This window comes from Pristis pectinata, chromosome 14 (assembly GCF_009764475.1).
Source record: "Pristis pectinata isolate sPriPec2 chromosome 14, sPriPec2.1.pri, whole genome shotgun sequence".
Lineage (NCBI taxonomy): Eukaryota > Metazoa > Chordata > Chondrichthyes > Rhinopristiformes > Pristidae > Pristis > Pristis pectinata.
The window spans coordinates 50,166,307-50,310,485 of NC_067418.1; the positions used below are offsets into that span (position 1 = coordinate 50,166,307).

General features: G+C 47.3%; 1 protein-coding gene across 1 annotated transcript; it reads right to left on the minus strand.

Moving 5' to 3' along the window:
- Positions 1-25,270: 25,270 nt before the first annotated feature.
- On the minus strand, positions 25,271-93,791 carry LOC127578012 (mucin-6-like). The gene is made up of 20 exons (XM_052029717.1): positions 93,761-93,791; positions 90,399-90,536; positions 86,981-87,145; positions 81,023-81,117; positions 78,531-78,663; positions 74,790-75,039; positions 74,473-74,608; positions 72,717-72,869; positions 71,627-71,775; positions 63,907-63,917; positions 63,245-63,354; positions 62,980-63,131; positions 55,362-55,503; positions 54,166-54,276; positions 47,841-48,026; positions 44,244-44,483; positions 38,339-38,495; positions 28,028-28,168; positions 27,392-27,454; positions 25,271-25,427 (listed from the first exon to the last, which is right to left on the minus strand). Exons 1-20 carry the CDS (start codon positions 93,789-93,791, stop codon positions 25,357-25,359), a joined length of 2,634 nt encoding a protein of 877 aa, XP_051885677.1. The 3' UTR covers positions 25,271-25,356.
- Positions 93,792-144,179: the final 50,388 nt, after the last annotated feature.

The window sequence follows — 144,179 nt, forward strand, 5'->3', positions numbered from 1 at the left end:
GAGGGTGGTCAGTGTATGAAATGAGCTGCCAGAGGAAGTGGTTAGGCAAGTACATTGACAACATTTAAAAGGTACTTGAACAGGTACATGGATAGGAATGGTTGACAGTGATATGGGCCAAATCACAGACAAATGGGACTAACTTAGGTGGGAATCCTGGTTGGTATGGACTAGATGGGCCGAAGGGCCCATTTCCCTGCTGTATGACTCTATGTACACAACAGATTATTAGGGGACCAGAAAATGCAAAGTGTTAGTGGACACGGGCATCAGTGTCAATCCTTGTGGGATTAGACAACCGTGTTTGAACAGCTCTCATCATAAAAAAGGAGTTTATGTCAGATATAGATGGCTGGGATCAAGAGCATCCCTTGAGGAGTACAAAGGATGTAGGGGTATGTTCATGAAGGAGATCAGGAGCGCAAAAAGAGGACATGAGACAGCTTTGGCAGGTAAGGTAAAAGAGAATTTTAAGAGATTCTATAAGTAAGAGCCAAAGGTAAATAGGGAGAGAGTAGAGTCCCTTAAGGATCAATGTGTATGCAGCCCACAGGAGATGGAAGGGGTCTTAAATGAATACGTCATCTGTATTTTTCATGGAGAAGATCATGGAAGCCAGGGAATTCAGGGAAGGGAATAATGATGTATTGAAACATATCAACATTATAACAGAGAAGGTGCACACATGTTCACTGGTCTTGACATATCTATTTCATCTCTCCCTTCCTTGATTCTAGACTCAATGCTCTGACTGATGAAGGCCAGAGTGCCAAAACTCTTCTTCACCATCCTGTCTACCAGCGATGCCATTTTCAAGGAGCCATGTCCTTGTACTCCTAGGTCCCTCTGTTCTAGATCACGCCCCAGGGCCTTATCGTTCTCTCTGAAAGTCCTACCCTAATTTGTCTTCCCAAAGTGCAACTCCTTGCACTTAACTGAATTAAACTCCATTTGCCATTCCTCGGCCCACTTACCCTACTGATCAAAATCCCTCTGTAAATCCTGATAATCACCTTCACTGTCAACGGCACTACCTATTTTAGTGTCATTTTCAAACTTACTAACCGTGCCTTGTATATTCTCATCCAAATCATTGATATAGTTGATAAATATCAATGGGCCTAGCACTGAGCCCTGGGGAACACCACTGGTCACGGGCTTCCAGTCTGAGAAACAACCTTCCACCATCACCCTCTGCTTCCTACCATCAAGCCTATTGTGTATTCAATTAGCCGGCTCTCCCTAGATCCAATGCAATCTAACTTTCCAGAGCAGCCTACCATGTGGAACCTTATCGGAGGCCTTACTGAAGTCCATATAGACCACACCTGCTGCCCTGCCTTCATTGACCTTCTTGGTTACTTCTTTAGAAAACTCTATCAAATTCATGAGACATGATCTCCCACGCACAAAGCAGTGCTGACTATCCCTAATCAACCTTTGTCTTTCCAAGTACATGTATATCTTACTTGTCAGAATCCTCTCCAGTAACTTACCTACCACAGGTATTAGACTCACTGGTCTATAGTTCCCAGATTTTTCTTTGCAGCCCTTCTTAAATAAAGACACAACATTAGCCATCCTCCAGTCTTCCGGCACGTCACCCGTCACTATATGTCTCAGCCAGGGCTCACACAATTTCTTCTCTAGCTTCCTGTTCTTGGATATACCTGATCGGGTCCTGGAGATTTATCTACCTTCATGTGTTTTAAGACATCCAAGACTCCTCTGCTGTAATGCAGACAAAAACCCAAGACTTTTTCACTAACTATCTCAAGTTCCAAAGTCTTCATGTCTTTCTCCACAGTAAAAACAGAGGAGAAACACGCCATTGAGGACCTCACCCATCTCCTGTGGCTCCACAGAAAGGTGTCCAATTTGGTCTTTGAGGGGTCATATTGTCTATAGTTACTCCCTTCTCTTAATATATTATAAAATCTCTTTGGATTCTCCTTAATCTTCTCTGCCAAAGCTATCTCACATCCTATCTTGCCTTCTGATTTAGTTCTTGAGCTTACTCCTGCATCCCTATACACTTGATACACTTGATTTCAGCTGCCTGTACCTGACCCATGCCTCCTTTTTCCTGACCAGAGGCTCAATATCCCTCGTCCTCCGGCGTTCCCTACTCCTACTCCTTCCTATTCTGCCAGCCTTGTCCTTCACACTCGGAGCTGCCATGTCTGTTCTGAATCTAACACTTTTAGAGAGGGATTATCATGACAAATCCCTGCCACTTTCACTTGGGCAGTTCTGGATGGGGATCAAGTGCCGGCTTGACCAGTGGATCCCACATCACTGAAAGGAATAAACAAATTGTGAGATTTACTTTAATCCCATAGTTGCTGCAGAAGGTGATGTTGCTGCTGTTAAGGATGGAATTAGATTGGATTGTGGAGAAGGCGGCATGGTAGCGTAGCGGTTAGCGCGACGCTATTACAGCGCCAGCGATCGGGGTTCGATTCCCGTCGCTGTCTGTAAGGAGTTTGTACATTCTCCCGTGTCTGCGTGGGTTTCCTCCAGGTGCTCCGGTTTCCTCCAACATTGCAAAGACGTACGGGTAGGTTAATTGGGTTTAAAATGGGCGGCGTGGACTCGTTGGGCCGGAAGGGCCTGTTACCACGCTGTAAATAAATTAAAATTAAAAAAATTAAAATTTAAGAATACAGATCCCTATGAACAGATAAAGTGGACAATGGCAGAGGCCACAACACCAGTCAGAACCCTCAGTGAACCTGGAACTGAAATGTTGTCTCTGGGTTAATGAGAACGTTGATGAGATGTGGCTATGAACATACCTGAGGTTGATGATGATGGTGTTGACCCTGGAAGGAACAGAATTGAAGATGTGAATGTGGAGACTACAGAATAAACCTTGTGACGTTGAAAGCAGAGGACTACTTGTCAAGTCACCAAATGTGCCATCTCAAAACTCGCATACCTGTGGGAAAAGACAATGTTGTTGACCTCTGGAAAGAAAAGCTGTTGAAGATGTTAAAGGGGCAGCATGGTAGCATAGGGGCGGCACGGTAGGGTAGCGGTTAGCGCGACGCTATTACAGCGCCAGCGATCGGGGTTCGATTCCCGTCGCTGTCTGTAAAGAGTTTCTACATTCTCCCGTGTCTGCGTGGGTTTCCTCCGGGTGCTCCGGTTTTCTCCCACATTCCAAAGACATACCGGTAGGTTAATTTGGGTTTAAAATGGGCGGTGCGGACTCGTTGGGCCGGAAGGGCCTGTTACCACGCTGTAAATCACATTTTAAAAAATAATGTAATCGTGGAAACTTTGAAACTAACCAAAGTATACCAGTTATTGTACCCTGGAGGATCTACATTTAATATGTTGTATCTTTTTGTAAAACTGCGTTCATTTGGTCCAGATTCAAATGAAATTTCTGTGCACAGAAACTAATTGAAGGATGTTTCCCTTGCGCATTGCTTGAGACCAATGACTTGTGTGGATCGTCCTTACACTGACTGTGATTGACACTGGTGAATAGGTTAAAAACAGGTGATAAATAGTTGCTGGGATTTGAAGAAAGGATTGTTTGAAGCATTGGTTTAGAAGGCAGTTTTGGGGCTAATTTACAATCATAATAATTTCAGTACAGCAGCTGGCAATGAAATGATCAACTGTAGGTTTAGCACACAAACACTGATTGAATGCACCTTTCCTGGAGGTGCTAAATTTCACCTGTTGGGTGCATAAGTGTAGTTGTGTGGATGTTCTATGGGCAGCAGATGAGGTGACATCACCAAGTGTGTATGGTGTGAGCACCAAGTACAGCTTGTTCCTTGCTGTTAGTTTGCCTATATTTCCTCATCAGCATTTCCTTAGGATTGAGGATGAGCTCTTGCTCTCCAGTTCTAGGTGTTGTGAGGTGACCGAAGGACTCAGAAAGCAGGAAACTATCGGCCAGTTGGCCTTGTATCTGTCATTGTGTAAATTGAGAAATCCATTATTAAGGAGATTCCAGCAGGATGTTTGGTAAATCATAAGGCAATCAAGCAAGGTCAACAAGGTAACTTGAATGGCAAATCAGACTTGACAAAATTGCTTGGGTTCCTTAAGATTTGAACAAACAGGATGGATAAAGGGAACTGGGAGATATTGTGTATTTTGAATTCCAGAAAGCATTTGATAAGGCATCACATCAAAGGTGAAGAACACATGGGGCTGGGGTTTGTATATTTGCATGGATTGGCTAACTCTTGGAATAGAGTGAGAGGGATGGGTCATCATCCAATCAGTATTGGAATTCCATTGGCAGTCAGTAATTACTTGGGTCCACCATAGTGATTAGTGGTGGGTTTCACCTATTTACAATCTATATCAATGTTTTAGATGTGGGGACTGGGTGTATTGTAGCCAGATGATCCAGAGATTGGTGGGTTAGCGAGTTATGAGAAGGACAGAAATAGCCTGCAGTGAGATATAGAGAGCAGATGGAACATAATGAGGGAAAATGAAAATGTCAATTGTAGTTTAAACAAATGAGGCTATAAAATGTTGGCTCCACGGGTGACCTGGAGGTCCCAGTGCATGAAACTGAAAGTTGTTATGTAATTAGTAACACTGATGGAGTGTTGGTTCATTGCAGGGGTATGGACTATAAAAGTAAGGATGTTTAAAAGAACTTTCAGGGTGCTGATGTGACCCACGTGGGTTTAAGGGATATGGGGATAGTGATGGAAAATGGCCCTGAGGCAGGAGCTGAGCCTTGTTCTTGATGAATGAATGGTGGAGCGGGCTCGAAGGCCAAATGACTGACTCCTGCTGCTATTTACTAAAGTTCTGTTCTGATGGGTTGCCCATTTCATGCAGAGATAAGGAGGAATTTCTTCCCTTGTAGGATCATGAGGCTTTGGAATGTTTTACTCCGGAGAGCTGTAGAGGTGGAGTCATTCAACATATTCAATGCTGAGGTCAACAGATATTTGAACTTCACGGGATTCAAGGGGTCTGGAGAAGGAGAGAGGGAAATGATGTTCAGGCAGAGAGTGGATCAGCCAGCTCTTGTTGAATGGTGGAGCATGTTCAAGGTGCCTATTAAACAATTGCTTTTCATGTTTGTGTTTAATGTGGGACCACAGAGTCAGCTGCAGATGGGGCTGGTGATTCCTGAACGGGACAGAATGGTGGGCTGGGCTGTTTGTGATTTTGTGCACTCCTGCCATTTAAACCAGGCATATTCAAGGTGCCTGTTAAAAGGCTGCTTTTCCTGTAATATCTGTACGTCCAATGTGGGGCCACAGTTGGGGCTGCTGGTTCCTGACGAGACTGGTGGCTCGGTTGCTAATCAGGTTGTGCACTCCTTCTGCCATTTAACCAGGGCTTCTTTGTGCTCCTGATTCAAGGACTCGAGGCTATCAGTGCTTCTTCCCCATTTTGCGTGTTCGCGAGTGAGTTAATCACAAAAGTCAGTGGGTAGATGGCATTTTTTTCAAGGGTTTTTGAGAGCTCCTTGAAACATGCTGTCGATGTGGCCTCCCCTGGGCCAACTGAATGTAATTCTGGCCTTACCACTGGATCTTTGGCTTGGGACAGGGAGCTGATGTTGGTTCACTTTATTCTGGCAGCAGATTTGAAGGACTTTGCAGGGTAAGCATCAGTGGTACCTTTCAAGCACTCAGCCTGCAGTAGGCGGTGTAAATCTCAGACACATACTTGACAGTAGAGATCACTGCTGCCTGGTAGCCCATGAGTTTTATGTTGGATTGAATGTCTCGATCTTCAAACACACTTTTTCTAGTTGGCAGAATGTTGTACTGCCATTCTGAACGTGGGAAGTTTCATCAACAATGTCTGCCTTCAGCGAGAAGTAGCTTCCAAGATAAAGGAAATGTTCCACATTTACAATGCACCTTTATATGGGATCATGTTGTTGGAAAGCAGGGACAGGTTGGTGGAGGATTTTTGTTTCATGGAGGTTGAGTGTGCTCCACTGCATGAGATGACCTTTGGATTTGGAGCGGGACCTTTGCAAAGAGGTGAGCCTCTGTGCCTGTGCTTGCAAGTTTCGCCTTGCAAGAGTCTAAACGAGGCACATTTGCAAATTGTTACCAGTTGATTGGCTTATTAACAGTAGCAAATAAATGTAAGGCAGGTATAGCTGGAGCAGCCATTTTGGGAGTGGTCCCTGTGTGAGTGGGCCAGTGTCAGAGTGGGGGAAGCAGATGCTTTGGTTCAAGAGGTTAGCGCGACGCTATTACAGCGCCAGTGATTGGGGTTTGATTCCTTCCGCTGTCTGTAAGGAGTTTGTACGTTCTCCCCGTGTGTCTGCGTGGGTTTTCTCTGGGTGCTCTGGTTTCCTCCCACTTTCTAAAGAAGTATGGGTAGGTTAATTTGGGGTTTAAAATGGCTGGTGTGGACTTGTTAGGTCAGAAGGGCCTGTTATCATGCTGTAAATAAAATTTTTAAAAAGAAGTTCCTTTCTTTCTTTGATTTGGTGTTTCCTTTAGTGCCAGGACAGAGTAGTGAGAAAGGCTCTAGGGTCAGTGGTGTGTTCAGCTGGTGAGATGTGGGAGTTCTAGGAGATAGTCTCCTTGATAACTACATCTGCACAAGGTGCATCCAGCTGCAGCTCCAGTTCCCTAACACAGTCTGTAAGGAGCTGCAGCTAGATGACCTTTGGTTCCTATAGGATACTGAGGAATAATAGCCAAGAGCTACAGGGAGGCAGGTAGCTGGGTGACTGTCAGGAGAAGGACTGAGAATAAGCAGGTAGTGTAAGAGTACCCCTGTGGCTGTTCCCCTCAATAACAGGTATACCACTTTGGATACTGTTGGGGGATGACCTACCAGGGGAAAGCTGCAGTGACCAGGTCTCTGGCACTGAGCCAGGTCATGTGGTGCAGAAGGGAAGGAGAGAGAAGAGGAAGGTGGTAGTGATAGGGGATTCCATAATGAGGGGGACATACAGGAGATTCTGTGGACGTGAAAGAGACTCCTGGATGGTATGTTGCCTCCCCAGTGCCTGGGTCAGGGATGTCTCAGATTGGGCCCACAGCATTCTAAAGGGGGAGGGTGAACAGCCATAGGTTGTGGTACATATTGGTACCAATGACATAGAAAAAGAGATGAGGTCCTGAAGAGAGAATATAGGCGGTTAGGTAGGAAATTGAAAAGCAGGACCTCAGGGGTGGTAATCTCTGGATTGCTGCCTGTGCCATGTGCCAGTGAGGGTAAGAATAGGATGATTTGACAGATGAATGTGTGGCTGAGGAGTTGGTGCAGGGGGCAGGGTTTCAGATTTGTTGATCATTGGGATCTCTTCTGGGGAAGATACGACCTGTACAAAAGGGATAGGTTACACCTGAACTGGAGGGGGATCAATATTCTTGGGGGCAGCCTTGCTAGAACTGTTGGGGAGGGTTTAAACTAGTTTCCCAGGGGGATGGGAACCAGAGTGATAGGTCAGAGCTTGGTGCATTTCGTTTAAAAAGTAGATGCAGAGTGTAGAAAGACTGTGAGGAAGGATAGGCAACTGAAAGGGTAAAATTGCAGTCAGTTGGATGGGTTGAAGTGTGTCTACTTTAATGCGAGAGGTATCAGGAACAAGGCTGATGAACTTAGAGCTTGGGTAAATACATGGAACTGAGGTGGTGGCCATTACAGAGACTTGGCTGTCGCAAGGGCAGGAATGGCTGCTGGATATTCTGGGGTTTGGATGTTTCAAAAGGGACGGGGTGGAGGTAAAAGAGGTGGGGGAGCTGATCAGGGACAGTGTCACAGCTGCAGAAAGGGAAGATGTCCTGGAGGAATTGTCCACTGAGTCAGTGTGGGTGGAAGTCAGAAACAGGAAGGGAGCGATCGCTCCATTGGCAATGTTCTACAGACCCCCCCAATAGCAGCAGAGGCGCTGAGGAGCAGATCAGGAGACAGAATTTGGAGAGGTGCAGAAATAACAAGGTTGTTGTTGTGGGTGATTTCAACTTTCCTAATATTGATTGGCACCTCCTTAGTGTAAAGGGGATAGATGGGACAGTTTGTTAGGTGTGTACAGGAAGGATTCCTGACACAGTATGTGGACAGGCTGACTAGAGGAGAGGCCATACTGGACCTGGTACTCGGCAATAAGCCTGATCAGGTTTCAGATCTCTTGGTGGGAGAGCATTTTGGAGATAGTGACCATAACTCCTTGACCTTTACCTTCTCCTTGGAGAGGGATAGGAGCAGACAATATAGGAAAGTATTTAACTGGGGGAGGGGGAATTATGATGGAACTTATTAGGCAGGAACTTGGGAGTGTAAATCGGGAACAGATGTTCTTGGTGAAGTGTGGAGTTTAAGGAGTACTTGTATGGGGCTCTGGATAGGTTTGTCCTATTGAGGCAGGGTGAGGATAGTAGAGTGAAGGAACCGTGGTTGACACGAGATGTAGAATGTCTTGTCAAGAGGAAGAAAGAAGCTTACCTGAGGTTTAGAAATCATAGATCAGACAGTGCTCTGGAGTGTTTCAAGGTAGCCAGGAGGGAGCTTAAGAATGGACTTAGGAGAGCTAGAAGGGGGCATGAGAGGTCCGTGGTGAGTAGGATCAAGGAAAACCCCAAGGTGTTCTACATGTATGTGAAGAATAAGGATGACTAGAGTGACGGTAGGACTAATTGGGATAAGAGGAAACATGTGCCTGGAGTCAGAGGTAGGGGAGGCCCTTAATGAATACTTTGCTTCAGTATTCACCAGAGAGAGAGTGACCTTGACATTTGTGAGGATGGTGTATGACAGGCTGATACACTAGGGCATGTTGACCTGAGGAAAGAGTATGTGCTGGAACTTTTGGGAAAACATTAGGATAGATAAGTCACTGGGGTTGAACAGGAAGAGATTACTGTGCCTTTGACAAAGATCTCTGTCCTCACTGGCCATAGGTGTAGTGCCAGATGATTGGAGGGTGGTAAATGTTCTTCTCTTGTTTAAGAAAGGGAGTAGAGAAACCCTGGGAATTACAGACCAGTGAGTCTTACTTCAGTGGTGGGCAAATTACTGGAGAAGATTCTTAGAAAGGATTTATGGGCATTTAGAGAAGCATAGGCTGATTAGGGACAGTCAGCATGGGTTTGTGAGGGGCAGGTTGTGCCTCATGAGCCTGATTGAATTCTTTGAGGATGTGACAAAGCACATTGATGAAGGTAGAGCAGTGGATGTAGTGTACGTGGATTTTAGTAAGGTGTTTGATAAGGTTCCTCCTGGAAGACTCATTCAGAAAGTCAGGAGGCATGTGATCCAGGGAAACATGGCTGTGTGGGTTCAGAATTGGCTCGCCCATAGAAGACAGAGGGTAGTTGTAGATGGAGCATATTCTGCCTCGAGGTCAGTGACCAGTGGTGTTCCACAGGAATCTGTTCTTGGACCCCTACTCTGATTTTTATAAGTGACTTTGATGAGGATGTGGAAGGGTGGGTTGGTAAGTTTGCTGATGATAAAGGTTGGTGTAGTGGATAGTGTAGAAGGTTGCTATAGATCACAGGATATTGATAGGGCTGAGAAGTGGCAGATGGAGTTCAATCCAGATAAGTGTGAAGTGATACACTTCAGGAGATTGAATTTGAAGGCAGAATACAAGGTTAAAGGCAGGACTCAGCAGTGTGGAGGAACAGAGGGATCTTGGGGTCCACAACCATAGATCCCTCAATGTTGCCACACAGGTCGATAGGGTTGTTAAGAAGGCGTATGGTGTGTTGGCCTTCATTAGTCGGGGTATTGAGTTCAAGAGCTGCAAGGTGATGTTGCAGCTCTATAGAACTCTGGTTAGACCACACTTGGAGTATTGTGTTCAGTTCTGGTCACCTCATTATAGGAAGGATGTGGAAGCTTTAGAGGGTGCAGAGGAGATTTACCAGGATGTTGCCTGGATTGGAGAGCACGTCTTATGAGGATAGGTTGAGCAAGCTGGGGCTTTTTTCTTTGGAGAGAAGGAGGATGAGAGGTCTCTTGATAGGTATACAAGATGAAAGGTATAGATCAAGTGGACAGTCAGACTTTTTCCCAGGGTGACAATGGCTAACATGAGGGTACATAATTTTAAAGTGATTGGAGGAAGGTATAAGGGGGAATGTCAAAGGTAAACTTTTCTTTTTAGAGGTGTGTGCTTGGAACACACTGCCTGAAGAGGTTTTGGGGGCAGATACTTCAGGGATATTTAAGTGTCTTAGCCCTCCATTTCTCTATCATCCCTCTGTGGGAGGGAAGGGTTAGTTAGATCTTTGCACAGGATAAAATGTCAGCACAACATCATGGGCTGAAGAGTCTGTACTGTGCTGTAGTGTTTTGTTCTATGACAATGACTTTGAGCTCTGTCTCCAAATGTGAGTGAATGTAACTGTTGGATCTTTGATGTAGCTCTGCTATGAGGTTGTGGTGGTTTTAGTTTTGCAGTGATGGCAACATATCTTGATCTATTTTTAGTTAGTTTTGTTCCTCTCCAGTACGAAACTTTTCAATGAGGTGCATCATTGTGACGAGAGAATGGAAAATATACCAGGGCAATGACAGTGCTTCCTTGACACTGGTCTGCACTAATTATTTCTGCTGTGGACCCATTAGTTTGGATCATGGCTTATCTGCAGTCATGATTGAGATGGAGGGAATTTTTCTGTGGGCAACCAAATTGAAGCAAATTGAACCAAGATACCTCTTGATGGCATCCAAGTGTCCAGTGAGGTCAAGAAAGGCCACTTTTGAGGTTCATGCTGATCCCTGCACTTCTGGAGTTGTCATGCAGTGAAGGTTATGTCCACTGTGTCTCTGGACAGATGGAGTTCAAACTGCAATTGGGGGAGCAGCTCCTCAGTCATTAGCAGGTGGCTGAGGTAGAAACTGGCTGTGCCTGGTGGCAGACAGCAGGGAGACCTCTTTGTAGTTACTGCAGACATAATTACCATACCGCAGGCAGGCATGGTGGTGTAGCGGTTAGCGTAACGCTATTACAGTACCAGTGACCCAGGTTCCATTCCAGCCACTGTCTGTAAGGAGTTTGTACATTCTCCCCGTGTGTCTGCGTGGGCTTCCTCCCACGTTCCAAAGACGTACAGGTTAGGAAGCTGCAGGTGTGCTGTGTTGGCACCAGAAGTGTGGCGACACTTGCGGGCTGACCCCAGAACACTCCAGGCAAAAGGTACATTTCACTGTTTTGATATACATGTGACTAATCAAGATATCTCCTCTTATTTTATAATGGTCTCCCTTCTTGAAGGTGGTCACAATTACAAAGTCTGATTTCCCAGTATGTTCTGCTCTAGGACAAAGGTGTTACAGATTTGTGACTGAATGTAACCCAGTGCCAAATTTTAGAACTTTGACAGGGGTACTGTTGGTTCCCAAGGCCTTGTTGTCTTGTTGGGATATGGGTTATTTCATTTCACTTGATCAGGAGTAGTGATGAGACTAGACCAATAGACTGCTGTGCGATGATGTCAAGAGCACTCATGGCGTGCAGAATGACTGCTGAGGAGGTCTTCAAAGTGTTACTTCCCATGGCCTTTGATTGTCTCTCTGTCCTCCATGTTCATCTCCATTCTTGGTTCCCAGTAGGGAGGGGCATTGGGTGGTTTGTCCTAGATGGCCTTCATAGTGCTGAAGAACCAAGCTGTCAGTGAGTTGTTGGACCTCCAGCTCACTTTCTACCTGCCACTTTTTTTTTGAGCACTTGTGTTCTGTCACTGTTACTTTAATTACTGGTTTGCAGACCCTGATGGTATCCAGGGTACAATAACTTGAGGACACATTGCAACAGGCACTCATCAGCACCCACTGAAAGGGTGGACTCGGTATCCGGGAGAGAAACCAAGAAGAATCTCTGTAGGCTGCCAGGGGTGGTGGTGGAAACAGATACAATAGATGTGTTTAAGAGGCCTTTAGACAAGCACATGAATATGCATGGATGGAGGGATAAGGATTGTGTGCAGGCACAAGGTACTTTAATTTGGCATGTTCAGCACATCATGGGCTGAAGGGCCTGTTCCTGTGCTGTGCTGAATTGTTCTGTTCCATGTAAGTTCTAAAATTTAGTAGGTTGGGGAGATCGTTTGGCAGTAGTGACGATGGTGGAAGGATTGGGATAGGCAATGATTTGTGGAATGTCGGATGGGGGTCCTGTTTGGGACGGGCATTTGTGTTGTAGTGGGCTGTAGGGGAGAGAGGAGTTTGGGATTGAGACCAGCATTGCTTTGGAAGTGGGAGAAGTGGTTTCGGCATCACACTGGGCAGAATGAATGTCTGGGTGATGTGGTGGGGATGGGAGATAGGGTGAGTTTATGAAGGGAATCAAGAGACTGCACATCAGGGTTATGGGGTGGGGTTGGGGGATGGGTCTCTGCATGGAGGGAGGACTCAAAGGATGGAGGCATGTAAGTAACTTTCCTGTCAGACATCCCAGTCTATCACTGCAGTGATTAAAAACCTACTTATCCCATGAATCTTGAGAGATGGATGCTCCCAGGACAGTGACCCATGTTACTGCACAATGCTGCAAAAGCAGTAGCAGTGCACCAGAAATGTGATCATCCCCTGCACTCAAAACATTGTGTCCCAAAGATGTATTGATCGCAGGTTTAAAAAAAACACAGAAGCCTGACATCAATTGCTGCTCGTCAAAAAGAAGTCCAAACTTGTATGTGGCTTGTGCGGCATACAGGTTTCCTATGGCAACTCCAGAATACCTGACTCCTATGCTCAGAAAACCTTGAGGTTTGGCTCCTCAACCCTTGGAAATGGTTCCTTTCTGCCCATTCTCGTAGTCATAGGGTTGTACAGAACAGAATCAGACTCTTCAGCCCTCCACACCCATACTGACATTCTTGCCCATTTACTCAAATCCCATTTGCCCACATTAGGACCATATCCTTCCATGTCATCTTTAAATGTCTCAATGCCTCTTAAATGTAGAGAATGTATCTGATTCCACCTCTTGCTGCTTGTTCCAGATATCAACCACTCTGGTTTTAAAAAAAAAGCCCCTGTGATCCCCTTTAAAACTCCTTCCTCTCACCTTCAACCTATGCCCTCTCATTTTGATATCCCTACCACATGAGAAAGATTGAGTCTGAACCCTCTGTGTGCCTCTCATAATCTTGTATACTTCTGCCAGGCACTCCTTGGCATCCTTTGCTTCAGGGAAAACAAGCCCTCCCTATTCAATCTTTCCCCACAACTGAAGTCCTCCAATCCAGGCAACACCCTGGTGAATCTCCTCTGCACCCTCTCCAGTACAACCACCTGGAGTGTAGTGACCAGAACTGCACACAATATTTCAAGCGCAGACCAACCAGTATTTTGTAAAGTTGTAACATAATGTTCTAATTCCTATATTCTGTGCACCAACCTACGTAGGTAAGCAACCATACACTTTCTTCACCACCCTAGTGACCTGTGTTGCCACTTTCGGGGAAGTATGGACTTGGATCCCCTAGTCTTCCTGTTCAGCAACATTCCTTCGTGCCTTACCATTTACTGGTATTTGTCCTACCCACTAGTTGACTTCCCAAAATGCATCACCTTGAACTTGTTAGGGTTACATTTCATCTGCCAATGCTCACCCAACTTCCCATTTGATCTATATTGTACTGTAGCCTCAGACAACCTTCCTTGCATCTGTTAGGCCCCCTAATCACTTATTAGCTTGAAGTATTCAACCCTTCTTTCCCACCCCCCCCCCCCACCAAGCTCAATGTTTCATTGTGTGATATGGCTTTCTAATTCAGTTGTGGAAATCATAAGTAGATATGTTCACACAGGTATCAGTACCCATCTTGAGACTTTTCTGCGAGCCTTCTCTTTGATTCAGTGCAGGCAATATTCTTTGTAGAATATTGTGGCTGCTTCATTCAGTAAAGCTTTGGTGAGGAACTGTTCCCAGGTCTGCATGCAATTGATCACATTGATAGAAACCCTTTCAAATGAGAACATAACCATCGACGGTACAGTCTGAAACCTAGGTCTTCGAGCGCATAATTTGCAAGACAGATGAATTTCAATTTCATACCTGTTAATGAAGTTGATAGAATGGTTGTTGCTGGAAGGCAAGGAATTCAAGAATAACCTCTATCCATTTCAGTTGTGAAGACACCAGAAAGACATTTAAGGACCCCAAATTTAGGCTGCCTCATGTAATCGCTTATATAATGTGTTGACTAGAGGAGCCACATTTTAGGCCAAGTTGTAATGCCTTCGGCTTCTGCACACCTTTATGCACTTCATTGTGTTTCATTCACTGAAATAAAAGGACCACTTTGGAAACTGGAAAGGCAGTCAGCAGGACTGTTCCCTGTTGGTAACACTGATTGCCAAATAGTGATCTCACTGTGTTGTGCACTCCTGCCAAAATTCATGACTTAAATGGAGTGAATTTTGAGGCAGAGTATAACATGCTGATATGCTTGTATATAGACAGATCAAGGAAATGATGGTTTCGTGCTCATGATTCTCAATATCACACTTGCAGTGAGAATGCCCATTTATTCAGCAAGGGGACTGTCATTCTCTGAATAGGGAAACAGCGGCTGGCCACTCAGTGCCTGGTGAAGTAGTTCATTGAATGTCAAGGGGGCATGTACCTGATGCCACTTGTGGATTCCAGAATGGGGTATAGGAATGCATGTGATGTGAAACATGTCCACACACCACTGCTGTCACTTCATCTGAATTATCAACAAAATCCTGCAAAATCTATTTAACTGAGATAGAACACCAATTTCTGTTAAAGGTTCTCAGAATTACTGAGAAGATGCCCCCTGTGTTGCAGCAATGCAGTCATCACTGGAAATGCATACCTCTGAAGAAATCTGGTTTCCTACTGCCTGGCATACTGAGTTGTTCTGAGCTCCTCGGCTGGATATCTGCTCTGTTTACTGAATCCATCCTGTGGTGCTTTGTTTCACCAAACCATCTACTGTAGGCTTTTCAGCAATGTGTATTGGAAGAATCAGAGTGACACAATCTGACTTCTGAGCAACTGCCAGAGTTATGTAATACACGCAAGGTTGCTACAGGCATCAATGGTGCTATTGGTCAAAGATGCATATTGCCACCAACAATTTGAAATGGAAGCTGGAAAAATCCATAAACACAAGAACACAAAGGAGCCGGGGTAGGTGACTTAGCCCCTCAAACTTACCCCACCATTCAATATGATCATGCTGGTCTCAACTCTTCTGCGTCAGTTCCTCATAATCCTCAATTTCTCGATCTTTCAAATATTTATCTACACCCCCCCCCCCACCTTAAATATTTCTGATCTGGCCTTCACCACCCTCTGCTGTTAGAGAAACAGCACCTCATTCTGTCCATGCAGTCTCCAACCAGGCAGCATGAACATTGAATTCTTAAATTTCCAGAAATTGCTCCCCCTCTGTCCCTTTTCCCTTTCCCTCCTGATTCACCTGGCCCCCATCACCATATTTCTTTCCCCTCCCTTACCCTCTCCATCTGTCCATCACCCACACACCCCTCCCATTGGTTCCCCTCCCCACCTCCCTTCCTTTATTCCAGGCTCCACCTTCCCTTCCTATCAGATTCTATCATCTTCAGCCCTTTGTCACTTCCAGCTTCTGACATCATGTCCACTGTCCACCCTCCACCATCTGCCTATCACCCCTCCTTGCCTGGATCCTGCCAGCTCTTGCTCCACCTTTATATACTGGCTATCTCCCCTCTGAAACATCGACTGTCCATTTCCCTTCACAGATGCTGCCTGACCTGCTGAATTCCTCCAGCATCTCGTGTGTTGCTCCAGCTTCCAGCATCTGCAGTCTCTTGTGATCTCCCCAGGAATTAGCGTGTTGAATCTCCTTTCCGACGCCTCCAGTGCTACTACACTTTGAAGGTAAGGGGACTAAGGCTGTGCACAGTTCTCCAGATGTGCCCTCACCAACACCCTGTACAACTGCAACAAATCCTCTTCTGGAGGGTCAGGGGAAAGGAACTGTCGACATTTCAGGTTGGGACCCTGCATCAGGACCGAGAGTGGAGAGGTGAGATGACCAGTATGAAGTGAAGGAGTGGTGAGACAGGAGTCTGAGGTGGACTGAAGGGTGTAAGAGGACAGGAAGGTTGTGCCAGGGAGGGGGGGGGGGGAGGTGGAGTTGTGAGAAAGTGATAGATGGAGGCAAAGAGACAAAAGAGGAAAAAGGAAATAAAAACAGATGGAGCAAGGTTGGGGGGGGTGTTGGTGGGGGCAGTGGTGGTGAAGGTTGGAGACAGCTGCTGGAGGGAGATGAACAGGAACAGAGTTCTGGTGCTGGACTCAGAAGAAAAGTGGGTGAGAATGGGAACCATTAGAGGAGATGTGAATGGCAGTTGGAACCGGAACCAGAACCAGAGGGGGAAGGGTGGATGGTGCTGTTTGCTGCCTTAACTACTTGCTGGATCTGCTTGCTAAATTTTTGATTAATGCACTAGAACACCTAGATCCCTCAGAACTTCACCCATTTGCAGTCACTTTATTTAGATAATCAGCCTTTTGTTTCCTCTTACTGTAGTGCATGACCTCACACTTCCCCACATTAAACTCCATTTTCCAGGATTTTGCCCAATGCTCAATCTATCTAGACAAGGGATTCTGCAGATGCTGGAATCTGGAGCAACACACAGTGCTGGAGGAACTCAGCAGGTCAGGCAGCATTTATGGAGGGAAGTAAACAGTCAATGTTTTGGGTCAAGACCCTTCCTCAATCCATCCATATCCCATTGCAGAATCATAATATCCCTACCACAACTTGCCCTTCCACTTATTTTTGTATCATTGGCAAACTCAAAAACCTTGCCCTCCTCCAGGTCAATAATAGAACATAGAACAGTACAGGCCCTTCAGCCCACGATGTTGTGCTGTCTTAATGTAGATAGGAATTCACAAGAGAATTTGAAAATCTTGGAACCTTGTTGAGATGTGGTTAAATTCGTACCTGATATTGAAGTAATATTTGTAGTTGGCTCTGCAAAGGAAACGGTGCAGAAACGTGAGAATATATAATTATCCCAGTGTCAAAACTCCAATAGGTCACAAATCTACACTTCACATCAAAAGGTTTTTGAGTATTTCTCACTTGTCTTCATGATGGAAAGATTTAGTGTCATACAGCACAGAAACAGGCCCTTCGGCCCAACTGGTCCATGCCAACTAAGACATCCATGATTTACATGTCAAGTCTCTTAATTAATCCACACATTCACCACTGGTAACAAACATGTGTTTCATGGCTGCACAGCTGTATCCACTTGCCCAAATAAATATTTCAATCATTTTTCTAATTTATACCTGTTGCTGAGTGAGTAATTTCAAGGATGCTTGGATTCTTTCCTTTATTCTGCAGTAAAAGGGTTTCAGAGATTTGACCCTCTTAGAATTTTTTTTATTAGCTTAAATTTGTTAGGTGCATCCAGGAGGGTTTCTTAAATCAGTATGTAGACAGTGCAATGAGAGGAGGGGCCATATTGTACCTAGTGTTGGGAAATGAGCCTGGCCAGGTGACTGACCTTTCAGTGGGGGAACATTTAGGGAACAGTGATCACAACTCCTTAAGTTTTAAGACCACTATCAATGAGGAAATGGATGGACCTTGTGGGAGAGTACTAAATTGGAGCAGGGAAAATTATAGGAGTATTTGGCAGGAGCTAAGGAGAGTTTATTGACAACAGCTGTTTTTGGGCAAGTCCACATCTGACATGTGGAGGCTGTTTTAAAAACCAACTGCACAGCACAGGACAGGGATGTTCAAGTAAGAAGGAAGGACGAGGATGGCAAGGTAAGTGAACCTTGGATGTCGAGAGGTGGTGAATTTAGGCAAGAAGAAAAAGGAAGTGTGTGTAAGGTTTAGGAAACTAAAATCAGAGCCCTTGAGGAATATAAAGAAACTAGAAAAGAACTCAAAGGAATTAGGAGAACCAGGAAGGATCATAAAGTACTTGGCAAGTAGGATTAAAGAGAATCCAAAGGCATTCTATACGTATATCAAGAGGATAACTTGAGAGGGTAGGACCACTCAAGGATAAAGGAGGGAACATCTGCTTGAAAGCAGAGGATGTGGGGATGAGGTCCCAAATGAGTACTTTATGCCAGTATTTACCAAGGAGAAGGATGTGGAGGATAGTGAAATCAGTGTGGAGTGTACTAATATGCTAGTGCATTTTGAGATAAAAGGAGGTAGGGTTGGGTCTCTTAAAGAACATTAAGTCCCTAAGCCCTGATGGGATATACCTCCTCTTACTGAAAGAGGCTAGAGATGAGACTGCTGGGGCCTTGACCAAGATCTTCATGTCCTCTCTAGCCATGGGCAAGGTCCCGGAGGACTGGCGAGTAGCTAATGCTGTTCCATTATTCAAGAAGGGAAATGGGGGGTAATCCTGGAAACTATAGGCTGGTGAGTCTCACATCAGTGATAGGGAAGCTATTGGAGAGGACTCTTCGGGATACGATATAAGCATTTGGAAAACCATGGCCTAATTTAGGATAGTCAGCATGGCTTTGAGCAGGGCAAGTCATGTCTTACTAACTTGACTGAGTTTTTTTGAGGAGGTGACAAAGATAATTGATGAAGGTAGAGCTGTGGATGTTGTCTACATGGATTTTAGTAAGGTGTTTGCCAGGTCCCTCATGGTAGGTTCATCCAGATGATTAAAATGCATGGGATCCATGGTGACTTGGCTGTTTGTCTTGTGCATAGAAGACAGGGTAGTAGTAGACTTATTCTGGCTGGAGATCTGTGACTAGTGGTGTTCTGCAGGGATCTGTACTGGGACCTCTGCTGTCTGTGAGAAAATATAGAAATGACCTGGATAAAAATATGGGTGGGTTAGTAAGTTTGAAGATGATATGAAGATTATTGGTGTTGTGGATAGTGTAGAAGATTGCCAAAGGATACAGTGGGATATAGATCAGTTGTAGATATGGGTGGAGAAATGCCAGATGGAGTTTAATCTGGCCAAATCTGAGGTGTTGCACTTTGGGAGATCAAATGTAAAGGGATAGTACACAGTTAATGGCAAGACCCTTAACAGTGTTGATGTACAGAGGAATCTTGAGATCCAAGTCCATAACTCCCTGAAAGTGGCTGCACAGCTTGATAGGGTGGCAAAGAAGTCATATGACATGCTTTTCATTATTAGTTGAGGCACTGAGTTTGAGAGTTAGGAAGTTATGTAGCAGCTTTATAAAACTCTAGTTAGGCCACATCTGGAGTATTGCATTCAATTCTGGTTGCCCCATTATAAGAAGGATGTGGAGACTATGGAGAGGGCACAGAAGAGGTTTGCCAGGGTGCTGCCTGGATTAGAGGGCATGTGCTTAGGGGAGAGGTTGGACAAACTTAAGTTGTTTTCTTTGGAATGGTGGAGGCTGAGGGGAAATCTGACAGAAGTTTCTAAGACTGAGAGGCACAGACAGAGTAGACAGCCAGTATCTTTTTCCCAGCATGAAAATGTCTAATACTAGAGGGCTCTCATTTAAGGTGAGAGGGGGTAAGTTTTTCAGAGTGGTGGGTGCCTGGAATGCACTGCTAGGGTTGGAAGTGGAGGCAGATGAAACAGGTGTTTAAGAGGCTCTTAAATAGGCACATAGCGTAGCGGTTAGCGCAACGCTATTACAGCGCCAGCGATCGGGGTTTGATTCCCATCGCTGTCTGTAAGGAGTTTGTATGTTCTCCCATGTCTGCGTGGGTTTCCTCCGGGTGCTCCGGTTTCCTCCCACATTGCAAAGACATACGGCTAGGTTAATTTGGGTTTAAAATGGGTGGTGTGGACTCATTGGGCCGGAATGGCCTGTTACCACACTGTAAATAAAATTTTTAAAAAATTAAGATGTGCAGAGAATGAAGGGATATGGAAATTGTGTAGGCAGCAGGAATTAGTTTAGTCAGGCATTTAATTACTAGTTTAATTAGGTTGGCAAAAATTATAAATTGATTATTACTTAACAAAATTGTTCATCTTTCTACCATCCTCTCTTGAATCTCATCTTCCTTTTGAAGATCATTTCATTTGATTCAGATTCAAACTCATTCCCTTTATACAAGATTTAATGGGAGATTCCTCCTGTGTGAACATTACTTCAGATGAAGGACTTCCAGTCATTGTTCACTCAGATTATTTCACTTACAGGATGTAAATGGGTACAAAAAAGATGCCTATTTGGAAGTGCATATTTAGCATGCAGCTTTCTAGTTGTTTTATGATTATGATAAACAAACCTGCTGGCACTGAATCCAATAACTAGTGTTGGCACTCAGGTATTGATGAGAAATAACTCTCCTGGAGCTGTTTCATGAGAACATAAGAGAAACAGAAGTAGATCAGTCAACCCTTAAGGTTTGCTCCACCACTCAATAAGATTCGTGGCTGATCCAATCTTGGCTAGATTTCAGCTTGGGTCTCCATACCTCAGAAGGATATACTTAATGTAGATAAGGGGAGAAAATGGGAAATCTAGCCAAGATTGGATCAGCCATGAATCTTATTGAGTGGTGGAGCAGACCTTAGGGGTTGACTGATCTACTTCTGTTCCTGTTTATGTTCTCATGAAACAGCTCCATATACTTGGTGTTGTCTCACCAAGGCCTTATATAATCGTAGCAAAACATTCTTGCTTCTGAAATCAAATCCTTTTGCAGAGAAAGCAAACATACCATTTGCCTTAACTGTTTACTGCACCAGTGTGATTGAACACAAGAAGATAGGAGTAGTAGTAGACCAGGCCCTCAAGCCTGCCCCACCGTTCAGTATGATCACAGCTGATCCATGTTGTGCTAGTTCCCCATAAACCCTCATTCCTTGATCTTTCAAATATTTACCTGTCTTCAACTAATCTACATCTAATCATCTGGCTTCCACCACCATCTGGGGCAGAGAATTTCAGAGATTCACTATGCTCTGAAAGAAGAAATTTCTATCTACCTCAGTTTTAAATGTCTGGTCCCTTCTTTTGTAGCTATGGCCTCTCATTTGTGACTCTCCCACTGGTGACTTGCTTTCAGTGACTGGTGTACAAAGACTAAGGTCCAGCTGGACATTGCTACGTTGGTGCCGGAAGCGTGGTGACACTTGTGGGCTGCCCCCAGAACGCTACACAAAAGATGCATTTCACTGTGTTTCAATGTACATGTGACTAATAAAGATGTCTTGTCTTACATTTTCTAACCTATTGTTATTTAATTAATACTCTGCCTTTCTCTTTATCTGACTACAGTAGATAACTTCCTTTTATCTCTCATGTATTTGTCCACTCATTCAACTTGTCCAGGTTCATCCAAAGCCTCATTGCATCTGCCTCACAACTGGCAATTCCACTCAGTTTCATGTCATCAGTGAACTTAGAAAAATCACATTTAGTTTCCTCATCTAAATCATAACTAGATATTGTGAATAGCTGGGGCCTGAACTTGCCTGCCACCCCACAAAACACCCACTTGTTCCTCGTCTGTTTTCCCCCAGTCAAGTAGTTTTCAATTCATGCCAGTATATTCCCATAATCTCAAACGCTTTGACTCTTCACACTAATCTCTCAGGTGGGACTTGATCAAATCTTTATATGAAAATCCAAATACAACACATTCACTAGTTTCCCCTTATCTTTAAGATCAGATGCATCCTCAAAAGACCTTTTTTTTTCTTTCATAAATCCACATTGACTTTATCCAGTTGTGTTGCTATTTTCTAAGATCCTGTTGTCACATCCTTTATTATAAACTCCAGCATTTTCTGTATTACTGATATGGGTATCTCTTTTACTGTTGTGTTGCACCTTCAGGCCCTGGAGATCTATTGGCTGTCATCTCATTAGTCTCTCTAGCACAGTGTCATGGTCAGTTTAGTCGTCATCTCCCTGGTCCCCTAGATTACCAGGATGGCAAGATAGAGAAACCTTGGATGTCGAGAGAAGTGGTGAACTTGGTCAAGAAGAATAAGGAAGCATATGTAAGGTTTAGGAAGCTAAAATCAATCAAAGCCCTTGAGGATTATTAAGAAGCCAGAAAAGAACTCGAAGGGAATTAGGAGACCCAGGAGGGGCCATGAAAAGTCCTTGGTAAGTAGGATTAAAGGGAATCCCGCCATTCTATAAATACATCGAGCAAGAGGACAACTAGGGAGAGGGTAGGACCATAAAGGAGGGAACGTGTGCTTGGAGGCAGAGGATTTGGGTGAGGTCCTAACTGAGTAGTTTGCATCAGTATTTACCAAGGGGAAGGATGTGGAGATAGTGAGATCAGTATAGAGTGTGCTAAACTGCCAGGACATTTCAAGACACAGAAGGAGGTAGTGTTGGCTCTCTTGAGGAACATTAAAGTGGATAGGTCCCCAAGGCCTGATGGGATATACCCCAGTTTATTGAGAGGCAAGAGATGAGATTGTTGGGGCCTTGACCAAGATCTTTGTGTCCTCTCTAGTCACAGGTAATATCCCAGAGGATTGGCAAGTGGCTAATTTTATTCCATTATTCAAGAGGGGAAAGAGGGATAATCCTGGAAACTATAGACCAGTGAGTCTCATATCAGTGGTAGAGAAATTACTGAAGGGAATTCTTATGGATAGGATTTATGAGCATTTGGAAAACCATGGCCTAATTAGGGACAGTCAACATGGCTTTGTGTGGGGCAAGTTGTATCTTACGAACTTGATTGAGTTTTTCGAGGAGGTGATGAAAGGATTGATGAGGGTAGAGCTGTGGATGCTGTCTACATGGATTTTAGTAAGGTGTTTGACAAGGTCCCTCATGGGAGGCTCATCCAGAAGATTAAGATGCATGGGATCCATGGTGAACTGGCCATTTGTCTTCTATGGGCAATCCAATTTGGAATCCAGAGGGTAGTGGTCAATGGGACTCATTCTGGCTGGAGGACTGTGACCAGTGGTGTTCCATAGGGATCCATACTGGGACTTCTGCTGTCTGTGATATTTATAAATGACCTGGATGAAAATGTGAATGTGTGGGTTAGTAAGTCTGTAGATGATACAAAGATTGGTGGTGTTGTGGATGGTGTAGAAGACTGAGGATACAGCGGGCTATAGATCAGTTCCAGATAAGGGCCGAGAAATGGCAGTTAGCATCTAACCCAGCCAAATGTGTGGTGTTGCATTTTGGGAGATAAAATGTAAAGGGACAGTACACTGTTAATGGCAGGACCCTTAACAGTGATGTGCAGAGGGATCTTGGGGTCCAAGCTCATTACTCCCTGAAAGTGGCCACACAAGTCGATAGGGGGTAAGGCATACTTGCCTTTAATAGTCAAGGAATTGAGCTCAAGAGTCAGGAAGTTATGTTGCAGCTTTATAAAACTCTAGTTAGGCTGCATCTGGAGTATTGCATTCTGTTCTGGTTGCCCCATTACAGGAAGGGTGTGGAGGCTTTGGAGAAGACGTGCAGAAGAGGTTTGTCAGGATGCTGCCTGGATTAGAGGGCATGTTCTATAAAGAGGTTGGACAAACTTGGGCTATTTTCTCTGGAGCGGCAGAGGCTGAGGGGAGACCTGATAGAAGTTTATATGATTATGAGAGGCATAGACAGTAGACAACTGATATCTTTTTCCCTGGGTTGAAATGTCTAATACCAGAGGGCATGCATTTAAGGTGAGAGTGGGAAAGTTCAAAGGAGATGTGTGGGGCAAGTTTTTTTTTCCCCCCACACAGTGTGTACCTGGAGTATGCTGCCAGGGGTGGTGGTGGAGGCAGATACGTTGGAGGTGCTCAAGAAGCCTCTTGGATAGGCACATGAATGTGCAGGAAATGGAGGCATATGGACATTGTGTAAGCAGAAGTGATTCGCTTAGTTGGGCATTTGATTGCTAATTTAATTAGTTCAGCACAACATCGTGAGCCAAAGGGCTTGTGCTGTACTGTTCTATGATGTTTAGTTACTTATTAACCCCTTCTCATTTGCATAGTATTTCACTCGTTGTCTCCTCAAAAACCATCCTGTACACACTCCAGGAATTCACTCTTTGTGATATTATTGCTGATTTTGTTTGACAACATGTGATCTAAAGTCATGTATGATCAGTGCAGTATCCTTGTTGCATGAATCTCTTGTTCAATGTGGCACCCACATGACGTTTTGACCACTACTATCAATGTTTTCTGCCTCTTGGTGCAATTTAGCTCCACCCAAACCAATTCCACACCTTGATTTACTGAGCTGATACTCTGTCTCACTATTGCACTGATTTCATCCTCTACTAACAATGTAATCCCACCTCCTTTTCCTTTTCCCTTGTCTTTCCAAAGTATGGCACAACTTTGGATATTCAGCTTCCAGCCTGCAGCTACTTCTCCAAAAAGGCACTTGTATTGCATCCTTTTACATTTATTTGTACTGCTAATTCATCCACTTTATTTCAGATACTTTAGGCATTCAGATACAGTGCCTTTATTTGTCTGTTTGACATGTTTAGATGCGTTCACATTTTGTTCTACAATGGTCCTATGTGTCTTACCCACACTTTATTTGTAAGTGTGCTCTTGATGTGCATCTTATCCCTTCTTGACAGCTTGATTATCCTTAACCCATCACTTACGTGCACAACTTCTTTATCTTTTCTCTTCAGAATTTTAGATTTCTCTCCAACTAGTCCTCCCACCCTCATATGTAGTTTAAAACCCTATCCATTGGAACACTGGTCCCAATATGGCTCAGGTGTAATCCATACAAATGGGAACAGCTCTCTCCTTCCCCAGTACTAATATCAGTGCCCTATGAATGAAAACCCACTTCTCCTGCACCAACTTATGGGCCACACATTCATCTCTCTAAACCGATTAACCCTGTGCCAATTTGCTTATGCCTTGGGTAATAACCCAGAGGTTATTAACTATACCGTTCTGCCTTTTAATTTAGTCTCTAGCAGCTTAAGCTCTCTCAGCAGAACCATTTTCTTAGACCTACATATCTTGTTGTACCCACATGGACCGTGACAACTGGATCCTCCCCCCCTCACCCGATTCCTTTCCAATCCAGAGGAAACGTCCCTTATCCTGGCACCAAGTAGGCAACCAATCCTTTGGTCTTCATGCTTCTGATTGCAGAAGACAGTATCTATCCCGCTAACTATACTGTCCCCCTACTGCAAAGGGACAGTATCTATCCCTTTCACTCCCCATTGAGAATGGCTTTCTGTACCACAGTGCTGTGGTCAGTTTTCTCACCTTCCCCACAGACCCACCCTTGTCCCCAAGGATTGTAAGAACCTCAGATCTATTGGACATTTGCAGTAAAAGTTAATGGAAAGCATCAGCACTCCTGATACATTTTTCTTCCTTGAACAAAGGCCGGGATTATTGTTCATGATAATTGTTAGCATAGTTAGCAAAAACTTATAAACAAGTGGAGTGTTGCCTGTCCAGTGGAGTGTTAGCACCATAGATCTGATAATGAAGAAGCTACACCATACCGCTTGGTGAAATCTGAGTTGACATTACTGATGTAGGATGAGCTGATGTGGGCATTGGAGCTGGAAAACAGAAATTTGAAGATATACATGTTAAATAGGCACTGTTCCAGTAGGTTTTGGAACAGTAGTTGCTTGACATTTTTGTAGAAATGGCATGTTAGTTTCAAAAGTGTTATTGAAGGTTAAGTTAATGCTGTAAAGGAAATGGATTAAATCACAGTTGAGATTATTCAACATTTCACCAAAAGAAAGGGGAAAAGGAGCATTTATATATACAGAAAGAAGCCCGTGCACCTCAATTGTTATTGAAGACATTCTTGTTGATGTTGAAATTAATGAACTATTTTGGTTATGAGAATCTACAGGACTTAGTCTGACTCAACCCTTTTTCTCAGTAATGTCATGAGGCCCTGGTGCTACTGGCCTCAGCAGGATAACCCTTCCAGAGTGGGTGATGTTACTGGTGCTCGGCACTGAGAGTGGGCATTAGGCTCCACCCAGCAACTAATATACCAGAATATCTTGCTGACCTATTGTTCCTATGCTTAATTAATTCTATGAAGTACAGTACTCCTGGATTTCCCTGTAACACCGTACTGCGACTGAGTGAAGTGTCATCAGATGTCCCTGTGTAACACTGCACTGCGACTGAGTGAACAGTGTAGTTGGATGTCCCTGTGTAACACAGCACTGACTGAGTGATCGGTGTCGTCAGGTGTCCCTGTGTAACACCGCACTGACTGAGTGAACAGTGTTGCTGGGTTTCTCCTCATCTCCACCTTAAATGGATGCTCCCCTGTTTTTAAAACAGTGATCCAAATTTCAAGATCATCTGATAAGAGGAAACAATCTCTCCATATCCAACCTGTTAGAATTCCTCAGCACTTTATATTTTTCAGTCAGGTCCCCTCTTACTCTGGACTATGACTTCACGATCTACCTTGTTGTGACCTTGCACATTATTGCACTGCACTTTCTCTGTAGCTGTGACACTTTACTCTGTACTGTTATTGTTTTTACCTGTACTACCTCAATGCACTCTGTACTAGCTCAATGTAACTGCAGTGTGTAATGAATTGACCTGTACGATCAGTATGCAAGACAAGTTTTTCACCGTACCTCGGTACAAGTGACAATAATAAACCAATACCAATAGAGTCCAGTGGATATACTGTAAGTCTGGCCTGACTAACCCACCCATTCCAGATATTAGTCCAGTCAAGCTTCTCTGAACTGCTTCCATTAATATCTTAAATAAAGAGACGAATATGTACATGGTACTGTAGGTGTCGTCTCATCATTGCCCCCATGTCACTGAAGCATTACTTTTGTATTCAATTTTCCTAGCAATTAACAACATTCTGTAGCTTTCCCAAGTATTTGCTGTACCTGCACACTGGACTTTGCAGATCGTGCGTTAGGACACCCAGAACTGTGTCTCAGACTTTGGCAGTCTCTCGCCATTTTGATAATATGCTTCTTCTTTTATTTTCCCTCCCAACATAGTCCCTTTCACATTTTCCCATTTGCCAGATCTCTGCCCACTTACCTAAGCATTCTCTAAATAGATAGATTCTCCTGCAGTGAGAGATTGTATATATTGCAGTATTGTTCATGTTATTTGGAAGGAATTTAAATCAGTAAGTAGAGACTGTGGGAACAAATCCCACCTAAATGTCAGGAACCATCTTTCCCCGTGGGTACTGAGGCACCCTGAAATGTGCACAAAATTGCTTGACTCTGAATTAAGCCAATTTTCAAATGCAAAGTCCAGTTTTGTGAAGTTTATTTATGTTTCAGTGTTAACTTTTTAAATGAATAATTGTTAGTGTCCTGTTCCTGTTTGGTCCATGTCCCTAACTCGTAGATGTGAACGTGAGCTTTAAACAACTTATAAGAACAGAAAAACCCTGCGAGTTTATTTTGGACGAATTAAAGATAAACTATGCATTTACCTGATGCTATGTTTGTTAATAGAAAATTATTCAATACGCCAGACAACTAAAACAAATTGCAATACTTACCACATGGCACACAGCGCTGCTGTCCTGCATCATAGTACTCATCTATGCTGCAATTGTAACAACCTATTCATAAAGAAATTCAATTTAATCATGTTGTTCTTAGACTTTAAGGTATTTTATCTGTTAATTAACAGCTGCAATATTTAGTCATTATATGCAACAAAGCTGCTACAATTTCAGGCATGATACCGTAGCAGTTAGCGTAACTCTACAGTGCCAGCGACTCAGGTTCAATTCCGGCCGCTGCCTGTAAGCATTTTGTACGTTCTCCCCATGTCTGCGTGGGTTTCCCCCGGGTGCTCCGGTTTCCTCCCGCATTCCAAAGACGTACAGGTTAGGAAGTTGTGGGCCTGCTACGTTGGTGCCGGAAGTGTGGCGACACTTGCGGTCTGGCCCAGAACACACTACGCAAAAAGATGTATTTCACTGTGTGTTTCGATGTACATGTGACTAATAGAGATCTTATCTTAGAATTACTAATCAAACACAATTAATAGTAAATACTGTAAAAGTGTCACTAAATCATCCACAATGATCCAGGGATTTTTTTAAAAGAAGGAAATTCTTTTCAGCAAATGACTAATCTGTCAGTCACAGCATAAAATGTAACTAACTAACAGGTAGGCGTTACCATACCTTCCATATTGGTCTTTGAGAAGATCCATGGAGCATTAGGGCATAAGCAAGGTTGGTAGTGCCATTTGCATCCCATGTCACCATCATATTTATAATTATTAGTTTCTTGCTCATGAGTGTTGTAAAAATCACAGTTCACAGCTGCAAGATAGTTAAAACGACTCATTAATATGACGTCTAAAAGTTCATTAATTTTACACATTCATCATGCTGTTACAGCGCCAGCGATCGGGGTTCCATTCCCATCGCTGTCTGTAAGGAGTCTGTACGTTCTCCCCGTGTGTCTGCGTGGGTTTCCTCCGGGTGCTCCGGTTTCCTCCCACATTCCAAAGACGTCTGGGTAGGTTAATTTGGGGTTTAAAATGGGTGGTGCGGACTGGTTGGGCCAGAAGGGCCTGTTACCATACTGTAAATAGATAATTGCACATGAAGCTCAAGACAGTTGCATCGTTATTTAATTTATTTTCTATAGTGGGTGAATTTCGATACCAGGCTCTTGCTAGCTCTGATAAATGTGCTGGGTCAACCTTATTTTCATAAGAACACAAGAAGTAGGAGTTGGTCATATGGCCCTTGCCTTTCCCATTGCATAGCTGATCCTGCCTTCACTTTGTCTTTCCTTTTCTGCCTGATCCACCGTGGTCCAAAAATCCGTCTTTAAGATACTCAGTGGAATTACACCCAGTTCTTTGAAGAATAGCGTTTCTGCCAAAGTTAGAGCAGCACAATGTGGGAACCTTTCCAGAAACCTACACCAACAAGTAGTAAAAACGCACCATGGTGTACAATATAAACAAGCGGGTATCTCTTTTAACAATTGTCCTCTAAATTAGAAGTAGCTCTTTTTATCCCACTGATGCTCAAGATTTTTAAGTCAAACACCTTCAAACAGGGAAGCACTGACTTTTGTACTTGCAGCCAGTAAAGTTCTCATTCATGTATCTCTACCCACTTGCAGTACTGTGCTCAGTTCTGATCACCTCACTACAGGAAGGATGTGGAAGCCATAGAAAGGGTGCAGAAGAGATTTACAAGGATGCTTCCTGGATTGGGGAGCCTGCCTTATGAAAGCAGGTTGAGGGAACTCGGCCTTTTCTCCTTGGAGCGACAGAGCATGAGGGGGGACCTGAAAGTGGTGTATGAGATGATGAGAGGCATTGATTGTGTGGATAGTCAGAGGCTATTCCCCAGGGCTGAAGTGGTTGCCACAGGAGGACACAGGTTTAAGGTGCTGGGGAGTAGGTACAGAGGAGATGTCAGGGGTAAGTTTTTTACTCAGAGTGGTGAGTGAGTGGAATGGGCTGCTGGCAACGGTGGTGGAGGCGGATACGATATGGTCTTTTAAGAGACTTTTGGATAGGTACATGGAGCTGAATAAAATAGTGGACTATGGGTAAGCCTAGTAATATCTAGGGTAGGGTCAGTTCGGCACAGCTTTGTGGGCTGAAGGGCCTGAATTGTGCTGTAGGTTTGCTATGTTTCTAGCACTCTTCTGTGGTTCAGTCTAAATTATATAATTATGTCACTTGCAGAGGAACAAGGCAAGGCCAGGCACTTATTCAAAAGTACCTAAACAACAGCAAACAGGTTGCATGGTCCAGTTGAACAAGGTGGAAGATTCTGAAAGGAGAACTAATACAAGAAGAAATTTTTGGCAATAATTCTGTATGATCTTCCTTTAGAACCAATCTTCTTTTGCGGTTACTTCCAAGTTATGGGCTGCTGAGCTGCAGCTCCAGATACTTAGGTTTAATCCTGACCTCCGGTGCGGTCTGCGTGGAGTTTGCACGTTCTGCCTGTTACCAGATGGGTTTCCCCCAGTGTCCTCCCTCAGATGTGCTGGTTATTTAACTGCTGTAAAGTACCTGGGTGTAGATAGGTGGCAAAAGAACCAAAGGGGAGTTGGTGAACTTTTGTGAGAGAGCGAATAAGCTTCGGGACTATAGGGGAATAAGGTAGTCGGTTTATTATGGTCTCATGTATCAAGATGCAGTGAAGATGTTTTGTTTGCATGTTATCAGACAGATCATTCCATACATAAATACATCGGGGTAGTAAAAAGAAAACAGAATGCAGAATATAGTTTTACAGTTACTGAGAGAGTGCAGTGCAGGTAGACAAAATGCAAGGGCCATGATGAGGTAGATTGAGAGATCAAGAGTTCAGCTTTATCATATAAGAGTCTTATAACAGCAGGATAGAAGCTGTCCTTGAGCCTGGTGTTGTGTGATCTCAACCTTTTGTATCTTTCCTTCAATGGAAGGGGGCAGAAGAGAGTAACTGGGGTGGGAGGGGTCCTCAATTGTGTCGGCTGCTTTCCTGAGGCAGCGGGAAGTGTAGACAGAGTCATTGGAGGGGAGGCTGGTTTGTGTGATGGACTGGGCTGTGTCCACAACTCTCTGCAACTTCTTGCAGTCATGGGCAAAGCAGTTGCCATGCCAAGCTGTGATACATCTGGATAGGATGCTTTCAATGGTGCATCTGTAAAACTTGGTGAAGGTCATTGGGGACATGCCAAATTTCCTTAGCTTTCTGAGGAAGTAGAGGCACTGGAGCGCTTTCTTGTCTACATGGCTGGACCAAGACAAATTGTTGGTAATAATTATACCAAGGAACTTCAAGCTCTCAACTATCCCCATCTGAGTACCATTGATACAGATGGGCATGTACTCTGTCCTTACTCCTGAAGTCAATGACCAGCTGTTTTGTTTTGCTGACATTGAGGGAAAGGTTGTTGTCATGACACCATGCCACTAGGCTCTCTATCTCCTTCCTGTACTCAGTCTTATCATTGTTTGAGATCCGGCCCACTGTGGTGGTGTCATCTGCAAACTTGTAGATGGAGTTAGCGCAAAACCTGGCCATGCAGTCCTGAGTGCATAGGGAATAACGTAAGGGGGTGAGGTCACGGTCTTGCAGGGCACCAGTGTTGAGGATAGTCATGGCAGAGGTGTTCCTGCCTATTCCTTACTGGTTGCAGTCTGTTGGTCAGGAAGTCAAGGATCCAGTTGCAGAGGGGGGTGCAGGGACCCAGATCTAGAAGTTTGGAGGTGAATCTATTTGTACTTGTGGTATTGAAGGCTGAGCTACAGTCAATAAATAGGAGTCTGACGTAGGTGTCTTTGTTATCCAGATGTTCCAGAGATGACTGCAAGACCAGGGAAATGGTGTCTGCCTTGGACCTGTTTCAATGGTAGGCAAATTGCAGTGGGTCAAGGTTGTCTGCAAGGCTGGGGTTAATGTGTGCCATGACCAGCATCTCGAAGCACTTCATGATGGTGGATGGCAGAGCTACCAGGTGGCAGTCATTCAGTCACATTACCTTATTTTTCTTTGGCACTGAGATGATAGCGGTTTTCTTCAAGCAGGAGAGGATAAAATGGGATTTCTGGCATGGAATCTGGCATGGACCCGATGGGACCAAAGTAAGCTTTAATTCTCTCTGGACTTGGTTGCCATAAATCAAGGGCCTAATCCATTTGAAGGGTTCTTACACCAAACCAGCAACCAACAGATTCCATATCAGCACTCAAATGGCACTTATAATACAATCTAGACCTTTTTTTAATTACAGAAGGAACATAAAGTAAATTAGGTCACAAGTGTTAACTATTGATAATGTATATCCAAAATTATAGAATATAGAACAGTACAGCACAGGAACAGGCCCTTCAGCCCACGATGTTGTGCCAAACTTGTTAAACTAGTAATTAAATGCTTAACTAAACTAGTCCCTTCTGCTTACACAATGTGCATAATCCTCCATTCTCTGCACGTTCATGTGCCTATCGAAGAGACTCTTAAACATCTCTATCATATCTGCCTCCACCACCACCTCTGGCAGCGCATTCCAGGCACCCACCACTCTTGGTGTAAAAAAAACTTGCCCCCACATCCCCCTCTCACCTTAAATGCATACCCTCTGGTATCAGACATTTCAACCCTGGGAAAAAGATACTGGCTGCCTACTCTATCTGTGCCTCTTGTAAACTTCTGTCAGGTCTCCCCTCAGCCTCTGCCACTCCAGATAAAACAACCCAAGTTTGTCTAACCTCTCCTTATAGCACATGCCCTATAATCCAGATAGCATCCTGGTAAACCTTCTGCACTCTCTCCAAAGCCTCCACAACCTTTCTGTAATGGAGTGACCGGAATTGAATGCAGTACTTCAGATGCGGCCTAATTAGAGTTTTATAAAGTTGACACATAACTTCCAGACACTTGAACGCAATGCCTTGACTAATAAATAGGGGTGGCATGGTAGTGTAGCAGTCAGCGCAACGCTATTACAGCACCAGCAATCGGGGTTTGATTCCTGTCACTGTATATAAGGAGTTTGTACGTTCTCCCGTGTTTGCTTGGGTTTCCTCCAGGTGCTCCAGTTTCCTCCCACATTCTAAAGACGTACGGGTAGGTTAATTTGGGTTTAAAATGGGTGGTGCGGACTCGTTGGGCCGGAAGGACCTGTTACCATGCTGTAAATTAAATAAATAAAGGCGGGCATGCCATACATCTTCCTTACTACCCTATAAACCTGTGCAGCCATTTTCAGGGAGCTACGGACCCCTCTGTACATCAACACCGTTAAGGGACCTGCCATTAACAGTGTACTGCCCCTTTACATTTGGACTCTCCAAGTACAACATCCCACACTTGGCCAGATTAAACTCCATCTGCTATTTCTCTGTCCATATCTGCAACTGATCTATATCCCGCTGTATCCTTTGGCAGTCTTCTACACCATCCACAACACCACCAATCGTCGTATTGTCTGCGAGCTTACTAACACACTCATTCACATTTTCATCCAGGTCACTTATACATATCACAAACAGCAGAGGTCCCAGTATGCATCCCTGCAGAACACCACCTGTCACAGACCTGCAGCCAGAATAAGTCCCATCGACCACTACCCTCTGTCTACTATGGACAAACCAATTGTGAATCTAAACAGCCAAATCACCAGAGGTCCCATGCATCTTAATCTTCTGGATAAGGTTCCCATGAGGGACCTTGTCAAACACCTTACTAAAATCCACATAGACAACATCCACAGCTCTACCTTCATCAATCACCCTCGTCACCTCCTCAAAACTCAATCAAGTTAGTATGACATGACTTGCCCCGCACAAAGCCATGCTGACTGTCCCTAATTAGGCCACGTTTTTCCAAATGCTCCTAAATCCTATTCCTAAGAACCCTCTCCAATAGCTTCCCTACCACTGATGTGAGACTCACCAGTCTATAGTATCCAGGATTATCCCTATTTTCCTTCTTGAACAATGAAACAACATTAGCTACTCGCCAGTCCTCTGGGACCTCGTCTGTGGCTAGAGAGGACACGAAGATCTTGGTCAAGGCCCCAGCAATCTCTTCTCTTGCATCTCTCAATAACCTGTGGTATATCCCATCAGCCCTCGAGTCGTCTCCACCTTAATGTTCTTCAAGAGACCATTTTCTTTATCTCAAAATGCCCAAGCATATTAGCACGCTCCACACTGATCTCACTATCTTCCATGTCTTCTCCTTGGTGAATACTGATGCAAAGTACTCAGGACCTCACTTATGTCATCTGACTGCAAGCACATGTTCCCTCCTTTATCCTTGAGTGGTCCTACTCTTTTCCTAGTTATCCTGTAGCTCTTGATGTGCATACAGAATGCCTTGGGATTCTCCTTAATTCTACTTGCCAAGGACTTTTCATGGCCCCTCCTGGCTCTCCTAATTCCTTTCTTGAGTTCTTTTCTAGTTTCTTTATATTCCTCAAGGGCTCTGATTTTAGCTTCCTAAACCTTACATACACTTCCTTTCTCGACTAAATTCACCACATCTCTTATAATCCAAGGTTCCCTTACCCCACCATCCTCGTCCTTCCTCCTCACTGGAACATCCCTGTCCCGTACTCTGTGCAGTTGGTCTTTAAACACCCTCCACATGTCAGATGTGGACTTGCCCTAAAACAGCTGGCACCAGTTAACTCTCCCTAGTTCCTGCCCAATCTCGTAATTTGCCCTCTCCCAGTTTAAGACTCTCTCGCAAGGTCCATACTTATCCTAATCTATAGCTGTCTTAAAACTTAAGGAGTTGTGATCACTGTTGCTTCACTGTTTTTCCACTGAAAAGTCAGTCACCTGGCCAGGCTCATTTCCCAACACCAGGTCCAGTATGGTCCCTCCTCTAGTTGGACTATCTACATACTGATTTAGGAAACCCTCTTGGATACATCTAACAAATTTGGCTCCATCTAACCCTCTTGCACTAAGGGAGTCCCAGTCTATATTGGGGAAGTTAAAGTCACCCACTACAACAACCCTGTTATTTATTTTTTCATTTCCCCAATCTGCCTGCATATCTGTTCCTCAATGTCCTGGTGGCTACTGGGGAGTCTGTAGTACAATCCCATCAGACTGATTGCACCTTTCTTATTTTTGAGTTCTACCCATCTAGACGCAGTGGATGAACCTTCCCTCTGTGTGCAGCTGTGATATTGTCCCTGATTAATGGTGCAATTCCTTTTTTACCTCAATCTCTATCTTTTCTAAAATGTTGAAACTGGATGCTTAATGTTCCAGGGTTATCTTCCTCAAGCAGGTCTCTGTACCGGCCCCAACATCGTAGTTTCATGTACTGATCCATGCTCTAAGTTTATCACCCTTACCCTTAATACTCCTTACGTTGGAATAGACACACTTCTACCCATCTGTCTCATCGTGTCCGTTACCTTGCTCCTGCATGTTCTTCTTTACAGACTTACAGGTCATTACATCTGCCTTCCTCTCAATCCTCCCACTTTCTGACTCGGTGCTCTGGTCCCCATCCCCCTGCCAAACTAGTTTAAACCCTCCCGAGTAGCACTGGCGAACCTCTCCGCCAGTTCCCCTCCAGTTAAGGTGCAACCTGTCCCTCTGTGCAGGTCACCCCTGCCCCAGAACATAGAACATAGAAAAACTACAGCACAATTCAGGCCCTTCGGCCCACAAAGCTGTGCCGAACGTGTCCCTACCTTAGAAATTACTAGGCTTACCCATAGCCCTCTATTTTATTCAGCTCCATGTACCTATCTAACAGTCTCTTGAAAGACCCTATCGTATCTGCCTCCACCACCGTTTCCGGCAGCCCATTCCACACACTCACCACTCTGAATAAAAAAACTTACCCTTGACATCTCCTCTATATCTACTCCCCAGCATCTTAAACCTATGTCCTCTTGTGGCCACCATTTCAGCCCTGGGGAAAAGCCTCTGACTATCTACCCTATCAATACCTCTCATCATCTTATACACCTCTATCAGGTCCCCCCTCATTCTCCGTCTCTCCAAGGAGAAAAGGCCGAGTTCCCTCAACCTGCTTTCATGAGGCATGCTCCGCATTCCGGGCAGCATCCTTGTAAATCTCCTCTGCACCCTCTCTATGGCTTCCACATCTTTCCTGTAGTGAGGCGACCAGAACTGAGCACAGTACTCCAAGCGGGGTCTGACCAGGGACCTATATAGCTGCAACAATACCTCCCAGCTCCTAAATTCAATTCCCCGATTGATGAAGGACAATACACCATATGCCTTCTTAACCACAGAGTCAACCTGCGCAGCTGCTTTGAGCGTCCTATGGACTTGGACCCCAAGATCCTTCTGATCCTCCACACTGCCAAGAGTCCTACCATTAATACTATATTCCGCCAACATATTTGACCTACCAAAATGAACCACTTCACACTTATCTGGGTTGAACTGCATCTGCCACTTCTCAGCCCAACTCGGCATCCTATCTATGTCCCTCTGTAACCTCTGACAGCCCTCCAAACTATCCACAACGCCCCCAACCTTCGTGTCATCCGCAAACTTACTAACCCACCCCTCCACTTCCTCATCCAGGTCGTTTATAAAAATCACAAATAGTAAGGGTCCCAGTACAGATCCCTGAGGTACACCACTGGTCACCGACCTCCACTCAGAATACAACCCTTCAACAACCACTCTTTGCCTTCTGTGGGCCAGCCAGTTCTGGATCCACACTGCAATGTCCCCTTGGATCCCATGTCTCCTCACCTTCTCCATAAGCCTCGCATGGGGTACCTTATCAAACGCCTCGCTGAAATTCATATACACTACATCTACTATTCTCCCTTCATCAATGTGCTTAGTCACATCCTCAAAAAATTCAATCAGGCTCGTAACGCAGGACCTGCCCTTGACAAAGCCATGCTGACTATTCCTAATCATATTATACCTCTCCAAATGTTCATAAATCCTGCCTCTCAGGATCTTCTCCATCAGCTTACCAACCACTGAGGTGAGACTCACTGGTCTATAATTTCCTGGGCTATCCCTACTCCCCTTCTTGAAAAGGGAACAACATCCACAACCCTCCAATCTTCTGGAACCTCTCCTGTCTCCATCGACGATGCAAAGATCATCGTCAGAGGCTCCGCAATTTCCTCCCTCACCTCCCACAGCAGCCTGAGGTACATCTCATCTGGTCCCGGCAACTTATCTAACTTGATGCTTTCCACAAGTTTCAGCACCACTTCTTTTCTAATATCTACATGCTGAAGCTTTTCAGGCCACTGCAAGTCCCCACTACAATCCCCCAGATCTTTTACCGTAGTGAATACTGACGTAAAGTATTCATTAAGTACCTCCGCCATTCCTTCCGGATCCATTCACACTTTCCCACTGCTGCACTTGATAGGCCCTATCCTTTCGCATCTCATCCTCTTACTCTTCACATACCTGTAGAATGCCTTGGGGTTTTCCTTAATCCTGCCTGCCCAGGCCTTCTCATGTCCCCTTCTGGCTCTCCTAATCTCTTTCTTAAGTTCCTTCCTTTTAGCCTTGTACTCTTCCAGATCTCTAACATTACCTAGCGCTCTGTACCTTTTGTATGCTTTTCTTTTCCTTTTGACTAGAAGATGTTCTAATGAACCTGAAATCCTGCACCAGCTCCTCAGCCACACATTTATCTGTTCTATCTTTCTACTCTTGCCCTGACTAGCATGTGGCACCGGGAGGAATCTAGAGATTACTACCTTAGAGGTCCTGCTTTTCAGCCTCTTCCTACACACACTGTGTATGACCTCATGCCCCTTTCTACCTGTGTCGTTGGTGCCAATGTGCACCACAACCTCTGGCTGCTCCCGTCCCCCTTGAGGAATGTTCTGCAGCCTCTCCAAGGCATCCTTGACTCTGGCACCTGGGAGGCAACACGCCATCCCGGTGTCACAGAATCGCGATGTTGCACTTTGAAATATTTTTGTCGTTTAATAAACTCATGCAACTTTACGGTTGGAAGGAGGTAGCAAGTTTATTTTGTAAGATGTATCGTGACTGATCAAATTAGCCAGGAGGCTGTGGAAATGTAGGAATGGAAGGTTCCATGAGGGGAACTGAATCTGAGCAGAGTAGGTTAGCAATAATTTTCCTATGAATCTGGATTTGGGATGAAAGAATCAACTGTCCAGATGTTCATGAGATGCACTTTAATGCCCCTTGATCTCTACATGTCCCTTGCTCACTTTAATTTATTCTATGACCTCTCTGGATAGTGAAAAGCACAGCAAGTAACGCAAAAAGTGCTCTGCAGTATATGATAGGAGGTCCTCGTGATTTATCACTGTTTTGACAGCTTTCTTTCTAAACACTGCCACCACAAGATGTGGCATTTTTGCTATCACTGATGCAGTTCGCCCCCCCCCCCCCAACGGAAAACTGATCAAAAGCAAGTGTAGTTGGTTTTTTTGCCATCAAGTGTGATCAACGCCTTACTGCACAGCGCCCAGGGAAGTGTGCCAGCCCTTGAAGGCACAGCCGCCATGGCAACCAGATGGCATGAACAATCCGCAAGGAATAGGGGAGTGGTCACCCACAGAGGAGAGGGGCAGTCCTGAGCTCTACACCTCACCGGGCTGGGGATGTTCCTCCTCCTCATGGGCATAGTGGCCACAGAGGCACAAACCACCTCTCTGGCGGAGGATATGCAGAATCTGCCAGCTATGCTCGATACAGCCCGGATGAAAGGAGGATGGTTCCTTCGGCCGAGCAGCCTAGAAGTTGAGATTATCGTAAGGAAACCTGTGTGAAGCTTAAAGGAAAATTCACATACACATTCTAAAACATACAGCTCAACTAGGAGTATTCTTGGATAGAATAATTACTTCTGTAATTCCCTCTGCTAGCAATGTAAAACTATACATTGCATTGCATCATCACAAAACTATTTGCATGCTCTATTTTCACTTTGTCTCACTGTGCCCACCTTTGCCAATCGCAGTTCTATTTCTGTCGTAATACTTCATAATATTGAGAATAAACTTACGGCAGAAGTCTGGGGTCCTCCAATCGATACAGACTCCAGCATCTAAGCATGCTTTAGCAAAGGCTGCAACAGCATCACAGAGACACTCGCAGTCCCCAACCAGTTCACAGCCGCACGCATCTCGGTTACATTTATCATAGTAGGGAAACCAATGGAGCTGGAACACAAATAAAATTGAATAGCTCACTTGAAATCTTCTCTAAAACATTACAAAAATAGTGATTTTTATTACTTTATATCCCTTTGTTGTCATCTTTAGACAGGCAGGTAGCGTCAGGTAGGGGAGGTCTGCCTCCATCTATCATTCAACCCCACCACCCTGCTCATCTCCCCTGCCTGGCAGTACCTGCCTGCCACCTTACACCCCTCCTCAGTCCACCAATCACCTCAGAATCCTTTCTCGCCCCTCCCCTTCTCCTCTTTATACCGGCCATCTCAGCTCTCCACCCTGATGCAGGGTTTCGACGCAAAACGTTGACAGTTCCTTTCCTCCCACAGATGCTGCTCGACCTGCTGAGTTCCTCCAGCAGATTGTGTGTTGCTCCCTTTGACCTCCACTCATTTGCAGTCCCTTTCCATTTAGGTAATAGTCTGCCATCTGACTCCTCTGATCAAAGTGCATGACTTCACACTTTCCCACATTAAACCATTTGCCAGATTTTCACCCAGTCGTTCAATCTATCTACATCCTGTTGCAAAATCGCAACACCCTCATCACAACTTGCCCTTCCGCCGATTTTCATGTCATTGGCAAATCTGGAAACCTTACATCCTGTCCCGATAATTAAGGACCAAGAACTGAACCCTTGGATACTCTGCTGGTTACATCCTTTCCAATCAGAAAAAGACCAATTTTTTTCCAACTCTCTGTTTTCTATGTGCTTACCAATTTTCAATGATGAAAAACACGATGATGCTGGAGGAACTCAGCAGGCCAGGCAGCATCCGTGGAGAAAAGCAGGCGGTCAACGTTTCGGGGTCAGGACCCTTCTTCAGGACTGAAGATAGGAAAAGGGGGAAGCCTGATATATAGGAGGGAAAAGCAGAGCAGTGATAGGTGGACAGAAGGGGGGAGGCGGGGTGGGCACAGGGTGGTGATAGGTAGATGCAGGTAAGAGACAGTGATGGGCAGGTGTGGGGGAGGAGGGGAGAGCAGATCCACCGGGGGGTGGATCAAAGGTAAGGAGAGAGAGGAAAAGAAAGAGTAGAAAAAAAGGCTAGGAAAGGGAAGGAGAGAAGAAGCACGGTGGGGGGGGTTTGTGGGGAGGGGGGTGGGGATTACCTAAAGTGGGGGAATTCAATGTTCGTGCCGTCAGGCTGCAAGGTTCCAAGATGGAAAATGAGGTGCAGTTCCTCCAGTTTGCGCTCTACAGATGCTGCCTGGCCTGCTGAGTTCCTCCAGCATCATCATGTTTTACATCTAGATTCCAGCATCTGTAGTCCTTTGTTTCTCTAGTCTTACCAATTTTCAATCCATGCTAACACACTTCCTCTGATACCTTCAGCTCTTGTGCACCAAATTGAAACTATTCGAAACCAGCCCATTTTTAACATTGGGATATTTGCCATTCCTTAGCAGTGAGAATGATGTAGTAAAAAATCTGTTCAATGTATCTGGCAATTCCTGACGTTAATTCCTCAGCCTCAAACTCTACAAGTCCCACATTACTCAGCCACTCTCTTCCTTTGTATATATCCATGGAAACTTATAGAAACATAGAAAACCTGCAGCACAATTCAGGCCCTTCGGCCCACAAAGCTGTGCTGAACATGTCCCTACCTTAGAGATCCATAGTCCTCCATTTTTCTCAGCTCCATGTACCTATCCAAAAGTCTCTTAAAAGACCCTATCGTATCCGCCACCACCACCATTTTCAGCAGCCCATTCCACACACTCACCACTCTCTGAGTAAAAAACTTACCCCTGACAATACCCCTATACCTACTCCCCAGCACATTAAACCTATGTCCTCTTGTGGCCACCATTTCAGCCCTGGGGAAAAGCCTCTGACTATCTACCGAATCAATGCCTCTCATCATCTTATACACCTCTATCAGGTCCCCCCTCATCCTCCGTCACTCCAAGGAGGAAAGGCCGAGTCCCCTCAACCTGCTTTCATAAGGCATGCTCCGTAATCCAGGATTCTTTTACTGTTTTTTTAAACTTCTACTGTTCATTTTGATACTCCATTCAAGTTTTCTCTCAAAATGATTTTACTCCTTGTCAGCTTTTTAGTCTTTTGCTGCTGATTCCCGAAAAATTCCCAGTCCTCTGGTCTACCGTTAACCCTTGACACTTTGTACTCTATACTTATCTATTTAACAGTATCCTTGACCTCCTTTGTTAATCACAGAAAGTTCCCCTTTCTCATGGAATCCCTCTTTCTAATTGGGATAACTCCCTGCTGAGTGTTACGAACCATCTGTTTAAATATCTGCCCATTTACTGACCCACCTCTTAGCCTATTTAACCAGTCCACTCTAGACAACTCCACATTCATATCATTGTCATTCTCCTTACTTAAGTTGAGGCACTGGGTTTGGACCTGGAATGTTCACTCTGAAACCGTGTCCAAAATTCTACCGTGTTGTGGTCACTACTTCCTGAGGGACCTTTAACCACGAGATCTCTCATTAATCCTTATTACCCGTGACCAAATCTAAAGCAGCCTGCTCCTGGACAGGTTCTGTAACCTACTTCTCTAAGAAGCAACCCCTGATGCGCTCCATGATTTCTCTTCACAGAAAAGTCAAAGCACAGTCTGGTTTGTCCAACCAACACGCAGACTGAAACCTCCTATGATAATTGCAGTTCCGTTCATGCATGTTTTTTGTGCTTCCCCTGGTAAGAAGCCCAGACTTTGGGGGCCTATAGTTTACTCCCACCTTGTATTCTTTCCCCTGGTCTTCAATGTTTCCACCCACTCCACATCACTGTCCACTGCACCTACATTGTGACTCGTCATTACTGTGATACCTTTCCTGATTAAAACACTAAATTGCCTCCTTACCCTGTTGGCCTATGTCATTGAATAACCTGGAATAGTTGAGCAGGCAGCCCCAGTCACTCTGCAACCACATCTCCGTGGTAGCTATTAGGTGACACTCAGATGTTGTCGTGGGCAGGCACGGTAGTGTAGCGGTTAGCATAATGCTTTACAGCGCCAGCGACCCGGGTTCAATTCCCGCGCTGTCTGTAAGGAGTTTGTACGTTCTCCACGTGTGTCTGCGTGGGTTTCCTCCAGGTGCTCCGGTTTCCTCCCACCTTCCAAAGACGTACAGGTTAGGAAGTTGTGGGTGTGCTATGTTGGCGCCGGAAGCGTGGTGACACTTGTGGGCTGCCCCCCAGAACACTCTATGCAAAAGATGCATTTCACTGTGTGTTTCGATATACACATGACTAATAAAGAGATCTTATCTTACAAGCTATTTATGCAATGTGCCAGAATACTGGTCACAGCACAGTTCAGGTGAAGCCCATCCCGATAGCATGGCCCACTCCTTCCCCCGAACTGGTGCCAGTCCCCATGAACCAGAACCCATTTGTCACACTAGGCTGTGAGCCACAAGTTCACCTCTCTGATCTTATTTACTCTTTGCCACTTTGCATGTGGCTCAGGTAATTGGGAATTATTACTGTTGTGTCCTGTGTGCACGCTGTCACCTGGTCCCAGTGTCCTGTGTACATGGTGTCTTTCAGTCCTAATGTCCTGTGTACACGGTGTCTCCCGGTCCCAGTGTCCTGTGTACATGGTGTCTTTCAGTCCTAATGTCCTGTGTACACGGTGTCTCCCAGTCCCAGTGTCCTGCACATGCAGTGTCTCTCAGTCCCAATGTCCCATGTACACAGTGTCTCTCAGTCCCAGTGTCCTATGTACACAGTGGCTCTCAGTCCCAATGTCCTGTGTACATGGTGTCTCCCGGTCCCATTGTCCTGCATATGCAGTGTGTCTCAGCCCCAATGTCCCATGTACACAGTGTCTCTCAGTCCCAGTGTCCTATGTACACAGTGGCTCTCAGTCCCAATGTCCTGTGTACACGGTGTCTCCCTGTCCCAGTGTCCTGTGTACTCGGTGTATCCTAGCCCTGTTTTAGTGCATGAATCGGTGTGCTGAATGATCAGTGAAGGCAGCTCTGAAGACACCATGCTGGGAGACACCATGTGCCAGACATTGATGTGACTGTGGACTGTTTAATTGCCATCTCAGGTGCTGCGTAGTGTGCTCATGATTTTCTGAGTTAACAGAAAAGGTTGTGGGTTGCACCCAGATGCTCTATAACACCACCTTTCACGTTCATCCACCCAATGTTGTGCATTGTATTCGGAGATTCATGTGGGTGTAAGGCTGATGTGTTTAGCACACAAGGGGTACTCCAGTCCTAGGCATCTATCAAGTAGAAAAACCCACCTTCCATTTCAATTTTGCCAGAAATCTCATTTATTGGTTTCTATTCCATTTGTGAATGGCAAGGATTCCCACACATTTGGGATTCCCAATCTTACCAGCGGAGGCCCGTTGACAGTTCCTGGGTGTGCTTCACTGCTGGGCCCACAGAGAGCTGCCTGAGCCCCTGCAGTAGTTACACTGGTGTATCTGCTCTCACATCCTGCATTGATCAACAAGCCCACTCTCTTACAGTAGGGAAGGTGGCACAAATGAGATATGTTCCATTTTATAAATTATTCATTTTCAATTTCATTTTGAACAGTTTTAAATAGTTTTGAGAGTCAGAAGCCTTGAAAAGCCTTGACTTTGGGAGAGCACATTGGCACAGCTGCTGCCTCACAGCCCCAGTACCGGGTTCATAAGACCATAGGACACAGGAGCAGAATTAGACCATTCGGCCCATCGAGTCTGCTCCGCCATTCGATCATTGCTGATTTATTTTTCCCTCTCAACCCCATTCTCCTGCCGTCTCCCCGTTACCTTTGACACCCTTACTAATCAACAACCTGTCAACTTCTGCTTTAAATATACCCAGTGCCTTGGCCTCCACAGCCGTCTGTGGCAATGAATTCCACAGATTCACCACCCTCTGGCTAAAGAAAGTCCTCCTCATTTCTGTTCTAAAGGGATGTCCTTCTATTCTGAGGCTGTGCCCTCTGGTCCTGGACTCTCCCACTACTGGAAACATCCTCTCCACGTTCACGCTATCCAGGCCTCTCAATGTTCGGTAGGTTTCAATGAGCTCCCCCCCCTCAGCCTTCTAAACTCCAGCGAGTACAGGCCCAGAGACATCAAACACTCCTCGTACGTTAACCCTTTTATCTCCAGGATCATTCTTGTAAACCTCCTCTGGACCGTCTCTAACACTGGCACATCCTTCCTTAGATAGGGGGCCTAAAACTGCTCACAATACTCCAAGTGTGGTCTGATCAACACCTTATAAAACCTCGGCATTACATCCTTGCTTTTATATTCTAGTCCTCGTGAAATGAATGCTAACATTGCATTTGCCTTCCTTACTGCTGACTCAATCTGCAAGTTAACCTTGCGGGAATCCTGCACCCGGACTCCCAAGTCACTTTGCACCTCTGATTTATGAATTTGCTCCCTGTTCAGCAGCTTACCCTTTCCTTACACTGCTTTACACATTTCCTTCAGCGCCCCTGCTCTGCCTGCTATTAGTTTTTTTCACTCCAATTCTGACTGGGTTGTCTTCTCATTGAGTCATAGAACAATACAGCAGGGATACAGGCCCTTCGGCCCAACCAGTCCATGCCGACCACGCTGCCCAAAACTTCTGTCACAGAACTTAAAATATGGAAAAATTAAAAATATTGCAAGGTATTTTCTCTGCTGAATTCCTCAAACTAGGGGCAGCTTCACTTAAACACGGACTTCAAAACTGAGCCCATGACGCTTATATCTGTAATAAACTTCCGATCATTGGACATACTCACCAACTTGTGACAAGGTTGAAATACATCACTGGGAATTATTTTGCATCTCTTCTCAGCCCAGGACTTCCGATATGGATTTTTGGTACATGGGTACACAACCTCAGTCACATCCTCACACAAGGGATCGTCTTTCCAAGAGTTTACAAAGCTCATTAAAGTGAAAGCTGAATAGTGGGTCTGAGTTATCAGTTCATCTTTTATATTACCATTGGCATTGCCACAGAGTCCACACACTGAAAACTAATAACGTGGTAGAATGTTAGGCATTTTTAATGGTTAAATGATATTGAGCTAACATACTATCTGAATTCAAATATGTCATTTAGCATTGTAATTGGCACTGTTGTTAACAAAGGTAATTTTTTATCATAGACAGTTGGCATTCTGCACATACTGTTCTCAATCCTGTCACTAGAACCGCCCACAGTGAGGGAATAAGAAAAAATCCAGAACATTTTGGCTAAAGTGAATTTATACTATTTCTGCCCTGCAGTTGGTTCACGTTAGGCAGGAGAGGATTTGTGTTAAGGGGGGTGTGAAAGCAGTCAGTGGATGCGCATTCTGCTGATGGCCAAATGAGTGAAAAAGGATTGGGCACCTTGTCAGTGCTCCTCACTTTTGTAATGGCAATCTTCAAAAATGGTGAGAGTGGAACGGCTGCCAGGGAGATAAACAAAACGTGGAGGATAATTCAGAACAGGATCATTGTCTGTCCACTGGACCACCATGACAAGGGCCTGCCTAACCTCCTGACTTAGTAGAAGAAGATGAGCTCAGCTGTCCGGCAGCAACCCTCACGAGCAATTTCAATTACCGCAGTCCCCAACATACCTGCAAGTGATTGATGATCCCTTTGAATGGCACAAGTGTAGGGCTGGCTTGGTGGGCTGGAGAGAGTTGGAGTTGAAAATCAAAAATCTACAGCTGACAAACCCAACCTACAATTTACAGCCCATCGCAGTGGTCAGCTCCCTGCTTGGAATCTTGGAATTCTAGGGACTTTGGTCTGACTTAAAATTGGGCAGCTTGTCCAAATTTGGACCCGCAGGAGTGCCAGGTATTGGACAGGGTGACTACGCATGGGCTAGGAGGTACACACCTGCAGAGGCGTCTGGAGCTGGGGCAGGCGTGTTTTCCCTAGAACACGTTCGGCAATGTTCGAGAGCTAGATGGGGACATGAGAAGGCCTTGGTGAGTAGGATTAAGGAAAACCCCAAGGTGTTCTACACATATGTGAAGAACGGGAGGATGACTAGAATGAGGGTAGGACTGCTCAGGGATAAAGGGGGAAACGTGCCTGGAGGCGGAGGAGGTGGGGGGGGGGGGTCCTTAATGAATACTTTGCTGCAGTGTTCACCAGGGAGGGGGACTTTGACGAATGTGAGGTCAGCATAGAACAGCCTAATGTGCTGGAGCATGTTGAGGTTAAGAAAGAGGTAGTGTTGGAGCTTCTGAAAAACATTAGGATGGATAACTCCCTGGGGCTGGACAGGATATACCCCAGGTTACTACGGGAAGCAAGAGAAGAGATTGCTGGGGTATTGATGATGATCTTTGCATCCTCCCTGGCCACAGGAGTGGTGCCAGAGGATTGGAGGGTGGCAAATATTGTTCCGTTGTTCAAGAAAGGTAATAGAGATAATCCTGGAAATTATAGACCAGCGAGTCTTACGTCAGTGGTGGGTAAACTATTGGAGAGGATAAGTAGGGACAGGATTTATGAGCATTTGGAGAAGCGTAGTTTTATTAGGGATAGTCAACATGGCTTTGTGAGGAGCAGGTCGTGCCTCACGAGCCTAATTGAATTTTTCGAGGAGGTGATAAAACAAATTGATGAAGGTAGAACAGTGGATGGATTGTAGTAAGGCGTTTGACAAGGTTCCCCATGGTAGGCTCATCCAGAAGGTCATGAGGCGTGGGATCCACGGAGACTTGGCTGCGTGGATTCGGAATTGGCTCGCCCACATAAGGCAGAGGGTGGTCGTAGATGGAGTGTGTTCTGCCTGGAGGTCAGTGACCAGTGGTGTTCCACAGGGATCTGTTCTGGGACCCCTGCTCTTTGTGATTTTTATAAATGACTTGGATGAGGATGTGGAGGGGTGTGTTAGTAAGTTTGCAGATGACACGAAGGCTGGCAGTGTTGTGGATAGTGTAGAAGGTTATCTAGGTTACAACAGGATATAGACAGGATGCAGAGTTGGGCGGAAAAGTGGCAGATGGAGTTCCGGAAAAATGTGAAGTGATACACTTTGGAAGATCAAACTTGAAGGCGGAGTACAAGGTTAATGGCAGGATTCTTAGCAGTGTGGAGGAACCGAGGGATCTTGGGGTCGGAGTCCATAGATCCCTCAAAGTTGCCACACAAGTTGATAGGGTGGTTAAGAAGGCGTATGGTGTGTTGGCCTTCATTAGTCAGGGGACTGAATTCAAGGGCCGTGAGGTAATGTTGCAGCTCTACTAAACTCTGGTTAGACCACACTTATAGAGTACTGTGTTCAGTTCCGGTCACCTCATTATGGGAAGGATGTGGAAGCTTTGGAGAGGGTGCAGGGGAGATTTACCAGGATGCTGCCTGGAATAGGGAACGTGCCCTATGAGGAATGGTTGAGCGAGCTAGGGCTTTGCTCTTTGGAGTGATGGAGGAGGAGGGGCAAATTGATAGAGGTGTATAAGATTATGAGGGGCATAGATCGAGTGGACAGCCAGCACCTTTTTCCCAGGGCAGCAATGCCCAATAGCAGAGGACATCTGTTTAAGGTGAATGGAGGACAGTTTAGTGAAGGTGTCACAGGTAGGTTTTTTACACAGAGAGCAGTGGGTGCCTGGAACACACTGCTGGGGGTGGTGGTAGAGGCTGATACATTAGGGACATTTAAAAGACTCTTGGACAGGTATGTGAATGTAAGAAAAATGGAGGGTTATGGGCTGTGTAGGAGGAAGGGTTAGATTGATCATGGGGTAGGTTTATGGAGGTCGGCACAACATGGTGGGCTGAAGGGCCTGTACTGTGCTGTAGTGTTCTAGATATTACTATTCTTCTACTGAATTCCAAATTGCTCCGCTGCAGGATTCAGCCAGACAGTAAAGACAACTACAAAGCAGTAAGGGTTTATATGCAGACACTGCAGACTGGGCAAATGAATTCCATGTCCAAAGAATTGCATTTAGTTGAGACCCTTTTAAATCCAAAGAAGAAATGGATTGCGAACTAACTTCACCTGGTGTCTATAATTAACTTCTGCGAATGAGGTTTACACCAAATGCCAACTGCAGGTGAACACATTTATGTCTACAAGTATAAATATAGTCTATTGGGGCAGCAGTTAGTGTAACACTATTACGGCACCAGTGACCTGGGTTCAATTCCGGCCACTGTCTGTAAGGAGTCTGTACGTTCTCCCCGTGTCTGCGTGGGTTTCCTCCAGGTGCTCCGGTTTCCTCCCACATTCCAAAGACGTACGGGTTAGGAAGTTGTGGGCGTGCTATGTTGGTGCCAGGAGCGCGGCGACACTTTCGGGCTGCCCCCAGAACACTCTACGCAAAAGGTGCATTTCACTATGTGTTTTGATGTACATGTGACTGATAAAGAGATCTTACCTTTAATGATCCAACAATTTGTATGTAAGTGTTCATTTTTAAATTCCATGTTACTATTAGCTGAAGAGTTTCAGGATCTCCGAAGTAAAATGTGAGATACATCTGGTTGCGAATCACAGTGAATTTCCCGACAGCACTCTCAGGTATGACCTTGTAAGTGGCATCTGTCATCTTGATTAGAAAGTCCTGGAAAAATAACAGTCGATTGTATTAATGCATCTGATTACAGATGACAACAAACCATAATTCCACTACTTTTCATAAGTAAACACCTGCATGTAGGAAAAATACGTAAGTATTTCTGGTGTAGTTACTGTTCTCATATCAGATGCACACAGCCTGATCCCACTATCTGCAGTGTATAAAAAGGTGGATGCTTCAGAGCTTTACATTGGGTTTGACATCAGGGAAATTCTGCTGAAAATTGGCACCGTGAGTCCAGAGGTCAATTGAAGAGGGAAGATGGTCGTCTCATTTATCTCCTCATCCAAATCAATAGCACCTCTGAATATGCCATCTTCCCCTAGCAATCCCCTACAGGTCCTCCCCAGGTTAGGAACACCTGATTTACGTACAGCTCGTACACATGAATGAGTGTTTGGGAGACCGGCGGGATGGATTTGCCTGTTGCTGAGGGGCTGCAGGCAGCTCTTGCTGTGTGGGAACTCGGTTCCTGGCAATATCATTGCATCTTGCAGAGAAATCTGAATGGTTGAGTTAAACGCCCTCATTTAACTACACGTTGCCCTTGGTTGGCCTGTGTTTTTATTTAAGTATATTCCAGGGCAGCTGCATTTCCAAACTTGCAAACTTTTTGGGTTACAAACAGTTATCAGGAACAGAATCCTGTCGTAAGCTGGGTAATGTGTTCGATGAGACTTTGCGTTCAGGTCTCTGAGATTTGAACCTACACACTTTGCACAGAGATGACTGAAATACAGTCAACACTTAACATGCAATACCCTAAGTGTCATGGTTAAGGCAGGATGCTGATAGCACAGACTTATATTTTCAATGCAAACTATCTGCTGTACAATATCAATGACAGTACTAATATATATTCAAGATACTGTAGCGGCTAGCTACACACTACCAAATCAAGACACAGAGTCGCTGGTTTCGAAATCGAAGGTCTAATGACGACTGGGGCGCGGTGCGCCTTTAATAGCTGAGCAATTCCCACGCTACAGTTCCCGCGCTGACGTCACGCGCATGTCACCTGACCTTCCCGCGTGGGGGCTTTCCCAGCCCAACGCTGGGGAAGAAGGAGGGCCCCACAATCTTGGATCGGGGCCTCCGACGACGTCGCGATATCGGGAGCCGGTTCGATGCCGGTGCGGAGAGTCGCTACATAACCCCCCGTGCCCCCCCCCCCCCAGAACCGGCAATACTGTCGCGAAAACCAGAATTAAAGAAACTATGACTTGGGTGGCCTGCCCCTGCGCCGCGCTCGCTGTACCACCACGGGCTGGTCCGAGTCTAAATGAGCTGGCTTCAGCCGGTCAACCGTAAACACCTCCTCACGCCCCCCAATGTCCAGCACGAACGTAGTTCCATTGTTCCTGACGACCCAGAACTGTCCTTCGTACGGCCGTTGCAGCGGTGATCGGTCCGCACCCCTCCTGACGAAGACAAACTTACAGTCTTGGAGGGAAGTTGGCATACGGGCCGGGACCTGTCCGTGCCGTGAGGTGGGAATCAGGACCAGGTTTCCAAGCCGGTCGCGCAGCTGGTCGAGCGCCGCGGTAGGTCCTTCCTCTGGCCCCCGAGGGGCTGGTAGCAACTCGCTCGGGACGACTAAGGGCGTTCCGTAGACCATCTCCGCGAACGAGGCATGCAGGTCCTCTTGGCGCGGTGCGTATCCCCAGCAGGACCCAGGGGAGTTCGTCTACCCAGTTGGGCCCCTTAAGGCGGGCCATGAGTGCTGACTTCAGGTGGCAATGGAACCTCTCCACCAGCCCATTGGATTGCAGGTGATAGGCAGTGGTGAGGTGGATCCGGGAACCCCACAAGTCGGTGATGGCAGACCACAGGCCGGAGGTGAATTGAGCTCCCCTGTCGGAAGTGATATGTGCCGGGACACTGAAACGGGCCACCCAAGTTGACAAAAGGGCCCGTGCGCAGGACTGGGTGGAGGTGTCTGCAAGGGGAATGGCTTCAGGCCAGCGGGTAAAATGGTCGACAATCGTGAGGAGGTACCGCGCTCCTCGGGAGACTGGGAGGGGGCCGACCAGGTCGACATGGATATGGTCGAACCTCTGGCGGGTAGGCTGAAAATCCTGCAAGGGGGCCTTGACGTGCTGCTGTACTTTCGAGGTCTGGCAGTGAGTGCAGGACCGGGCCCATTCGGAAACCTGTTTACACAGGCAATGCCAGACGAACTTGTCGGACACCATCCGGACAGTAGTCCAGATGGATGGGTGTGCGAGGCCGTGGATGGCATCAAACACCCGTCTGCGCCAGGCAGCTGGCACAATGGAGCCGGGTCTACCTGTGGAGATATCGCAGAGCAGGGTGTGCTCACCGGGGCCTACCAGTAGGTCTTGCAGTTGCAGGCCCGAGACTGCGGTGCGATAGCTGGGCATGTCCATGTCCGTTCGCTGTGCCTCCGCTAAGGCGCCGAAATCCACCCCCTGGGATAAAACTTGGATGGTGGACCGTGATAGTGCATCCGCGACCACGTTCTCTTTCCCCAACAGATGGCGGACGTCAGTGGTGTACTCTGAGACGTACGACAAGTGCCGCTGCTGCCCTGCTGACCAGGGATCTGAGACCTTGTTGAAGGCGAAGGTCAACGGCTTGTGGTCGGTGAAAGCTGTAAATGGCCTGCCCTCCAAGGAGTATCAGAAGTGTCTGATGGCCAGGTACAACGCCAACAGCTCGCGGTCGAAGGCGCTATATTTGAGCTCTGGTGGTCGAAGGTACCTGCTGAAGAACACCAGCCATTGCCAACGCCCTTTGATAAGCTGTTCTAGCACGGCTCCGACCACTGTGCTGGAGGCGTCGACCGTGAGGGCAGTCGGGACGTCCATGCAAGGATGCACCAACATGACCGCGTCTGCCAAGGCCTGCTTGGTTTCGATGAACGCGGTGTGAGCCTCTTCCGACCAAACAATGTCCTTGCTTTCGCCCGACAGGAGAGCAAACAACGGGCGCATGATGCGGGCCGCGGATGGTATGAACCGGTGATAAAATTTTACCATACCGAGGAATTCCTGCAGGCCCTTGATGGAGGTGGGTCTGGCGAAATGGCGGATGGCATCGACCTTCACAGGCAGGGGCGAGGCACCGTGTTTGTCGATCCGATGACCCAGGAAATCAATTGTCTCCAGCCGGAATTGGTATTTGGCTGGGTTGACGCTCAGGCCGAAATCCTTCAGGCGAGAAAAGAGTTGGCGGGGGTGCGTGAAATGTTCCTGGCAGCTGTTGCTGGCAATCAAGATGTCGTCAAGGTATATGAAGGCGAAGTCAAGCTCGCGCCTGACTGCGTCCATGAGTCATTGGAAGGACTGAGCAGTGTTCTTGAGACCAAAGGGCATCCAGACTAATTCAAAGAGGCCGAAAGGTGTGATCAGCGCCATCTTCGGAATGTCCACGGAATGCACTGGGATCTGGTGATACCCGCAGACGAGGTCGTCCTTGGGAAAAATGGACCGCCCATGTAGGTTGGCAGCAAAGTCCTGAATGTGCGGCACGGGGTACCGGTCTGGGGTAGTGATGTCGTTGAGGCGTCGGTAACCGCCACAGGACCGCCAGCCTCCGGCTGCCTTGGGGACCATGTGTAGAGGAGAGGCCCATGGGCTGTCCGAACTGCAGATGATCCCCAGCTCCTCCATTTTTCTGAATTCCTCCTTCGCGAGGTGGAACTTGCCTGGGGGTAGCCGCCGGGTGCGGGCGTGGAGGGGAGGGCCCTGGGTGGGGATGTGGTGCTGGACGCCATGCTTGGGCAAGGTGGTGGAGAACTGGGGCGTTAATATGGACGGGAACTCTGCCAGGACCCTGGCAAACTCGTTGGTTGATGTGGTGACGGAGTCGAGGTGTGGGGCCGGCAGCTTGGCCTCACCCAACGAGAACATTTGGAAGGTCCTGGCATGTACCAAACGCTTACCCCGCAGGTCAACCGGCAGACTGTTGGCTCGAAGGAAGTCAGCCCCAAGGAGTGGTTGCGCGACGGCGTCCAGGATGAACCTCCAAGTAAAGTCGCAGGTGCCGAACCGGAGGTGTACCAACCGGGTGCCAAAGTTCTGAATGGTGCTGCCGTTGGCAGCTCTGAGGGTGGGTCCTGGTGTACAGTTGCGAATCTCACGGCCGTTGGGAGGCACGACGCTGACTTCAGCTCCGGTGTCCACTAGGAACCAACGTCCGGAACGCCTGTCCCACACATGCAAGAGGCTATCCAGGTGGCCAGGCGCCGTAGCCATCAGCGGCGGCTGGCCCTGGCATTTCCCGGAAACCGGCATGGTGGCCGGCATCTGCGGGCATCTGCACCCCACCGCCAGTGGTAGAAACACCATTGGTCGGTCGGTGCCTCGGACCTGGCGGGTGGGGGGCGTTCGATCGCCGGGTCTGGCCTGCTGGGCCGCTGGGTATGTGGCGTGGCAACGCGCTCGATGGACGCCCCGCTCTCCTTTTTCGCCCGCCAAAGGACATCCGCTCGGGCGGCCACCTTCCGGGGGTCGCTGAAATCGGCATCCGCCAGGAGCGGGTGGATGTCGTCGGGTAACTTCTCCAGGAAGATCTGCTCAAACAGCAGGCAGGGCTTATGCCCGTCTGCCAGGGCCAACATCTCATTCAGTGCGGAGGGGGGCCTGTCGCCCAACCCATCGAGGTGGAGGAGGCGGGAGGCTCGCTCGCGTCGGGAAAGGCCGAAGGTCTTGAGGAGGAGAGTCTTGAACTTATCGTACTTCTCCTCCTCCGGGGGCGCCTGGGTGAAATCCTCAACCTGGGCGGCGGTGTCTTGGTCGAGGGCGCCCACCACGTAATAGTACTTGGTGTCGTCCCTGGTGATCTGGCAAACCTGGAACTGGGCCTCGGCCTGGTCAAACCAGACACTGGGCCGGAGGGTCCAGAAGGTGGGCAGTTTAAGGGCTACTGCCTGTACCTCTTGCTGTGCAGACATCGTGGGTCCAAAAACGTTTGGGCCTGTCGGGGTCACCAATGTAGTGGCTAGCTACACACTACCAAATCAAGACACAGAGTCGCTGGTTTCGAAATTGAAGGTCTAATGCCGACTGGGGCGCGGTGTGCCTTTAATAGTTGAGCAGTTCCCGCGCTACAGTTCCCGCGCTGACGTCACGCACATGTCACCTGACCTTCCTGCGTGCGGGCTTTCCCAGCCCAATGCTGGGGAAGAAGGAGGGCCCCACGCCATCCGGGATCGGGGCCTCCGACGACGTCGCGATGTCGGGAGCTGGTTCAATGCCGGTAGCTACAATACTATAATATATATCATATTGGTGGATGCATCACCATGAGTTCACAATAATCCGCAGCATCAATGCCATGGGAACAAGGTGAGATGAGAAGCCTGTCTCGTGGCCAATTGTTTGCTCTGTTCTCAGTTTTCAGATTCCCTTGGCACAGAGGCCAAAGAAATCAAAGGCCCGAGGCGTACAAGGATTTGGATCTTAGTGGTCACACTTCAAAAAGAACACAGACACACCTTGGGGTGGTAAACAGTACTACCTTGTTGAAGCTGATAGCGTGCATTCCACAGTCAGTGTGATCCAGATTCCAACCATCCTCTGTGTGAAAGAATTCTTCCTCAGAACCCTTCTAAGCCTCCTATCCCCTGTCCTAAACCTATGCTGTCTGATTTTGTACAGCTCTGTTATGGGGAAGAGTTTCTGACTGTACCCTATCCACGCCCCACATAATTTTGTACATCTCTATCAGATACACCCTCAGCCTCCTCTGCTTCAAGGAAAACAAACCCAGCCTATCCATTCTCTCCTCACTCCATCCCAGGCAACCTGGTGAACCTCCTCTGCACCCTCTCCAGCGCTACCGCACCCTTCCTATAGTGTGGTGACCAGAACTGCACGTAGTACTTCAGCTGTGGCCTAAACAATGTTTCCTGAAGTTGCACCATAACCTCTTTGCCTTTATATTCTATGCCCTGGCCAATGAAGGCAAATACACCAAGGTCCCTCTAATTAGTAACAGGTAAATATTGCAGAAAGCATCAATTATATGCCAATGCAGCCATTTTAAAATATGTAATGAATCGCGAATAGCTGATTGTGTTAAAGATATTATGTAACATTTATTGTCATTCGAAAGATTATGTAAAATTGATCAATTGAAAGCATGAAATACGAATTACCTTGAAGTACACCTTTATCGCTTTGGTGCAAACTGTTTTTAAGCGGCTACAAATGACATATTCTGCCACTATCTTGAATGATGGCTGTGTGAACATGGCAGAACAAGCATCCTGGAGGAAGAATTCAATTAAACATTTTTAATTTAAATTGTATATATTTATAGGTACAGCAAACGACAAAATAGCTTAAAAGCTAGGAGAATTTAAGACCTATCCTCAATAACTTGGAGGTGAATTACACTGAATGATATGCCACACGTCCATAAAATGCATCAAAATGTCAATTTGAAATGATGTCTTATTCTGCGATAATTAACCTCGATCACAGGGTCGGGGTGCTTCTTACTATCTAGTAAACCTTGATAGAAATATTGTATTGTCCTTCATCAATCGTGGAATTGAATTTAGGAGCCAAGAGGTAATGTTGCAGCTATGTAGGACCCTGGCCAGAGCCCACTTGGAGTACTGTGCTCAGTTCTGGTCGCCTCACTACAGGAAAGATGTGGAAGCCATAGAAAGGGTGCAGAAGAGATTTACAAGGATGCTGCCTGGATTGGGGAGCATGCCTTATGAAAACGGGTTGAGGGAACTTGGCCTTTTCTTCTTGGAGAGACGGAGGATGAGGGGGGACCTGATAGAGGTGTATAAGATGATGAGAGGCATTGATAGGGTAGATAGTCAGAGGCTTTTCCCCAGGGCTGAAATGGTGGCCACAAGAGGACTCAGGTTTAAGGTGCTGGGAGTAGATATAGAGGAGATGTCAGGGGTAAGTTTTTTACTCAGAGAGTGGTGAGTGTGTGGAATGGGCTGCCGGAAACGGTGGTGGAGGCGGATACGATAGGGTCTTTTAAGAGACTTTTGGATAGGTACATGGAGCTTAGAAAAATAGAGGGCTATGGGTAAGCCTAGTAATTCCTCTGTGGGCCAAAGGGCCTGAATTGTGCTTTAGGTTTTCCTATGTTCTATGTTCTAAATAAAAATGTGCAAGCAGTGAGTAATGATAACAAACCAGCTTATCAAATTTACCAACTTAAACGCAATTTGGTCTTAGTTTTAAAGGCCCTCTAGCTGACTGTTGGTGAACACTTATAAACAGAACATCCATTTGAATTAGCCATTTGAGACTATCTTGTATCCTTTAGGAAGGAAGTTTGATTGATTTACTGAGAAAAGTACTGAATAAGCTTCAATTTTACCTGAACTAAGATGTATTCGCAGTTCCCATCAAACACATATTGCTTCCTATCAAATGTGGTGATATGACCTTCTCCATGAACCATACACGTTGAAGGACACAATGCACTCCCTTGGCAATTCCACTTTCCTCTGGCACAAAAGCTGTTAAGAAAACAGAGAGCCATTCAACACCAACAGCCACCTTCAACATAGCAACATCCTAGGGATCATCATAAAATCTGGAAATGAGTGACTATGAAGAAATTGGGATAAATAATGAAAATTTTGGAGGAGGATACAGAGCCAGAGAGAGTGAAGCAGACGTTGCTGGAGCCTGGGCTTGACATCGGAAAATCTTATGGAATTTTTATTTGGGAATGAGCAGGGACCAGAGTTGGAGGAAGGCAGATATCTTGGTTGTAGGGCTGGAGAAGGTCACAAAGGGAGAGGGAAGGCCATGGGAGGGCCAAACCTTAGGCAAAACACAACATTAAAAAGCCTTAAAGAGGTGCTATTTGCACTCTGTCCAAGTGAAAAATGAAGTACAGATCCGTTTAAGGATGATTAGAACATTCACTATTAATAATTCTGCCATTTCAACATTCTTCTCTGGTCACGTCAATCTAAATATTCTACCTTCTGTACCAATGCAAATTTTACACCGGTTTCTGAAGCCTTCTATACCTTGGACATACTTGTTAACCATCGACAGAGACTGCTGGCCCTATCTTGCAGAATGTTTATAGAGAAAAGGCAAGCTTCAGGCCTGCATGGATTTTAACAGGGGAATTTACAAAGAAATCATGTGAATGACTTTGAGAATCAACAGTTCCAAAGACTATTTGACTGCCAAATATTTGAGTGCCAGGCACGGTCGTGTAGCGGTTAGCGTAACGCTATTACAGCACCAGCGACCCGGGTTCAATTGCGGCCGCTGTCTATAAGGAGTTTGTACATTCTCCCTGTATCTGTGTGGGTTTTCTCTGGGTGCTCTGGTTTCTTCCCACATTCCAATGACGTACGGGTTAGGAAGTTGGCGCCGGAAGCGTGGCGACACTTGCGGCTGCCCCCAGAACACTCTATGCAAAAGATGCATTTCACTGTGTGTTTCAATGTATATGTGACTAATAAAGAGATCTTATCTTAAGTGCCTGGCAGACACAGGAAACTGAGGAGCTGAAGTGTTGGTACTTGTAGTAACTGTACGATTGGTTGTGAACAATAGGTATTATGACTGTAGCCCCTTTCAGGACTGTGTCAAGTGACTGCTGTCTGGGTCGCATAATGTTTTGTAGAAAGTTCCAGACAGGCAATGTGTAAACAGCCCTTGAATAAACCACACAAATACGTGGTAAACCACACACACATCAGCAGGGTGGACCAATACCTCGGTGGGTAGATTGGCTAGTGCTGCTAGGGAGGGTTTAAACTAGATTGGCAGGGGATGGGATCCTAAGCAGCAGGGAGGCCAGTTAGAAGCTGGAATGTGATACAAAGGTCAGCGTTAACAAGTTGAACAGAAGAGACAGGCAGGAGTACGGCAGCGAGCAAGGAAAGTCTATTGGTTTAAATTGCATTTGTTTCAATGCAGAATGTCTGACAGGTTAGGTGTATGAACTCAGGGCATGGATAGCCATGTGCGAGTGGGATATTATCGCCGTTACAGAAACATGGGTAAGGGAGGGACAGGACTGGCAGCCAAATGTTCCAGGGTACAGGTGCTGTAGGTGGGATAGAGGTGGAGGAAAGAGAGGAGGGGCAGTTACATTTCTGATGAAGGGGATCATTATGGCAGTCGTCTGAGGTGAAATTACTGAGGAATTGTCCAGTGAGGCTTTATAGGTGGAACTGAGAAATGAGGAGGGGTTGATCGTCTTGTTGGGATTGTACTATAGGCCCCCAAACAGTCAACAGGAATTAGAGGAATAAGTATACAGGGAGATTGTGGAGGGTCACAAGACTAATAGGGTTGATACAGTGGGGGACTTTAACCCTCTTAACACAGACTGGGACTGCCATACTGTTAAGGGCTCAGATGGGATGGAATTTGTGAAGCGTGTTCAGGAAAGTTTCCTCAGGCTGGATATAGAGGGCCCTACTAGTGAGAGGGCAGTGCTTAGGGTGGAGCAAGTGACTGAGGTGACAGCGGAAGAGCACTTTGGGCCCAGTGACCATAGTGCTATTAGTTTTAAGATAGTTATGGAAAGGGGAAGAACTGGTCCACAGGTTCAAGTTCTAAATTGGGGCAAGGCGAGTTTGGATGGTTTGAGACAGGAGCTTGATCGGAGTAGGTTGTTTGCCGGCAAAGGGACCTCCGGCAAGTGGGAGGCTTTTAAAGGTGAGATAGTGAGAGCTCAAGGTCTGTATGTTCCTGTTAGAATGAAGGGCAAGGTTGGTGGGAGTAGGGAACCCTGGATGACCAGGGATATTGAGGCCCTAGCCAGGATAAAGGAGGCGTGGGTCAGGTACAGGCGGCTGGAATCAGGTGAAACCTGGAGGAGTGTAGGGGACGCACTAGTGTACTCAAGAAAGAAATCAGGAGGGCAGAAAGGGGGCATGAGATGCTTTGGCAGTGAAGATTAAGGAGAATCCAAAGAGGTTTTGTCAGTATATTAGGGGGAAAAGAGTGACTAGAGAGAGAATAGGGCCCCTCAAAGACCAAAGTGGTCATCTTTGTGTGGAGCTGCAGGAGATGGGGGAAGTCCTCAATGAGTGTTTCTCTGCTTTTACCGTAGAGAAAGATATGAAGACTTTGGAACTAGGGAAAGTTAATAGGGACGTCTTGGAGATAGTCCACATTACAGTAGAGGATGTGCTGGATGTCTTAAAATCTATGAAGGTAGACAAATCTCTAGGGCCTGACCAGGTTGAGATACTTGCATCTTCGTTAGCCATGGGTGAGGTCCTGGTAGACCGGGTAGTGAACATTGTGCCTTTATTTAAGAAGGGCGGCAAAGAAAATCCTGGGAACTATAGACCAGCAAGTCTAACATATGTGGTAGGTAAGTTACTGGAGAGGATTCTGAGGGATAAGGTGTACATGATTCCAGAAAGACGGGTTGATTAGGGGTAGTCAGCATGGCTTTGTGCAGGGGAGATCATCTCTTACAAACTTAATGAGGGCAAGGTGGTAGACGTGGTCTATATGGACTTTAGTAAGGTCTTTGATAAGGTTCCACATGGCAGGCTGCTCTGGAAGGTTAGATCGCGTGGAATCCAGGGAGAGCTGGCTAATTGGATACACAATTGGCTTAATGACAGGAGGCAGAGGGGGATGGTGGAAGGTCGTTTCTCAGACTGGAGGCCCGTGACCAGTGGTGTTCCCCAGGGCTCGGTGCTGGGCCCATTGCTGTTTGTTATCTATATCAACGATTTGGACAAGAATGTACAAGGCAGGGTTAGTAAGTTTGCAAATGACACTAAAATAGATGGTACAGTGGACGGTGAAGAAGGTTATCAAAAATTACTGGGGTATCTTGATCAGCTGAGTAAGTGGGCTGAGGAATGGCAAATGGAGTTTAATTCAGATAAGTACGAGGTGCTGCATTTAGGAAAGTCAAATCAAGGTAGGAAGGACTTTTTCAGTGAACGGCAGGGCCCTGAGAAGTGTTGTAGAATAGAGAGACCTTGGAGTTCAGGTACATAGTTCCCTGAAAGTGGAGTCACAGGTAGACAGGGTGGTGAAGAAGTAGTTTGGCACACTGGCCTTCATAAGTCAGAGCATTGAGTATAGAAGTTGGGAGGTCATGGTGCAATTGTACAGGACGCTGGTTAGGCCACACTTCAAGTATTGTGTTCATTTTCGGTCACCCTGCTATACGAAAGGGTGCAGAAAAGATTTACAAGGATGTTGCCAGAACTTGAGGGACTGAGTTATAGGGAGAGGTTGATTTAATAGGAACTTGAGGGGCAACTATTTTTTTACACAAAGGGTGGTGTGTGTGTATGTGGAATGAGCTGCCAGAGGAAGTGGTAGAGGCAGGTACACTAACAATTTTTAAAGGACAGCTGGACAGGTACATGGATAGAAAATGTTTATAAGGTTATGAGCCAAACACTGGCAAATGGGATTAGCTAGCATGGACATCTTGGTCAGTATGGACCAAGAGCCTGTTTCGTGAGGTATGAGTCTATGACATAGTTTGAGCTCTGCATTTTTGGTTTTACTTATTCATTTTCCAGGATCTGGACGTCATTGGCAAGGCCGGCATTTATTGCCCTAATTGCCCTTGCGAAGGTTGTGATGAGCCCTCTTCTGGAACTGCCGCAGTCCTTCTGGTGAAGGTGCTCCCACAGTGCTGATGAGGAGGGGAGTTCCACCATTCAGACCCAGCAGTAATTAAGGGCAGGGGATATATTTCCAGGTCAGAAAGATGGGCAGTTTGGAGGAGAAATGGAAGGTTTTGGTGTTCCGATGCAGGTGTTGCCCTAGTCCTTCTTGCTGGTAGAGGTTGTGGGTTTGGAGGCACTGGAGGAGTTACCACAGTTACATTGTGCATTTTGTAGATGGGTCTCATTACAGCTACAGTGAGCTGGCGGTGGAGGGAATGAATGTTCAGGACACATGAGGGTGTGCCAGTCAACGTTTTGGGTCAGGACCTTTCTTCAGGGGTGAAGATAGGGAAAGGGGGAAGCCCGATATATAGGAGGGAAAAGCAGACCAGTGATAGGTGGACAGAAGATGGGTCTCACCAATGTAGAGGAGCAGACTGGGTGACCGTTTCACACAACACCTGCGCTCCATCCGTAACCGCGACCTACATCTCGCCGTTGCCGGTCACTTCAACTCCCCCTCCCACACTATCACTGATATGTCCGTCCTCGGCCTCCTCCACTGCCGGGAGAATTCCAAGCGCAAACTGGAGGAACAGCTCCTCATTTTCCATCTTGGAACCTTGCAGCCTGACGGCACGAACATTGAATTCCCCCACTTTAAGTAATCCCCACCCCCCTTCCCCACCCCCCCCACCATGTTTCTTCTCTTCCTCCCTTTCCTAGCCTATCTCTTTTTTCTAGCCCCCTTTTTTCCCCCTCTCTCCTTACCTTTGACCCACCCCCCGGTGGATCTGCTCTCCCCTCCTCCCCCACACCTGCCCATCACTGTCTTTTACCTGCATCCACCTATCACCACCCTGTGCCCACCCCGCCTCCCCTCTTCTGTCCACCTATCACTGCTCTGCTTTTCCCTCCTATATATCGGGCTTCCCCCTTTCCCTATCTTCAGTCCTGAAGAAGGGTCCTGACCCTGAAACGTTGACCGCCTGCTTTTCTCCACGGATGCTGCCTGGCCTGCTGAGTGCCTCCAGCATCATTGTGGTTTTCATCTAGATTCCAGCATCAGCCGTCCTTTGTTTCTCTTGTATGATTAGTAAGTTTGTGAATGCTACCAAAATCAGTGGTATAGTGGACAATGAAGAAACTTGTCTCAGGTTACAAAGGGACATTGATCAACTGGGAAAGTGGGCAAAGGAATTACAGATGGAATTTATATCTGACTAGTGCAAAGTGATGTATTTTGGAATTTAAACCAGGGCAGAACATATATACAGTGAATGGGAGTGCTCTGGGGCATGCTGTTGAACAGAAAGACCTTGCAGTACAGGTATGTAGTTCCCTGAAAGTGGCGACACAAGTAGACAGGTCGGTGAAGAAGGCGTTGGGCCTGCTTGCCTCCATTGGCTGTGGTGAGAATGTGTATAAGGTATAAGGAAAGGTTAGGAGAGTAACAGATTGTGAGCCCTGAGACATGAATTAAAGGGTACATCACTATGGCTGTAATAGACTGCTTGAAATAGCTGTGCTTTGCTTTGCAGTGCCTTGCTCCAGAGATTTTGCTTGCTTCAGCTAGTTTTCTGCAGCCTTGAGGTATGATAATACCAGTACAATCAGTTCCTGTCTCAGCAAGTCTGCACAATTGACTCTTGCTCCACTAAACTGAGCCTGAGCCCACCATGAGAAACCTTATGTATACAAAGATAACCGGTGGAACAAGATGGTCTGAAAAGATTAAGGAACTTAGCTTTAGTAACTTTTTTAAGTAAATTCCTTTGTCTGTAACCAATCACGATGTAGAAAATAAGTGCCATGCTGCCTGACTAATGCATGATCATTCCTTGTACTGTAATTGTTTGCACCTCTGAAAAAGTATAAGAATGTATGTAGATCAATGTATCTCAGAGACCACCCAGTCCGGGGCATAGGTGCCTGGCTTGGTGCTCTCTCCTCGGATCAAGTAATAAAGAGATTGAACGAGAACAGTGGCCTTTTGAGTCTTCTCTCTGACCGAATTCGACAGTGGCACCCTACAAGAGTTGGGGTGTCATGTTACAGTTGTACAAAACGTTGGTTAGACCACACTCGGAGTATTGTGCACAGTTCTGGTCGCCACCCTCCAGGAAGGATGTGACTAAACTAGAGAGGGTGCAGAAAAATTCACAAGGATGTTGCCAAGACCAGAGGGCTTGAGTTATAAGAAGAGGTTGGATCGGCTGGGTCTGCTTTCCCTGGAGCATAGGATGTCAAGCAGTGACATAATGGAGGTCTATAAAATCATGAGGGGCATAGATAGGGTAGATAGTCTTTTTCCATGGGTAGATGTGTCTTAATCTAAAGGGCATAGGTTTAAGGTGTAAGGGGAAAGATTTAAAAGGGAGCTGAGGGGAAAGTTTTTCACAAGAGCACAGTGGGTATATGGATCGAGGTGCCAGAGGAAGTGGCAGAGGCGGGTACAATTACAATGCTTAACAGTTACTTGGACGGGTACATGGATAGGAAAGGGTTAAAGGGATACGGGCCAAACACAGGCAAATGGGACTAGGTTAGATAGGTATCTTGGTCGGCATGGATGAGTTGAGCCAAAGGGCCTGTTTCCATGCTGTACAGCTCTTTGACTCTGTAATATCTGAAGGTGCTGCCAGAGGAGTGGTAGAGACACATACAATACAATGGTTAATGGGCACTTGGACAGATGCTTGGATAGGAAAGGCTTGGAGGGATATGGACTGGAATTAGTGTAGATAGGCATTGTGGTCAGCATGGATGAGGTGGGCCATATCTCTGTGCTGCGCAATATGATTGTATACTGTCTCCCAAGCCCCTGTGAACATAATTAGATGTTGAGAAGTATTAAACACTGTCAGTTCACGTGATTGTAAGCTGATGTTCCACCTGTCCGCTGTCTGTGAGGAGTTTGTACATTCTCCCCGTGTCTGCGTGGGTTTCCTCCGGGTGCTCCTGTTTCATCCCACATTCCAAAGACATACGGGTTAGGAAGTGTGGGCGTGCTATGTTGGCGCCGGAAGTGTGGTGACACTTGTGGGCTGCCCCCCAGAACACTCTACGCAAAAAGATGCTTTTCACTGTGTGTTTTGATGTACATGTGACTAATAAAGAGATCTTATCTCTTACCTTATTGTCCAAACTCCCATTGTTCATGGAAAAAACGTTAAACAGGGTTCCCATTTCCTGATTCCAGTCTTTCAGGGGGAAAAGTGTTTAAGCAGCATTGCAAAAACCAGATCATCGATCCCAACATGTCTTATGTGGACGACGGCTGCTTGTAAATAACTTGCTTCCTTTTACATTGGTCAAATTGAAAATCAGGAGTCATTAAGGAAACAGAAGTACAACATTTCTTACCACGTCATACAGTCCTTCACAATGACCTCACCCTGTGCGTAGGGATGGCCTCCGTATTCACAGGAGCAATTATCAGGATGAACACATCCCTTCTCCTCATCCAGCACCAATCCATTCGGACAAATACAGCCAGACACACATTTTGTTGGCAGCTGGGAAATTGAAAAAGTGACATTTGAATTTGATTTACCTAAAATGAGCAGCAAAAATGTACAAGGGCTGCTCGGTGGTTTAATCAGAAAAATGAAGTGCATCTTGTACTTACACACTGACTTTCTGCTGCAAGCATCTGACATGTTGGTGCACAAGCAGCTCCATATTCACCCTCTTGTGCATTCTCACAATTAAAGAAGACTTTGGGAGGGTAACAATGTTCTGGAAAGACAGACATATATCATTTTGAAAACTTAAAATTTCCAATCTTTATTTACCAATTATTGAGATATACATTAGACCCAACTCTATACACTGCATCCCGGTTAGTATCCTGTGACGTTGCATGTGGGAATAATGACCATTTGGCCCCTTGACCCTGCTGTTCATTTAATAACATTATGGTTGATCTGAAATCCCAACTCCACATTCCTGAATCCGTCAAAGTTGAGCTTATTGTCACGTGCACAAGTCCATGTGTGCACAGGTGCAGTGAAAAACTTACTTGCAGAGCATCACAGGCGCATCGCATCAGATAGGCAGCACTCACAAGAAAAACATAAACTACCATTTTTACAAGAAAGAACACAATTTGATCAAAAAAGTTTTGTATAACCTTTTACCCCATTACTTATCAAGAATCTATCTAACTCTTAAAAATATACAAAGACATGATCTCATCAATGTTTTATATAACTGAAGCATTAACTCCCTACTTTAGTTCTCAATACCACTGCTAAAAAACTATAACATCCTCCCAGCTTTCCTACTTACCTGCATAATAGCTTTTTGCAAATCATGCACAAGACACAAAATCCCTTTGCATTCTCAGAGTGCTGCAAGCTCAGCAGTTGGATAACAAGCTTTTTTTTTCTCTCTGTCAAAATGGACAACTTCACATTCATTTAAAATAAAAACACTGTGGATGCTGAAAATTAAATGAAGGTAGAAAATGCTGGAACACTCAACTGGGAAAGTGAGAAAATACGTTATTTTTAAGTTTCAGAAAGAGAGGTGATGGATTTAACAGGACAATGGGTAAAAGGATGAGAGAGAGAGGGGGGTGAGAGAGAGAGGAGGGAGAGGGAGGGAGAGAGGGAGAGCGGGGGAGAGAGGGAGAGAGAGAGAGATAGAGAGAGAGGAGGGGGGAGAGAGGAAGAGGGAGAGAGAGGGAGAGGGAGGGAGAGAGGGAGAGAGAGCGGGGGAGAGAGGGAGAGAGAGATAGAGAGAGAGGAGGGGGGAGAGAGAAAGAGGGAGAGAGAGGGAGGGAGAGAGGGAGAGAGAGAGAGCGGGGGAGAGAGACAGAGAGGGGGAGAGAGACAGAGAGAGATAGAGAGATGTCAGACCAGATACTGTAGAGGGCATGCTGCAAATACCCAATGAATCAGTGAATATTTGTGGAGGCACTCAGTAGGAGTATCCACCACTGAAGAAATCTGCCATCATTATCTGGTCAGACCAACATTGTTGACTCTCAACTGCTCTCATACTTCAGGGCAATTAGAGAGGGACAAAAAATGCCAGCATTTCCAACAGGGTCTGCTTCCCTTACTTAGAATTAAAGAAATGTATGGTTCCTTCCTGCAGATTATTGCCTTCTGTTCCCTGTCTTTTCAGGGCTCAAGGAAAGCTTCTATCCTGTTGTTATAAGACTACTGAACGGTTCCCTACTACGATAAAATGGACTCTTGACCCCACAAGCTACCTCATTATGACCTTGCACCTTATTATCTGCTTGCACTGCACTTCCTCTATAGCTGTGACACTTTATTCTGCATTCTATATTGTTTCACTTCCTCAATGCACTGTGTAATGAATTAATCCATATGAATGGTATGCAGGACAAGTTTTTCACTGTACCTCGTACAAGTGACAATAATAAACCAGCTCCAGTTCCAATTGTGCACATTGTTTTCAGACAGTGTAGTTTGTCTGTAATGGCTGAAGATTAAGCTTGTTACTTTATTTTTAACAGTTCTCTACACTTCTGCCTTGTTAATCGCTGACAGTTTATGTTACTTATTTGATTTGACCTTTATTATCAATATTCCCATTGGAGAGCAAATTGGTAGGCAAATTTCTGAAAGGTGCACAAATAATGTGGTAATATTGGAGATTTAAACTACTAGAATGTGAACTGGGATAGTCCACAAGCTTGTAAAGGGAGAACCTTTTGTTCAGAAGGAATTTTTAAATCAGTAAATAGCAAGCCCAGGAAGCTAACAATAACCTACTCTAATGCATGGTTTCATCTTGGTTCAGTAATATAGAAGTACCTCCCAGCTCTATGGTAAACTGACCTGTATTCTTCCCCATCATGTGAATTGTGCAGAGAACGCACCCTTAGTGCCTGCACAGTAACTTCAAGTTGTTTTGGAGTTACTACCCATGTACTAGAATTATTAAACTCACTCGTAATAAAAATGCAGTTATTTATTGTGTTCCACAATATAACCCCAAGACAGAGGGAGGTCTGATTATTCTTATGTGGGACCTTGGTTGAGATTGCATACGGAACACTGTATACAGTTTAGGTCTCCTTACTCAAGAAAGAATGTACCTGGCTTGGAGGGAATGCAGTAGAGATTCATTCGACTGGCTTCCAGGCACAGCAGGAGTGGTTGCTGTGTGAGGTGTGATCTCCTGCCATCTAAACTCCTGGGAGGATAGCTCTCTGCCTGTGCTCTCTGGGGTTTAAATGGGAGGAAATCTCATTGGGATTTACAAAATTGATAAAGGGTTTGACAGGCTATATGCCAGAAGGGTACTCCCCCAGATGAAAGAGTCCAAGACTCGGGGCCGCAGTTTCAGAATGAGGGATAGGCTGTTTCGGACTGAGATGAGGACTGTGGCGACTCAGCCATTGAGTACATTAAGAACAGACCAGTCGATTCCTGGATCTTTAGGGAACCAAGGGATGTGGGATAGTGCTGGAATTTGGCCCTCAGGTAGAAGACCAGCCATGGTCTTGATGAATGAAGGACTGAGTGGCTTGCTCCTCTTCCCACTCCTCACCTTCTCCTCAATACTTAAGCAGAATATTTTAATATATTTCCAAAGATAACATTCAGACAACATTGAATAAATTAGGCCTCTCTTATTCTGCACAGGAATTTCAAAGAGTGATAACTTTTTTTCTTGAGCAGTATCCACTGTGTTGAGCAGTATACAGCTCAGATCAGTGACAACTAAAGAAAAACTGGTTTGTCAGAAACAAAAAGCACATTAAATCTGACAGTGTAATGCAGATGCTGATATTTTTATAACAGTTTTTCTGTATTTCCGTAAGATTACAGCCATCCCCACCCTGTCCAGGTTCACATTAACATCAGGAAATGAGTTAATTATGAAATTGGTTAGGCTAGTAACCGATGCGATTCTTATTCTGGTTTATTCTTTCAAATATGTTTCAAATGTGATTGGATCAGAAAGCAGCTGGGGGAAGTGAGGCCTGTCAGTGCTTCTTTACTTTCAGCCAAGTCAATCAGCCATTGAAAAGATGAAGCAATTATTGTTTCGACAGGTAATTGTTTTCATGGAAAAAGGTGGGGCTGCCTTAATGATTATTTAATTACTTAAGTAAAGAAAGCAGTAACAGGTTCCATTTGAGGGTGTTTATTACAGAACATATCCTGGTGGGAGCACACAGATGGCTGGGAAACCAGGAAGAAAGTAAACAAAATTAAAGCTCAGGAATATCTGCCCCAAACCTCAAATTCCTCAGATATTGTACATCCTAAAATGTTTGCCTGCAGATTTTCCAGAGATCGTCCTCTCTCCTTATTCCCTGCACTTTCATTGTTAGCTCAGTTTTCATTTCCTTCGATTCCCCACTTTCTGTTCCTCCCTCCTTTATTCTCCCTGCATCAACGGTTGAGTATTCATAATGATGAATCCAGCTTGACCCGAACACCATTAATTCCACAGATATCTTTCCTACCTCTCCCCCCTCGCCAAGAAGGCACAGCAGCATCTCCACCTTTAATGGCGGCTGAACCTGCCCTCCCCCACCCTCACCACATTCTACAGGGGTACCATTGAGAGTGTCCTGACCAGTTGTATCTCTGCCTGGTACGGTAACTGTAACACCTCAGACCGCAAGACTCTGCAGAGAATTGCGAGCACAGCTGGAAAGATCATCGGAGCACCTCTTCCCTCTATCCTGGATATCTCCAACACACGACGCACCCGCAAGGTCTGCAGAATCACAGATGACCCCTCTCATCCCTCCCACGACCTATTTGTCCCACTGCCGTCTGGCAAGCGGTACCGGAGCATCCGGGCCAGAACTACTAGACTGTACAACAGTTTTTTCCCCCAGGCTGTCAGGCTCCGGAATACCATACAGCACCATACAGCACAAAACAGGCCCTTCGGCCCACCCTGGAGACAGTCTCAGACAAATGCCGCGTCAAAAGCCCTGGTTTGCACAACGGCGCATAAGGACTTTGGCTGCTGCTGAATATGTTTATACAATTAGTGCAACACACTGAGTTCTGGATTTTCTTTGTCCAACTCAGTTTTGCACTAACCCTGCACTAATTTTGTATCCTGTATATACTATTTTTTGCATTATTTGTGCTTGCACGATTTTTCTGTCTGCGTTCATTGTGTGTCCTCTGTTCTATGTATGTCCTCTGTTGTGTGAGTCTGGGGGAAACGACATTACGTTCCTCCCTGTGTTCTTATAGCATGTGGGTGAATAACAATAAAGGATAACTTGAACTTGAACTTGAGAATTATCTATGTACATATTATATACATTCAAATATTGCAGAACGCTGGAAAGAATATGTAGAAGTGTTCTTACCCTGAGGGTCCTGGCCACTACACTTCAGGTTTCCGTTCTGACATAGACTGTCAAGATAGAACAGCAGTTTACGTTCATTAACTCATTAAGACTTATTAGAAGGGGAGCTACAGAACTTAAATCCTATAATGGGTAACAGCGCTATGAAGTGTAACTTACATATGTACACAGTAAATAATAAGTTAATTCAAAAGGTGTACTCTATTGACAACCCTTCCCTTAAGAATTCTTTCAATACTTACAAAAACATCTTTGGAAAAATCTCAAGACCCAGTTTTAATCCCTTCCTGACTACGACTAGAGATGGTAAAGGCCCCAATTTTAATCCAAAATTTATTGGAAGAAATCTTGGAAGCGTTACCTCACTTGTGGGCAAACTTAGTAAAATGTGTTTCCACTACAAGGGCAAGTTGGGAAATCTCCCTGTACTGTCTGCGGTAGGGGGGTAAATTAAAACTAAAATCAGGGAGATTAATTCAGAATATTAAGGCTAAATTAATGTTAGGACAGGCTTTAGTTCATTGAATTAAATTTTTGAGAAAGTCACTGTACAGAAGAAGATGTGTTCTGGATATCATAGATGGGAATTTTCAGAGATTTATTACAAGCACTAAAGTGCCACAAAGTAGGCTAGAAGACATGAAGTCATTACCCAGTCAGGAAACAGAAGTGTGGTTTGCTCCAGGGAATTTTGCATGATTACCATTTACTTTCCATTTATAAAGCTGACAATGTACCTTACATCAGAATAATACTATTGAAAAAAAGAAAGTAATCGTCAGTTTTATGTATTTACTTTCATGCACAGTCACTGTTGTAACGTAGGAAACATGACAGCCAATCTGGAGAACAGGCACAGCAAGCTCCCATAAAAAGCACTGCAATAATGACCAAAGATCTGCCCATTTTCAGTGATACCGACTTAGGGATAAATCCTGATCAGGACACTCAGGACTGCTATTCTTTGAAGTAGTGCCTTGAGATGTTTAACATCCACCTGTAATAGCCTTGGTTTAATATCACTTCTGAAAGAAGATACTACTCACAGTACAGTGCAGACTCATTCACAAATGCTACCGAATTCAGAGAAGGTACAGCACTAACATTGCAGAGTCTGGGGAATGCACACCGCCAGCCTCCCACACGTCCATTAGTTTGGCAGCATTGACTATCGACTGATCTGCACTCAGCCAATGGTGTCTGGATGCTAGTAAATCCCAGTGCCTTGCTACCATCTTGTTTGTATATGTCACCACATAGCCCATGTTAAGTGTCATAAACCAAGAATTTAGACTGACAGTAGCTGAGCCTGATTTGTCAATGTCCAGGATCACAACACCATCCCCAAGATGCTGCTGCTGCCACCAGCCATGCCTTCACTGCTGCAGATTCCTCGGAAAACAAAAGCTGGAGCAGACCTCCATTTGAAACAAATACCTCATCACTCATTGAACAATTAATTAGTTTCAACCCCGAGGAAGGCATGAACATTGCTCAGTCAAAGTGGGACATGACAAGGAGGCTGGTAAGGAAGGCCCCTTACCTCAGGAACATGTGGAAGGCTAAAGAACCTTAACTTTATGTGTGGCAAACCTTGTCACAATGCATCCAAAAAACATGAGCACTACTTTGGATATCACCTAACAAACCAGCACCTGTGGCGTTAAATTTTGTTTTAGCTTTTGATTACTTTGTCAGAATATTTTGTTGCTCTTCCCCAATGACCTTTACAAATAAATAAGAACTGTCATCTTTGCAATTATGTCATTTTGCTTTAATTATTTTGCATTAATATTCTTGAGTCCTTAATCCCCAGTTTGTCTCTTGGTGTGCCTGCTATTCCAGCTTTATATTCATGATTTTAATTTGGCAAGTGGAGACTTTTCTCTTCAGTGCAGCTGACGAGATCTGCACCATAGTGAATTCTTTTGAACACCTGCTACTGAGTTTCTGTCACTCGTCCAGTTAGAACATAGAACATAGAACAATTACAGCGCAATTCAGGCCCTTCGGCCCACAAAGCTGTACCAAACATGTCCCTACCCTAGAAATTACTAGGCTTACCCATAGCCCTCTATTTTTCTCAGCTCCATGTACCTATCTAACAGTATCTTGAAAGACCCTATCGTATCCGCCTCCACCACCATTGCCGGCAGCCCATTCCACACACTCACCACTCTCTGAGTAAAAAACTTACCCCTGACATCTCCTCTATATCTACTCCCCAGCACCTTAAACCTATGTCCTCTTGTGGCCACCAATTCAGCCCTGGGGAAAAGCCTCTGACTATCTACCCTATCAATACCTCTCACCATCTTGTACACCTCTATCAGGTCCCCCCTCATCCTCCGTCTCTCCAAGGAGAAAAGAGTTAATAGATTTGCCCAGTCTCTTCATCCAGTTGAAGTCAAATCTTAAAATCATTTTATCATCTCCTTTTCAAACACTACAATAATCAATTATGCTCATATTATGCTGACAAAAAGATAAACATTCACACACCTTTGGGCTGCTAGATCAATCTGGCTGACTGCACATTAATACGTCTATTAGCACTTGCACTCTCAACAGTTCAGTTCAGCTTGGTGATAGCACCACAAAGGCGGAGAAAGAAAAGTCCCAGATTGTGATGGATGGTGAGCGTCAGGTCCTCCTGTGTTCAGATGTCTTACGGATGTGACCTGAGCCGCCGGCATTCAGCCAGAACTGCCGAGTGGGTGATGTGTCTCACTTTCTCCTGAGATCCCGACCATCACAGAATACAGTCCACTTCGATTTCTGTAGAATCACAGAACCCTACAGCATGGAAGCAGGCCATCTGGCCCATACCATCCATGCTGACCAGGGGGCACCCCACCATATTAACCCCATCACCCAGCACTTGGTCCATAGCCTCCCCTCCCCATGCCACAGTGATTCAATTGCTCATCTGGACACTTCTTAAATGCTGTCAGTGACCCATCTCCCACCACTCTCTCATGCAGTGCTTCCCAGGTGAAGAATGTCCCCCATCACATACACCCTCTGAATCTCTTCCCCCTTACCCTAAACCTATGTCCTCTCGTTTTGTCTACCCCGATATTAAAACATAGAACATAAAAATGAGCAAGATGGCGCCAGAGCGTGGCGACTCGTTGCAAGCCTCTCTCTACAGATCTACTCATTACCCTTACTGTAATCATTCTACACTTTAAATTTAAACTCTATGTCACTAACTATTACTAATAATCTTCTTTTAAATCTTCTTACAGGGCTGGTGATCTTCTGACCTCCAGGATTGTGACATTTTACTTTGTATTGTTATTGTTTTTACCTGTACTACCTCAATGCACTCTGCACTAACTCAATGTAACTGCACTGTGTAATGAATTGACCTGGACGATCGGTATGCAAGACAAGTTTTTCACTGTATCTCGGTACAAGTGACAATAATAAACCAATACCAATACAGCACGGAACAGGCCCTTCAGCCCACAATGTTGTGCCGACATAACTAATCCCTCCTACCTGCAGAATGCCCATATACCTCCATTTTCCTCTCATTCATGTGCCCATCCGAGCCCCTCTTAAAAGCCCCCAGTGGCATCTCTGAGGACCCCCGTGGGAGGACGCTCTTCGCAGAAGGCCACTTCCCCCTCCCCCCAGGTCCCTGACCCTCCCCGACCAAGTTACTGCCTCACCTACCCAGAGGCCTCCAGTGACGGAGGGGTGCCGGCCTCACCGCCGAGGCACCCGTGGAACGAGTGCACAGGGGAACACGTGTATTGGCTGCAGCACACGCGCTGGACTCTGGGAGGTGGCTGATCCGTGTGTGGGGAGCTCTGAAGCTGCTCCTTCAGGTCCCCCGATGTCAGCGGTGGGAACCAAACAGTGAGAAAGAGCAAGGACATCACGCGAGGTTCTCCTGGTTCCACCGATATGGGAGAAAGTTTCCTGCAGTCTATAACTTACGTTTCCACATTTCATAACTTTATACCCACTCCAGGGAGAAAAGACCTAACTTCTCCAGTGTAGAGGGCAGCCACGGTAGCATAGCGGTTAACATAATGCTTTACAGCACCAGCGACCCGAGTTCAATTCCCGCCGCTGCCTGTAAGGAGTTTGTACGTTCTCCCCGTGTGTCTGCGTGGGTTTCCTCCGGGTGCTCCGGTTTCCTCCCACATTCCAAAAGACATAATGGGTTAGGAAGTTGTGGGCGTGCTATGTTGGCACCGGAAGCGTGGCGACACTTGCGGGCTGCCCCCAGAACACTCTACGCAAAAGATGCATTTCACTGTGTGTTTTGGTATACATGTGACCAGTGAAGATGTCTTGTCTTGTCTTGTCTTACTGATGACGTTAGGCGCAATGATGCCGTGCACTATCCTGGATCAGGCAGGGAAATTTCACGACAAACGCAGAATCATCCCGAAAGTATCACTTGTGCAATCCAGGTAAAACCGACCCGACTACTTTGCCCGTATCATAGACTTATACAGCATGAAACAGGCCATTCAGCCCACCACATCCACACTGACCAGTGGGTACCCATCCTTATTAACCCCACATTCCAGCACTTTGGCCTGTTGCTTTCATGCCAACCCGAGGGACCACTTCACTTACTCTCACAAACATGCCAGTGAGGAGCAGAAGTCGGCCCCTCAAGCTTGCTCTGGCACTTAGTGACTGATTTTATTGTCACCTTGTGTACGAGAAGTATGCGGGGACGAAGGAGACATCCCCTTGTCACGGCAGCTTGTTCCTCCAGAGATCCAGCGCTGGCTGCAGCTCTTACGGTGTTATCTGCTTCCTCCGCTCTCCTGACAGGACGCTCAGAGGAGACAGCCCAGCTCACAGGGACCACATCAGGCAGGTCAACTCCAGTGGCTGCCCTGGCGGATGCCCCAGTCCCTGTCAGCCCCAGCGGACTGGGCAGGACGCACCGTCGCTGTCGGGGTCCAGAGCGGGAACGTGGGCTGCCAGTCGTCACCATTGCATGGAGCGTTCGCACCAACACGGAGGCAGCAGCTGAACATCACTGAGGTGGGAAGCAGTTTCCAGATTCAAATAGAGCTGTTGCTCGCTGTGGTGAAGGTGGGCTCCCCTGATGTTGCCTCAAACGTCCTGGAACTTTGCACTTTAGTTCTACCCTGTTTACTTATGGTCATCTAGTAAGGGGGAGGGGGTGGCGTGAAAGGAGGGCTGAGGATGTCTTGGTGAACTTGCTCCTGGGGCTAGCTAAGGTAGCTATCCGTGGGTCCTGGAAGCGGGTAGCGGAAGGTGCTGCCCGGGCAGACTGCCTCGAGATGTTCCAGGGTTACATCCGTGCCCGGGTAACTGTGGAGAGGGAATATGCGGTGTCCACGGGTACCATGGAGGTGTTCCGGGACCGCAGAGGATTAGCACCATCCTTGGTAGAGATGGGGATATTTTAATTTAATTTAGTTTGTGTTAGTGACTGTGTTTAGTCACTGTTATTGTCTCTGTGTTTCTTGTAGTTTTGTAGTATTGTAGATTGTATTTTGTAATAAAGGAATTTTAAAAAAATGTCCTGGAACTTATCGCAGGCCAGCAACACCACAGGACCAAGCACGTAAATTGGTAGTGTAGTGGTTAGCGTAACGCTATTACAGCGCCAGCGACCCAGGTTCAATTCCGGCCGCTGCCTGTAAGGAGTTTGTACGTTCTCCCCGTGTGTCTGCATAGGTTTCCTCCGGGTGCTCCGGTTTCCTCCCACATTCTGACTTGAAGACGCATGGCTATCACTGAAACGTCGCTGGATCAAGTTCCTGGACCTGCCTCTGTAAACAGCACTTTGAGCACAAATGCTGCGGCAGTTCAGGTAAGTGGTATCTATCACGTTATCAAGGGCAAGCACGGTAGTGTAGCGGTTAGCGTAACGCTATTACAGCGCCAGCGACCCGGGTTCAATTCCCGCCGCTGTCCATAAGGAGTTTGTACGTTCTCCCTGTGTGCCTGTGTGGGTTTCCTCCGGGTGCTCCGGTTTCCTCCCACATTCCAAAGACGTATGGGTTAGGAAGTTGCGGGTGTGCTATGTTGGCACTGGAAGCGTGGCGACACTTGTGGGCTGCCCCCAGAACACTCTACGCAAAAGATGCATTTCACTGTGTGTTTCGATGTACATGTGACTGATAAAGATCTATCTGCCTGTGTGTCTGTCTGTCTGTCTGTCTGTCTGTCTGTCTGTCTGTCTGTCTGTCTGTCTGTCTGTCTGTCTGTCTATCTATCTATCTATCTATCAATTCAGATTCTCCAAAGAACCCTGGCATTGTCAGAAACACTGACATCCCATGACTGAATAAGTATGAAGTACTGGCATCAAAAGTCACGCCACCTTTCAAAGAATTGCAGGGGAGTTTTTCCTGGTATTCTGACCAATATCACTGCTCGGTCAACGTCAATAACCGGTTGCTATTATTTTGCTATTTGTGGGACCTTCTGTACACATCACTCCCTGCAGTACAATAGTGGATATACTTCAGAAGTTTGTTCTTTCTGTTTTCTGATCAAGGTCAATGTGCTTCCTATACCAGCTCCGAAACTAAGTGGAAATGGACATTTGGCGGCTCACGGGGGCGCTGGGGGTTGGCTGCAGACGTTCTTGCAGCTGGCACCACAGCTGTGCACCTGGTATCTCGCTGGCCCGAGTCTGTGGAGTCAGCTGTCCTAGGGTGAAAGTCACTAGGGTGAAAGCCACGGGTCCAGGCTGTGTCCAGAGACTGCTCACCTTCCTTCCGTAAACCACACTTACTTTCTAAGCACTCCCATCATTAGCGTCCAGAAAGTTTCATAATTTACTTTCAACCAACAAGTCCCCACGAAGATCCCAACAGTACAATCTACCTACCACGTTCCTCCGAAAAGAGTTATCTCCTGGTTGGCGTGTGCAATGGCCACATTAGCCAGGTAGCATGGGCACTCGGCTGAACTGACACATCGTTCAGTGTCGTCCTTGTATGTGTACTCTGGGCAGCTGCAGCCATCCACTGGAGGATCCACTGAAGTGCACTCAAAGTCCGGATTAGACAGTGACAGGCAGGTGTGGTTACACATTCTGGAGTCGTAACCAAAGGCCTGATTGTAAGGGCACAGAATTCCTGGAAAAAAAAAGGTAAAGTTTCCAATAATATTGCACCAATTTCAAAACTGTTTGCTCAAGCTCTTGTTAACCTTGGTGTTCTGATTTCCTTTTCCAATGTTTCCTGTCAGCCCTGCACCACAGTGCTGTTTGCATCACACAGTAGATACGCCTGTCACAGCTCGCCTGCCGAATTCACTTCAAGTGAGGTGTTTTTTATTTTACAAATGTTTATTTGCTAAAAGTACTACAAAAGGACATCCTGTGTCAAAATACTACAACTAATACAGAAAACAGAAGAAAAAAACTATGCATCTACGGAACTACAGCAATAACGCTAACTAACACCCGCTAAACGCACACGCAACACTTCAGAGAAGAATCGCATTTTCACCGTCCACGACACATGTAGCATGGGCCCTGAGGGGCCTGCTGAGCATGGAACTCGACCAGGGTGCCCGCGGTTACCGCGTGCCTCAAGTGAGGTGTTTCGCTGTTGTTTCCGCACAAGACCCCACAGTTCTCAGACAGATGTTGCCGTTGTCTACAGCGTAGCCACTGGCCAGCTGTGGTGACCCTTGCACCCATCACTGGATTTCCCAGTTGTGTCCCTGTCAAACACCCCCAGCTGGAAATTCCCTCAATGGGTCCAACAATTCTTTGGACTCTTTACTGCCAGGAAGAGTGCAGTATTCCGCACAGTCACGGAGCGAAGGTTGTACCATCCCCACACAAGATGCAAACATTGTTTAATTTGGCATCATGGTCAGCACAGACATTGTGGGCCGAAGGGCCTGTTCCTATGCTGTACTGTTCTATGTTCTTACGCCCCACTCCCACCCCAAAGTGTTGTCCATGATGTGCTGGTAGTTGCCCACCATGTGAGGGTTGTTCCCACCCCCGGTGGTTGCCAACACTGTGATGGTCCATTCCCCCGGCGATGCCCACAGTGTGATGGGTGTGATTGTTGTCGCCCTGTGTGTTGGTCACGGTGTGACAATGGTTACCCCACCCCCCAGGTGTTGCCCTCAAGTGTGATGAGTGTCCCCACCAGGCGCTGCCCAGGCTGTGATGGTTGTTCAGCCCTGGGCATCACTCATGGTGTTCCCCAATGGGCAGTTCCCATGGCATGACTCTCCCCCCTCCCCATTTGGTGCTTCCAGTGTGATGTTTGTTCCCATTGGGTGTGGCCTAGTGTGCTGTTTGATCCCATTGGATGTTGCCCAGTGTGATGTTTGTTCCCATTGGGTGTTGACCATGGTGTAAGTTTCTCGCCAACCCCCTCAACCCCCACCCCACCCCCCCCAGGTGCTGCCCAGTGCAATGGTTGTTCACCAAGGGGTTGGTTACCCATGGTGGGATGGTTGTTCACCCCTGGGTGTTGCCCATCTTGTGAAAGTTGTTTTACCCAGTCTGCCCAACAGTGTGATGTTTGTCCCCCTGGGTGTCACCCACAATGTGATGGCTGCCCACCACTGGCATTGCCCACAGCTTGATAGTTGGTCCTCTCAGGTGTTATCCCTTGTGATGGTTTCTCCTCCAAGAAGGATGGATATTACACTCCTCACCCCGTCTGGCCTCCACCCCCCCCCAGCAGTATTATCCTCAGTGTGATGCTTGTTCAATCCCCTGCATGATGCCCACAGTGTGACGGTTTCACCCCCGGGTGTTGCCCACAATGTACGGTTGTTTCCCCTGGTGTTGCCCACAGTGTGACTGTTGTTCCTTCCCGGTGTGTGCCACTATCACCTGTACTTGGTGCCAAACCCCAACCATTCAGCCACCCACTGCCGCTCCTCCTAAACACTGCACAGCCGGAGTTTCACCGTGAACACCTGATGTGAAAGATTCTCGCCTTGGAGCAGAGACCCACGGAGAACTGTTGCCGACCGTGACCACCCCCAGCACCAGGTGTCTGCCCAGACACCTCATGCAAACGCTGAGCTGCCAACATCCACCAGTTACACCATAGAGGGAGGTGAATCCTCTGAGCTCCACAGTGCATCAGTCAGAATTCATCCCTGGCCACCTGGTCGGCACAGTGCTCTCCAGGCGCCAGAGATCCCTCTCTGCAGCCTGTGACCTCCCAGCCTGCTAGCTGCATGCTGCAGCCACCACATCACATCTGGCTGATGAGGCGCCACGTTTGAGAGGTGGAAGACACTTTCGGTCTGCGGATACCATCCTCTAACGCGCCTCCTCCAGTGGTTCCACTGGTAAAACAGCAGATCAGCTCCAACTGTACAAGGGCCAGGAGGGGCACCTTCTGTTTCTGCTGTTCTCTGGTATTGAACCGGGGTCCCTTCATGCATGCTCCGCTTGGGTAGCCTCCAGCCCAATGGCGTTGCAGGTAACCCACTCGCCCCGTGTTCCTTTCCCACTCCCACCCGTCCGCCCAGGGCCTCTCCTCCTTTGCTCTGCTTCTCCATCCCTCACCCCCTCGTTACCCAGACATCGCCCTTCCCCGACCTGCGGGGGAGGAGGGGAGAGCAGATCCACCGGGGGATGGGTCAAAGGTAAGGAGAGAGGGGGGAAAAAAACCCGCCTCCCCCCTTCTGTCCATCTATCACTGCTCTGCTTTTCCCTCCTATATATCGGGCTTCCCCCTTTTCCCACCTTCAGTCCTGAAGAAGGGTCCTGACCCGAAACGTTGACCGCCTGCTTTTCTCCGCGGATGCTGCCCGGCCTGCTGAGTTCCTCCAGCGTTGTCGTGTTTTTAATCTGCTACCGGCCTCTGTCTCTACCTCCTGCCTCCCCTTCCCCCCCCCAACGCCCACCCCACCCGGCTCCACCTGCCCGAAACTTTCCCCTTTTCTTCCTATCAGATACCAGCCCCTGCCTCAGCCCTCCCTCTCACCTCACTATGCCGGCTGTCTCCCCTCTGCACTCTGTCCTGGTGTAGTGGCACCAGCGGAAACATTGACCGTTCTTTTACTCCCACAGATGCTGTCTGACCCGCTGAGTTCCTCCAGCCGTTTGTCTTCTGCCTCCCCTCTCTCTCGGCACCCCGCTCCCCCTCCTGGCTGGCTTGACACAGCCCAGGTTTTCTGAGGCTGACAGCTGGGTCAGCGCAACGCCATCATGGCGCCAGCGACCCGGGTTCAATTCCGGCCGCCGCCTGTCAGGAGTTTGCACATCCTCTTCACCCCCCCCCCCCCCCCCCCCGTGTGTCTGCGTGGTTTCCTCCGGTCTCCTCCCACATTTCAAAGACGTACGGGTTAGGAAGTTGTGGGTGTGCTACATTGGCGTCGGAAGCGTGGTGACACTTTCGGGCTGCCCCCAGAACACTCCACACAAAAAGATGCATTTCACTGTGTGTTTCAATGTACACATGACTGATAAAGAAATCTTATCTTTGAGTGAGCTCTTTGCTGCCAAACTGCTCACACTTTTGCTGTGCATGCACCCGGTTGTTCAGAACTGTCCAACTGACTGAATGTGCTGTGCCTCTGATCATGTCCACGTGTTCGTACGCGGCTTACAAAGTGGTGATTATTATCGAGCACTTACTGCATCCATCCATGAGACTTCTCCAGCCCACCAGAATGACGCCCCTTTTGGCACAGGCAAAGGCGTACGACGCCAGGCTTGCACACATGAAGTCATTCGTTTGCTCATAGTTGCACGTTTCGAACCTACAGTTCTGAGCGGGAAGGCAAGGCAATTACTGGCACCGGTTGAATTAAAAAGCAGGACGCTGAAGGAGCTCAGCAGGTCAACCAGCACCCACGGAGGCATGAATGCTGCTTCACTCGCTGAGTCCTGTGTTATTATATGTTATAATAAAGAACTACAGTTCCCAGTAGGCAATGCAAGGGGTCACATGGGGGAACAAGAGGTGGCTGTAAAAAGGGAGGGAAAGCAAGCTGTCTGTTGTTGGTTAATAAAATGTTCAGATGTTAAACCCACGCTAAGTTTGTCTCTTGATGAAGAACAAACGTAACAAGTCTGTTCCACCTCCTGCAGCCTCCTGTGTCAGTTGGATCAGTGAACGTCAACGCTCTGATCTCAGCGGTGTCGTGCGCCAGGGGCTGTATCTGGGGAAGAGTCTGCCATTCCTGCATTGACGATCGGCCACAGAACCACAGAACTGGAGCGGGGGGTGGGTGAGGCGCCCTCGATCCCGAGGGACGGCTGCAGAGCAAGTGGCGTCGCGTTATCCCTCTTCAATCCCATTGGCGGCAAACGTGCAAGGGCTGAAAAGTGGTGGGTAACGGCGCCCCGTGAACAGTTTATGTGTGCCCTTCGAGAAATAATGTGTGCGTGGATAAATCCGGAGAGTTGTGTAAAAAATATTAACATGCTCACAGACAGGAGAAACATTGGAGGCCGGTTTGTCTGAGATGGTACCAGCCCTTGTTCAGTGCCCCTGTGTGGAGAAGTTGGCCCCACGGGGTACAATGAGGCTGGGGTACTGAAAGAGCCATCCAAACAGGAGTAAGGGAAGGGCATAAGCCCCCTCCTCAAAACTGCTCAAGGGACTTTCATAACTGGCTCAGCCAAGTGATAGAAACATTCAAAACTATTAAAGTCCATTTAAATGAAAAAAAACAAAATCCACCAATAGTCCTCATTAGTAAATGCAGGCACTGTAAGTACACTGTCCTGCAGTGAAGTGAATGAGGCAAGGTCTCTATGCCTGGCCTGAACTGGCACATGTTGTCCGAGCAGGTTCCTTGTCCAATGGGAAAGGCACAGAGGATTCCCCACAAAGTCGGGTTTTTTTTTCCAAAAATACAGAACCCCTTTCATGTCGGTAAGTTGGCTTGCGGGTCGTATCGTTCCTAGTTTGTAAATGGCGGCTGTTGTATGTTCAAAGTAAACGGATTATTTCTGCCAAGGCAGAGAAGGGATGGGGTGGTTGAGGGAGGAGGGGTGGGTGGATACGGGAGGGAAGCGGATAATTGAGAGGTGGTGTGGAAGATGTGTGGAGGAGGAGTGGGACGGGTTCTTGAGTGGGGGGGGAACGAGGCGTGGAGGACAGAGGGGTGTAGGCTGCTAATGGCTGTGTCATGAGGAGGGAGGAGCTTCAAGTCTCCGGGACTGTGAACATCACCGGTAGCCTGTCCTGGTCCCGACCATGTAGACGCCACGGCCAAGAAAGCTCACCAGCACCTCTACTCCCTCAGGAGACTAAAGAAATTCGGCATGTCCCCTTTGACCCTCACAATTTTTATCGATGCACCATAGAAAGCATCCTGTGATGGGGGTGGGGGGGCTGGAATGGAGGGGGAGGGAGAGGGGTGTGGAGAAGGAGGGGCCGGTGAAGGAGGAGGGGCTGGAGGGAGGGGCCAGAGGGAGGGGTGGGGGCCAGTGGTTGAAGGGTTAGACTTGGAGCAGTTTCCAGAAGCGCTGCAGTCACATGCACACTGTCGCTCGACGCCTCTCAGTGGTCTTTTCTCAGTCTCATACATTTGTGATTCATCTTTGGTTACCCGCTCTCTCTCACCGCAGTTTATCTGCAGGAACTGCAGACTTCAGGAAGCTCATCTCTTTTACAGCTCAGATTCACAGGAGCCTTTCAAGTGGCCACCACTGCCTCACTTGCCATTTTAACCAGGAATTGAATTTTATTTTCGTGACAAGTAAACGCACATCCCAACAGAAGATCACCTGAATATGTGCATTATTTTGTAATGAGCAGTGATTGGTAATCCTGATAAACACACCAGGACACAAAGCAGCTTTGATCAACCACAGTATATGGAGGTATTGTCTTTCCTGATCAAAGATTGAGGTTTTTATAACCTGCATTCCGGAAGTATTGAAAATTGCAGTCAACCTCTTTAACAGAGCTTTTATCTGGAATTTTATTCTGGAATTTTATTCTGGAATTTCAGGATGCAGATCCCATTAAGCTGCAGTGTGAGTGCCAGGAATAAAGGCCAACTTCCATGAGAAACCTGTCAACCTCCCCAACATCTGACATAGTTTATGATCGTATCAATGGGTAACAAAAATACTGAATTAGTGGAAGAAACAATGCAGAAGAATTTCTTTACCTTATAAAATTCTGTCGGATCTAGAAACGCATGACATTGTCCAAATATAGAGGTCTCATCCAACAATACTGAACAATGGGTCTCTGCAAAGATTTCTGCAAAATGTAAAGGAAGAGTTTTTAGCTTAAGTTCCAACAAGTATAAATTCCTCAGGAACTTTGATCCTAACGATTGCCAAAACCACCTAACAAAAACCTGGTACAGTCGGATAAAAATCATCTGCTCACACCTCAGCATTACCTCCTCAGCAAAACCTCACCTGCCTTGGATGAGAGCACCGGGCGATAGAAAGATTAGTAAGTTGCGAAGAGGGCACAAGGATCCTGCAAAGGGAGATGGACGGACTAAGGGAGTGGGCAAGAGGGCAACGAGCGTATAACGTGGGAAGGTGTGAGCTTGTCCACTCTGGAGAAGACGGTAAAAGGAAATTGTTAGTTCAACAGGACTGTGAGACTACATGGAGAAGTGAGGCTGCAAGACGTCAAGCACGAGGTGACCTGTGGATCCGAGTGTGTGATTCTTCCTGTGGACTGGAGGGTGGCAAATGTGTCCCCCACTATTTAAGAAGAGGGGGTGAGAAGAACAGGGAACTCTTGACCTGTCGGCCTCACATCAGTGACAGGGGTTAATGAAGGAAGTAATAACAGAACACCTTGGGAAGATAATCAGATTGAGCAGAGTCAGCATGGATTTGTGAATGGGAACGATGAACTCTTGATCTCACAAGCTACCTTGTCGTGACCCTTGCTACCTTATTTGTCAACCTGCACTGTGCTTCCTCTGGAAACTAAAACACTGTATAATGCATTCTGTTTTCTTTTCACTGCCTCGATGTACTTAAGTGTGGAATAATCTGTACGGATGGCATGGAAACAAAAGCTTTCACTGTATCTCGGTACATGTGACAATAATAACCAATCCTTCTCTTCTTCCCTTTTCTGGCCTCTTTTCTTTACCTTTTTCCTCTCTCTCCTTACCTTTGACCCATCCCGCAGTGGATCTGCTCTCCCTTCCTCCCCCGCACCTGCCCATCACTGTCTCTTACCTGCATCTACCTATCACCACCCTGTGCCCACCCCCCCTCCCCTCTTCTGTCCACCTATCACTGCTCTGCTTTTCCCTCCTATATATCGGGCTTCCCCCTTTTTCCTATCTTCAGTCCTGAAGAAGGGTCCTGACCCCGAAACGTTGACCGCCTGCTTTTCTCTGCGGATGCTGCCCGGCCTGCTGAGTTCTCCAGCATCATCGTGGTTTTGCATCTCGATTCCAATATCTGCAGTCCATTGTTTCTCTAATAAACATGCTTGACAAAGCCGCTGAAGTTCTGTAAGGACGTCTGCCGCAGAATAGACAACGGTGAGCCAGAGGATGTGGTGTATTTGGGCTTGTGGAAGACTTCTAATGAGGTCCCACACAGGTGATTGCTCAGCACAAGGAATTGGGGTAATGTACGGGCATTGAGATCTGGTTAACAGAAAACAGAGTGGGAACAACTGCATCTTTCCAATGTTAGTACACTGTGACTTGTGGGGTACAGCAGAAATCATTACTTGAACCCCAGCTATTTGCAATTTACATCAGTGATTTGGCTAGATCTCCAAGTTTATTGACCATACTAAACAATGGGTAGGGAGGCTGTACGGTGACAAAGGTCATGGAGGTCATGGCTGTCATGTGACAGTGACAACATTGACCCCCCCGGTCAGGATTGCTCATCAGCATTGCTCATCGGGTGGGAAGCGACACCACTGTCAATCAAGGTTTGGCTCCAGCCCACCCATCAAGTGTACACCTGAACAATTGGCTTGTTTAAGCACCTTTGTCCTTGCTGGCACCGAGCCATTGGACCTTTTGAATTACCTGGGCTGGACCACCCCCAGCCCCCCAGCATTATAAAAGTGCCACATGTTCCTGGCTCACTCACTCTCGACTGCCCCAGGAGTCGTGGAACAAGGCTGAAGAGCCCACTGGTAAGAGCGTGCACTTCCACAAGGGTTAGGAGCGTCCTAGTAGATTCTGGGGAGCGTTTAGAGCCGGTGCTTGTACAGAGTCAGGGGGTCGGGCACCGTATTGTTTATTTCTTGATCATTTGTAACCAGTTTGTTGTGTGTGTGGGTGGGTGTTGCGCATCTCACCCCTGTTGTGATTTCCTCACGTTTGTGATCTCCTGCGTGTGTGCGTGTACAGTGTGCATTCCGTTCCCAATCATTCTGTCCCCGCGTTTGTCTTTGTGAATTAAATCATTTTTAAAATTCCAAAGACTGTGTCTGGAGTCCTCTATCTTTAAGACCCCAAGAGCCGTTTCTCACAACATAGGCTTAAAGGAGGTACAGGCAAACTGAGTGAAGTGGAGAAAACAGGGTGGATGGAATATAATGTGAAAAAAATGAGGTCATTTGGTGCACAAACAGAAAACAGAATATTTGTTAAATGGTAGTGTTGATGTTCAAAGGGACCTGGGTGTCCTTGTACACAAGTCACTGAAAGCCAAGTGAAAGCAGCAAGGGATCTATAAGGCAAATGGTATGCTGGTCTTCAATGTGAGAAGATGGAAGGAAGTCCTACTGCCATTGTGGTGAGATCACACCTGGAGTTTTGATCTCCTTATCCAAGAAAGAATATAATTGCCACATGAAGTGCAGTGAAGATTCAGCACACTGATTCCAGGGATGAGTGGACTAGGCCTGCCTCCTCTAGATTTTCAGAAGAATGTGAAATCTCATCAAAACTTTGATAATTCTGAAGGGGCTCGGCTGGGTGGGTGCAGGGAGGATGTTTTCTCTGGCTGAGGAGCCTAGGGCCAGGAGGCACAGTCTAACATTGACTTTTTAGGACTGGGATGGAGAGAAATTTCTTCACACGAGGTGGTGAAGTCCAGAGGGCTGCGGAAGTTCAGTCACTGAGTTTATTCAAAGCTAGGAGTGAGAGATTTCTGGATATTGGGGGAATCAAGGGATTGGGTGATGGTGCTGGGAAATGGCGAATGGAGGTAAAAGATCAGCCATTATCTTGATGAATTGTGGACAGGCCTGAAGGACCAGTCGTGTTCATCTGCTTCTAGTTCTTATGCATGGAAGTCGGCGTTCATCACAGGTGACTGATGTCTCCGGGAAAGAGTTCAACAGAGGAGAGCACATGAACGGTTTTGTTCAGGAAGCCAGAACCATAGAACCATAGAACCATACAGCACAAAACAGGCCCTTTGGCCCACCGTGTCATGCCGTCCATCAGACCACCCCCCACACTACCTAACCCCTTCCTCCCGCATATCCCTCTATCCCACATTCCTCCATATGCCTATCCAACAAGCTCTTGAACCTGTTCAATGTATCTGCCTCCACCACCACCCCAGGCAGTGCATTCCATGCACCAACCACTCTTTGGGTGAAAAACCTCCCTCTGACATCTCCCCTGAACCTCCCACCCATAACCTTAAAGCCATGACCTCTCATCTTGAGCATTGGTGCCCTGGGAAGGAGGCGCTGACTGTCTACTCTATCTATTCCTCTCAACATTTTATATACCTCTATCATGTCTCCTCTCATCCTCCTCTTTTCCAGTGAATAAAGCCCGAGCACCTTAAGCCTCTCCTCATATTCAATAACCTCCAATCCAGGCAGCATCCTGGTAAATCTCCTCTGCACCCTCTCCAACGCCTCCACATCCTTCCTATAATGAGGCGACCAGAACTGAACACAGTACTCTTTAAGTGTGGCCTAACTAGAGTTGTCCTTGCCGCCCGCAACCTTGGGACGTCGGGACAGCACTACAGCCAATGCAACACTTACAGGATGCAAGGCTATTATGTCAGCCATGTGGTTGCTCAGGCAGCAATGAAACAAATGACTAGGTCCACTGGTTTAGATGTCAAGAAGTAAGCTTGGCTCAGGACAATCTCTTTGAAAGTGTTGGAAAGGGTGCAGAGGAGATTTACTAGGATGCTGCCTGGTTTTGAGAGGATGGATTATGAGGAGAGACTAAGGGAGCTAGGGCTTTATTCTTTGGAGAGAAGGAGGATGAGGGGAGACATGATAGAGGTATACAAGATATTGAAAGGAATAGATAGAGTAGACAGCCAGCGCCTCTTTCCCAGGGCACCAGTGCTCAATACAAGAGGGCATGGCTTTAAAGTAATGGGTGGGAAGTTCAATGGAGATATCAGAGGGAGGTTTTTTACCCAGAGAGTGGTTGGGGCGTGGAATGCGCTGCCTGGGGCGGTGGTGGAGGCAGGTACATTGGTCAAATTCAAGAGATTACTAGATAAGCATAAAATAGAAGGATATGTGGGAGGAAGGGGTTAGATAGTATTAGGCGAGGTTTAAAGTTCGGCACAACATTGTGGGCCGAAGGGCCTGTTTTGTGCTGTACTGTTCTATGTTCTAAAGCGGCTGGCACTCCAGCAGCCATTACTGTTGCATGGAACTGCAGGTCTCGATTATGCAGCCTGATATCTGACCACAAACTCTCGCAATAACTGATGCGAGATTAAAACAAACTGAGTAAACCTTTCTTAAGCTGTGCATTCTGTGGGCTAGCAAAGTCGACAAGGTGCACTTCCTGCCTGTCCCCCAGTGCCCTGAGATGGAGAGAATGGGGAGTGGGTCATTTCTTTCACTGAGAAATCTGAATTTACCACAACTCAAGGGGGTAAGAAATAGGAGCGGGAGGCAGCCATCTGGCACATTGAGCCTGCTCCGCCATTCAATAAGATCACGGATGATCTGGACGTGGACTCAGATCCACCTACCTGCCTTTTTCCCCATAACCCTTAATTCCCCTACTATGCAAAAATCTAACTGTGTCTTAAATATATTTAATGAGGCAGCCTCCACTGCTTCCCTGGGCAGAGAATCCCACAGATTCACTACTCTCTGGGAAAAGCAGTTTCTCCTCATCTGTCCTAAATCTATTCCCCTGAATCTTGAGGCTATGTCCCCTACCAGTGGAAACAACCTTCCTGCCTCTATCTTATCTATCCCTTTCATAATTTTATCTGTTTCTATAAGATCCCCTATCATTCTTCTGAATTTCAGCGAGTATAGTCCCAGGTGACTCAATCTCTCCTCATAGGCTAACCCCCTCATCTCTGGAATCAACCTGGTGAACCTCCTCTGAACCAACTCCAAAGCCAGTACATCGTTCCTCAAGTAAGGAGACCAGAACTGCACACAGCACTCCAGGTGCGGCCTCACCAGTACCCCGTATAGTTGCAGCATAACCTCCCTGCTCTTAAATTCAACACCTCTAGCAATGAAGGCCAACACTCCATTTGCCTTCTTGGTAACCTGTTGAACCTTCAAACCAACCTTTTGCGATTCATGCACAGGCACTCCCAAGTCCCTCTGCACAACAGCATGCTGCAATCTTTCACCATTTAAATAATTGATCTTCAATGTTCCTTCTAAAGTGGATGACGTCACCATTTACCAACATTGCACTCCATCTTCCAAACCCTTGCCCACACACTTAACCTATCTCTATCTCTCTGCAGACTCTCCGCATCCTCTGCACAATTTGCTTTTCCGCTCAATTTAATGTCATCATCAAACTTAGATACGCTGCACTCGGACCCCTCTTCCAACTTAACAAGTCTTACCTCAGTACCATGCCCCTGCACTAACTCAGTGTAACTGCACTGTGTAATGAATTGACCTGTACGATCAGTTTGTAAGACAAGTTTTTCACTGGACCTTGGTACAAGTGACAATAATAAACCAATATTATTTTCACAAAGTGATCAGAATCGTTGTCAACGTTGGTAAGGAGCATCAAAAACCTCCATAGATTTGCACCACAATGCATTTAATATGATTGGAAAACTGGGACATTAAATATTGGTCTGAATATCTTCAGTCATTTTAACAGAGGACAGAAATCCAACTCTCTTCACCGGATGTTAGAGAGTTGGTTATTCCGTAACCAACTTGTTCCCAAGTAAGGGATTGCGCAGCTACTTACCATTTACTTGACTTAATGAACATGGGTCTGAATCCTCATCATAAGCAGATCCACAGTTTGCTGTAACTTTCCAAGAATTCACAAAAAAACGTGGCTTCTCTTCGATGATTTTCATACTGCTTGTAAAGTCATCTGTGGAGTCTCCATTGAAATTACCACATAGCCCTGCAAGAGAAAGGTGACCCAGATAAATAGCATCATCCAAAATTAAAGCAATTAATACAAAAGTAACCGATCTGGACTTTCAATCCCTGGATTTCTGCCTCTGAAATTATTTGTGTTATTCATAAAAATGGATGATGATATAAAATGATTCTGTATCAAAACTCACTTAGCCAAGAATGGTGGAAATGGACAAATTACAAAGCTCCTGGGTCAAAGTAAAACACTATCTTACAGTCGATTATCATATTTCTGAATCACTACCACAGGGTCATATTGGTAGAAAATGCTTAACAGTCAGTGTATCATTTCTCCAAACAAATATTAATTGAAATTCTACAAGTTAATTGGTTTATATCTCTGATAATGGAGCAAAAACATTTTGCGTAAGTGGATTAAACAATTGAAAACCAAACTGATGCAGCAACAAAGAAGAAGCTGGAGGAACTCAGCAGGTCGAGCAGCATCTGTGGAGGGAAGTGGACAGGAGACATTTCCGGACAAGACCCTTCGTTTAGACTGATGCAAGGTCTCAGCATGAAGACATTGACTGCCCATTTCCCTCTCACAGATGCTGAGTTCCTCCGGCTTCTTGTGTGTTGCTCCAGCTTCTGCAGTCTCGTCTCCCCAAACTGGTGTAGCATCTTTTCGCAGGCCTATACTTCCACCAAGAGGATGAAAATAAAATTGCAAGTTACAGCACTCAATAGATCATGCAAGCTTGCAGCTGAATAGACATTAATATAGGCAACATTGTTTTTCATTTCAGACCAAGTTACAAGTTAAAGATCAATGAAGAAATTAAATCAAATAGCTATGCATAAACTTCACTGTCTGGGCAAAAGACCATGTTTCTCTTTAATCCTGCCCTGTCATTACTGACTCAAAAGCAAGTTAACACAGATGTGTTTGATCTATGGATCCGGATCACAGATAGGAAGTATATGTAAGGTTTAGGAAGCTAAAATCAAACAGATCCCTTGAGTTGGAACAGAACTCAAGAAGGGAATTAGGAGAGCCAGGAGGTGCCATAAAAAGTCCTTGGCAAATAGGATTAGAGAGAATTCCAATGCATTCTACACATACATCAAAAGCAAGAGGATAACTAGGGAGAGGGTAGGACTCAAGAATAAAGGAGGGAACATGTGCTTGGAGACGGAGGATGTGGGCGAGGTCCTAAACAAGTACTTTACGTCGGCATTCACCAAGGAGAAGGGCGTGGAGGATGGTGAGATCAGTGTGGAGCGTGCTAATATGCTGGGGCATTTTGAGACAAAGAAAGAGGTGGTGTTGGGTCTCTTAAAGAACATAAAAGTGGATGTCCCCAGAACCTGATGGGATATACCCCAGGTTATTGAGAGAGGCAGGAGATGAGATTGCTGGGGCCTTGACCAAGATCCTTGTGTCCTCTCTAGCCACAGGCAAGGTCCTGGAGGACTGGCGAGTAGCCAATGTCATTCCTTTGTTTAAGAAGGGAAATAGGGATAATCCTGGAAATTATAGACCGGTGAGTCTCATGTCAGTGGTAGAGAAGATATTGGAGAGGATTCTTAGGGTTGGGATTTATTAGCAATTGGTAAAGCATGGCTTTGTGCGGGGCAGGTCACATCATGTCTTTTTCGAGGAGGTGACGAGGGTGATTGATGAAGGTAGAGCTGTGGATGTTGTCTACATGGATTTTAGTAAGGCGTTTGACCAGGTCCCATGGGAGGCTCATCCAGAAGATTAAGATGCATGGGATCCACGGTGTCTCGGCCGTTTGAATTCAGATGAAAAACAACAAGATGCTTGTGGAGGAACTCAGCAGGCTGGGCAGCATCCGTGGAGAAGAGCAGGCGGTCAACGTTTCGGGTCAGGACTCTTCAGGACTGAAGCTAGGAAAAGGGGAAGCCCGATATATAGGAGGGAGAAACAGAGCAGTGATAGGTGCACAAAACAGGGGAGGCGGGACCAATTCAGAACTGGCTTGCCCATAGAAGACAGAGGGTAGTGGTCGATGGGACTTATTCTGGCTGGAGGTCCGTGACCAGTGGTGTTCCGCAGGGATCCGTACTGGGACCTCTGCTGTGTGTAATGTATATAAATGACCTGGATGAAAATGTGGAAGGGTGGGTTGGTAAGTTTGCTGATGACACAAAGATTAGTGGGGTTGTGGATAGTGTGGATTGGTGGGGCTGTCAAAGGATACAGTGGGATATAGATCAGTTGTAGATATGGGAGGAGAAATGGCAGGATGGAACTTAATCCAGGCAAGTGTGAGGTGTTGCACTTTGACAGATCAGTTGTAAAGGGAAAGTATACAGTTAATGGCAGGACCCTTAAAGTGTTGATGTACAGAGATATCTTGGGGTCCATGTACATAACTCCCTGAAGGCGGCTGCACTAGTTGATAGGGCGGTAAAGAAGGCGTACGGCACGCTTGCCTTTATTAGTCAAGGCACTGAGTTCAAGAGTCAGGAAGTTATGTTGCAGCTTTATAAAACTCTGGATAGACCGCATCTGGAGTATTGCATTCAATTCTGGTCGCCCCATTTTAGGAAGGTTGTGGAGACTTTGGAGAAGGTGCAGAAGAGGTTTACCAGGATGCTGCCTGGACTAAAGGGCATGTGGAGAGATTGGACAAACTTGTGTCGCTTTCTCTGGAGCAGCAGAGGCTGAGAGGACACCTGATAGAATGTATAAGTTTATGAGCGGCATAGATAGAGTAGACAGCTGGTATCTTTTTCCCAGGTTTGAAATGTCTGATACCAGAGGGCATGCATTTAAGGTGAGAGGGGGAAAAGTTCAAAGGAGATGTGCGGGGCAAGTTTTTTTACACAGAGTGCCTGGAATACGCTGCCTGGAGCGGTGGTGGAGGCAAATATGATAGAGGCATTTGAGGCTTTTAAATTGGCACATGAATATGCAGAGAACTGGGGGGAGATATGGACCATGTCAGGTAGAAGGGATCAGGTGTCATTAGCTCAATTAGTTAGGCACAACGTGATGGGCCGAAGGGCCTGTTCCCGTTCTGTACTCTTCTACGTTCTAGATGCTGGAAATCTGAATTCAATACTGAAAATGGTAAAAGTAGATGAGGCCCAGCTGCATCTGTCAAGATGGAATGTCATGAGATACTGCTGATTCAACTGTGGAAGAGTTCTGCTGATCCCATATTAGATTCATCAGTCACCCCAGAACCCAGAGATGTGGAGTAAAGCAAGTCATCCGCAACCTCCAGTGACTGCTGTGTAGGAGAAGAATACCGCTCTCGTACCATTGGTGCTTCCATAGAACATCACTCCAACTGTAATGTACACCTGGAAAACTTCAGTAACCTTAAAAAGCATCTCCAGGCCAAAGTCGGTGTCCATTCGAATATAGCTGGAAGACCGTTTATAGATTTTGATGTTCCCTGGAAGAAAGCAAATGATCGCACAGATAATAAACTCATTTTTGTATCTTGCAGACAGTTCAAGAATGGGCTGGAGAGGACTTTTCCCAGGACTTGGCTGGTATGGTGTCCTCTATATATGCAGTGATTTTTGTATCTTATGATTGGAGGTAGTGGTAGAGGAGGGGGGACAAGCTTTATATTTGAATATAATATATAACGAAAATCTCTTTTATTTGTAAATCGTACTGAATCATTTACAATTTATTTTATACTCCATCTATATGTTGTATTCTCTGTTTTATGCATTACATCCTTATGAGATAAGATCTCTTTATTAGTCACATGTACATCGAAACACACAGTGAAATGCATCTTTTGCGTAGAGTGTTCTGGGGGCAGCCGCAAGTGTCACCACGCTTCCGGCGCCAACATAGCACGCCCACAACTTCCTAACCCGTACGTCTCTGGAATGTGGGAGGAAACCGGAGCACCCGGAGGAAACCCACGCAGACACGGGGATGATGTACAAACTCCTTACGGAGAGTGGTCGGATTTGAACCTGGGTCGCTGGCGTTGTAATAGCGTCACACTAACTGCTACACGACCGTGCCTGCCTTATATTGTATTGCTTATGATTCAAAATAGGATCAGAGAAGAAAGCCATTCAGGCTGAGTCTCTGTTGGTCTGTCCCCCTCCCTTGGCCCTTCCCCATATCTCTGCCAATCATCCTCTGTCAGTGCTGTCAGGTTCCCTTGTTGAAGACATTGACAGTCCCTGGTACGCTGACCTTCTGCCAATCAGGACAGCATCGTTCTGTTCACCCTCATGATCTTGTCCACCTCAACCAACCTCCTTTGTCCCAAGAACACACCTAGCTTATCCAACCTAAACCTTGGGGCAGAAATCCCTCGTCCCTGGCATCCATCTCATTCTTGTGCCCTCTTTACATCCTTCCCAAGGTGGGGCTGCCAGAACTGCACGTAACCCTCAGTAGTGTAGCGGTTAGCGTAACGCTTTACAGCACCAGCGACCTGGGTTCAATTCCTCCTGCTGTCTGTATGGAGTTTGTACGTTCTCCCCGTGTCTGAATGGGTTTCCCTCCGGGTGCTCCGGTTTCCTCCCGCATTCCAAAGACGTACGGGTTAGGAAGTTGTGGGCGTGCTATGTTGGCGCCGGAAGCGTGGCGACACTTGCGGGCTGCCCCCCGGACACTCTACGCAAAAGATGCATTTCACTGTGTGTTTCGATGTACATGTGACTAATAAAGAGATCTTATCTCTCATCCTGCTTTCCTGCTTTTGTTTCCTGTGCCTCAATATATGAATCTCAGAATTCATACACTCCCTACACCCAGGTCCCTCTGCACCTGTACACCTGGTGAGGTTCTGCCACTTACTCTATATTGCCTTATTCTTCCTTCACGCTTCTCTCTGTTAAACTTTGTCTGTCATTCAGCCACTTTGTGCTGTGTATTACCCCCCTCCTCACTGTTTACCCCACTTCCAAGCATTGGCTCATTTGCACTTGTAGAAATTTTACCCTCCGCACCCGGGTCCGAGTTATTGAAATCAGAAGAAGCAGTGGCCCCAGCCCTGAGCCCTGGAGAACGCACTGCCCACCCACCGTAACCAGTCTGAGAAACTGTTAGCTCTTTACTCACTAGTTTCTGCCTTTAAGCCAATTTCCTTCCAATGACTCAAGAGAGAGTCATCCCACAAACCACCCCCCCCAACCCCCATCGGGCAGAAGATACAAAAGCCTAAAAGCACGTACCACCAGGCTCAAGGACAGCTTCTACCCCACTGTTATAAGACATAATGAAAGGTCCCTTTGTATGATAAGATGGACTTTTGACCTCACAATCTACTTCGTTATGGCCTTGCACCTTATTGTCTGCCTGCACTGCACTTTCTCTGTAACTGTAACACTTTATTCTGCATTCTGTTATTGCTTTTCCCTTGCACTACCTTGATGTTCTGATGCGATGAAATGATCTGTATGGATGGCATGCAAAACAAAGTTTTTCACTGTACCTCGGTACACATGACAATAATAAACCAATTTACCACAGAACATGGAACACTACAGCACAGTACAGGCCCTTCAGCCCACAATGTTGTGCCGACATTTTCTCCTGCTCTAAGATCTATCTAACCCTTCCCTCCCACATAGCCCTCCATTTCTTAATCATTCATGTGTCTGTCTAAGAGTCTTTTAAATGTCCCTAATGTATCCCTAATGTCCCTAATTTAAATTGGTAAATTGGTTTATTATATTCCTGGCCCTGCTGAGTTCCTCCAGCATCATCGTGTTTTTCATTTACCAATTTAATTCCACTGGACTCCCATTTTGCCAGCCTCTCAGGTGAGACTTTGTCAAATCGCTTCCTAAACTCCATGTAGACTCTTATCTTCCGCATTTCCCTCATCGACCTTTCCTGTTATTTCATTAAAAGATTCAATCAGGTTAGTCAGGTGTGATCTGCTTTAAACACGATTTGTTGCGTTCTGGATCTTCTTTACCCTCCCTGCCTTCTCCAAGTGCAAGTTAATGATTCCCCTGATTATTGGTTTCGAAGGCTTCCCCCTGACTGAGGTGAAACTGCTCAGACTTTGCAGTTGCTTTGTCTGTCCTCGCACTCCCTTTGGAACAAGAGTGTTTTATATGCCATTTTCCAGCCCCCTGGACGTTGGAAAGAGCAGAATATGGTGGCAAGTTCTTCCGTAATCTCCACCCCTCCTCCCCCAGCATCCGAGGATACATCCCATCTGGACCTGGTGACTGGTTTACTTGGAGCGCTGTTCGCTTCCTCCTCATCCGTTTTCACCATCCACTGAATTTACCACCTCCACTTCCACTGAGATTTTGGCAACATCGCCCTGCTTGTAAAGACTGATGCAGACAACTCATTCAGTGTTGCAGCTCCTGCCTCTCTCTGGAGTCACCTGTGATTGTCCCAGCCCGGCCTGCTCACCACCTACGTGCCCAGAGACTTTGCATTCCTTTTTAAGTTAAACACCATTCTCATACTCCCACTCTGCTCCTCTCATTTTCCATTTCAGTTCCCCTCTCAGCCTTCTGTGTTGTTGTCATGGGAGATAGTGACACCTGATAGTCACCTGAAATGGGAGACAGTCACTTTTTTTCCATTTCATCTCCATCTCCCCCTCCTCTGCCATCCGAGAGCTCTTGTGTTGGTTCCCTCCCCTTTCCCCCCCGAGGGAATGTGCAGAGCCTGTACCTGAAATATCTTCTCTTTCGGGGACGTCCATCGTTCTCTTACACTTCTACTGACTGATATTTGGTTCCATTTATCCTGTTGTGACCTGTATCATCCCTCCTTCAATTTCAAGTTCTCCTTTAGTTCTCCTTTAGTCCATTCTGAGTCCAAGCCTTACGATCTGGTTCAGCATTCCCGAGTGTTCTCCCTGGACACTTGGCCCAGCTCGTCCCTCGAACCAGGCCCAACACCACCCACTGCTGGACACAGTCCAGAAACTCTTCTCCTTTGCCCTTGACTCCAACACTATCCCAATCAATGTTTGGGGTAACGGAATACCCCACTATCACCACTCAGCAGCTGTTGCATGTCTCTCTGGCTTCCCTACAGATCTGGTCCTGTAATTCCTTCCTTGGCTGACAGAATACCTCCAGGAATAACCACAGCCTTCTACCTTCTCAGCACTGAATGAACTCTATACCTGACCTCTGAAGGACATCCTCTCTTCTCATAAGAACATAAGAAATAGGAGCAGGAGTCAGCCATCTGGCCTGTCGAGCCTGCTCTGCCATTCAATAAGGTCGTGGCTGATCTGGCTGTGGACTCAGATCCACCTACCTGCCTTTTTCCCATAACCCTTAATTCCCTGACTATGCAAAAATCTATCTAACGGTCTCTTAAATATACTTAATGAGGTAGCCTCCTCTGCTTGCCTGGGCAGAGAATTCCACAGATTTACTACTCTCCAGGAAAAGCAGTTTCTCCTCATCTCTGTCCTAAATCTATTCCCCTGAATCTTGAGGCTATGTCCCCTAGTTCTAGCCTCACCTACCAGTGGAAACAACTTTCCTGTCCCTATCTTATCCATCCCTTTCATAGCTTTATATATTTCTATAAGATCCTCTCTCATTCTTCTGAATTCCAGCGAGTATAGTCCCAGGTGACTCAATCTCTCCTCATGGGCTAACCCCTTCATCTCTGGAATCAACCTGGTGAACCTCCTCTGCGCAGCCTCCAAAGCCAGTATATCTTTCCTCAAGTAAGGAGACCAGAACTGCACGCAGTACTCCAGGTGTGGCCTCACCAGTACCCCGTACAGTTGCAGCATAACCTCCCTGCTCTTAAACTCAATCCCTCTAGCTATGAAGGCCAACTTTCCATTTGCCGCCTTGATAACCTGCACGATAATATATCCCTTGGTCAGGGTGCTGCCCCTCCTTTTCTGAACACCTCAGATCCTGGGATATTAAATGCCCTCTCTTGTCTTGACCTGAGCCCTGTTTCAGTTAATGCCCCTGCATTTGTTGGGAGCACACAGAGGCCCAGTGTATCACTCAAAAGCTACCCAGCCACGATCTTACCCCACCCTTGGCAGGGCCTGTGATTCCTACATTAACCGCATCAGCCACTGCGGTGCAGGATTGGAAGCAATTCACCCTCGATCCTGAGGGACTGCCCAAGACCACGTCATTTTCCCACATGGCTCTTTATTCGTACAGTTCTCCAGCCTTGTTCTCCGCACTATGTGTTGATGTACTAAACCCCAGTCTATATTCGTCCTCGTCCTTGTCAGATGCCTCCCATCCAACACCATACCACTTCTGTTTCTATTACTATCGAGCACACAGTCCGTTCTAGATTATAATAAGATATTTATTTATTAGTCACATGCACATCGAAACACACAGTGAAATGCATCTTTTGCATAGAGTGTTTTGGGGGGCAGCCTGCAAGTGTCACCACGCTTCTGGCGCCAACATAGCACGCCCACAACTTCGTCTTTCGAATGTGGGAGGAAACCGGAGCACCCGGAGGAAACCCACACAGACACACGGGGAGGACGTACAAACTCCTTACAGACAGCGGCCAGAATTGAACCCGGGTCGCTGGCGCTGTAATAGCATTACGCTAACCGCTATGCTACCGTGCTTGCATGGGAGAAGGGAAGAAAGGGCTTTCCCTGACAGTAAAGAGAGCTGGGAGGTGGTTGAGGTGACTGAGCTCTGGACTGTAGTCAGAATCCTGAAATGTCGGCCAGCGAATGCAAGGAACAATCACTGGGATCCAGTGTGTGTGTGTGCGGGGTAAGGGTGACCTGGCTGCTAGGTAACCGAGGTATTGTCTCTGCAGACATGAGCCTGCATTCCCCGGTCATGTGATGGGTCGACCTGGACAAAGGATCGACCCAGGTAGGCAGCAGAGAGAGGTGACCAGAGTGAGCAAACCAGTGGTGAGGTCTCCTGGATTTGGGCTCACCACAGGTTAGGTCGTCACTGATGCTGTGGACTGATTGGAGTGGGGTGCTGCAGTTAAACGGGCTCAGGCACACTTCCGAGATAAGTAAAACAAAACAAAAGAGCTGGTCATTGACTTCAGGAAAAGGGGCGGTGTTCATGCACCTGTCTACATCAATGATGCTGAGGTCGAGAGGTTTGAGAGCTTCAAGTTCCTGGAAGTGAACATCACCAATAACCTGTCCTGGTCAAATCACGTAGACATCACAGCCAAGAAAGCTCACCAATGCCTCTACTTCCTCAGGAGGCTAAAGAAATTTGGCATGTCCCCTCTGACACCAACTTTTATCGATGCACCATAGAAAGCATCCTATCTGGATGCATCACGGCTTGGTACGGCAACTGCTCTGCTCAGACCGCAAGATGCTGCAGAGAGTTGTGGACACAGCCCAGCGCATCACGGACACCAGTCTCCCCTCCTTGGACTCTGTCTTTACCTCTCGCTGTCTTGGTGAAGCAGCCAGCATAATCAAAGACCCCACCCACCCGGAACATTCTCTCTTCTCTCCTCTCCCATCAAGTAGGAGATACAGGAGCCTGAGGGCAAGTACCACCAGGCTCAAGGACAGCTTCTACCCCACTGTGATAAGACTATTGAACGGTTCCCTTATACGATGAGATGGACTCTGACCTCACGATCTACCTTGTTGTGACCTTGCACCTTATTGCACTGCACTTTCTCTGTAGCTGTGACACTTTACTCTGTACTGTTATTGTTTTTACCTGTACTACCTCAATGCACTCTGTACTGACTCAATGTAACTGCACTGTGTAATAAATTGACCTGTACGATCGGTTTGTAAGACAAGTTTTTCAATGTACCTTGGTACAAGTGACAATAATAAACCAATACCAACACCACTTGTTGTAACTTAAACAATGAAGTGTGTTGCGTGCAGGGTTGCATGTGTAAGGTTTATTTCTATCGGGTTTGTGAACAATCCTGCTTAACTTTGGCACAACGTGGACTAACTGGGCTATGGGGCTGCACCTTCCTGGTAAAAAAAATTCAAATGATGGACTGTCTAGATGTAGTTTAGCTTTGTGGAAGCTAAATTATGGATGTGTGTGTGGTAAAGCCACATAGCTAACATTGGAAGGCAACTATTCGAGTCAAGTGGCACAACACAGAAACAGGCCCTTTGGCCCACCATGTCCATGCTAACCTTTATGCCCATCTAAGATTTAAGATCTCTTTATTAGTCACATGTACATTGAAACACACAGTGAGATGCATCTTTTGCGTAGAGTGTTCTGGGGGGCAGCCCGCAAGTGTCACCACGCTTCCGGCGCCAACATAGCACACCCACAACTTCCTAACCCGTACGTCTTTGAAATGTGGGAAGAAACCGGAGCACCCGGAGGAAACCCACACAGACACGGGGAGAACGTACAAACTCCTTACAGACAGCAGCGGGAATTGAACCCGGGTCCCTGGCGCTGTAATAGCATCGCGCTAACTGCCATGCCACTGTGCCTGCCCCATGTGACTTTGTTAGATTTTTAAACAACAATAGAATCCCTACAGGTGCTGCAGGCACAACCTATTGTACCTTATCTCTGTCCTTATCAGCCTTGCTCTACCATTACATTGGCTCTAACACTACACCAACAGCGATGCTGGTTTGGTCAGTGACGGACTGATCCGTACACACCAGCAAGGTCTGTGGTGTATCTGTTGGTGTGGAGCTGGCATAATGTGAGCATGCAGAGGCAATGCCCATCAGAGCAATGCCCATGGGATGCCCCAATCCCATTTGTCCTCATTAGGCCCGTATCCTATGCCTTGCCCATTTAATTGTCTGTGTAAATACCTCTTAAATGTAGTGATCGTATCTGATTCCACCGTCTCCCCTGGCAGCGCTTTCCAATATCAACTACTCCCTGCATGTAAAACTTACCACTCAGACTCCCTTTAAAAATTTCTTCCTCTCACAAACCTCTGCCTTCTTGTTTTTCATATGCCTTTCATACGTAAAGATTCTGACTACCTACCTATGCCTCTCATAATCTTATTTACCTCTATTAAGGCACTCTTTACAGACACAAAGGCACCGTAGTGTAGCGATTAGCATAATGCTTTACGGTGCCAGCGACCCGGGTTCAATTCTGGCCCCTGTCTGTAAGGAGTTTGTACGTTCGCCCTGTGTGTCTGCGTGGGTTTCCTCTGGGTGCTCCACATTCCAAAGACATACGGGTTAGGAAGTTGTGGGCGTGCTATGTTGGCGCCGGAAACGTGGCGACACTTGCGGGCTGCCCCCCAGAACACTCTGCGCAAAAAGATGCATTTCACTGTGTGTTTTGATGTACGTGTGACTAATTAAGATATCTTAACAATTTATATCTAGACATTACTCATTAATGCTCAAACACCCAAGGCTTGGTGAATCCCTGCCCAGCAGCACACTGGGTGAGGACACAAACTAATACCGCAGCCTCATGCACGCCTGGAGTCAGCTGTTTGAGACCATGGGGCAGTCAGCTGGAGTCCGATACCAGTTCACCTTCACAAACACAAGGAGGAGCAGAGTGTCAGCCTGGGCGTCGGGTCACATTCTCTCACACGTGGGCGGAACGAGCTAGGGCAGCGTCAGCTCTTGAATGGCCAAATGAACGGAAAACCCAGGGCCCCTGCCACCAGCTTTGTCCTTACCTGCTTGATATGGCAACTCCTTGAACTGATTGTTGACTTGGATCTTGCCGCTCATCGAGAAAACTATCTTCAGCTGTGAAGCACAATGTGGGTTGGTGAATGAATGCAGTTTTGAACGTCGGTTCAAGACAACAACATTTGCAGGGTACGGCACGCAATGAAGAAGGGCGATTGAATGCTTCAGTGTAGTACAGACTCCGGGATCGTTCTGGGCACTGGGGATGTGGTATTCAGACACAAGGAATTTTGTGGGCAGTCTGATCAAGTGGAGATTGTTGCTCTCATTGCACAATGAGGGAAAAGGAGTGATTCCCGAAACACTTGTTCTCCAGCTGAGAGAGGATGAACACATTTGGAGTATTGTGTCCGGTTCTGGTCGCCTCATTACAGGAAGGATGTGGAAGCTTTAGAGAGGGTGCAGAGGAGATTTACCAGGATGCTGCCTGGATTGGAGAGCATGTCTTATGAGGATAGGTTGAGCGAGCTGGGGCTTTTCTCTTTGGAGAGGAGGAGGATGAGAGGTGACTTGATAGAGGTGTACAAGAGGCACAGATCGAGTGGACAGTCAGAGACATTTTCCCAGGGCGACAATGGCTAACACGAGGGGGCATAATTTTAAGGTGATTGGAGGAAGATATAAGGTGGATGTCAGGGGTAAGGGAGTGGTGGGTGCGTGGAACGCACTGCCGGCAGAGGTTGTGGGGGCAGATACATTAGGGACATTTAAGAGAATGTTAGATAGACACATGAATGATGGAGAAATGGAGGGCCATGTGGGAGGGAAGGGTTAGATAGGATAAAATGTCGGCACAACATTGTGGGCTGAAGGGCCTGTACTGTGCTGTAGTGTTCTATGTAAGTGTGTACGGGGAGTGTCATCCTCACTAAAGAGGCAGGGTTGGCCCCAGCTTGCACCACCGTTCAACATCCTTACGGCGACACAGACGGAGACCATTTAGCCCATAACATCCCAGGCAGTGCTCCCATTGCCCTCGTTCTCCTCTCTCCTCCTTTCCCTGTGACTTCATCTCTCTTCCCATGCCTGCAAGCTCCTCCTTCTGCCTCGCACAGCGGCCACTTAACCCCCCGGCACGTTGCAGAGATGTGGGGGTGGGGGGGGGGTGCCAAACCAGGGCACCTGGGTAAACCCCATGCAGTCACAGAAAGGACGTGCGAACTCCACGTGGGCAGCACCCGGGGAGTGGGATCCAACCCGGGTCGTTGGCGCGGTGAGGCAGAGCGGTAAGATCTCGGCTGATCTGCCCTCAGCTTCCCACTCTCTGTGTTCCGGCACCCAACGTATTCTCCGCCGCTCCTCCGCAGCTCTGGGGCCAGAGAATTCCAAAGATTCCCAACCCTCGGAGAGAAGAGTCCTCCACTTCTCCGCCTTGGACGCTGCCGGCTCCAGATTCCCCGACCAAGTGAACTACCCTGTCAGCACCTTCCCCGCCAAGCGCCCTGTCGGACTGTTCAATGACAGAGACATTGGCCACTGCTGCTCTAATGCTCCCATGTTGGGAAGTTGAGGGAAAGTTGACCGAGTTGTCAGAGATCTGCCCTGTGGCTCTAGGGCCCGCGCTCCTGATGGATGACGAAGCAGGATCTAGGGGCTGAGATAATCTATCTTTGTTCCTCTTTCTCATCTCCCCTTGTTCAGTAGCCCCATGGAACAGTGGGTTGGGGCCTCTGGTGGAGAGTAGCCCAGAGTAAACCGTGGATAATGGAACCAGCAAAAGGCCACAACCCACTTTGGCTAAAATGCACTTGATGTTCTTCAGGAAACTCCTGTTGGGCCCAGAAATTCTACTATGTATTGTGCTTGGAGGAGTTTTATCAAAAGCTCCTCCTGAATCATCGTGTTTTATCTACTGCATTCTGTGCTCCTCTACATTGGTGAGACCAAACGCAGACTAGGTGACCGTTTCACAGAACACCTGCGCTCTGTCCATGACCGTGACCTGCATCTCCCCGTTGCTGGTCACTTCAACTCCCCCTCCCACACTATCACTGATATGTCCGTCCTCAGCCTCCTCCACTGCCGGGAGAATTCCAAGCGCAAACTGGAGGAACAGCTCCTCATTTTCTGTGTTGGAACCTTGCAGCCTGACGGCATGAACATTGAATTCTGCCACTTTAGGTAATCCCCACCCCCTTCCCCACACCCCCACCCCCCCACCCCACCCCCACCGTGCTTCTTCCCTTTCCTAGCCTCTTTTTTTCTACCTTTTCTTACTTCTTTCTCCTTACCTTTGACCCATCCCCCGGTGGACCTGCTCTCCCCTCCTCCCCCGCACCTGCCCATCACTGTCTCTTACCTGCATCCACCTATCGCCACCCTGTGCCCACCCCACCTCCCCTCTTCTGTCCACCTATCACTGCTCTGCTTTTCCCTCCTATATATCGGGCTTCCCCCTTTTCCTATCTTCAGTTCTAAAGAAGGGTCCTGACCCGAAACGTTGACCGCCTGCTTTTCTCCACAGACGCTGCCTGGCCTGCTGAGTTCCTCCAGCACCGTTGTGTTTCTACACGGTAATGTAGCGGTTAGCGCGACGCTATTACAGCACCAGCAATCAGGGTTCGATTCCCGTCGCTGTCTGTAAGGAGTTTGTACGTTCTCCCGTGTCTGTGTGGGTTTCCTCCGGGTGCTCCGGTTTCCTCCCACATTGCAAAGACGTACGGGTAGGTTAATACGGGTTTAAAATGGGCGGCGTGGACTCGTTGGGCCGGAAGGGCCTGTTACCACGCTGTAAATAAAATAATAAAAAAAACGCCATCTCTCAATGGGAACAGGCGTTCTGTACACAGGCAACGTGCTTCCGCAAGTTTGTTCTGGATCCTCCAGCATACAATATGCGCGCGGATGGATGTCTGAGGACTCACAGTCCCATCAGGTCACAAGCAAGGACTGAGGGACGCTCACAGTATTCCTCCTCCTGAGGCTTGTGAGTGACGTTGCCCTCAGACACTGAGGCAGCTTTTAACTGGGAGGTTGCTGGAACATCAGTGCTCCTCCCGGAGTCCCACTTAGCTCAGGGACCCCCATCTTGCCTGAACCTCTGTCCTTGGCCTGTAGCCTCTCCTCACCTGAACCCCTCTGCGGCTGAACAGAGGTGTCTCCCTGCCTGGGTCACTCCTGTTCAACCTGTTCGCCGGGTGTCAAGTTCTCCTCCGGGTGGGCTCCTTCTCTAACCCCCGGTGGTCTCTCCCTCTGCCTGACCCTGCTGCCATTCCCCCACCCCAAACATCTCTGGGCCCTGACCTGCCCACTTGCGTGTCACGTCTCCTTACACTATACGAGGCTGTTCAGTCCATCAGAGCTACAACACCAACAGCCTGTCCTGGACAAATCACGTAGATTCCACGGCCAAGAAAGCTCACCAGCGCCTCTACTTCCTCAGGAGGCTAAAGAAATTCAGTTTGTCCCCTTTGACACTCACCAATTTTTATTGATGCACCATAGAAAGCATCCTATCTGGATGCATCACAGCTCGGTACAGCAACTGATCTGCCCAGGACCGCAAGAAACTGCAGAGAGTTGTGGACACAGCTCAGCCTGTCATGGACACCAGCCTCCCCTCCTTGGACTCTGTCTTTACCTCTCATTGTCTTGGTGAAGCAGCCAGCATAATCAAAGACCCCACCCACCCGGGACATTCTCTCTTCTCTCCTCTTCCATCGGGTAGAAGATACAGGAGCCTGAGGGCACGTACCACCAGGCTCAAGGACAGCTTCTACCCCACTGTGATGAGACTATTGAACGGTTTCCTTTTATGATGAAATGGACTCTGACCTCACGATCTACCTTGTTGTGACCTTACACCTTATTGCACTGCACTTTCTCTGTAGCTGTGACACTTTACTCTGTACTGTTATTGTTTTTACCTGTACTACCTCAATGCACTCTGTACTAACCCAATGTAACTGCACTGTGTAATGAATTGACCTGTACGAACTGTATGCAAGACAAGCTTTTCACTGTACCTCAGTACAAGTGACAATAATAAACCGATACCAATACCAATACCAAACCAATAGCAATCCTATTTCCCCACTGATTTTCTTGGATGTCTATTCTTCCCATGTCCCCAATACCATCAGCTGCCTACATTGGGGGTAACTCACAGCATCTAATTAACGCACCAACCCACATGCACCCGGGGAATACCCACCCCCCACCGCCCCACCCATCACCTCTCCCCCACTCCTAACTTCCTCTCATTCCTGTATAATGGTGAGGAAGCTCTGCAGCCAAAGCTGCTCGGTGCCTTGGCCCTTGCATATGGCGGACGAGTGCAGGCTGGGAGCCCCTGATGAGGGACGGCTTCTCGCCCCGACAGACATGGGTTGAGATCCCAGCTCGCATTACCGACACGGAGAGTCCGAGGACACGCGGACGGAAGATGTCGGGAGCTGGCCATCCGGTCCCCAAGCCTGCCCCACTCTTCGGTAACACCACCGCTGGCCTTTTGACCCAGCTCCACTCTCTGCACTGACCACATATCTGTGGATCTCTGCCTCGTACGGGCTCAGAACCTGAGCCTTCACAGCCCTCCTCCATGGAGAATTCCAAAGGTTCCCCACCCTCCAGTGTCGATGCACCATAGAAAGCATCCTATCTGGATGCATCACGGCTTGGTACGGCAACTGCTCTGCCCAGGACCGCAAGAAACAACAGAGAGTTGTGGACACAGCCCAGCGCATCACAGACACCAGCCTCCCCTCCTTGGACTCTGTCTTTACCTCTCGCTGCCTTGGAGAAGCAGCCAGCATAATCAAAGACCCCACCCGCCCAGGACATTCTCTCTTCTCTCCTCTCCCATCAGGTAGAAGGTACAGGAGCCTGAGGGCACAGACCACCAGGCTTAAGGACAGCTTCTACCCCACTGTGATAAGACCATTGAACAGTTCCCTTATACGATAAGATGGACTCTTGACCTCATGATCTACCTCGCCATGTCTTTGCACCTTATTGTCTGCCTGCACTGCACTTTCTCTGTAGCTGTGACACTTTACTCTGCATTCTGCATTGTTTTACCTTGTAGAACCTCAATGCACGGTGCAATAGAACCACAGAACCATAGAACAACACGGCACAATACAGGCCCTTCGGCTCACCATGTTGTGCTGCCCTTCAAACCACACCTAAGACTACCTAACCCCTTCCTCCCACATATCCCTCTAACTTAAATTCTTCCATATGCTTATCTAACAATCTCTTGAACTTGACCAACGTATCAGCCTCCACCACCACCCCAGGCAGCGCATTCCATGCACCAACCACTCTCTGGGTGAAAAACCTTGGTGATGTGAATTGATCTGTATAAAAGATCAAGTTTTTCACTGCAGCTTGGTACAAGTGACAATAATAAACCAATTCTAATTCTATGCCTAGTTTCCTTAATCTCTCCTCAAAGGACAGAGCTGCCAGGAATCAGTCACTAGTAGGGAGAGCAGATCTGTACACAATGTTCCTGGTGCAGTCACAATATAATTCCAAGCTGTCCTTCTGTACTGCTGCACCCGTTAGCTTTCAGTGGGCCATGTACAAGGACACACTGTGAACACCCAACACTTTTCCCCACGGATGCTGCACGGCCTGCTGAGTTCCTCCAGCATCATCGTGTTCTTCTTCCAGATTCCAGTGTCTGCAGCCCTCTGTTTCTCCAGTATTACTGCTCCACTGCAAAGCCTCTTCGAGGATGCCCACTCTGAGGAAGTTTTCTCCCTCTCTTCGACAGGAGCTCCGTGAGTCGCTCTCTCACTGCTCCCCCTCTGTGACCTCCTCTGCTCTCCAGCTCCTCCACTATGTGCTCTCTCAGACTCGGCTCCACAGTCATGTGACCCTCCTATATATCGGCCTTCCCCCTTTTCCCATCTTCAGTCCTGAAGAAGGGTCCTGACCCGAATCGTTGACCGCCTGCTTTTCTCCACAGATGCTGCCCGGCCTGCTGAGTCCCTCCAGCATCGTTGTGTTTTTCCAACACCTTTCAATCCCTCACCAATACTTGTGAAGGAAAAAGTCAAGTGCGAAGAGATCCCTTTGTTTCGCTACGATCGCAATTATTTCCAATCATTTTATCAATGCAAAGTCACGTCACTCCGTATCAGGATAGGGAGAAGGATGGAGAGCTCCAGGGAGACTGCAGGCTGGCACTGCTGAGTGAAGGTTAGTACAGCTGGATGTGCTGCACTGAACTATATTGAAGTGAAACACAGGAGGTGTGCTCTCCATTTGGTCTGCCGTCTGGTGCAGAAGGTGTGTGCGCTCCATTTGGTCTGTGGTCCGGTGCAGAAGCCCACCCTGCCCTCCTGTTTACTTCTGAGACGTGGACTGCAAGACACCAGCAAAGATATCACCTACCTGTCCCTGCATAATCCTCCGGGATACCTGTAACGAACTCCAGCGTCCTCTATCAGAGCCACACCCCAACACGTACGTTCAAACAGACACTCTATCCCAAAAACCCTGTCGCTGGAAGAGATTCCCCCCGGGTGGACAGAGAAAAAAGTTCAAGGATGTGCTCAAAACCTCCTTGAGGAAATGAAGCATCCCAGCCGACCCCCCCGGGAAACTCTGGCCCTTGGCTGCTTAAGGTGGAGAAAAAGCCCTGGGGATGGTAGCGAGAGCCTTGAGGAAGCACACAGAGGCCCCTGTGTAATTACCCGGAGGTCACCACCTCACGAACTATCTGCTGCCTGTTCCCTTAAAGCCACCTCCTGCCCCGTCGGTGAAAGAGTCCGCAGCTCTCACACCAACCTTGTCAGCCACCTCAGAACCCCAGGACCAGAGTGGAAGCAAGCCATCCTCCATCCTGAGGCTCTGCCCAACGATAACATTGTTTGGTAATGGTACTGGTATTGGTTTATTATTGTCATTTGTACCGAGGGACAGTAAAAAACTTGTCTTGCACACCGACTGTACAGATCAATTGTGCATTGAGGCAGTACAGGGTAAAAACAATAACAGAATACAGAGTAAAGTGTCACAGCTACAGGGAAGTGCAGTTCAGGTAGACAATGAGGTGCAAGGTCATAACAAGGTAGATCGTGAGGTCAGAGTCCATCTCATCGTATAAGGGAACTGTTCAATAGTCTTATCACCATGGGATAGAAGCTGTCCTTGAGCCTGGTGGTACCTGTCCTCAGGCTCCTGTATCTTCTGCCTGATGGGAGGGGGGAGAAGAGAGAATGACCTGGGTGGGTGGGGTCTTTGGTTATGCTGGCTGCTTCACCAAGGCAGCAGGAGGTATAGACAGAGTCCATGGAGGGGAGGCTGGTTTCTGTGATGCGCTGGGTTGTGTCCACAACTCTCTGCAGTTTCTTGCGGTCCTGGGCACAACAGTTGCCGTACCAAGCCGTGGTGCATCCAGATAGGATGCTTTCTATGGTGCATAAATAAAAGTCAGTGAGTGTCAAAGGGGACATGCCTAATTTCTTTAGCCTCCTGAGGAAGTAGAGGCGCTGGTGAGCTTTCTTGGCCATGACATCTACGTGGTTGGACCAGGACAGGCTATTGGTGATGTTCACTCCTGGGAAGCTCTCATTTTGCATAGATAGTACTGGATGCTCGCACATACCAGCATCTCTCTGCCTTGGTTGGAAACACTGCCACTCTGTTTTAAAACACCTTCTTAGCATAGTGTGTTTTTGTTTAACTACACCCCAGACTTCCCTGCAGCTCTTACCTCGTGTGTTGCGTAGATGACACTTGACAAGCGGGTTTCTGTGTACGTGCTGCCACATTGCTCAAACGCTGCTTCTATGGTCCCGTGCCTGGGCATCTTAATGCTCTGCAAAACAGAACTCTGTGATTCGCCACCGGAGCCCATGCAAACTTCCCTCCCCATTATATTACATTTCTTCTCCTTAAACTGACCTTCATCTTATCCAAACCATTATATTATAAGATAAGGTCTCTTTATCAGTCACATGTACATCGAAACACACAGTGAAATGCATCTTTTGCGTAGAGTCAGAAGAGATTTTGCAGATGCTGGAATCTGGAGCAATGCACAAAAAGTGCTGGAGGAACTCAGCAGGTCAGGCAGCATCCATGGAGGGAAATAAACAGTCTACGTTTTGGGCCAAGACCCTTCGTCAGGACTGGAGAGGAAGAGGGCAGAAGCCGGAATAAGAAGGCGGGGGGAGGGGGAGGAGCACATGCAGGCAGGGGACAGGTGAGTCCAGGTGAGAGGTGAGTCCAGGTGAGAGGGGGATGGTAGGTAGGTGGGGGAGATGGGGGGGGGGGGGAAAGATGTAATAAGTTGAGAGGTGATGGGTAGAAGAGGCAAAGGGCTGAAGGAGAAGGAAGCCGGTAGGAGAGGGCAGTGGACCCTGGAATAAAGGATGGGGGAGGGGAGGAGAGGAGATGGGCAGGTCATCAAGGTGGGGGAAGGGAGCCACAGGAATAAGGGAAGACAAAGGCGTGGTGGGGGGGTGGGGGGGGGAAGAAGAACAAGGGGAGGGGTTGCAGGAAGTTAGAGAAATCGATGTTGAGGCCGTCGGGTTGGAGACTCCTAAGGTGGAAGATGAGGTGTTGTTCCTCCAACCTGCGTCTGGACTCAGCGCGGCAGTAGAGGAGGCTGTGGATAGACATGTCAGTGTGGGAGTGGGATGTGGAAGTGAAGTGAGTGGCCACCGGGAAGTCCCGGCTGTTGCAGTAGATGGAGCGAAGGTGCTCGACGAAGCGGTCACCAAAACTGCGTTGGGTATCCGCGTAGAGTGTTCTGGGGGGCAGCCCACAAGTGTCGCCACACTTCTGGCGCCAGTGTAGCACACCCACAACTTCCTAACCCCTACGTCTTTGGAATGTGGGAGGAAACCGGAGCACCCGGAGGAAACCCACGCAGACACGGGGAGAAGGTACAAACTCCTTACAGACAGTGGCCGGAATGGAACCCGGGTCGCTGGCGCTGTAATAGCGTCGCGCTAACTGCTACACTACGGTGTGTTCTAGAGAGAGCTAGGACATACAGACTTTAGCAACTGGCATCTGTGTGACAGAGGAAGAGGAAAGTGCAGAGTGCGATGGGGAGAACACCAAGGGACTGGAGGAGATCAGTAAATGCCAAATGCTGTGGACAATTTCCCTGGCGGATCACAAGCGGGTGCTCCTACTGCAGTGCCCACGGGACCCCCAACACCCAACCCTATCTCATCCCGGAGCCGATTACTCCCTGCACACACCATTTGGGTGCTCAGCACCAACAAGGGTGCGGGAGGGGGATCCCTCGTGCTGGGCTGGCAGTGTGTGGCTCTCGGCAGTACTGTTGCAACCACTGGCGTGATGCACGGCGACCGGCTGATGTGCTCCTGCAGGCTGTGGTGATATGTCTTCGAACACCACACAGAGGGCCCAACGGTGTGCTAACATGCTGCGGGGAGTATTTTCTGACCACACTACCCCTGTCCAATCCTTCGGTCCAGCTTCCCATGCCGAGAATTACGCGGGGAGAACCCACATTACATCACAGTCTAACCCCAGGCCTTCCACACCACCGGCAGCCAGGTCCCCCACCCCCCACCACTTGTATTTCCCTGACACTGAGTGCTTTTCATGTGCCCTCTGACTCTTGCTGCAGCTCCCATCCAGACCGAACCCCGCGTCCGAGTCCATGTGACTGGCCTCATCGACTCAGTTTCCAAGGACCTGGTCCAGACACCAACATGGGCAGCCACGAAGATGTCACTGGACCCAGGTGTCCCAGGTCTCTTGTTTCCCATCCTCTTCCATAGAGGCCGGATTGCAAGCATCCCACATATTAGCCTAAGCTCTGCCGAGAACACACCACCATCTCATCTCATTGATGTGCAACCTCCATGTGTGTGCACACAGTTCTATAGGGGTGACATTGAGAGTGTCCTGACCAGCTGCATCTCTGCCTGCACGGTAACTGTAACATCTCTGACCCTAAGACTTTGTAGAGAATTGCGAGCACAGCTGGAAAGATCATTGGAGCACCTCTTCCCTCCATCCTGGACACCTACAACACATGACACACATGCAAGGTCTGCAGAACCACAGATGACCCATCTCATCCCTCCCACGACCTATTTATCCCACTGCCGTCTGGCAAGCGGTACCGGAGCATCCAGGCCAGAACTACTAGACCGTACAACAGTCTTTTCCCCCAGGCTGTCAGGCTCCTGAATACCCTGGAGGCAGTTTCAGACAAATGCCGCGTCAAAAGCCCTGGTTTGCACAACGGTGTATAAGAACTTTGGCTGCTGAACATGTTTATACAATTAGTGCAACACACTGAGTTCTGTATTTTCTTTGTCCAACTCGGTTTTGCACTAACCCTGCACTAAATTTGTATTCTGTATATACTGTTTTTAGCATTATCTGTACTTGCACAATTTTTCTGTCTGTGTTTATTGTATGTCTTCTGTTTTACATATGTCCTCTGTTGTGTGAGTCTGGGGGAAATGACATTTCGTCCCTCCGTGTGTTCTTATAGCATGTGGGTGAATAACAATAAAGTAACTTGAACTTGAACAATGCCCCACCTTCTGAAGTTACAGAGCAGGCGCTAATCATTCCCTGATCATTATTTCCAGCTGCAAGTCCCAGTTTCCCTGAGCTACTTAATCTGCCTAAGCTACTTGGACAAAGCAGAAGGAACCTGCACAGTCAAGCAAAGCATCTATAATCCATAGCTGTTTACAGGATTTTCCAGGTTGGTCAACAAGTGCATTAAAACGCACGGTACAAGTGAGGGAACTTGCCAGCTGAAATGCTTTCCTGAACTTGGTCAGGGAATGTAGGTGCCTTGATAAAGACACAGTGGGGGAGAAACCAAAGTCAAAGGTGTGCGCACCGCACAGGCACGGTAGCGTAGCAGCTAGCGTAACGCTTTACAGCGCTAGCAACCCGGGTTCAATTCCGGCCGCTGTCTGTAAGGAGTTTGTACGTTCTCCCCGTGTGTCTGTGTGAGTTTCCTCCGGGTGCTCCGGTTTCCTCCCATGTTCCAAAGACGTACAGGTTAGGAAGTTGAGGGCGTGCTACTCTGGTGCCAGAAGCGTGGCGACACTTGCGGGCTGCCCCCAGAACACTCTATGCAAAAGATGCATTTCACTGTGTGTTTCAATGTACGTATGACTAATAAAGAGGTCTTATCTTTTCCCCGTGTTGGGGAGTCAAGAACTAGGGGGCATGGGTTCAAAGTGAGAGGGGAGAGATTTAATAGGAGCCTGAGGGGCAACTTTTAAACCCAGAGGGTGGTGGGTATATGGAATGAGCTGCCAGAGGGTGGTTGAGGCAGGTACATTAACAATATTTAAAAGGTACTTGGGACAGGTACATGGATAGGAAAGGTTTAGAAGGACCTGGGCCAAACCTGGGCAAATGGGACAAGCTCAGATGAGAATCTTGGTCGGCATGGACCAGTTGGGCTGAAGGGCCCACTTCCCTGCTGTGTGACTCTTAGAACCATAGAACCATAGAACACTACAGCACAGAAAACAGGCCATTCAACCCTTCTAGTCTGTGCCAAAAAGTTATTCCACTAGTCCCACTTACCTGCACCCAGTCCATAACCCTCCAGACCTCTCCCGTCCATGTATCTATCCAATTTATTCTTAAAACTTAAGAGTGAGCCTGCATTTACCACATCAGATGGCAGCTCGTTCCACACTCCCACCACTCTCTGAGTGAAGAAGTTCCCCCCAGTGTTCCCCCTAAACCTTTCCCCCTTCACCCTAAAGCCATGTCCTCTCATACTTATCTCTCCTAATCTAGGTAGAAAGAGCCTACTGGCATTAACTCTGTCTATTCCCCTCATAATTTTGTAAACCTCCATCAAATCTCCCCTCATTCTTCTGCGCCCCAAGGAATAAAGTCCTCACCTGTTCAATCTTTCCCTGTATCTCAACTCCTGAAGACCCGGCAACATTCTAGTAAATCTCCTCTGCACTCTTTCAATCTTACTGACATCCTTCCTGTAGTTCGGCGACCAGAACTGCACACAATATTCTAAATTTGGTCTCACCAATGACTTATACAACCTCACCATAACATCCCAACTCCTGTACTCAATATTTTGATTTATGAATGCCAGGATGCCAAAAGCCTTCTTTACAACCCTGTCTACCTGCGACGCCACTTTCAGGGAATTATGTACCTGAACTCCCAGATCCCTTTGTTCCTCATCTTATGACTCAAAATCGGGCTGCAACTCCCAATTTGCAACACCGCTAGCGGTCCGAGCCTGCTGAGCACTGCACGGTGAATGTGTTCAGGCTAAAGCAACCAACCGGGTGTGAACGGCACCAGGGAATTCAACAGTGCACCATCTGGGGGGGGGTGGGGTGGGGTGGAGGGGAACAGCAATGTCACATTCAGGCTTGCAAATCCTGAAGAGTGCGCACTATACGGCCATGTGGGACTGCAACCCACTCCACAATCAGTCTTACACACCGCACTATATTTAAGTTCTTCACTTATCTGATATTGGTTTATTAGTCCAAGGGTGAATTCCTGACTTATCTTAAGATTGATATTAATATAGTCCTTACATTCAACCCCACCACATACAGTTCCTGCCTTTGTTCAAATGACAGCTGAAGGAGGAACTGTTGTACTTCCCACAGAGGGTGATCACTGGTGCTCACGCCAACCTAGACTTATCTAGGTTGTTGAAGGGTCGTATTCTGAGTGGAGGTCGGTGACCAGTGGTGTACCTCAGGGGTCTGTACTGGGACCCTTACTATTTGTGATTTTTATAAACGACCTGGATGAGGAAGTGGAGGGGTGGGTTAGTAAGTTTGCGGATGACACGAAGGTTGGAGGTGTTGTGGATCATTTGGAGGGCTGTCAGAGGTTACAGAGGGACATAGATAGGATGCAGAGTTGGGCTGAGAAGTGGCAGATGCAGTTCAACCCAGATAAGTGTGAAGTGGTTCATTTTGGTAGGTTAATTATGTTGGCGGAATATAGTATTAATGGTAGGACTCTTGGCAGTGTGGAGTATCAGAGGGATCTTGGGGTCCGAATCCATAGGACGCTCAAAGCGGCAGTGCAGGTTGACTCTGTGGTTAAGAAGGCATATGGTGTATTGTCCTTCATCAATCAGGGAATTGAATTTAGGAGCCGAGAAGTATTGTTGCAGCTATATAGGTCCCTGGTCAGACCCCACTTGGAGTATTGTGCTCATTTCTGGTCGCCTCACTACAGGAAAGATGTGGAAGCCATAGAGAGGGTGCAGAGGAGATTTACAAGGATGCTGCCTGGAATGTGGAGCGTGCCTTATGAAGGCAGGTTGAGGGAACTCGGCCTTTTCTCCTTGGAGCGACGGAGGATGAGGGGGGACCTGATAGAGGTGTATAAGATGATGAGAGGCATTGATAGGGTAGATAGTCAGAGGCTTTTCCCCAGGGCTGAATTGGTGGCCACAAGAGGACATAGGTTTAAGGTGCTGGGGAGTAGATATAGAGGAGATGTCAGGGGTAAGTTTTTTTACTCAGAGAGTGGTGAGTGTGTGGAATGGGCTGCCGGCAACGGTGGTGGAGGCTGATACGACAGGGTCTCTCAAGAGACTGCTAGATAGGTACATGGAGCTGAATAAAATAGAGGGCTATGGGTACGCCTAGTAATTTCTAGGGTAGGGACATGTTCGGCACAGCTTTGTGGGCCGAAGGGCCCGAATTGTGCTGTAATTGTTCTATGTTCTATCTCACTATCAAATGCTACTTGAGAAGGAACCTGGCTTCAGTTAGCTGATTACATACCCAGTCCCCACATGACGATTTGGAATAGTGACTGCTGTGTGCAATTTACCTTCCCTGCTGCACTTTCTACAGACAACTTTAGTTGCATCCAACCGATGTTTGACCTTAAGATGCTTCAGGTCTGCAGTCATCCTCCTCAAGCTGTTCAATGATTGGCTCTCAGTGTACTTATTTGCCACCTATTCCAGGTACCTGTACAATCACTGACTCCATCCCTCATCAGTGGACCACTGCTGCTTGTCAATGACACCAGGAACCACCATCTCCTTAAAGAAAGACCGTGTTTTATTCCTGAGCTGAATGTGGCCAGTCTTGATTTGAATGGGCCTGAAATGAGACGACCTACCCTCAATGTCCAAACCTCTGTCTGAAATAGTTCGTGGCTTGCCACAATTTACCAATTCATTAATTGTCCTTTCACACAGTTCATTCTCCAAACCTCTTCAATAATCATCAAGAATTCCAAACGCAAGGATGGCTTTGCTTCCTACTTTTCCCAGACTGCGACTCTGATTGGTACGACCGGGAATGCCCACAAATCTCAATGCCAAGGTCACAATATTAGATTAACAACATTTAGAAATTGCTCAGTTAATTGATCTGACCTGGATATGATTTTACATAATATCTTTGCTAAGTAAAGATTCTCACAAGAAGAAAAAAATTAAGAACATAGAACAGTACAGCACAGAACAGGCCCTTCAGCCCACAATGTTGTGCCGACAAAGCTATTCCTACCTCCAGAATGCTCATATCCCTCCATTTTCCTCGCATTCGTGTGCCCATCCAAGCCCTTCTTAAAAGCCCACAATGAATTTGCCTTCACCACCCTATCAGGCAACACATTCCAGGCATCCACCACTCTCTGAGGGAAAAAACATACATTGCACATCTGTTCTAAACATATCCCCTCTCACCTGAAATGGATGCCCTCCGGTATTGGATCACTCAATCATGGGACAAAGCTATTGCTTGTCCACCCTATCTATGCTCCTCATAATTTTATACACTTCCAACAGTGTTTGTGCTATCAGGAGAGACTGGACAAACTTGGGTTCTAAGGTCACTGAAAAGACTTTGTTTGCAATGGTGAGGACTTTTAAAATTCAGCAGTACTTCAAAGGTGATGAGAACTTACCCCGACAAGTAAATATTGACAATCCCCATGAAATCTGTATGTTCTTTCATCAAATGTGGTCACATATGAGCCTCCTTCGACGGAACAGATTCCGGGACATTGAATGTTGGAGCAGTCCCACTGTGCGCCAACACATACGCTGCATTAAGTGAAAGACAAAGCCATCAAAAATGTCCTTAAAAGTTTGAGAAAACTGGGTCCAATATCTTCTCAATGCTGACCATTGTTAAAACAATACAGATAAATCTATCAATGTTCAATCAAGGCTTTGCAAAGTTTGCAAAGTTTGTACTTCATTAACTTTGCAAAGTTTGTACTTTAGTTGAATTTTAAAATGTTGTTGAAAACTTATTTCGGAGGTTTGAATTCCTTTCTCGAAGAACAACCATTCTAGATATTCAGAAGCCATTTTTGAATACTTGGCCCATTTCTGGGATCAGTGTCATGTCTTTTCCTTGTGCTGTATAACAATTCACAAACTTTTACAATTCTATAAGACATTGGTGAGGCTGCACTTGGAGTATTGTGTGCAGTTTTGGTCACCATGTTATAGGAAAGATGTTATTAAACTAGAAAGAGTGCAGAAAAGGTTTACCAGGACATTGCCTGGATTTGGGGGCCTGAGTTACAAGGAGAGGTTACGCAGACTAGGAGATTGAGGGGTGACCTGATGGAGGTATATAAGACCATGAGGGGCATAGACAGGGTGAACGCACGTAGTCTTTTTCCCAGGGAGAGGGGTGCTAAAAACAAGAGGACATAGGTTTAAGATCAGAGGCGAGAGATTTAAAAGGGACACCATAGAACATAGAACACTCCAGCACAGTACAGGTCCTTCGGCCCACAGTGTTGTGCTGACATTTTATCCTGCTCTAAGATCTGTCTAACCCTTCCCTCCCACATAGCCCCCCATTTCTCTATCATTCACGTGTCTATCTAAGAGTCTCTTAAATGTCCCACCAGGGGCAGCTTCTTCACACAAAGGGTGGTGTGTATTTGGAATGAGCTGCCAGAAATAATGGTTGAGGCGGGCACATCAGCCATCGAGATGTCCACAGATAGGAAAGGTTTGGACCAAACATGGGCTATGGGCCAAACGTGGGCAGATGGGACTAGGTTGCTGGGCAACGCGGTCGACATGGACGAGTTGGGCCGAAGGGCCTGTTTCCGTGCTGTATGACTCCGTGACTCTAATTGGCATTGGAACTGATCCTTGGGGAAAATGATGACTGAATAAATACAACAGAAATTTCACAGCAGGAAATCAAATGGATCCAAGAGGAAGATTCCAATATATAGATTGATAGATGCAAGCAGATAATTAAAACAAATAATGTTAACAATGGCGGAGCTATGAGGTACACGATTAGTATAACATACATGGATTTTGTTTCCATAAATGTATTTTACAGACAAAAATTGGGATATATTTCAGAGCTTGGGGATCAAAAACATGCATTGTAACCAGGAGATTATTCAGTGATTTAAAGGCAAAACATTTAGAAAATATACACAGTGAAAGTATGGTTTACCAGGAAGAACATAATGAATCCTTTTTTTCTCCAGGAGCGTAAATCTTCCCATTTTGAATACAAGGGCACAGATGTCGAGGTATGCAGGTGTCTTTGGAGGTAATGTAATCAAGAACAGTCCCTGCCGCAAATTAAACACATTAATTATGGAGGGCTTCCCATTATGTTGTGAATTTCTGTAACTAGCTGTATTGTAATAATTTGAGTTAAGGTTTTTCAGGATTGGAATGTCCTGTACTTTGCTCCCTGTTCAATGAATCTCCTGTGTCAATGGAAACGTTAACTTAAAATTACTCTCATCATTCAGACTAATTGATGTTCCTAAACATCCAAGTGCAAGATCGTATCAAGGCAAATGGAATGCCGAACATAACTTTGCAGTATACCCAGGGAACAAAACAGAAAACTCCCTTTAATTTATTCCTGCCTCTGTTATAACGTGCATTCCAGATCAACAGAAGTGCAACGTTCAAACTTTGCCAGTCTTCACCTGGATCTGAACACCGGAATTCACTCACAGTCTCCCCGGAAACGAGGCTTAAATGCCAACTACATCCCCTGTCCCCACGGAGAGCTGTGACCTCAAACGTGTGTCCTGGACTGCTCTGCCCAGGGAGGTCGGTTTCAGCTCCCTGGCTTCTGGCCAGGATGCTGCCAATCTCCACCACGTCTCACGCGGTCCGAGACCACTGCTGCATCCGGGAGGGTCCACCTGCGAAGAGGAGACCTTGCCGGCTTTTCCTCCAGCCCACAGCTGGCAGAGCAGCCACTGGAATTGGAAGCTTCCCCACTCTGCAGGGACACAGAGGCAAACCCATCACACCTGATATTTCATCACAGCCATGAACTCAGCTACTGAATGGCCAAAACAAATCAGTTAGTGCCAATTAGGTAAAAAAAACTGGTTAAATTCTTCGAAGGTATTACTTTGTGACCTTGCACCTTATTGTCTACCTGCACTGCATTTCCTCTGTAGCTGTGACACTTTGTACTGTTTTTACCTGTACCACCTCAATGCACCCTGTACCACCTCAATGCACCCTGTACTCCTCAATGCACTCTGTACTCCCTCAATGCATTCTGTACTACCACAATGCACCCTGTACTCCTCAATGCACTCTGTACTCCCTCAATGCACTCTGTACTCCCTCAATGCACTCTGTACTACCACAATGCACTCTGTACTCCCTCAACGCACTTTGTACTACCACAATGCACTCTGTACTACCACAATGCACTCTGTACTCCCTCAGTGCACTCTGTACTACCACAATGCACTCTGTACTCCCTCAATGCACCCTGTACTACCACAATGCACCCTGTACTACCACAATGCACTCTGTACTACCACAATGCACCCTATACTCCTCAATGCACCCTGTACTCCCTCAATTAACTGCACTGTGTTATGAAATGAATTCTGGCCTCATTTTTGCCTGTTTTTCTGTGAGTCGATTCTTTTATCACTTCAGAGTCGATCGACCTGTTCATTCATTTGTCCAGGGAGATTTAAAATGAAATTACAATAAAATAAAAATAATCAGATATGATTTCACCTTCCTGTTCTCCCCTCTCCCATCAGGCAGAAGATACAGGAGCCTGAGGGCACAGACCACCAGGCTCAAGGACAGCTTCTGTCCCACTGTGATAAGACTATTGAACGGTTCCCTTATACGATGAGATGGGACTCTGACCTCACAATCTACCTTGTTGTGACCTTGCACCTTATTGCACTGCACTTTCTCTGTAGCTGTGACACTTTACTCTGTACTGTTATTGTTTTTACCTGTACTACATCAATGCACTCTGTACTAACTCAATGTAACTGCACTGTGTAATGAATTCATCTGTACGATCGGTATGCAAGGCAAGTTTTTCATTGTACCTCGGTACAAGTGACAAGAATAAACCAATACCAATACTTCAGTTGCCAGTAACTACATTCACAGTACCTACATCCCTCACACAGGAGGAAGCACTTCCTACGCACCATTTGGCTGCATGGACTGGTCGAAGGAAACAATCCCGGCCCCTCTCCCAGGATCACGGTAACATGAATTGCAGAAAGTAAGCTCACCTTCTGGGCAGAAGCAGCCAGGCTTGCAATAGCTGTCGCAGGTGAACTGTGGGTTTAAGCAAGTCGAGAGGCAGGGAGATCCACACTCCTGGTAAACCTGGTTCGCTGGGCAGTCTGCCAATGCTAAAATTAGAATTGTGTCAAAGTGTCAATCAATGTGATCGTGAAATGTTCTCCCCTTTAAGTTCTCCAACGAGATGTTTGCATTCCATCTAGTTCAAGGATTCACTGTTTTTGTCCAGTTTAATGATACCTGGGGATTGAGACGTCTGTGTCATGTCACATCTCATCAATTGGTGTATATAAAAATATTGTGCTGTCTACTCAAATCTGATTACACATAGATATTAACCATCACAACTCAACAATTCCATAACATCAATGAGTTTAAGTGGTAAAGCAGATGGGATCCAGCGATTCATAAATAGAGCAACAGAGAACAAGAGCAGGGAAGTGCTGTTGAACCTGTACAAAGTACTGGAGCACTTGTTTGAGCTGTCTCACCGACACACCGACTGTCCCCACTGTCTCACTGACACTCTGGACATGTCCCTACTTCACAACCAGAATAAGACTTCCCCACAACCTCTCCTTGGCCCTCTCCCTCAATAGACCCATGGCGGGAGGTGGGGTTAAGGGACAAACCCCTTGGTATTCACAGTAACAGTGCAAACTGGTCCCCTGGTGAGGACCAGATGTGTCTCTCAGTCTCTGTTGCCTGGTAGTTAGACCCATCTGTGCCTGTTTTTCTGTTGTGGGTATTTTGAAGTATCTGCATCCATTTCCTGTCGAAGTCTTGTTCTCGGGAAATCCTGCTGCCGCTCCCTGCACATTACCCAAGCACGGTACCATTCCCTTGGCACAGTCCGCTCACGTGATTGTGTCACTCATGTGTCTGAAACTGATTTCCTGATTAACAACTGAAATTTCGTATAAAAAGGCTTCTCCACTGACTGCCCAGCAAGGAACCAGTCATGCACCCTGGCCTATCGTCGATGAGTTGAGGTGTCCCCATGGTCACTGGTGAGTGGTCGAAGGTACGCGCCTGCGATCTGTGACAACCGAATGCTCAGGATGGAGTGGGTGTCTGGAAATCCCGTGGGGAGGGAAGAGGGACACGGGCGAGCTGGGAAAGAGGTTGAGTGAAGGGGGAGGGAGCAGAGAGGGATGCAGAGGCAGGGAGTAGGGTGATTGAGAGAGAGGCAGCAAGGGGAAAGGGGTGAGGGTGAGTCCCGTATTTTCCCTTCTCTCCGCAGCAGCCTTATGCATTGTTACTATGACTACCAAGGAGTGTGTCCTTTAAACCCCTCCCCACCCCCCCCCCCCATGAGTCCATGGAGGGAGAGGCCCAGGGTGACGTGGGGAGAGGGAAGGGCGTCTCAGGATTCCTTGTCTGTGTTCATTGTGGGTGGCTGGTCAGAGTACATCCGTGTGTACTCAAGGCGTGTGTGCTGGCTGTACATATCACTGAGTCATGTAGCACTAGAAACAGGCCATTCAGCCCATTGTGTCTATGCTGACCATCAAAGTCCCACCTACAGTAATTCCATTCACCAGCACTTGGTCTGTAGCCCTCCATGTCTTGGCAATTCAAGTGCTCCTCCAGTTGTTTCTTGAATACCCTGAGAGTCTCTGCCTCCCCAGTGGGGATACAGCGGGGACAGAAGGATGTGGAAGTGTTGGAAAGGGTGCAGAGGAGCTTTACCAGGATGCTGCCTGGTTTAGAGAGGATGGATTATGAGGAGAGACTAAGGGAGTGAGGGCTTTACTCTTTGGAGAGAAGGAAGATGAGGGGAGACATGATAGAGGTGTACAAAATATTAAGAGGAATAGATAGAGTAGACAGCCAGCGCCTCTTTCCCAGGGCACCAATGCTCAATACAAGAGGGCATGGCTTTAAAATAATGGGTGGGAAGTTCAAGGGAGATATCAGAGGAAGGTTTTTCTACCCAGAGAGGGGTTGGGGCATGGAATGCGCTGCCTGGGGCGGTGGTGGAGGCAGGTACATTGGTCAAATTCAGGAGATTGTTAGGTAAGCATATGAAGGAATTTAAGATAGAGGGATATGTGGGAGGAAGGGATTAGATAGTCTTAGGCGAGGTTTAAAGGTCGGCACAACATTGTGGGCCGAAGGGCCTGTATTGTGCTGTACTGTTCTATGTTCTATGTCCCCCACGCCCTCAGTCAATGGTACAGTGTTGAGTATATAGTTAATGGCAGGACACTAAGCAACATTGATACGCAAACGGATCTTGGGGTGCAGGTCCACAGCTCCCTCAAAGTAGCGACACAGGTAGAGAGTGTGGTAAGAAGGCTTGCTTGCCTTCATTGGTCGGGGCAGTGAGTATCAAAGTCAGGAAGTCATGTTACAGATGCATAAAACTCTGGTTAGGCCACATTTGGAGTATTGTATGCAGTTCTGTTCATCCCATTGCAGGAAGGATGTGGAGGCTTCGGAGAGGGTGCAGAAGAGGTTCATCAGGATGTTGCTTGGTTTAGAGGGTACTATCTATCAGGAGAGGTTGGACAAACTTAGATTGTTTATTTTGAAGTGTCGGAGGTTGAGGGACCACCTGATAGAAGTTTATAAATTTCAAGATAGATATCAAGATATATATTTATTAGTCATGTACATCGAAACAAACAGTGAAATGCGTCTTTTGCGTAGAGTGTTCTGGGGGCAGCCCACAAGTGTCGCCACGCTTCCAGCGCCAACATAGCACGCCCACAACTTCCTAACCCGTACGTCTTTGGAATGTGGGAGGAAACTGGAGCACCTGGAGGAAACCCACGCAGACACACGGGGAAAACGTACAAACTCCTTACGGACAGTGGTGGGAATTGAACCCGGGTCGCTGACGCTGTAATAGCGTCACACTGACAGCTACACAACCGTGCCTGCCCTTGAGCAGTATAGATAGGGTGGATAATCAGTCTTTTTCTCAGGGTGGAAATGTCAACTACTAGAGGACATAAGGTGGGAGGGGGAAAGTTTAAAGGATATGTGTGGGGCAAGTTTTTTTTAAACAGAGAGTGGTGGGTGCCTGGAACGGGCTGCCAGGGGTGGTGGTGGAGGCAGATACGATAGAGGCATTTCAGAGGCATTTAGACAGACAATGAACAGGCAGGGAATGGACGGGGATGGCTCATGTGCAGGCAGATGGGATTCGTTTAAGTTGGCATCATGGTCGGCACAGATCTGGCTGCACTTCAGCCCGAAACTGCTGATCTATGGTCACCCAGTGCGGTGTGGGGTGGGTTGTGTGGGGGATCTCCTGGTGGGTCTTCTGCTGGGCCTGCCCAAGCCGGTCATCCGCGGGTCCAGGTGGTGGGCGGCCGAGGGTTTTGGCCGGTCCGCCTGCCTCTCCCTCTCTCCTGGGCCTACGTCCGCGCGCAGGTGTCCTTGGGGAGGGAGCAGGCAGTCTCCGCGGGCACTCTGGTTGAGTTCGGCACTCGGTGGGCCCCTCAGGGGATCGTGTGTGTCGTGGATGGTGAGAATGTGATTCTTCTCTGAAGTGTTGCGTGTGCGTTTGGCAGGTGTTAGTTAGTGTTACTTTGCTGTAGTTATGTAGATGCTCAGTTCGTTTTCTTCTCTTTCTGTATTACTTGTAGTGTAGTGACACTGGTTGTCCTTTTGTACTGCTTTTAAAGTGTTTATATTTTAAAAAAATGGTCAGCACACAGATGATGGGCCCAAGGTCCTGATCCTGTGTTGTACTGTTCCGTGTTCTATGTTCCATACATAAATGGTCGCTGTTCGAAGCCAGGACCTCTGTTTTTGTTTACAACATGGAGGAAAAATACCAAAACCCTTTTTTAACAAAGTAAATGTGACCAATCCGACTAATTTAAGGGGTCCTAATGCTGCACCCCTCTTCACAGGCTGCACAACCCAACCCTTCCTTTTTGTAAATATAAACGTTTATTAACTAAAAGCACTACAAAAGGACAACCAGTGTCAATACACTACAACTAATACAGAAGAGAAGAAAACAAACTCAGCAGCTACAGAACTACAGCAAAATAACGCAAGCTAAACGCACATGCAACACTTCAGAAAAGAATCGCATTCTCACCGTCCACGACACACGCAATCCCCTGAGGGGCCCGCCAAGCGCGGAACTCAACCAGGGTGCCCACGGATACCGCCTGCTCCCTCTCCAAGGACACCCACATGGCGGACCTAAGCCTGGAAAATGGGCAGGCAGGCGGACCGGCTGGAACTCTCAGCTGCCCGCCGCCGGGACCCGTGGGTGGCCGGCTTGGCCAGGCTCAGCAGAAGACCCACCAGGAGATCCCCCGCGCGACCCTCCCCGCACCGAACTGGGTGACCGTAGATCAGCAGCGCGGGGCTGAAGTGCAGCCAGAACTTGAGCAGCAGCCTCTTCAGATAGGCGGAGAGGGGCTGCAGCCTCTCGCACTCCATGTACCCGTGGTACACCATCTACAACCCAACCCTTCCTACGCCATGGCAGAGAATCCCCAGTGCCGAACTCCTGCTGGGAACACTCGGCCCAGCTACCAGCGGGTGTTTGCTGGGAGAGGGGGGGATTGTGACTGCGAGGGGGAGCAGGTCGGTTCACACAGAGGGCGTGAGGGGGAAGGCAGAGGAGGTGAGGTCACACGTAGTGCAGAGCCTCCGAAATCACCTCGTTCACAGCTGCTTCTGACCGTAACATCCGCACACTTGTTTTACCTACAGAGCGAATGGGCGAATTAAAGGCAGATGTTTAATCATTGGCTGCATAACTGAGGATTTGATTTTATTATATGTGGTCAAATTCCCCAAATAGTTCAATCCATGATCACTGTGCGGTGAAGCTATAATAATGGATGGAGAACCACACCAATGACTTATCACCATGCAGTGTGGAAGTGCCTGACCAATGAGTGTTGGCCTTCATTAATCGGGGTATTGAGTTCAAGAGCCGCGAGGTGATGTTGCAGCTCTATAGAACTCTGGTTAGACCACACTTGGAGTATTGTGTTCAGTTCTGGTCGCCTCATTATAAGAAGGATGTGGAAGCTTTAGAGAGGGTGCAGAGGAGATTTACCAGGATGCTGCCTGGATTGGAGAGCATGTCTTATGAGGACAGGTTGAGCGAGCTAGGGCTTTTCGCTTTGGAGGGGAGGAGGATGAGAGGTGACTTGATAGAGGTTTTCAAGATGATAAGAGGCATAGATCGAGTGGACAGGCAGAGACTTTTTTCCCAGGGTGACAATGGCTAACACGAGGAGACAAAATTTTAAGGTGATTGGAGGAAGGTATAAAGGGGATGTCAGGGGTAAGTTTTTTACAGAGAGTGGTGGGTGCGTGGAACACACTGCCGGCAGAGGTTGTGAGAGCAGATACATTAGGGACATTTAAGACACTCTTAAATGACTGATAGAGAAATGGAGGGCTATGTGGGAGGGAAGGGTTAGATAGAGCTTAGAGCAGGATAAAATGACGGTACAACATTGTGGGCCGAAGGGCCTGTACTGTGCTGTAATGTTCCATGTTCTATGTTTCTAATTATACAGGGTAATGTCCTTCAGTAGTTGGCGTGTTGAATACAAGAGCAGGGAGGTTCTGGTCCAACTTTATAAAAGTTTGGTTGACCTCAGCTGGAATACAGTGTGCGGTTCTGGTCACCACACCATAGGAGGGATGCGATAGCGCTGGAGAGGGTGCAGAGGGTCCCGGCTGCAGAAATAGCAGAGACGGAGTACCGTGTGTACATGGAGTGCGAGAGGTTGCAGCCCATCTCCGCCTATCTGAAGGGGCTGCTGCTCAAGTTCTGGCTGCACTTCAGCCCCGCGCTGCTGATCTACGGTCACCTGGTGCACCAGGGGGGCGGGGTGGGGGGGTGTGGTGGGTGGATGGGTGGGTCATTTGGGGGATCTCCTGGTGGGTCTTCTCCTGGGCCTGGCCTAGCCGGCCATCCGTGGGTCCAAGCGGCCGAGGGTTCCGGTCGGTCCGCCTGCCTGCCCCTCCCCCGGGCTTACGTCTGCACCCGGGTGTCCTTGGAGAGGGAGCAGGCGGTATCCATGGGCACACCCTGGGTGAAATCCACGATGGGCGGGCCCCTCAGGGGATCACGTGTGTCGTGGACGGTGTGAATGCGATTCACGTCTGAAACGCTGCGTGTGCATTTAGCAGTTGTTAGTTAGCATTATTGCTGTAGTTCTGTCATTTGCATTGTTTTTCTTCTACTCTCAGGCACGGTAGTGTAGCAGTTAACGCGACACTATTACAGCGCCAGTGACCCGGGTTCAATTCCCGCCGCTGTCTGTAAGGAGTTTGTATGTTCTCCCCATGTGTTTGCGTGGGTTTCCTCCGGGTGCTCCGGTTTCCTCCCACATTCCAAAGACGTACGGGTTAGGAAGTTGTGGGCATCTTATGTTGGCGCCGGAAACGTGGCGTCACTTGCGGGCTGCCCCCAGAACACTCTACACAAAAGATGCATTTCACTGTGTGTTTCGATGTACATGTGACTAATAAAGATATCTTATCATAGTATTTTGTCACTGTATGTCCTTTTATAGTGCTTTAACAATTAAACGTTTATATTAAAAAAAAAGACGGTGCAGAGGGGATTCACCGGACGTTGCCCGGGATGGAGTGCTTCAGACATAAGGAGGGACCTGAGAGGCCGCGATCGTCTCCCTGGAGCGGGGGGAGGTCTCGAGGGAACATGACTGAGGCGCGTAAAACAATGAGGGGTTTAGATAGGATGGGCTGCAGGTAACCTTTCCCGAGGCAGATAAAAAAAATCTAGAGGACACAGGGGGAATAGATTCAGAGGGAATCTGAGGGGGCATTCTTCACCCAGAGAGTGGCGAGTGCCTGGGAGCATGGCAGAAGCTGGGTCGCTTGATGGCGTTTCAGGAGCGTCCAGACGAGCACTTGAATTGCTTATGGACCAAGTGCTGGGTGCCGGGGTTAATATAGAAGGGCGGAAACGGCCCGCTACGGTTCTGGCGTTGGATGGATCGTACTTACGGCAAAACGTGCTGTTTCTCCAGTTAGCGACGGGCTGCAGTGCCCTGGAACACTGGCGGGAGAACTGAGAGAGTGTGGCGCATGCACAGTTCCTGTCCTTGTGCATCACGCACTGAGACAGGTCCTGCTGGCACTCCTTGATGTAATCCGTCCGATCTAACTCGCAGTGAGGAGCCACAATGTTCAGCAGATGCGTGCAGAAGACTTCCTGAAATCAGGCAGAGAGTTGTGAGTAGTTTCACCACTTTCATCCTTCCGGGATGTTGGATTTGACTGTTTAATGTACATATATATTTTCTTTTCAGGTAATTTTTGCATGTATAGTGTTTGATATACCTCCAGTGGCTGTACCAGGTATAACTGCTTCTTACCTGGTGTGTTCTTTCACCACGTGAATGAGTGTCTTTTCATTGGTTGATCTTTTCCATGGCATTTAACAAGTATTTTCAGATTGGACCATTGTTATCTAAGGAATGTCTCTTATCTCAGGTATAAAAGGAGTTGTTTTATGTTAAGAAGCTCTCTTGCTTATCTTGCTTTCTCTTGCTGTCTTGCTTGCCTCTGTCTCTCTTACATATTTTGCTCTCTCTTGCTTATCTTGCTCTCTCTTTGCTTATCTTGCTCTCTTGCTTCCCTCTCTCTCTCTTACATATTTTGCTCTCTCTTGCTTATCTTGCTCTCTCTTTGCTTATCTCGCTCTCTTGCTTGCCTCTCTCTCTCTTGCTCCTGAGCTTCCTGCCCTTCTTCCTCTTTTTTTAAGTTGCCAGGTGCCTGTGATTGTTTCCTTTTGTTCCCTCAACTCTGAACAAAACGACCATGGAACAACAAGAATTTATGCCTCGTTCCCGACTCCGAAAAGAACCTGGGATCCCAACCCCAGAATCCCGCCGGGACCATGAAGTAACCCAGAGTTTAACCCAGCAAAAGAGACAATGTAAGGAGCGCTGTCCTGAATACATTTGGAGACAGTTAACAAACCCAGATCTTCACCGTGTGGTGGGTAGGAGACCTGGCAAGTCACGTGAGCTCAGGAGTGGGCCTTATTTCAATAGTGCAGGTGAACCGCTGTGGTCTGGGGAGCTGCTGCAGATAGCTCTTCCAGTGGAACTTTGGTTGCTCACTGCAGGAAGCTCGGGAGGAGTTCTCCCGCTCCCCTTGGCTGGACATCTTTTTTTAGAGATGTCATTCTTCGCTCTCTTTCCAACCGGGGCTTCCCACCCCTCCGACTGTGGTCCAGAGAGCTCACACTCGTATCTCTGCCATTTCCCCTACCTCTGCGCTCACCCCCACCCTTCCCAGACCCACCAGGGACAGGGTCCCCCTTGTCCTCACATTTCATCCCACCAACCCACAGATCCAACACATCATTCTCCGCCCTTGGACCCGTCCCCCCAGTGGATCTGCTCTCCCCTCCTCCCCCACACCTGCCCATCACTGTCTCTTACCTGCATCTACCTACGACCACCCTGTGCCCACCCCGCCTCCCCTCTTCTGTCCACCTATCACTGCTCTGCTTTTCCCTCCTATATATCGGGCTTCCCCCTTTTCCTATCTTCGGTTCTGAAGAAGGGTCCTGAGCCGAAACATTGACCGCCTGCTTTTCTCTGTGGATGCTGCCCGGCCTGCTGAGTTCCTCCAGCATCATCGTGTTTTGCATCTTTTTTAAATATTGGATCTCATTAGTGGTGGTTGGGTCCCGGGACACCTACATAATGAGGTAGAGAGCTGTCTCGGCAGTGGTAATACCACTTCCCCACCCAGACACTGCTGAAACCTTCAATTGTGCTCTGGTTTCCCCAGTTGGACCATTGTGTTTGCAAGTTTGCAGATGATACCACTCTAGTGGGTCATATCTCAAATGAGTCGGAGTACAGGAAGGAGATAGAGAGCTCAGTGACATGGTGTCATGACAACAACCTTTCTCTCAATGTCAGCAACACAAAAGAGCTGGTCACTGACTTCAGGAAAGTGGGTGGTGTACATGAACCGGTCTACATCAATGGTGCTGAGGTCGAGAGGGTTGAGAGCTTCAAGTTTCTTGGAGTGAACATCACCACTAGCCTATCCTGGTCCAATCATGTAGATGCCATGGGCAAGAAAGCTCACCAGCACATCTACTTCCTCAGGAGGCTAAAGAAATTCGGTTTGTCACCTTTGACACTCACCAACTTTTATCGATGCACCACACTAAACATCCTATCTGGATGCATCACAGCTCGGTACGGCAACTGCTCTGCCCGGGACCCCAAGAAACTGCAGAGAGTTGTGGACACAGCTCAGCGCGTCACGGACACCAGCCTCCCCTCCTTGGACTCTTGTCTATACCTCTCGCTGTCTTGGTGAAGCAGCCGGCATCATCAAAGACCCCACCCACCCAGGTCATTCTCTCTTTTCTCCTCTCCCATCAGGCAGAAGATACAGGAGCCTGAGGGCACGTACCACCAGGCTCAAGGACAGCTTCTATCCCACGGTGATAAGACTATTGAACGGTTCCCTTATACGATGTGATGGACTCTGACCTCACGATCTACCTTGTTGTGACCTTGCACCTTATTGTCTACCTGCAATGCACTTCCCTGTAGCTGTGACACTTTACTCTGTATTCTGTTATTGTTTTTACCCTGTACTGCCTCAATGCACTGTGTAATGAATTGACCTGTATGATTGGTATGCAAGACAAGTTTTTCACTGTACCTCGGTACAAGTTACAATAATAAACCAATACCAATGCCAATGTCTCATGGCTGATCTCCTGTCCTGGACTCTGCAGGAGCCCACACCCTAACTGATCCACCTTGTGCATCACCACCCCTCAGCAGCACACTGACGTAAAAACGTCAGGGCAATCTCACCATGGCTTCTCCTCACTCTCCGTGATCCCCCTCCAGCGCATCCCCCCCCTCCCCAAGTCTGGCCTCCTGCACCTTCAGTTGTCGAAACTCTGGAAAAACCTTGGGTCATCATCAACGACCTCACCCAACCCCATCTCCCTCCCTCTCTCTCCTCCTGTCGGTCACCCACTGTGAAAGCTTTTGGAACCTGCCCCAACATTATCCTTCAATTCACTACCACTTCTGTTTCAGGAGCCCCCTGCTTGAAGGAGCTCTGCTTCTCTCTCCGACTCTGACGAGAGGTCATCAACCTGAGGCTTTAACCCTGTTTCCCTCCCTGCAGATGCCACCTGAACTGGTGCTCAGTTTCATCTGATAGTGCACGTACTTCATGCCAAAGGTGCTATATAAATGCGGGGTTGTTGCTGGTTGCCCAATGTAGCCCACTTTCTGAAAAGCACAGAGACCTTAGCCCTAGGCTGCTAATTAAGATCTAAGATATCTTTATTAGTCACATGTACATCGAAGCACATCTTTTGCGTAGTGTTCTGGGGGCAGCCCGCAAGTGTCGCCACGCTTCTGGTGCCAACATAGCACACCCACAACTTCCTAACCCGTACATCTTTTGGAATGTGGGAGGAAACCAGAGCACCCGGAGGAAACCCACACAGACATGGGGAGGACTCCTTACAGACAGTGGCCGGATTTGAACCCAGGTCGCTGACACTGTAAAACGTTACGCTAACCACTACACTACTGTGCCTGCCCCGTACTACCTTAGTTCAAGGAATTAAATTGGTAAATTGGTTTATTGTCACATGTACTGAGGTACAGTGAAAAACTTTGGTTTGCATGCAATCCATACAGATCATTTCGTTACAACAGTACATCGAGGTAGTACAAGGGAAAACAATAACAGAATGCAGAATAAAGCGTTACAGTTACAGAGAAAGTGCAGTGCAGGCAGAAAATAAGGTGCAAGGACCACGACGAGGTAGATTGTGAGGTCAAGAGTCCATCTTATCGTACTAGGGGACCCTTCAGTCGTCTTATAACAGGGGGGTAGAAGCTGTCCTTGAGTCTGGCGGTACGTGCTTTCAGGCTTGTATCTTCTGCCTGATGGGAGAAGGGTGAGAAGAGAGAATGTCCGGGGTGGTGGGGTCTTTGATTATGCCAGCTGCTTTACCGAGGTATAGTCACGAGTCCACGGAGGGGAGGCTGGTTTCTGTGATGTGCTGGGCCACATCCACAACTCTTGTGGTCACGGGCAGAGCAGTTGCCCTACCAAGCCACTTTAGGAACCTGCTTCAGAAGGTCAATACAGTTGGCCATTGGATCCTCTTCTGTGCTGTATGACACTAAGGCTCTACAGTGTGGGTTCTTTACACATATGTTTGGCACATGGTGCGGTCTTTGGAAGTCAGCCATTTTTGTCGGCATCTTTCCTCCACAGATTTCTCCCTCACCACACACAATCACACCTCAATGAGGTCACACGGTGCTTTAAAATTGAGGGCTTCTTAAACAAAATGCAAAGGCGGGAATTTGGTCTGCTGGGTGAACAGATCTGAGACTGAGATTTAGTTAAACATTTATTATCTTAAATTGACCATTAAAACCATAAAAGCAACTACAAATGAGTAACAAGATAACTGCATTCAGCTTTGGTCGCCCTGCCACAGGAAAGATGCCGTGAAGCTGGAAAGAGTGCAGAAGAGATTTACGAGGATGCTGCTGGGACTCGAGGGACTGAGTTATGGAGAGAGGTTGAGCAGGTTGGGACTTTCTTCATTGGAGTGTAGGAGAATGAGGGGTGATCTTACAGAGGTGTATAAAATCATGAGGGGCATCGATGGGATGAATGGGCACTGGGTTGGGGAATCAAGAACTAAAGGGCATAGGTTTAAGGTGAGAGGGGAGAGATTTGATAGGAACTTGCAGGGGTAACCTTTCCACACAGAGTGTGGTCAGAATGTGGAATGAGCTGCCAGAGGAAGTGGCTGATAAGATAAGATAAGATAAGATAATAGAAGATAAGATAAGATCTCTTTACTAGTCACATGTACATTGAAACACACAGTGAAATGCACCTTTTTGCGTAGAGTGTTCTGGGGGCAGCCCGCAAGTGTCGCCACGCTTCCGCTGCCAACATAGCACGTCCACAACTTCCTAACCCGTACGTCTTTGGAATGTGGGAGGAAACCGGAGCACCCGGAGGAAACCCACGCAGACACGTGGGGAGAACATACAAACTCCTCACAGGCAGCGGCCCGAATCGAACCCGGGACGCTGGGGCTGTAATAGCGTCGCGCTAACCACCACGTGAACAACATTGAAAAGGTACTTGGGACGGGTACACGGACAGGAAAGGTTGAGAGGGATAAGGGCCAAACGCCGGCAAATGGGACGAGCTTAGATGGGAATCTTGGTCGGCATGGACTAGTTGGGCCGAAGGGCCTGTTTCCGTGCTGCATGACCCAGTTACTTCAGTTGCCATTAGCCCTGAGTGAACAACAGGGAACTGTGGCAACTCTTGCTGCTCTGGCTGGGGCTCAGATGTTGGATAAAGTGGACAGTTGCTTCAGGTGTACAGGGTGTAAGGTTGTGAGTTTGGTGCAGAAGGGCGGGTGGTACTCGCCTCCTTATTTTTTATATACAAACATTTATTCGCTAAAACCACCACTAAAGGACATCCAGTGTCAAAATACTACAACTAATGCAGAAAACAGAAAAAAAACTCTGCAAACTACAGAACTACAGCAATAACACTAACGCCCACTAAACGCACACGGAACACTTCAAAGAAGAATTGCGTTTTCACCGCCCATGACACACGCGATCCCCTGGGGGGGGCCCACCCATCACGAGATTCCCCCGGGGTGTGCCCGCGGATTCCGCCTGCTCCCTCTCCAAGGACACCCGGGCGCGGACGTAAGCCCGGGAGAGAGGGGCAGGCAGGTGGACCGGCAGCAACCCACGGCCGCCTGGACCCGCGGATGACCGGCTTGGCCAGGCCCAGGAGAAGACCCACCAGGACGTTCCCCGAGTGACCCGTCCCCACCTCCCTCCCTCCCAGCTGCACCGGATGACCGTAGATCAGCAGCGTACTCGCCTCCTTTATAGGTAATGGTCGAGCAGAGACAGAAGTCCGCAGTACTTCGGTGCTGATTACAAACTAGTACGTTCAGCATTTTCTTTTAAAAAACCGATTGAAGAATCAGGATTGTGAACCAGGAGGTTATTGAGCTTTAAAACCTTATTTATGCAGCACGGTAACAGGCCCAACGAGTCCGCGCCGCCTAATTTCACCCGTGTTACTAACCCATACGTCTTTGGAATGTGGGAGGAAACCTGGGGAGGGCGTACAAACTCCTTACAGGCAGTGGTGGGAATTGAACCCCGATCGCTGGCGCTGTAACAGCGTCACTGTGTGCGGCACAGTGGCATGACTGGTAGAGCTACTGCCTCACGGTTCCAGCGACCCGGGTTCAATCCTGACCTCAGGTGCTGTGTGCCCGCCGGGTTTCCTTCCGCATCCAAGGGTAGGTCAATTTGCCTTAAGGCAGGCACAGTAGTGTAGCGGTTAGCGTGACGCTATTACAGCACCAACGACCTGAGTTCAATTCCGGCCGCTGTCTGTGAGGAGTTTGTACATTCTCCCCGTGTCTGCGTGGGTTTCCTCCGGGTGCTCCGGTTTCCTCCCACATTCCAAAGACGTACGGGTTAGGAAGTTGTGGGCGTGCTATGTTGGTGCCAGAAGCGTGGCGACACTTGCGGGCTGCCCCCAGAACACTCCACACAAGAGATGCATTTCAGTGTGTTTTGATGTACATGAGACTAATAAACATACGGCAGTGAAGCGGTTAGCGCGATGCTATTACAGCGCCAGCGATTGGGGTTCGATTCCCGTCGCTGTCTGTAAGGAGTTTGTACGTTCTTCCCGTGTGTCTGAGTGGGTTTTCTCCGGGTGCTCCGGTTTCCTCCCAGATTGCAAAGACGTAGGGGTAGGTTAATTTGGGTTTAAAATGGGCAGTGAGGACTCATTGGGCCAGAAGGGCCTGTTACCGCGCTGTAAATAAAATTAAAAAAAAATCTTGTCTTGTATGTGCCCTCAGGCTCCTGTATCTTCTGCCTGATGGAAGAGGCGAGAAGAGAGAATGACCCAGGTTGGTGGGGTCTTTGATTATGCCGGCTGCTTCACCAAGGCAGCGAGAGGCAAAAAAAAGGAATAGGGAGGTAGGGTTCATGGGTTCATGGACTGTTCGGAAATCTGATGGCGGAGGGGAAGAAGCTGTTCCTGAATCGCTGAGAGTGGGTAAGGCTGATGAATGTACACTGAACTACAATACTGTAGCCATGAGGGAAACCTATACCAGAGAAGGGCAGGACTGGCAGCTCAACGCTCCAGGGTTCAGATTTTTCAGATGCGACACAGGGTGGGTGGGGGGGTGGTGGTGTTCCATTACTGATCAGGGAGAATGTCACTGCGGCATTTGAAGAGGACATCCTGGTAGGCTCATCCACTGAGGCAGTATGTGTAGAACTTGGGAATAGGAAAGTGTTCCTGAGTGTCAAAGGGGATGTGCCAAATTTCTTTAGCCTCCTGAGAAAGTAGAGGCGCTGGTGAGATTTCTTGGCCATGGCGTCTACGTGGTTGGACCAGGACAGGCTATCCTCTTGCTGCCTTGGTGAAGCAGCCAGCGTAATCAAAGACCCCACCCACCCGGGTCACTCTCTCTTCTCCCCTCTCCCATCAGGCAGAAGATACAGGAGCCTGAGGGCACATACCAGCAGGCTCAAGGACAGCTTCTATCCCACGGTAATAAGACTATTGAACGGTTCCCTTAGACGATGAGATGGACTCTGACCTCACGATCTACCTTGTTGTGACCTTGCACTTTATTGTCTAGCTGCAAAGCACTTTCTCTGTAGCTGTGACACTTTACTCTGTATTCTGTTATTGTTTTTACCCTGTGCTACCTCAGTGCACTCTGTACTAGCTCAATGCACTGTGTAATGAATTGACCTGTACGATCGGTTTGCAAGACAAGTTTTTCACTGTACCTCAGTGCAAGTGACAATAATAAACCAATACCAATACCAATACCAACAGGGATAATCCAGGAAATTATAGGCTGGCGAGCCTTGAATCAGTGGTAGGGAATTTACTGAAGATTCTTAGGGACAGGACAAGTTGGCCAAACTGGGGCTATTTTCTCTGGAGTATCGGAGGCTGAGGGGAGACCTGACAGATGTTTATAAAATTATAAGAGGCAGAGATAGGACAGAGTAGGCAGTCAGAAACTGTTTCCCAGGATGAAAATGTCTAACACTAGAGGGCATGGGGTTATGGCGAGAGGGGGATGGTTTAAAGGAACTTTGTGAGACAAGTTTTATTTTACAGAGAGTGTAGGTGCCGGGGAGGAGGCAGAAGCAGATATAATAGCTATGATTAAGAGGAATTTAGACAAGTGGGTGAACAGGCGGGAAATGGAGGGATATGGACCGTGCGCAGGTAGATGGGGGTAAGTGCATTTATTCAGTACTTCCATACTTTTTCGAATCTTTTCAATAACCTTTGAATACAGAGGAGTGGAGCTACCGACATGATAATATTTTTTTTTAACTGAAGGAATATCAGTCCAGTTTTTTTTGAAGTATTTGGTTTGCTTTTGTTTATTTTTTTTGATTGGGTGTTCTCCTCTCATATAATTAAATCTCTTTTCAATTTTCTTTTTTTTGTATCATGCTCACTTAGCAAGAGAGCGGGAGGTCCAGATTATATACTTTACTCCTTGTGAGTATATATATTAACTGTTATTGTAATCCCGATCTCTCTGCACCATGTGTATAATCATTAATGTTATTGTATATTAATTTGAATTAACTTGAAATTCAATAAAAAGATTGAAAAGAAAAGAAAAGATGGGGGTAAATTAGATTGGCATCACGGTTGGCACAGACCTGGCGGGCCGAAGGGCCTGTCGCTGTACAGGAAGTCCCCGACTTACGAACGCCCGACTTACGATTGCCCGTACATAGGAACCGACCTTCGTGGTCTTAACGACCTTCGGTTCGTAAGCGGGCCCGGCCCCCGATCCTACCACGGCGGCGGTACGTCTCCTTTGGCCCAAACCCGGGCCAAGTGCGCACGTGTGGCCGGGGCCATGTGCGGCCGCGATCGCCGGGCCGAGTGTGCATGCGCGGACACTGTTCCGAGTTACGTACAAAATCGGGTTATGAACAGTCTCAGAAACGGAACTCGTTCGTAACTCGGGGTCTTCCTGTATTTTACTGTTCCATGATCCATTTATTGTGGTCAACAAGGCCAGTAACAGCAGGAAATGTCAGCACTCTGTGCTGAGTGGACCTTCGGAGCCTGGGGATTTAGACTCGAGCTGTTGGCATGTGGGTGCAGGGACGGGTTAGATTGTGGAGATGGCCGCGTGCCTGAAGGGGTGTCCAGGAAAAGGGGATTCTCCCTCATGGGTGAGTGAACCAGCCCCAGGGTGGGTTCTTCTTGAACAGGTTGGGAACTGGGACCTCGGGAGATAGGATAACGGCCAGGCCGCGTTGTTCCAAAGCCAGTAAGTGGAGTCAGGAATGACACTTTGGGCAGTAACGAGGGTAACGCTGGTGACCAGGTTCAGACATGTTGCCCACAAGTACTTCCATACAACGGACTAAGAGGACTGAGCAGGTTAAGTGAACTCCAGGCCATGGATAACTGGGAGGGCAGTGCAGGACGTCACAGTTCCTTCTGGCTGTGAAGCGGTCGGTACTGGGAGCACAGGTATGTTGGTCTGCAGCAGGGAAGGGGATAGTTGGAGGGGGGAAGAGGGGCTTCTGCGACTCACCACATCCCAGGTGTGGAGAGGGACCCGATGAGCAACCTGCTGTTGTCTCATTGGGTCACAGATACCCGGGTCCTGACCTGCCGGTGCGGGGTTCAAGACAGGAGTTTTCTGTTCCGAGGGGAGTCTCTGACTGCACTGCACAGTCCGCAGGGTGTACATACACAGACCCGTTACTGTACTGCACAGTCTGTGGGGTGTACATACACAGGCCCGTTACTGTACTGTACAGTCCGCAGGGTGTACCATACACAGACCCGTTACTGTACTGCACAGTCTGCAGGGTGTACATACACAGACCTGTTGCTGTACTGTACGATCCACAGGGTGTACATACACAGACCCGTTACTATACTGTACAGTCCTCAGGGTGTACATACACAGACCCGTTACTGTATTGCACAGTCTGCAGTGTGTACATACACAGGCCCGTTACAGTACTGTACAGTCTGCAGGGTGTACATACACAGGCCCGTTACAGTACTGTACAGTCTGCAGGGTGTACATACACAGTCCCTTTACTGCATTGTACAGCCTGCAGGGTGTACGTACACAGACAGCTCTAAACACCCCACCCGTCTGGTCGGGCAGCGGTGCAGGGTAACACCGGTGCTAGCACCCGCTCGTCCACCACGGAGAGCAGCAACTCTCTCAGCCTGTGGGTGAGGCCTCTCTCCCTCTGCACCCCCTGCCACTGGTTCCCCTCTCCTCCTCCTCCTCCCCTCCCTGTGCTCCCACCACTGGTTCCCCCCCCCCCCCCCAATCGCCCTCTCCGCGCCCCTCTGCTCTGTGAGCCGATGGTATCCGTTGCCAGGGCTGAGGACCGTCTGAGCCACTGCTACAGCCAAGTCTCCAGGCTAATTCTCAGCCGCAAGTGGCCACACAAACTCTGTCCTCATCCCAACATTTTATAATGCTATCTGACAAGGCCCAACAGTTATAGTGCAGCAGTTAGCGTAATGCTATTACAGCGCCAGAGACCCGGGTTCAATTCCGGCCGCTGTTTGTAAGGAGTTTGTACGTTCTCCCCGTGTCTGCGTGGGTTTCCTCCGGGTGCTCCGGTTTCCACCCACATTCCAGAGACGTACGGGTTAGGAAGTTGTGGGCTTGCTATGTTGGTACCAGAAGCATGGCGACACTTGCGGGCTGCCCCCAGAACACTCTACGCAGAAGATGCATTTCACTGTGTTTTGATGTACATGTGACTGATAAAGAGATCTGTCTATCTATCTATCTAATACCAGTCCACTGATTCTGAATCTTATCCCCTCAATTACGTTTAAACTGCAGACTAGTCCATGGTTCATTTCTCTTCCCCGTTTCTACGCAATCCTGCATTTTACTTGTAACCAGTTTTTTGCACAAGCATTCATTTCCCTTCCTAAATGCACTCAAACACATTAACAATATTTTCAATGTATTGACCAGTGGTCCCAGAGATACCATGTGAAGGGTTTGTGGACTTACATAGATGAGATAGTCCACCATCAGGTACAAATGAGGCTCAGCACGACAATCTTCCGAAGGGTCATCTATCTGATAAGCCCTGATATACTGCTCGATATTCATGTGGTCACCTATGCAAGAGGAAGGTTTCTATTAGATACACTGTGAGTTCAAATGGGAACAACGGACTGCAGATGCTGGAATACCTGCATCTACCTATCGCCACCCTGTGCCCGCCCCGCCTCCCCTCTTCTGTCCACCTATCACTGCTCTGCTTTTCCCTCCTATATAGTGAGCTCCCCCTTTTCCTATCTTCAGTCCTGAAGGAGGGTCCTGACCCGAAACGTTGACCACCTGCCTTTCTCCACGGATGCAGCCTGGCCTGCTGAGTCCCTCCAGCATCACCGTGTTTTTCATTCGAATTCAAGCGGGAGTTGCTTCAGGCTACTGCCTTCTATTCAAACACAGGTCTTTATTGTGACACAGCCTTTCTCAGTCAGTGTCCCTACCCTTTGTCTGGCACCACTGCGAATGATTCACCCGTTCCGGATGAAAGGACCACCACAGAGAACTGAGCATGAAGACCCACCTGACCCACTGGTTGGGTGGGGAGGGGGTGCTGCACTGCTGGGGGAACCGTGTTAAACCAAGCACCAGTGTGCGCACTCAGCTAAATGTGAAATACCCATCGCACTGGTTCACATACCGGTGATCCCTGGTGCCCTTCCCGTGTGTATCCACTAATTAACACCCCAACTTAAGATGCACGGGGGGTCCACGGTGACTTGGCTGTTTGGATTCAGTATTGGCTTGCCCACAGAAGGCAGAGGGTGGTGGTCATAGAACATAGAACATTACAGCACAGTACAGGCCCTTCGGCCCACGATGTTGTGCCGACATTTTATCCTGCTCTGAGATCTATCTAACCCTTCCCTCCCACGTAGCCCCCCTTCTCTACCATTCATGTGGCTATCTAAGAGTCTCTTAAGTGTCCCTAATGTATCTGCCCCCACCACCTCCGCCGGCAGTGTGTTCCACGCACCCACCACTCTCTGTGTAAAAAATTTACCCCTGACATCCCCCTTATACCTTCCTCCAATCACCTTAAAATTTTCACCTGGGAAAAAGTCAATGGGACTTATTCTGGCTGGAGGTCGATGGGACTTATTCTGGCTGGAGGTCTGTGACCAGTGGTGTTCCTCAGGGATCTGTACTGGGACCTCTGCTGTGTATGATGTATATAGGTGACTTGGATGAAAATGTAGGTGGGTGGGTTAGTAAGTTTGCCAATGATACGAAGATCGGCGGTGTTGTGGATAGTGCAGAGGATTGCCAAAGGATACAGCGGGATATAGATCTGTTGCAGATTTGGGCGGAGAACTGGCAGATCGAGTTTAACCCGGCCAAATGTGAGGTGTTGCACCCGGGGAGATCAAATGTAAAGGGACAGTGCACTGTTAATGGCAGCAACCTGTGTTGATGTACAGAGGGATCTTCGGGTCCAAGTCCATAGCTCCCTGAAAGTGGCTACAGAGGTTGATAGAGCGGTAAAGAAGGCGTAAGGCATGCTTGCCTTTATTAGTTGAGGCACTGAGTTCAAGAGTCAGGAAGTTATGTTGCAGGTTTATAAAACTCTTGGTGACACTGCATCTGGAGTATTGCATTCAGTTCAAGTCGCCCCATTATAGGAAAGATGTGGAGGCTTTGGAGAGGATGCAGAAGAGGCTCACCAGGATGCTGCCTGGATTAGAGGGCAGGTGCTACAAGGAGGGGTTGAACAGGCTTGGGTTGTTTTCTCTGAAGCGGTGGAGGCTGAGGAGAGACCTGATAGAGGTTTAGAAGATTATGAGAGGCACAGATAGAGTAGACAGCCGGTATCTTTATCCCAGTGTCAAAATGTCCAATACTAGAAGGCATGTATTGCAGGCGAGAGGGGGTAAGTTCAAAGGAGACGTGCGGGGCAAGTTTTTTACACAGACAGTGGTGGGTGCCTGGAATGTGCTGCCAGGGGTGGGGGTGGAGGCAGATACAATAGAGGCGTTTAAGAGACTCTTAGATAGACACATGAATGTGCAGAGAATGGAGGGATATGAACGTTGAGTAGGCAGAAGAGATAGTTTAATTAGGCGTTTACTTACTACTTTAATTTGTTTGACACAAGATCATGGGCAGAAGGACCTGTTCTATGTTCTAACAAAGCAAATGTAAGAGAATGGATCACTTGCCTGTCTTCCTGCTGAGATGAATAGTATTGTGATTCCGGATAAAAGAGAGAGGTTTGGAATTCTATTTATATTTAATTCTTCATTGACTCGTACCAAGCAAAGATAATGTTGCAAGCACTCAGCAGCAGGGCGAATGGGGGGATGGATTCTCAAACCAAGGAACTGCTCCAATGTTGCCAGTTCACTCTATTTAAACCAAAGTGTGATTCTTACCTTTCAAATCAAATTCATAAAAATCAGGCAAACCGTTGAAATCTCCACACAGCCCACAGGTTTTGTTCTGATGTCGATCACCAAGTTCAACCTGTGAATTCAAAACAAATGAATTACACACTCCGATCCCAATAAACACTTCAGCCTTCAGGATTTAGAAGGTCTATAGATAAGATTTCTTTATTAGTCACATGTACATCGAAACACACAGTGAAATGCATCTTTTGTGTAGAGTGTTCTGTGGACAGCCCGCAAGTGTCGCCACGCTTCCGGTGCCAACATAGCATGCCCACAACTTCCTAACCTGTACGTCTTTGGAATGTGGAAGGAAACCGGAGCACCCGGAGGAAACCCACGCAGACACGGGGAGAACGTACAAACTCCTTACAGACAGTGGCAGGAATTGAACCCGGGTTGCTGGCGCTGTAATAGCGTTACGCGAGGGCCTGTAATAGCATTCTACCTGATCTAATGTTGCACCTGATCTTACGTTCTACCTGATCTAATGTTCTACCTGATCTAATGTTTTACCTGATCTAATGTTGTACCTGAGCTAATGTTCTACCTGATCTTACGTTCTATTTGATCTAATGTTCTTCCTGATCTAATGTTCTACCTGATCTAATGTTCTACCTGATCTAATGTCCTTCTTGATCTGATGTTCTTCCTGATCTAATGTTCTACCTGATCTAATGTTCTTATGATCTAATGTTTTACCTGATCTAATGATTTTCACTTTGGTTTTGTACAATAATAAACCAATTTTAATTTTACAAATGTTATGTTGCCACATTACCCACTTTTGGGGCATGGCTGAGCAGAACAAAATATTCAGACGACATCTGTTTGTTCCCCCTCCAATCTGGGTGATTAAATAATGAACAGTACTGAGATCAAAACTGCATGGTACGGTAGCATAGCAGTAAGCGTAACATTATTACAGTGCCAGCGACCCGGGTTCAATTCCTGCCACTGTCTGTAAGGAGTTTGTACGTTCTCCCCGTGTCTGTGTGGGTTTCCTCCGGGTGCTCCGGTTTCCTCCCACATTCCAAAGATGTACAGGTTAGGAAGTTGTGGGCGTGCTATATCAGCGCCGGAAGCGTGGCGACACTTGCGGGCTGCCCCCCAGAACACTCTACGCAAAAGATGCATTTCACTGTGTGTTTTGATGTACATGTGACTAATAAAGAAATGTTATCTTTTGTCTTATCTTGTCTTCTTATCTCATTTCATCTTGCCTTATTTTATCACTTATTACCTTATCTTATGTTATCTTATGTTATCTTATCTTATCGACACGTGATTGCTTCTCTGCCTCCCTAATTCAGGGAATCTGAACTATAAAAATCTATGCAACTCACTGCCTGTATCCAGATCCCTTTCGCTTCCTAATTTGTGCTGTTTCCGTGGGTCCTACAGTCCACAGGTTCCCCCCTCATGTATGAAGGTACAAGTTGTTCAACTTCCTGGGCATCACAGGCAAGTCGCTTCCGGCGCCAACATGGCACGCCCACAACTTCCTAACCTGTACGTTTTTGGAATGTGGGAGGAAACCGGAGCACCAGGAGGAAACCCACGCAGACACGGGGAGAACGTACAAACTCCTCACAGACAGTGGCTGGATTTGAACCTGGGTCACTGGCGCTGTAATAGCATTACGCTAACTGCTACACTACCGTGCCTGCACATAAACATTGTATTCTTTTAACCACCAACATTATGTTCCTCGAAATAGATGTTATTGAAAATTTAACTAAATGCTATCGAACGGTTCCCTTATACGATAAGATGGACACTTGACCTCACAATCTACCTTGTTGTGACCTTGCACCTTATTGTCTACCTGCACTGCACTTCCCTGTAGCTGTGACACTTTACTCTGTACTGTTATTGTTTTTACCTGTACTACCTCAATGCACCCTGTACTAACTCAATGTAATGAATTGTACGATCGGTATGTACGACAAGTTTTTCACTGGACCTTGGTACAAGTGACAATAATAAACCAATACCAATACTACATACCATTAGAAAGCACGCATTGTCCCAGGTAATAACAATATCAAGATCAGGCTGTTTGCACTTCAGACTGAATTCTTCTCCAGCAGAATCAATCTGAATTTGGTTTCCCCTGTAGGGCACTGTGACAGGCCTAGAACCAAGGAGAATTGTGAAACCATTCAAATAATGCAAGGAAAAGTTACAAGGAAACGACATCAGCATTATTTTTTTACTGAGAAGTTTTCCCGCAATTGTTTTAAAGTTATTTATATTTGCTTCAGTTTGGATTTCTGCAAGAGAAGGTTTTTCCTTCCGAAGTAACGCCGCTAATCTGGTGAATGTGTGCCAACTGTGCAGGCACACACAACGCTACTTCTCGTGGGTCTGAACGGATGAAGGGATGAGGCCTCAAGGAAAACAGCAAGTGCTGGAGACACTCAGCCGGTCAGGCAGCGTCTGCGGAGAGAGAAGCAATGAAGGCTCCGGATCGAAGACCTGAGAAAGAGAGAAAACGAGTTAGTCTAAGCAGCAGAGAAAGCTGGGGAAGGTCAGGATTAGGGTGAGATGGACATAGCCATTAAATGTTCAGTTATGTCTGATTAATGTGTTGCTAATGTGAAGTCTGGGGGATGTTGTATAGTCTGGCCTGGAATCAGGCTGTTGATACCATGCTGTTATTCTTGTTACAACACACATTCAGTTATGTCCAGGCAGATTCAGCAACTGTGTTTCCACAGGCGAAGTTCCACTCTGTGAAGAAATCTGTTTATTTTCCCCAAGTCAGAATGCGCAATATGAAATTTCAAATCTTAAGTTAAACGCAGGTCTCCTGCCAGTAGAGAACACGTACATTCAGGTACAACAATGGAGGCTAAAGTTTCCTCAGGAGGCTAAAAAAATTCAGTATGTCCCCTTTGACATTTATCAATGCACCATAGAAAGCATCCTATCTGGATGCATCATGGCTTGGTATGGCAACTGCTCTGCCCGGGACCACAAGAAACTGCAGAGAGTTGTGGACACAGCCCAGCGCGTCATGGAAACCAGCCTCCCCTCCTTGGACTCTGTCTTTACCTCTCGCTGCCTTGGTGAAGCAGCCAGCATAATCAAAGACCCCACCCACCCGGGACATTCTCTCTTCTCTCCTCTTCCATCGGGTTGAAGATACAGGAGCCTGAGGGCACGTACCACCAGGCTCAAGGACAGCTTCTATCCCATGGTGATAAGACTATTGAACGGTTCCCTTATACGTTGAGATGGACTCTGACCTCACGATCTACCTTGTTGTGACCTTACACCTTATTGCACTGCACTTTCTCTGTAGCTGTGACACTTTACTCTGTACTGTTATTGTTTTTACCTGTACTACCTCAATGCACTCTGTACTAACTCAATGTAACTGCACTGTGTAATGAATAGACCTGTACGAATGGTATGCAAGACAAGTTTTTCACTGGACCTCGGTACAAGTGACAATAATAAACCAATACCAATACCAATACCAATGGTTTCTGAGTGCCCAAATGGACCCTGCTGCATTACTGGACCTATGTGGAAGGAAGGATAATCCCAACTCAGCAGAGAATGATCTAGGGATTAGTTCCCAGTATTTTCAAGCCAACTCTTACAATTTTCCTCATAGTAAAACAATGCAAGAGATAGAACAATGGCATGAGAATCAATCAACAGCTCAGCCACCATGTCCCAATCAATTGCTTTATTAATCTCATTTAAAACCTACCCCTGTTCATTCACAATGATGTTTCCATTTTCAACTTTGACGACAGTACTGAAAACCTGGATAATGATTCTCAAGATATTCCCGTCAGTCCCTCTACGAAGCTGAACGTTGAAACCTCCGAGGCAGTCACTGGCAAAGATATAGTTGCATATTGTGCTGATGGTGAATATTTTACTATCGAAGGTCTGGAAGTGGTTTGTGCCCCAGGTATAGCAGGTTCCTTTCGTGGGAGCTGTGGAATAAGTAGTTCGTAAAGTTGTAAGAACCACTTTACTCTGGGTAAACAAGATTGCAACCTATCAAATACAACAGAACTTCAAATCGTGCCCAAAGCCCATATCGATTTTATGAGGTTATACTAGCTAGGTACTAAAATAATTTCCAACCAAGAGACTGTATGAATCTATAGGGATAACATGCAAGATAATTCAAGGGAAAGGTTATCCATTGGTCTCATCTGCTCTATACTGTTGACAACTTCTTCCATTCTGGGCAGTGAGGCAATGAATTGATTTGAGGCACCTCATGGTCTGTCAATAACAGGCCTCATGCCCTGCCATGGTGCTTGTGAGTATTGAAGGGGAGACAACAAGAGGTGCTTTACCCATACCATCTACTATATGTCAATAGTAGATGTTTTGATATGTCAAAATGTCAATAGTAGATGTGTTATTTTGTTCAGAACTGCATCATCAGGTTGTAGTGAAGGGTCCAGAGTAGGTGATTTTCTAAAATAATCTCCACAGCCAATCACCAATGACTGCTTATTATGCGTCTTGACTGCATTCAGATGGACCTTCATTAACGATGGGATTGGTCTGTCAGGACAGAACCAGCAGCTGAATGGTCTCTGCTGGAAAAGGTGATGATGATGCTATCAGTGCTCGGGGACGGTTCCACGTCAGCACTGGACCTCCAGGTGAATACAAACACCGGAAATGACGGACACCAGAATGTTGAAGGAATAGAATAGGGGATTGTAAAAGTGTTAGGCAGTCAGCATAGTTTTATCGAAGGGAAATTATACTTGACAAATTTATCAGAGTTCTTTGAGCAGGTAACAAGCAGTGCAGGTAAAGGCAAACCTGTGTCATTTGATGAGGTGCCAAATAAAAGGTTACTCTAAGGTTAAAAGGTTACTGTGGTATCCCACAGAACTCTTCTTGTCTCCTGTATCCAAAACAATTTAGATACAAATGTGGGGGATGTGATCAGTAAATCCGCAGACGGCTCGAAATTTGGTAGTTTTTCTTTAAATAGCGAGGGTAATCATGGATACAAGATGATATTGATTAGTTGGGGAGGTTGGCTGCACTGTACCAGATGGAATTTATTCCTGATAACCGTTAAGTGATTGCACTTTAGGAGGTCAGATACAGGTAGGACGTATATAATAAATGGTAGGAGCTAAGGCAGCATTGAGGAATGGAAGGAGGCTGGTGTACATTCAAGGCTCATTGAATGTGGCAGCACAAGTAGATAGAGTAGAAGAAGGCATACAGTATACTTGCCTTTGTTAGTCTATAAGAGCAGGGAGGTTATGGCACAACTTTCTGTCACAAACAACAGGGAATACAGGAGAGTATCCTGGAGAGGGTGCAGAGAGGATTTCACCAGGATGTTGCCTGGGATGGAGTGTTTCAATTATAAGGAGGAACTGGATAGGCTGGGTCTATTTTCCTTGGAGCAGAAGAGGCTGAGAGGGGATCTAAGGTAGGTGTACAGAATTATCAGGGTAGATGGTAAGAAACCTTTCCCTGGAGCAGAGGTATCTAAAACTACAAGCCAGAGGTTTAGGATAAGGGTAAGCAGTTTAGAGCTTTGCATGTGTGAGTTCCGTATAATTTATGTTAACTTAAGTTTATGTGAACTTGTGTTTGTCCCTGTCTTGTAATGTACTGTGCCACTGCTGCATTTTCATGGCACTTAAACCCTGTGTCATGTCTGGCAACAACACACTTGAAGCTGAGGATTTGAGGAAGAACTTTTTATCCAGAAGCCTGGAATGCACTGGCTGAGTGGATATTGGAGCAGGTAGTCTCACCACATTTGAGAAGGATCTCGATGAGTGCGTTAGTACGGCAAGGCTCCAGAACAAGTGCTGGCAAATAGCAGTGGTGTTGGTTGGCATGGACACGGTGGGCTGAAGGGCCTGTTTGTGGGTCTTTGGCTCAATGACTGTGAGAAAAACCCGAGAGCAGTGCAGCCAATTTTACTTACAGGATTGGTAACGGGATGTTAACTGGCTACTGTATGTTGCAGACTTTACAAAACACTGGTTGGGCTGCGCCTGGAGCACTGCGTGGGGTTCTGTTCACCACCCGATAGGAAGGATGTGGTTGTGCTGGAGAGGGTGCAGAGGAGGTTCACCAGGGTGTTGCCTGGATTGGAGGGCTTTAGTTATGGGGAGAGATTGGACAGGCCGGGCTGGTTTTCCCTGGAGTGAAGGAGGCCAAGGGGTGATCTGAGGAGCATTAAGGTAGGGTAGCTGGTCATAATTGGTATTGGTTTATTATTGTCACTTGTACCGAGGTACAGTGATAAACTTGTCTTGCATACCGATCATACAGATCAATTCATCACACAGTGCATTGAGGTAATACAGGGTGCATTGATGGAGTACAGAGTGCGTTGAGGTAGTACAGGGTAAAAACAATAACAGATAACAGAGTAAAGTGTAAAATCTTTTCCCCATGGTAGGAGTATCAAAGACAGGAGGGCA

Excerpts from the sequence above, each read along its gene's own strand:
- LOC127578012 (XM_052029717.1), bottom strand. The coding sequence starts at position 93,791 with ATGGACGTCCCCGAAAGAGAAGATATTTCAG. Across the intron at positions 72,870-74,472 it reads TCCACTTAGTTTCGGAGCTG|CGACGGTGCGTCCTGCCCAG; the intron begins GTATAGGAAGCA and ends GGACCCCGACAG. Across the intron at positions 25,428-27,391 it reads GCAGCGCTGTGTGCCATGTG|CTCCAATGCCCACATCAGCT; the intron begins GTAAGTATTGCA and ends TCTGTTTTCCAG.